This window comes from Acartia tonsa, chromosome 10 (assembly GCF_053477335.1).
Source record: "Acartia tonsa isolate MP-2025a chromosome 10, ASM5347733v1, whole genome shotgun sequence".
NCBI classification, from domain to species: Eukaryota; Metazoa; Arthropoda; class Copepoda; order Calanoida; family Acartiidae; genus Acartia; species Acartia tonsa.
Window position 1 is genome coordinate 47,004,010 of NC_137269.1, and position 144,179 is coordinate 47,148,188.

Sequence of the window (144,179 nt, forward strand, 5' to 3'; positions counted from 1 at the left end):
TTAACATCTGTCAAAGTGCTCCAGCTTCATCAATTTTACTTCCAAGATACTCAAAGCAGTTAACATCCTCAAGAATTTGGTTTCCAATAGTTATTGGTTCTTGGGAGTTTGCATTTAATCTGAGTATTTTAGTTTTTGGAACATTTATTTCAAGTCCAACTTTCTTGAAAGTTTCAGCTATCATGTTAGTCCTTCTTTGCATTTGACTTCTATTGCTTGTTAACAAAGCAATATCATCAGCAAAGTCCAGATCTCCCAAATATTTGGGATTGCCAAATAACTGCCAGCGAATGCCATCATTGCTTTCACAGTTCTTCATGATCCAGTCAATGGCAAGGAGGAAAAGGAAGGGAGAGAGAAGGCATCCTTGTCTGACACCTGTTACAATCTCAAAAAAGGTTGATAGTTTACCTTTATACATAACATTTCCACCTCCTTTATGATAGATAGCTTTAATGATATTGATTATCTTTTCTGGAATGCCATAGTGTCGGCAGATTTTCCAGAGTGATTTCCTGTCTAAAGAATCAAATGCTTTTTTGTAGTCAATAAAGTTTACAAAAAGCTCAGAGTTCCATTCCTTGGATTGCTCTATGATGATTCCTAGAGAGGTTATCTGATCAATAGTGGAACGGTTTGGTCTAAATCCAGCCTGATTAGGTCTTAGCTTTTCATTAACCTTCTTCTTTATTCTATTAAGAAGAATCTTACTAAGGATACGGCCAGGTACTGAAAGAAGCATTATCCCTCTGTAGTTTCCACATTGGGTCAAGTCTCCTTTTTTGGCCAGTATTGAGATATGTCCATTTTTCCAGTCCTCTGGGCATAACTCATCATTCCATATCTTAGTGATCAAAGGTAGGAATGCCTCAGCAGATGTGTCTAGGTCTGCTTTCATGACCTCAGCTGGGATGTTATCAGGTCCTGCGGCCTTGTTATTTTTCAAACTTTTAATGGCCTCTTTGATTTCCAATAGATTTGGAGCTCGACAGTCAATGTCAAGTGCATCTGAGGGTGGAATCTCAGTTTCTTCCTCTGGAACTGGAAGATTTAGCAGTTCAGTGAAATGTTCTGCCCATCTATTTAGAATATCCTCATCAGTTTTAAGGAGTGAACCATCCTTGTCCCTGATGTGTGATCCTGATTTGTGTACTTTGCCTGCAATGCTCTTAGTAATCTCATAGACATCTTTCATTCTATTTTGATTAGCAGCATTTTCTGCTTGTAAGGCAAGGTTTTCCAAGTGTTCTTTTTTGTCAATTCTGACACTTTTTTGGATTTCCCTGCTGAGCCTCTTATACAGGTCTTTATCTTCTGGAGAGTTTCTAGAGAGTGTCTTTTGTCTTACCTCTCTTCTTTGATCCATGAGATCAATGGATCTTAGAGTGATCCACGGCTTTTGGTTAGCCTTTTTGAAACCTAATTTTTCTTGGCTGGTATCATTATAAACTTTTTTGATACCTTGCCAAATATCTTCCACTCCATCTTCCTCTTGAAGAGTCAGCTACTCAAATCTATTCTTTAGAGTGAGCTTAAACTCTTGCAACACCTACACATAGCCGTCTTTATCTTTCATTCAAAGAAGGATAGGTGCTGCTGAATTTTTAGTTTACATGGTTTGTGTATGTCTTACACCTTGGGGCGCACACCTCCCAACGCTACCATTGATTCTATTTAAAGTGGGTGTTAAAATTTTCAGGTGCGCTCCACGCACCCTTTGGAAACCCCTATCAAATGCCACTGATCCTGACCCTCTGTTTGTTACATAATCGTTACTTATGAATTTATTTTATTTTACCATTACACCCTATATAAGTACAATTTTTAAAATAAGCTTAAAGTATTATGTTGATATAACCACACACTCTTTACGATTGCTTTGGACTTTATAAAAATCTTACAGCCATGGCTGTCAAACAATTTTTTTTTAAAACAAGAAAAATGTTTAATGTCGAGGAAAAATTTATCTAAAGGCAAATACAGTTTTGGCATCCTAAAATAAACCAATAGATCAATATTCTATCTATATATAAATAGGGATACCAGTAGAGTTATAAACATTTTCGTTCGTTGCGCGTCAGCCGTTTGGCCGCGAAGAAAGAATTACCTAACGAGGTAATTAAATCTTATCCCAAAATATTTGGGGAAATTTTAAATATTATACGTGGCAACCCTGATACAAGGAAGTTCTCACTTAAGATGTTGCCAAAATGTTCCAGAATGTATGAGTAACTACCACAGAATAAAATAGAAATAGTATAGTAACTGAGCACAGGGTTGCAAAAATATGTAGATAGAATATATAATTCAAAAAAAAAATTAGCGAATCAGACATCCGGACAAACAGTAAACTTTCTTTTAAGATAGAAGAAGCTTAGTGCTGTTTGATAGTTTGAACTAACATTTGTTATTCAGCTCTAGGGTAAATACCTAAGTAAGGGACCAGTCGATAATGATCCTCATTAATCCTCTGGCGACTCTTAAACCTAACAGGGTCAGAGCTGTCTACTATCAGAATACCTGTCCTTGCCCCACTCATCTTAATTCAGTCTGCCAAGCACATCTTATATGTGATACACTATTTCTTTGAGGCTTTATTGATGACTGGGCTCAGGGAATACCACAGGATGTCTGACTTAAATTAAAGGGGCAATACCAAGGTAAGGGACCAGTCATCCTCTGGCGACCCTTGTACCTAACAGTGTTAATAAAACTGTCCATGCCCCTCCCTTACTTATTCATTCTGCTAATCACATCTTAAACAGGGAGTAAGGGAGGGGACAATGGATCGAATATTCAATTTTTAGGAGTCTCAGACTTTGGGGACTGGCTTAAAGGGAATGTGCAAGAATTTAGCAGTTTCTTCCTGAGTTTGGGGACTTGCGCATAGAATGCCGCTACTCGTTATGTATGTTTTGAATATTGCAGACGGGGAGAAGGGATAAGGGAAGTGGGGGGAAGGGAAATAAACACTCGTTGTATTAGTTTGGAATGTAGCAGACGGGGAGAAGGGAGAAGGGAGGTGGGGGCAAGGGAAATAAACAGAATAAAAAGGGGCAGTCATATTCTTGCTAGCAGCTGGCCGGGTCAAATAATCTTTTGATATAAAAATCACACCAAAAAACCTCAATATATTTCATCAAAAACAAGTTGTGATTTCACTTTACATGGCGCTATGGAAATCTATTATTCAATTAATAATCCCTTTATAATTTCCTACAAATTTATTGGATTAAACTGGATTTCATGCCCTTCTTTGATAACTCTTATATTGAATTAATTGCCCATTGTCCCCTCCCTTACTCCCTGCATCTTAAATGTGATCCATTATTATTTTATGAAGACGTAAATTATGACTGAACAAAGGGAATGTCACAGTATGTAAAAATCTTTTCTTATAACTAATGTAATTTTGATATGATATTCTTTAATATATGTGTACATAAATAATTTTTATCCATTTTTTTTTGAATATTGTGAATGACTTTTAAAATAATATTGATAAACTTTAAATGTAATTTTTGTATGTAAATGTTAAGACAAATAAAGAATCAAATAATAAAAAAAAAAAAAAAAAACACTAGATAAAAATCTATGTGATTAATAAGTTCTTACTTACATTTTAAGGCGCCTCATAGAGATATTTTGAACATTGTAACTAATTACCATAGGATTCACCATTTCAAAAGTCATATCAATCTAATATTAAAATTCTTGTTTTAAAGGAACGCACGTGCTGAATAATACTTTTAGTGCTGCTAATTATTTCTATTATACATAAATGTTACAGGAATCCTCCTAAGTTATGTGTCGAAAGGAGATCAAATATGCCACATTTAAAGTTAACGATCAGATAAAAAGAAGTATATATAAAGCTTTGCATTTGAAATTATTTATATGCAAGGCTTGTTTATCTGTGTTAATAAGAGCCAATAGGAATTTTTAACTACCTGCCACTTCGTCTATTTGAATCTTTGTAAAGAAAGCAGCCGGCTTAAAAACTAGATCTTGCAAACAAAATAATGAGTAGCCATTTTTTCTATTGTTTGTTTAAAACATCCTTATAACAAAGTAACAGGATGTTTTTCTGTCTGTACCGAAGGATCTCGCTAACCGCTGAACCGATCGGGTTCTCCTTTACAAGGTAGCTTCAGTAAGTTTCTGGGAAGGGCTATAGCTAATTTATGGGAGGGTACCACCACCTCAACCCCCCATTACCCCTCCCATCATATTTTTTTAAAACTAAAATTCAAAAGGAAGGTGGTGTCGAATTCTAGCCATCATCACCGTTAGTAGGTCTATAAGCCTCTAGAGGCACAGCCGCTAGTATTTTTCACATAACAAGATTAATATTTTATTTAAGAAAAACTCAATGTTTTAAAAAGTTTTAGAGAAACTTAATATCATACAGGAAACGTTTAACATAAAATTCCTTAACAAAAAAATGCATTTCTCGCTTGAGTGCTTACATGAACTTGTTTAAAACGCCCAAAGCGTAATTTCTCATAAATTGTTACCGTGTCTGAAGAATTCTTCTTTAAAAATTTTTGTTTATTTTAAATGCAAAAAGTTGCCTTTGGTATTGGAGGGAAGAAACATTGTAATTAATGTCCTTTTTAAACTTAATTATTTACAGCCGATTAGTTTTATTAGGATAGGACTAAGATATGTAAATTTATGTACCTTCAATAACAGATCTATAGTATAAATGTATATACAGATTACTACCTCCCTGCCTTTTTCAATGACCTCTTTCGTCTGCTAATAAAATGTTTTCTGCTACTTGGCTGTGTTAATATAAGCGACACCATTGGTTGATTTTCATTGACCCAATTGAGCGACGGCACAAGATCATTTCGATGGGGAGATACAGTGATCTAACCCTTTCTCCCTCTAGTGTTTTACTATAATCCTTTAATCTGAGGCGTGCAGAAAAGAGTATCAGCCCCCCTTACAAAATGTGTCCACCCCTCTACAAACTCTCAAACAAGGTCTACAGCCAGCCCCTGATACTACCAAATAATACAGCCAAGGGAGGTGTCAAGAGAAAAAAGTGACGCCGCCTTAAATGTAATGGGGTTAAAAAATTGTTTAAGCTCACTTTTCCTCCACACCTCTCGAAATATCAGTTTACCTCTTAACTGATTCTAATAATAGTTCTATGGGTGAGGATTTTTGGATTGTATAATTAAAGCCGGGTTAGGTTTTTTTCTGGAATAAGTGTTTGCTTTGTAGTTTACTTAGATAGAATTAATTTTGAGCGATAATTTTTATATATTAGTCAACTTTAGTATACAAGAAACAACCGTTAGATTTAAGTCTGTTAATATTAGAACTAAATAATTAGTTGCTGGTCAGAAAAAAAATTTAAAAACTGATCCATATGATATAATTTTTACTTTATTGCCGTGGTAAAATTTTAAACTCTTCCTTAGCACACAGCTAGAGACGATACCAACGTGTAATACCCAGGGTTTTAGGGAATAGTAAATATTAAAGAAAGGGCTTAGATAAAGGTTTATAGAACACGCTTTGCGTATTAAAGAATTAAAGTTAATTTGTCCTTGTATATCTATAATTCAAAGTAGCTTGATGTCTGTCCGTCCGTCCGTCAGTCCGTCTGTCCCTTAAGATCTCGGTAACCACTGAACCGATCGGATTCTACTCTTCAGGGTATATACCAATTGGTCCTTTGGTGGTTTTAGGCTATTTTCTTGGGGCTGGGTTAACCCTAGCCCCCCCCCCCCCAAAAAAAATGAAAATTTCTCCCCCCACCAAAAAAAATTGTTTTCTGGGGGAAACCACTTCAAAATAAATGGCAGCACCAGAAACACCTAAGAGGCTAGGGGCGAAGCCGCTAGTTTAAATTACATAGCAATACTAAATTAAAGATATGCCTACTAGACTCACAGAATTGCTTCGCCTAAAAAATTCTAATCTACTTATTCCCTTATCACTGCAAGCCGTCTATTTACGGAGAGTACTCAGGGATCTTAAGGGATTAGACAATGGATGATAAATAGATGTAACCCCTTCTGTAGTTTAAAATTATTGGTTGAAAAGTTTAGACACTACACGTTTGGAATCAACCAATCAGAATTTGAAAAAGTAGCCAAAGTTTTTTAACCAACTAATAAGATAATGTGGTTATAAACTTTTGGTACTAGTCATATTACTTGACATAAACCAGTAGCAAAATAATTTTCTATCACTAGGGGTTTCTTCATAGTGTAAGTAAATTCGGACAAATAATAATGGAAATTGGTTTGTCATTTACACTTGTACTATGTTTTTGTTTGTTATACCATGTTTTCTTATTCGTTAGCTCAAAAATTAGATTGATTTTATAGAATTGTTGATGGCTGATTCCAAACAAGTATTGACCAAATTTTTTAACCAAAAGAAGCAGAATTATGTTTTATTTATATCATTGCAAGATGAACATTTATTTATCGTCCATTGTCTTAACTGTTACTAGCGGCTACGCACCTAGAGGCTATTTGGTAGGATTATTCGGTACAGAAAGACAGTGATCTTGTTACTTTATTACTAGCGGCTACGCCCCTAGAGGCCTCTTCTGGCACTTTAAATGTTTTTTGTCTAATATTAAATTTTTTTTCTCGATTTTTTTGTTATTTATCTTGGGAGGGTGGTGGTTCCCTCCCTCAAAATAGTTATAAACCTTACCGGGACCTATAAGAAGCTACCCTGTTAATGAGAACCCGCTATGTTCAGCGGTTTGCTAGATCCTTCGGTACAGACATACAGACAAACACACATCCTGTTACTTTATTATAAGGATTAGCATAAAAACTTTTTAAAAGCGAAGCTTTTCTATAATTAGGGTCGGTCGGTCGGTCCGTCCGTCCGTCCGTCCGTCCGTACGTCCGTAACGGATAGCTTTTTTCGTTAATTTAGACATGTTAGAATTGTCCTATCGATTTCAAATTTTGCATGGTGATTCCTGTAATAGTTAGAAAGCGTAGCAACTCTATAAACATTACCAGAATGTCCGTACGTCCATTTTAAACATGTAGATTTTTTTACATTTTTAACAACAAATTTGTATGTGACCTAATTATCCGATTGGTCTGATTTTTGGTATACTGATTCCTGGGACAACAAAGTACAATTTTACAAGCGAAGCAACTCTATATTCAAGTCCTAAAACTGTAAGTATGTCCATAAACATTATCCTGTATCAAGAAGTTTTTCAACAAATTTAATTACAATTTTGCTTCGACTCTTATACATTCGCATTCTGATTATTCAGTTCTGACATTATACAAGTGTTAATGTCCGTTTGTCCTACTGTTTCAGAGCTTCGCTTTTATGGATGTTGTCATCCTTGTTTTGTGATTTCTCTTGGGAGGGTGGTGGTTCCCTCCCCAAAAATAGTTATAAACCTTCCCGGGACCTATGAGAAGCTACCCTGTTAAGGAGAACCCGCTCGGTTCAGCTTTTAGCGAGATCCTTCGGTACAGACAGACACATAGACAAACACACATCCTGTTACTTTATTATAAGGATTAGCATCAACGGAGGACTGCCATTTACACATCCAGCAAATTTACAGTGGATGTGTTTTCGCCAGTGCAATGGATGTATTTATGACAACACTAAAGTCCGCAGTGTTGCTATACATATGACTAGAAGAAATTTTGATTTACTTATCAGAGTCTGTTTTATTTCTTAAGCTTCGCTGCTTTGCATAATTTTAGTTTCATCCTATTATATAAAGTTGTAAGGTGTTTTTTTGTCTTAGGCTTAAGATCTCAATATCTAGTGAACCGATTGGGTTCTCTATTTTAGGTATGCTTCATAAAGGTCATGTGTTGAATTTAGGCTATTTTATTTTAAGACTGAAGTCTTGGAATGGTTTAAATAGAAATGACATCGTTCTTGCTATTTTTGTAGAACAAGGATGACAACATCCAAGAGTAGCGAAGCACAAAAAATCTTGGATAAGAATGAGGACAAGGAGATTTAAAGAGCATTTGTTGAGGTCTAGATTTATTGGAGAAAATAATATTAAACATTTCTCACGTATTTTTTTATATTAATATTTTGGATGATGATTGATGGACAAACGGTCAAGCAAATTACGTACTTGATGCTGAGAACAACAGTAACTTTAATTTTGACACTAATATTCACAAAAAAATTTAAATCGGACAATAAACGCCAAAGATTTGGGGAAATATGTAAAATCCAAAAATAAACAGCATAAAGTGCCGCCAAAAATATTACGTCAAAAATAACCAATGATAGTCCAATGATATATTTAATTGACCAATGGTAAAATTTATACTGGCCTCTCATTGGCCATTTTATTGTATGACGTCATTTTTTGGAGGTACACTTCGCTGTTTCTCAAGAAAAAGCTACCTCCCATGTTCTAAAACAAAAATCTCTTGGAACAACGGGAGAACTTAAATTTTGTATCTGTCTCACTTTAATCGAACCAAAACATCAAAGATATGGGGAGGTATGTGAAAAATATGAAAGCAGCTAAAAAGCTGCCTAAAAGCAGTCCGACCGCCCATGATGTTTTATTGTTGATTATGCTCCATAATGATGGGAATGTTGACAAGAAGTTTTAGCCATATATCTCGATAAGGAACCGAAAAAATCACGTTTTCCCAACTTCGTGTCTTACGGACGGACAATTTGGAATTATAGAGTAGCTTCGCTACAAAAAAAAAGATAGAGATATCATTTCATTTTACGTTTTGTTTGTTTGTTAACAAAAATAAATTATAAAATACAAAAGCAATTTCCTAACAGGTTCTTTCAGCCCACCCTGCAATGTCGCCCGTCTTTTTTAAAACTAGTTTGTAAAAGCATTTTTTACATTTCGAGTCCCTAGCATCTAGGACTCTGTATTCAAAGTGAGAGAGAGGGGCTAAGAAAAAAAGTTTATAACCATCCCAAGACTTATAACTAAAAGTAAGACAGACTAAAACCATCACAGGACCTATGAGAAACATCTCTAAAATAGAAAACCCATTCGGTTTTGTGCATCTTCCCAGCAAAACTGCCTTTAGAACTTTTATACCCTGGAGGTCCAAAGACACTGTCTGTGGATATTGAGGAGTATGACAAATATTTTGAGATGAATGAGAATCTTTTTTATCTTGTTCAAACATCTTAATAAGGAGTTATTATCTCTTTATATTAGAGTGTTTAACAGTCTAATCAAATTCATTTTAAAAACTGCCACTAATTACTCTGATTCTAAAAGCGTAAAAGTATTAGAAATAAAAACGCCTTTTGTCAAGATAGAGATTTTATATTAATGCTATTTTAAATTTTTATATTATTTTTAAATGTTTTCTCGTATTCATTCAAATCCGGTGGATAGGAACCGGTTCTCATCCATACGAAAAAAACTATATCTAGCATCGTATTATATCCAGCTTTCTACGAATATAAAAATGTACAATCATAAGCTTAAAACCAGTTTTTTTAGCCCCGAGGTGCCGACATTTTTATATCCGCGGAAAGCTGTTTATAATACGACGCGAGAAATAACTATTATCTAATATTTTAATTGTTTTTAAAAAATAATAAAATTTTAATGTACATTAGCATATTTATTGTTGAATATGTTCCTATATGCAAGCTTAAATTTTTGATTATTAAGAATTCTGGAACACTCTACTCATTGGAAAGAGTTCAAGGAATAAGTAAAATATTGTTTTGTTATAAGATAATGTTGTTAAAGCTTTTAGAATAAGTTATCTATGATTTTGCAATGTTCTAAAAAAGGTTTTATAAGTTGTTTAAATTTGAATAAAATTCATATAATATGTGTATTTTTTTCAGGGATCGGAAGCCTCACGTAAGCCGCGTGTAAGCCTCAGTGAAATCGTGATTTTATCACAATAAAATTCAGCTGGATGTATAAAACGGCTCTTTAGCAGACAATCCTTCTTTCTAAAATTTTTTTTTCTGCTCACAAGCAGGTTTAAAACTGAGGCTTATGCGCGGCTTACGTGAGGCTTCCGATCCCTGATTTTTTTAATATTTTTAAAACAAACAAAAAAGTATATTTCAAAAAACATATATACCCTCTAGTTTCTTTATTCCTGTTCATAAAGATCACATCAAGACAAACAAACAAAGATACAAGAACGTTTTTCAACATAAAAGCGACAACCACAGAATACAAACAATTACAGAATTAGCTTAATTCTATTATATAAAGTAGTAAGCTTTTTTGACTATAGCTTAAGAAAACGGCTGTACCGATTGAGTTCCTTATTATAAGGAATCTTCACATAGGTCTCGGGATCGATTTAAGCCATTTTATTTTTAGATTTAGGTCTTATGGTGGTTTTAATCTATTTTCTGATATTCTCTACTCTTCCTAATTCAGAAACCCTAAATGCTAGGGGCGCAACCGCTAGTTCATAATAATAAAAAAGATTCAGAAAGATGATCACATAATGTTTAATCCAATATTATCGTCCCTTTCTTCTTTTTAAGCATGTCTAATATGGCATATTATTCAGATATAAACTTTACTAAACCCATCTTATAAAAACGATATAAGCTACCTGATCCAATATCTATAGGATATTTATCTATTGTTATACATCAATAAAACGACAAAATGCTTATTGATGCTTGCAATATATAATTATCAAATTTTATAATTGCTTTTACAATTCATTTGATTACAAATGAAAGAAAAACAAAAAATATAAAATGTTCCCTCCATCCCCGTCCCCATAAATTGTGGGGTGATAAACTTACATTATTAGAATTTATGAATCTAAAATCCAAATAAATCCTTTTGGTACGTAGGCTATGCAATCAAAACCAATATTGTTCTTGTTGTTTTCATCGATTCATTATTACTTGGATCTTACACCAGATTATCTGTAAGTTAAACTTGTAGCTGGGTATAATAACAAAATCCCCCCATTACCTACTGGATAAACGAACTGACCAATAAATGATGAACATGTTAGCAACCTTAAGAAACGACAATTTGTCCAATAACATGTTTTAAAAATAAAAACATGTTTAATTTAAAATAATCTAAAGTTCTTATTTAATACCTATGTACTCTTAACTTGTAAAGATTTATAAAAAAAAATCTGTCAAAACAATTAAATACTTGTCATCAAATTAATAATGTGATACCATAAACAAGAAAGATAAATTTCATTATTGAAATTTCATGTATGTTTGAAGTTATATAATCAAAATATTGAGAATGACAGTGAGAAAAAGAAACAATTCGATGGAAAGTTGCAAGTAGCTTTCATCTTTTTTGAAAGTCTAAAAGGCGATCAGAAATTTTATTATTACTCTAATTAAAAGTCTAAGAGTAAAAAAGGTTGTAACTTACTCTAATAACCTCTATTGGGTATTACAAAATCTAGCAGAGCATATAAAGCCATTTTTCACATTAAAAAAAGTCTTTCTTTTCTACCTTTTTACTTTTGATGATGTTGCATTACTTAATAACAAGGACGAGTTCTACAAAAAGGTTTGATATAGACAAACAAATGAAAGGAACCTCTAAGCCAACCGCAACCCCAAATTTGTTTGGGGGATGGTAATCACCATTTACCCCCCCCCCCCTCTTCCCCATTTTCAAAATAAAAATTATTAATACTTTTACAAATTTTGGGTGTAGTCCCTTTCGTGGCAACGCCTCTTAAGGGGCTTTTCTTCGTATTTTCACATTAGTTTGTATAGGTTATTTTAGATTAGGTTAATTTGGGTTAGGTAAAGTTTGGTTAGGTTATTGCCCATCAGGGCAATTGGCCCCGCAGGGGCTAGAAATAGGGGAAAAACTACAAAACGCCTCTTAAGAGGCGTTGCCACGAAAGGGACTGTTCCCCAAATTTTGTTTATGCTGAACTCAATCTTGATTTTTATCAATAAATGAACAAATTTTGAATACAAAAGAGAGCTAAAAGAATGAGTAAATCTAAGTTTATAGATTAATAAATCAGTGTATTTTTACAATTGCTGAAATAGTAAAGTTCAAAGACTACGCAATAGTTTTTAAATAAGTAATTTGGGACTTTCACTTTAAGCATTTCGAAACTTCACCCCACCCACCCTCCACCCAAATAAAAAAAGACTCACCCCCATTTTTTAAAGATTATTTGTGATTGTAGTTTTGTAGGATTTTATTTATTTAATTGAGAATAAGTAGTTATAAACATAAATCAATATAATTAATAAATGCATTATAATAATATAGTAATCTATCGCAACGTATTAAAGACAGCTTTCCGCGAATATTAAAATGAAAAAAATATAAGATTATTAAATCAGTTTTGTTAAGGTTAATTAAATTGGTGTTAATTTTATCATTTTTATTTCAATGTTCGTGGAAAGTTGTGCGTAAGACGATGCCATATATGATTTATCAGTTTAGCTGATAACCGGTTCTAATCCAGCGGATATAAATCGGTTTCGTAATTAAAAATTAGCAGTAAATTAATGATTAATTAAAGCCTCAGAGTACAGATAGACAGAAAAATAGAATATTTGCAGACAGAAAAATTTAAAGTGGAAGAAATTGATTATATAAAAACTGATAGAAAGATAAAGATATTATTATTAGATTGATACAGATAGATAGATAAATTTTTAGCTATTATTGTAAGTTTAACCTATAATATTTCTAAACATATTATACAGTACGTAAAAAGATCAAAAGAGTTTGAGCGATTTTTTCTACTTTAAATAACTAAAGGCAAAAATGTAAAGACTAACTTTCATAATTAAGCTTTTTAAAAGCGAAGCTTTTCTATAATTAGGGTCGGTCCGAGATAGATATCTTTTATTCGTTAATTTAGGCATGTTAGAATTGTCCTATCGATTTCAAACTTTGCATGATGATTCCTGTAGTAGTTAGGTACGATTTAGAAAGCGTAGCAACTCTATAATCATTACCAGAATGTCCGTATGTCCATTTTAAACATATTGATTTTTCTACTTTTTTAACAACAAATTTTTATGTGATCTAATTATCCGTTAGATCTGATTTTTGGTATATTGATTCCTGGGACAACAAAGAACAATCGTATAAGCAAAGCAACTCTATAATCAAGTCCTAAAAATGTAAGTATGTCCAAAACATTATCCTGAATCAAGCAGTTTTTCAACAAATTTACTTACAATTTTGATTCGACTCTTTCGATACTTTTATATTCTGATTATTCAGTTCAGACACTATACAAGTGTTAATGTCCGTTTGTCCTACCGTTTCAGTGATTCGCTTTTATGGATGTTGTCATCCTTGTTAAGTTATAGGTTGAAATATGTTCAATTAAGACTAGAGTCCCTAAATCAGTTTCTGTGTTAGTTTTCTTTCATTATGTGCTTTATGTGTGAAACTACTTTATAGTTTACTTTGTCTATTCGTCAGTTTGTCAGTCCCTAATGCTATGGGGTCAATGTGATTTTCTCGGCTGCTATTGATGATAGTTTACTACAGATTCGTAAGATAAACACGCATCTAGTCTATACATTGTTTTGTCCGTCTGTCTGCTGGTAATATTTCAAAAGATATATTCTTAGCGTATTCTCTCTCTTTATTTTCTTTGTAATGATAATATAACAACTGCCCTTACTTTTCAGTTTGTCCATCTCATTATTGTGCTTTGCTTCTTGTGGAATTTTTCACCTTGTATTTTTTGCTTTTGTGTTCTTTTTAAACATTTAGTACTGCTTCTGTAATATTAAGGTTAATTATTTCAAAACTTAAACTAACAAGAAAAAGCTAAAATCTAAAACTTATCTTATTCTCTCATAATTTTTTTTTGGGGGGGGGGATTTTTTTCTAGGGGCGATTTCTCTTGGGGTTTGGTGGAACGGAACCCTCCCCCAAAATAGTCAAAAACATTCCCGGGACCTATGAGAAGCTACCCTGTTAAGGAGAACCCGATCGGTTCAGCGGTTAGTGAGATCCTTCGGTACAAACAAACAAACAGATAGACAGACATCGTTCTACTTTGTATTATAGATATCTACCCTTTAAGATTTAAAATAATGACATCTTGAAATATTTAAAAAGAATAAAAAAATATAACAACTTCACTTGAAATCTTTACACTTAATAAATCGTGTAGTTCTCATAGACTTAGACAAGCAAAACATCAAGAATAATTATGTCCAGTAGTAAGCCAAATATCACATAATCACCCAACAGACAAGCAACTGCTTGATTACCTGGAAGGGAGGGGACATTTGGCTGTTAGTTACACTGGTCCCCAAAGTTTTATAATAACGTTTTCTTATTCCTTGTCTCACAAACTTTGGGGACTATTATTTAATTTTCATTAGTTGGTTCATTATGTTAAGTGTCCAAATGTTTTAACCACTAATTGTTATCTACAGAAAGTGTAAATTTGTGTATCATCATTGGAGATGTACATAAATTTATCAGCCATTGTCTTGTTCCTTTAGATCACTGTTGATTACATAACCTTTCCCTGGAAGGCCTTACTGTTTCATCTTACTATAATCATGATGCACATGACACCGCGTTAGTAAGTCTTACTTGGGTAAGGTCGAAACTCGAAACGCGCGGCTGCAAACTGACTGAATTAAATCCTTAGAGTAGTCTCGCTGCTAGAAATCGTGCCTTTACAAATAACTCAGCATTTGGTATTATTATTTTGTTTGCACCTCTCATAATAGACATTAACATTATCCATTTTAAGTCGAAAGGAACCAATTAGAATCCCCCAAACCTCATCTACCTAAAGAAAGGAAACTTTAAAAACTATCAAGAATAAAGATATCTCACAAAACTAAACGTAATTTTTAGGTAATACACTTTAAATTTTAGTACTTAGCAGAGACAATTTTGGTGGGTTGCATTTTATCTAGAGGCGTTTTCTCCCGGGGAGGTTAAGGTACCCTTCCCGAAATAGGTAAAAAGAACTGGACCTAATAATAAGCTTCTATGTAAATGAGAACCATGTCGGTGCAGTGGTAAGCGAGATCCTTCACAATAATTGTACGTGAAAAAATTTGCTCAAAAATCAGCATGTGACGTCATAAAAATATTATCTTTCTTTCCCACTTCTACTAACCTCATCCCTCATTTTTATGGCGTCAGATTTTTTTGAGCGACTTTCTTCACGTAGAATGTAAATCAATTATTCCTCTCCTCATTATTTTTAGTCATATAGCTGTATTATTTTATCGAATAAATATAGAATAATTAAACGACATGATTTTGAACTGAACTTTTTCTCTTTTGGTGAATTTGTAAAGGAGGTTCAAATAATCTGCAAATGTTTCTATTTATTGAATGCTTTTAACAAAATAATCTATCTCTGTCTGCCAATCTAAACTTTATTTATTTTTCATGGTGATTCAAAATTATCAAAGAAGAAGTAAAAAAATTGAATCCATAGCTATAAGCTTATCAAAATATACTCAAATATGATCCATTTATTTAAAGCTGGTCGAGTTCTCCTTTACGGTGATCTTTGCAAAGGTCCCAGTATTGTTTTAGGCTATTTTTATGCTCCCTTCTTACCCCGTATAATACAGAGCCCCAGATGCTACAGAGCTCATAGTCTTATATATGTCATTAATAAAAATATACAGTATGCTGCTAACATATAATAAGCTAGGATAACATAACCCATCATGTCCTCATTTTAAAATAGCCTAAAACCTTCCTTAGACCAATTCTAAGATTCACTTAGAATTGTTTTATAAACGGTTCAGCCGTATAATAGATCTTAATAAGGCTTTGAACATATGGGCCTCTAGGGGGATTTCACAAAGGAGGGTGGGAGGATCTTCCCCCCCCCCCCCCCACTACAAAAATATAGACAAAAATTTTACTCAGACATCAGTAAGAGAGCTTTCTTGATTTATTGGTTGGAGAGATTTTTCTGCAGACAGGAAGACATCCTGTTACTTATACATAAGGAATAGAAAAAGTGTTGGAATGTTGCGACTATAGCAATACCGCTGTCTGTATTAGATAACTGAATTTCTTTCTGAGAATAGATGTAGTAGATAATACAAAACAAAACATCTATCTATGAGAATATAAATATTTCAGACTGCTTCATACTGTAAGAAATTAAAGCTGAAAGAAAGTTTTCTATTATTAGGGTCGGTCTGTCCATGATGGTTAGCTCTTTTCGTTAATTTAGACATGTTGGAATTGTCCTATTGATGTTAAACTATGCTTGATGATTCCTATAACAATTTACGATTTAGGAACTCTATAATCGTTACCAGAAAGTCTGTTTGTCCATTTCAAACATTCTATCGCAATTTTACGAACGTATGTACATTTTTGTTAAGGCTTACAAATTAATGTTCTGCTTATTGAGTTCTGACACTCTACAAGAGTTATTGTTAGTCTTTCCTTCCATCTGATTTTTCGCTTTTATGAATGTTGTCATCCTTGTTAATAAATACATACAAAGGTGAACGTTATAGTTATGTTCATTATGCTTGATTTTTGTTGTTAAATTATAAAATAATCAGAAAAATTGTATGTCCAAAAAATTACAAGCGGATTTGTATTTTAAATTTTAAAATTCCAATTTCTTATATACAAAAGGTTAATTAAATTTTTTCTTTCTAAAACAAAACTATAATTTATGACGTCTATTGTAAAATTATCCAACAGAACATTTTTAGCCTGAGGGGGTTGACATTTACGAATACTAGTTTTTCTAAACACACACAATTTTTTTTATGTATGACGTATCTTTTCCGCCTAATAATTTCTCCACACTTTAGGATGGCAGCTACTCTGTAATCTTTTATTCCCTTTTCCAGTTAGGGAGTTGAATCCATTTTTATAGAAGCAGAAATATAATCTATGATTATGTATTGGACCCTCTAAAACTGTAATCTACCTTTCCACTTTCCCCTCTCTTGGTGAAGATATCTTCAACGCCGATACGATTTTTGAAATGAAAGCTTCTACTTTCCCCTCTCTTGGTGAAGATATCTTCAACGCCGATACGATTTTTGAAATGTAAGATTCCACTTTCCCCTCTCTTGGTGAAGATATCTTCAACGCCGATATGATTTTTGAAATTTAAGATTCCACTTTTGCCTCTCTTGGTAAAGATATCTTTAACAAGAGAGACAAAAGTGGAATCTTATATTTCAAAAATCGTATCGGCGTTGAAGATATCTTCAACAAGAGAGGGGAAAGTGGAAGGGTAGATTACAGTTTTAGAGGGTCCAAACCATAATCATAGATTATATTTCTGCTTCTATAAAAATGGATTCAACTCCCTAACTGTTTTCAGCAATTGCTTTGTTGTCTTTTATAATAAATAGACAATAAAGCAAGGATAATAACATCCATAAGTAGCGAAACAAAAACTAATCATCGATGGACAAATTATTTAAATTAATATGAATTATAGAAATAAAAGTAAAAAATCTTAAAGTTTCTAAATATACAAATATTTATTTATTTTTTGTTTAACCTACAGACTGGCAGACATTGTAAGCTATGGCAGTCTATCATAAACATTAGCCGAAAAGTTAGGTATCGTAAGGACTGATGGAGAGGCAAAGCACATTATAGAATAGCTTCGCGTAAAGTTGTTAAATAAATAAAAATAGATTTGAATAAATTTAATAGTGTCATGAAAATAATCTTCGCTTTTAACGAACAAATATCATTTTCCTTGAAGCCTTTGCTCATCTTTAAGAACTTTCTGGAATTTGGAAGGATGATTAAAAAATAAAAAAAATCCATTAGAAAAAAAACATCTTAGTACAATTTACCTTTAATTTATACAATCACTGAACCGATATGGTTCAGGTTGGGTCCTGGGAATGTTTGGGGGGAGGTTACCATCACTCTTTCTTAGGAAATTACTACTATAAAATGACACCCTAAAAAAATGTACTTTTTCTTTTTGAAACTACAATTGAAAGTAGTTGGGGGGTTTACTTCCCACCTTCCCAGGCCTCTAGGGGCGTAGCCGATAGTAATCAATGAAGACTTCCCTTTTAATGAAAGTCATATCCGTAAAGCAGTTGGCAAGATCTTTCGGTACAAACAGACATTTATACATCCTGTTATAACGGAAAAATTGGATTTTGAAGACACCCAAATTACGTCGTTACTAAAGACATAGTATGTCTGCCCAAATGACCTGAAACCATTCTTTAAAACAAGACCAATTATTTTCATAGATTTTTCAAATAAAACTTTTAAAAATAATACATATATAAGAAAATAGTAATAATTACACAGCCATGAAACCTATGAAATGAATCGGTATTGGCGAGTGTATTGGGTTTTAGGCTAATCATTACTATCACCAAATATGTATGTTTTTGACAAAGCCCAAATTGTGTTAAAATTGTGTCAAAAATGATCCATGTGACGTAGTGAAAATGAGGGATTTTCCATCTCTTTTTTAGGGATTTTCTTTCCCACTTCTCCTCTCATCTCCCTTATCTTATTACGTCACATGGATCATTTTTGACACAATTTTAACACAATTTGTTCTTTGTCATTTTTTTAATAACCTCATAGTGTTACTTTATAGATTGTTAAATCAAATATAATTAAAATAAAGTACATAATGTAAAGTTTACGTGGAAATTAGAATAAGAAAGTGTTAATCAAATCAATTTTCTATCATTCTGTTGAAAACGGCCTTAATAAGATCCTATAATTGATTTGTACTGAGAAAGGTCAATTTGTAGAATCAAGACTTAAAGGCAGCTATTGGAATTAAAAGTAAAACCAAATCTTTTAAATGTTAAATTTTCCCATCCTTCTCAACAATCTTCAAATTATAGGACATTGAACTAAGAATTTTAATTTTTATGTAGCAAGGCTACTCTACAATTTCCTGCTTTGCTTTGCTTGTATTTTTATTTCAAATCAAATTAATATTTTTGTGTAACATTTGAACAAGAGGTGTGCAGAAATGGTGTATCCAACGTATGGTCAGTATTAAGGGTGGTGGATACACCCCTCATTGGTGTTCACCCCCTACACACACCCTGATACCCTCGCTTGAAAAGCCAAGAGGTGTTTCAAGGTAAAGAAAAAAAATCATTGACCCCTTATATTTTATTTAAACTGTTTTTAACCTATTTTTGAATGGGGGGTCAAAAATATACTAGGACACCTATAGAATCAGACTGCAGAGCCCAAATTTGAATTAAGTCCCCAATAAACTTTTTTTGGGGGATTTAAAAATTAATTTTTAGTATTGCTGTAATCATATTGACCGGAGCAAAAGCTCTTTTTTTACTTCGGGTAATATTGTGGCTTACAGAACATTTTTATATAATTCACTTTATATTGATACAATAAAAAAAACATTACTCTGTTCATTGGAAATAATTTTTTTTTCCAAAACAATTAATTTCATTGAAAAATCTAACATTTACAATAAAACAAATAATTCTGAAATCTAACCAATAAGAAGACTTGTTTTATTTCAATTCCTAACAATTAAAAAAAAGAGTGTTTTCACAAAGTGACTTATTTCCAATGTAGTTAAATAATTTTTATTCAATTAAAATGAAAAGAATGAAAACCATACACATAAAAGATACATTCTTTTTAAAATTATTTTAAAAAATAAGTTTGAATAATCTTATTTTATAACGCATTTGTATATGTGACAAAAATAAATTTGTTGTATTGCTTAAACATTTGTTGTCATTTAACCCTTTACAGTCATTTTTTATGTTTTTAAAATAAGTGAGAGAACACAAACATGTTTACGTTAATTCGTTGATATATTATAAAGAATTAACTTTTTAGTGAATTTTTATAGTAAAATCATAAGGCCTAATTTTACTCTATACCAGAATACAATATTTATGAAGCAAAACACTCTAAAAGCTACGAATTTTACCCAAATAAAAAAAAACCTTTTGCTTCGGTCAAAATGATCACGGCAACAGTAAAAATTAATATTTAAATCCCCCCAAAAAAGTTTATTGGGGATTTTATTCAAATTTAGGCTCTGCAGTCTGATTCTACTGGTGTCATAGTATATTTTTTATATACGTTTTAAAAATAGGTTAAAAACAGTTTAAAAGGGATGTGAGAAAAAATTTGGGCGCTTCCCGCTTTAATTTACCAGTCTAACCCATTAAAACGCATTTTAATTTCTTTTCTTTTTTTGTTTCTGTGTCAGCTTTTAGTTGTGCCTTTTTAGAGCTTTTCCAAAGAAGAGAGGAAAGATTGAACTGTGAATTATATTTGTCAAAACTTTATCGCCCATTGTCATATCCCATAAGATCCCTGGTTTTTAAAAGCGAAGCTTTTCTATTATTAGGGTCGGTCCGTCCGAGATAGATAGCTTTTTTTCGTTAATTTAGGCATGTTAGAATTGTCCTATCGATTTCAAACTTTGTATGGTCATTCCTGTAGTAGTTTGGTACGATTTAGAAAGTGTAGCAACTCTATAATCATTACCAGAATGTTCGTACGTCCATTTTAAACCTGTTGATTTTTTTTAAAAATTATGTGATCTAATTATCCGTTTGATCTGATTTTTGGTATATAGATACCTGAGACAACAAAGTAAAATATTATAAGCGAAGCAACTCTATAATCAAGTCCTAAAAATGTAAGTATGTCCATAAACATTATCCTGTATCAAGCAGTTTTTCAACAAATTTACTTACAATTTTTCTTCGACTCTTATACTTTTATTCTGATTATTCAGTTCTGACACTATACAAGTGTTAATGTCCGTTTGTCCTATCGTTTTAGTGCTTCGCTTTTATGGATGTTGTCATCCTTGTTTTTCAATATTTAATTACATCTGTAAAAATGTTGTTGAACTGGGGTCAATGTATAGGAGCATTGAAGACATTTATATAACTAAATTAGCGGGTCATCTATAACACTAAAATTTTCGGCAACACACAAGATATTTTCTCCTGATAGAAATCCTGAAACAAAAACTAAACTATTATGCTTAGACTGTAAATATCTTTCTATTAAGGATTAGAGTGACATATCCTATAAGGGTTCCACGACAAACGTAGGAGTCCCAAACGTAGGAGTGGAAAAACATCGGAGTGGACAAACGCAGGAGTCCCAAACGTCGGAGTGGGACAAACGCAGGAGTGGGACAAACGTCGGAGTGGACAAACGCAGGATTTTTGGGACAAACGTCGGAGTGGACAAACGCAGGAGTCCAAATTTTTTTTTCAATTTTGAATTTTTCTTTTCAGCTTTGATTTTGTTTTCAATTTTCAATTTTTTTTCAATTTTCAATTTTTTTTCAATTTTCAATTTTTTTATACAAACCCCCCCTCCCTCCCTCGGTCCCTTATTTTTCTTAGTTAGGTTAGGTTAGGTTATAGGCCAGGGGGCCGAGCGCTGCGGCCATAACCATTATTTTGCAGACAGGGGTATAAAAAAATTTCAAAATTGTCAATAGCGGACACTCCTGCGTTTTACTTGAGCAATGTCCACTCCGACGTTTGTCCACTCTGACGTTTTTCCCACTCCTATGTTTGTCCACTCCGACGTTTGGGACTCCTGCGTTTGTCCACTCCGACGTTTGGGACTCCTACGTTTGGGGTAGGACCCCTAAATGTCTTTTTAAAAGCAAAGCTTTTCTATTATTAGGGTCGGTCCGTCCGTACGTCCGTAATGGATAGCTTTTTTCATTAATTTAGGCATGTTAGAATTGTCCTATCGATTTCAAACTTTGCATGGTGATTTCTTAGTAGTTAGGTACGATTTAGAAAGCGTAGCAACACTATAATCATTAACCCGCGACCGTGGCTCAACATGTAGCGCATCCGCTCGTCGGCGGGAAGGTGATAGGTTCGAATCTCGGTCCGACACCGCGTCATAACTAAAGACGTTAAAAAAGGTTCCCACTGCTACTATGTCAGATTCGCGACGTAAATAGTTAGAGTGGGGGGAATGCCTTGGCCCAAAACAGGCGCAACTCGTTACCATGCACACACAGTTGGGACTTCTCAGACAAAGGGATCGTGCATCTCAAAGAGTTGGTTGTCTGATGGGTGAATGGACGCTTTACACTGCAATCATAAGCGGAGTATGTTTCAAGGTGCGTGGAGAAGAGGTCTAGTACCCGAAGCGACACCTAGCCCCCTAGAGTCTTATCTTATCTTAACTCTATAATCATTACCAGAATGTCCGTTCGTCCATTTAAAAATATGTCGATTTTTTTACTTTTTTAAAAACAAAATTTCATGTGATCTAATTATCCGATTGTTTGATTTTTGGTATATTAATTTCTAGTACAACAAAGTATAATGTTATAAGCAAAGCAACTCTGTAATCAAGTCCTAAAAGTATGTCCATAAACATTATCCTGTATTAAGCAGTTTTTTCAACAAATTCACTTACAATTTTGGTTCGACTCAGTTCTGACACTATACAAATGTTAATGTCCGTTTGTCCTAACGTTTTAGTGGTTCGCTTTTATGGATGTTGTCATCCTTGTTTTAACTGTCAGTAACTTAGGGTCTTGCAACTGTTTAATATTGGCCAGTGGCATATTTTAGCTCACTTTTGCAACTTTCATTATATAAAGTCTTAAATCAATTACAAATTGTAACCCAGCCACCCTAGCTCAGACTAAGCCATTAAAAGTCCCACTCAGCCTTTGCCACCAATAGCCAAAGCTACCTTAGCCTAAGCCACCCTCAAACAATATTTTAAAATCTATAGACATAGTCGTAGTCAATACTCTGCTTTAGCATCATTAGAAAAATGCACGAATTACTTTAGTAATTCTAAGCCAGAGCCCTCAGCATAAACCAACCCAGCCTTACTAAGGCTCTACCATCCTTAGACTTACATAGCCTCTGCCACTTTTGCCCTAAGGCACACTAAGCCGAATCTGCATTCGCGCGGCTGAAATTGCAACGGTAGACCAAGAAATATAAAAAGAAGTAAATTAGGTTAGACAACCATTAAACAAAACATTTGAGAAAGTTTATTAACAGATGAAAATAATATAAATATATAATTATATTTAAAATATTTAGCTGCCTGAAGTTATTATTATAATTATGTTATATTTTGTACAATCAATAGTTGAATATTGATTTTTCTAAAGAAAAGAAAATACAAATATTTTTTAACTTAAAACTTATTTCAAAACGTTTTACTACTGTTTAGTTAGATATTAATTTAAATTGGTTAAATTAAACATTTATTTTTAAAAAAAAATCAAAGAACAAGATTATTAATCTAAATTGTGCTAAATAACTTTAATTTTATTTTCAAAACATTACATACTATACTAGCTGCACTGCTAATTATTTGATTTTAGTTAAGCTTATTAGTTATAACAAGGACTACAGCATCTATAAAAGCGAAACTCTGAAAAGGAGGGACAACCGAACATTAAATATTGCAGAGTGTTAGAACTGAATAAGCAGAATATTAATGCAGTCAAATCAAAATTGTAAGTAAATTTGTTGCAAAAAAGCCTAAATACATGATACTGTTTAAGGACAATATACATTTTTAGGACGGATGGACCGACCATAATTATAGAAAAGCTTCGCTTTTAAAAATACAGTATTTATATACAAAAAAATACACATTATAATATTTGAACAAGAATAAACGTTTTTAGATTTAGATTCTTAGTTTCAGCAGAGATTCTAGTTTAGGTAAATTGATAACAAATGAATAATTCCTTAAATTCAAGAAGTACATTTTCCTCAATGTGTTATTAGTATTCAGTTTATTTGTCAGAAATATTAAATTATTTTGCCATTAGTTATTCCTGTATTCCTGACTTTAGAGATTCTTGAAAAGTTAATTTGAAATTCCAATAATTGCCTTATTTCAATTTGTCAAATAAGCTTAGAGAAATTGATATAGTTCAGTAAAATTGAAAAAAAAAATATTGTACTTTTTTAGATTCTTAACAAGAAAGGTTATTTTAAAAAGGCCTTTAAAACAAGGTTTAACAGGTTCAACCAATGAAAAATTAAAATTTTTAGGTTTAAGGATGTCCACGGGGAGAGGGAGGGGTTAAAAGTGTCTTTTCCCGCCCCCAAATAAAAAAAGCTTAGACGTCCTTCTTCAGGTTTGCATTCCCCTGTATTAAACATTTTATTAGAATAAATAGTAAAAATAATTTTCCAGTATCGCTTGGAAACCGATTAATATCCGGCGAATTAGAACCAGTTCCCAGCCATACTGAAAAATGTATAGCAACGTATTATATCCAGTTTTCTACAAATATATAAAAATGTTTTTTTAGCCCGTGTCTTCGGCATCTCGGAGCATAAAAAAAACTGATTTCAATCTTATAAATGTTCTTTTTTATATCCGAGAAAAGCTGTTTATAATACGATGCGATAAATAATTGTATAACATAAAGACTAGATATATATTGTTTATATACCCATCATGGCACAAATAATTTGAATTCTTCTATTTTTCTCCATATCAACTTCTGATAAACAGTTATACAACGCGTTCACCTAGATAAACAACAATAAATGTTTTTTTTTAATATTTTGAAAAATTAGCATGAACTCAGGGAGTAAGGGAGGGGACAATGGGCAATTAATTCAATTTAAGAGGGTTAGCTGAAAAGCAATGAAAACCAGATTTATCAAGAAAATTTTACCAAAATTGTAAAGGGATCATGGTAACCTAATTTAGAACAAAATTAGTTCTAAGAAAAAAATCATTTACTTGAAAATTATCAACACATCACAATGTAATAAACATTCTGTAATTAATCACTAGAAAAATCTTGTTTAGAACTACCTCAACCCTTCTCATATATTTATAACTGAATCTAAATTCTAGCGGTTGTTAGATTATTTAATACATAAATATCACAGTAGAGTTTCTATACATGAAATGACATTTTCTTGGGAAAAAATATTTGTTAAAACCAGCCATTAATAACAAATTTTTCTGTCTGCATATTCAAAACTAGCTCAGCTAGTTAGCGGGGCATTGATGCGCCAGTACCCAAAGTCAGTCAGAATCTGCTGTATTCGTGCACATTCCCTTTAAGCCAGTACCCAAAGTCTGAGACTCCTAAAAATTGAATATTTGATCCATTGTCCCCTCCCTTACTCCCTGGCATGAACTAGTTCTTATTAGAGGATTTTTTTCAATGTTGACGTTGTAAAACATTAAAAAATGATTTTTTCCTTTTTTATTCCAAGATTTCTCTCGGAGCTGGAGACCACGTGAGAGCTCGGCAGCCGCGTGTTTCCACCTGTAAGCTAACTTTTACAAATTAAAAAATCAGCTTGAAGATTAAACCTGACCAAAATATGGCAATCCCTCTTTTTTTTAAATTAAGTATCCAAACGAGGTTAAATATGAGTTGCAGCTGCCGAGCCCTGATAAAAACACTAAATTTCTCAGAGCATTTCAAACCCATTCTTCATGGGAATCACTTATACTTTCTGGTCTGTATAAAAATGTTGAAATTTTGCAACTACTGTTAAAAATATTGATAATGTCAAAACCATGGGTAGTAAAAACATTACTTCTATTGAACAATCAATCAATCAATGTTTGATAATATTGACTGCTATAATAAAAAAAGTTGAATAAATGAAAGCATTCCAGACATATTAGCTCCTATATTGCCAGTTTGTTTATCTAACACTAAATAAGGTTTCATATTCAAATTTCTATTCTTATAATTTTGTAATTGACTTGGAAACTCTGTCGTTTAAAATGTCGTCTTTGATTTAGAAAAATTGTAGAAATTTTGTTTTTAATGTTACCTTCATACAATCTGTTTTACTTAGCATATCTCTTTGTCCTGAAACATATATTTAGTAAACAAGATCATTTATGTCTTTATATGGCGCAGCAATTGTAATAAAAATGAAAGTATGGCCATTTATTAAAGTATATATTATTTGTATAGGTTTAAGACAGTTTAGACCTATGATTTCTATGACTATGTACATTTTTATTTACATCCTTTGGATTCACAGTGGCGTGTTTACGTTTTAAATTGAGAAGGCCTGCTATCCCCTTTTCTATAATTAGGGTCGGTCCGTCCGTCCGTACGTCCGTCCGTCCGTCCGAGATAGATAGCTTTTATTCGTTAATTTAGGCAAAAATTGTCCTATCGATTTCAAACTTTGCATGATGATTCCTGTAGTAGTTGAGTACGATTTAGAAAGCGTAGCAACTCTATAATCATTACCAGAATGTCCGTACCTCCATTTTAAACATGTTGATTTTTCTACTTTTTTAACAACAAATTTTCAAGTGTTCTAATTATCGGTTTGATCTGATTTTTTGGTATATTGATTCCTGGGACAACAAAGAACAATATTATAAGCGAAGCAACTCTATAATCAAGTTCAAAAATGTAAGTATGTCCATAAACATTATCCTGCTTCAAGCAGTTTTTCAACAAAGAAGTTGTATCAACTTTTTTGCTTTTTATTTAAGATAGCTAGCCGGTCCTTTCAGTAAGTAGTAGATGTAAAATTTTTCATAGAATTCAGATATGCAATCGGTTTTTTTGTAGACCTCTTATTTTTTAAGTAATTTAAGTTTTTTAAAAAAATAATTAAGTCGGTTTTAAGGTACTAAAACGCAACAAAATAAAAGAAGAAAATAGCCAGTATGAACAAAAATAGTAAGATCTTTAATTTGACACCTTACTTTTAAAATTCTGTTGAGTAATTGTTGAAAAAATCTATTTTTTTAACCTCAGTTTAATCAAAACATTAAACCTAAATATTTTCTCATACAGACATAAAAAATATGGGTTCATATATACCATTAGAATGAGAAAAATAATATGAATCCATTCTAAGCAAAATTGAAAAAGTTTTAAAAAATTGTAATAAAAAATAGAAAAAATAAAAAGTTTATTTTAAGAATTGTAACTACTAAACTAGCCAATCACAAATCGCAAAAATTGACGAATCAGGAAGCTTAACCTATAAAATTAACCTATAGAATTGCCAGAAAAAAAGGAGAACGTTCATACAATATATACAATAGATACTACAATAAATATAGTGATATTAAAGAACATGTAAAGAATGAAAAATTATGAACAAATATGCATCAGTCTGTTTATAAACTTCAAAACAATGCAGTTAAAAATACATTATTGTTTCTTGTGTTTAAAAAATATCTGCTACATTGCATTGTCTTTTGTTTAGGTTTTGTTCAGGTTTGGTTCAAGTTAACCCTTAAAAGCCGAAAATTATGATTCTTAAAAAAAACTTATTTTTTATTATTATAGTTTTATAAAACTTTTTCAATTTTGCTTAGAATAGATTCGTAATATTTTTCTGATTCTAAAGATATATATGAACCCATGTTTTTTATGTCTGTTTGAGAAAATATTTAGGTCTAAAGTTTTTATTAAACCGAGGTTAAAAAAAATAGATTTTTTCAATAATTACTCAACAGAATTTTAAAAGTAAGGTGTCAAATTAAAGATCTTACTATTTTTGTTTATACTGGCCATTTTCTTCTTTTATTTTGTTGCGTTTTAGTACCTTAAAACCGACTTAATTATTTTTTTAAAAAACATAAATTACTTAAAAAATAAGAGGTCTACAAAAAAACCGATTGCATATCTGAATTCTATGAAAAATTTTACATCTACTACTTACTGAAAGAACCGTCTAGCTATCTTAAATAAAAAGCAAAAAAGTTGATACAACTTCTTTACTTACAATTTTGCTTCGGCTCTTATACTTTTAAATTCTGATTATTCAGTTCAGATACTATACAAGTGTTAATGTCCGTTTGTCTTACCGTTTCAGTGCTTCGCTTTTATGGATGTTGTCATCCTTGTTTCACACTCAAATAGATTCAAACATCCAAAAAGTTGTAATTTTTACACAGTCTAAAAATAATTTGATTTTACGGAAAAAAAACGTTTTTATTTGCAAATAAAAATATAATTCTTACCTATTTTAACTCCGTCATGTTTCGGCACAATTGTTGCTATTTTGGCTCTTTTGTTCTTACTAAAAAATGGTAAATTGTAAGGATTAAAACAAGGTAAATACAAAATTTATCCAACAGGAAAAAAAGCGAATCAAGTCCTAAAAAAGTAAGTTTGTTCTTAAATAATGTCCTGTATTTGAGCAGTTTTGCAACTATTTACCAATTTTTTAATATACATTTATATACTGCTTTTTCAGTTCTGACACTCTACAAGTGTTAATATTTGTTTGTCCTACAGTTTCAGAGTTTCGCTTTTATGGATGTTGTCATTCTTTTTTTTATAATTGGAATTAGCATTTCAGTGTTTTATTGGTCAATATTTAAATCTATGCATTCCTAAATCTTGTTTCAAATATATCTTAAAGATATTTTACCGTAAAATCCAAGTGCACACTGCCGCTCTAAATTGGAGTGACGATTCTGTAATCCGATTATTGGGAAGAATTGGCCAAATAATTGGAACCAAACTTTTACAAAGTATTTGACAAGCAAAAGTTGTTCTGCAAAAGTTCTGCAGTATTTTTGTAAAGGATAGACTTGCAAATAAAATATGTAAATATGAAGCAATTTACATGAAAAAAATGACGTATTACAATACAAATGACCAATGATAGGTTAATATGATTTCAATTGACCAATGCCAGTATGACGGCATTTTTATGCACTATAAGCTGGTTCTAACTATATAACCCCAACCGTGCATAGGGATTTGTCAGGGGTTGTGAGCCTTATAGGGAAGGCTGTCTTCTTCAATTTATTAGTTTAGTTGGGTTAAAACGCACATACCTATCCAATTTTAAATTCAAATTTGACATTCGTAATCACTATTTCTCGTATTCATTCGAATCCGGTGGATAGGAACCGGTTCTCATCCATACGAAAAAACTATGTCTAGCATCGTATTATATCCAGCTTTCTACGAATATAAAAATGTACATTCTATATCCGCGGAAAGCTGTTTATATTACGATGCGAGAAATAACTATTATTGTACTTTTTACAAAAGTTTACATTAGTTATTTATAGCACCGTATTATAGACAGCTTTTCGCGGATATAAAAATAAAAAGAAAAATCTGGCTTTGGTTTTATAATATTTATTTTTATATTCGTACAAAATTGTCTGTAATACGATGCTTTACATAATATTTCAGTATGGCTGAGAACCGGTTCTAATACAGCGGATATTCATTGGTTTCAAAGCCATACTGGAAAAATTTATTCTTATTGTAAAACCCAAACAAGGCAAAACCTAACCACTTGCAGGCATGGGTCGCAACTATATCCATTAGAAATAGAGCTTATCGTTGATATTCTGTAAATATGACCAACTCAAAATTCTGAGAACTGACCGATAGCCGCCCATCCGCTGCTATTGGCTGATTTAGCCAAAATAAACCAAAAAGAAATTTAAAAATCACCAAACTTTTTTCCTAACCCTAAACAATATAAAAATTGCATATATCCAGCCATTTTTGAGATCATTAAGAGCTGCATAAATAAATCTAGACTGTTGTTATAACAACTTTGAAATAAATCAATATTAAATATTTTGTAAAGAAAAATTTGAAAAATGGTTCTAGAAAATATTTCTTTGGAAATTTACAATTCGATGGAAAGTATTTTATAAATATGAAGAATTTAACGGGAACATATTTTCAAAAGAAAATAATTTTAATCTTTATCTGATCAAAATTAACACATTTTTATCTCATAATTTTAAAAGTAGTTTAGGTATTCATAACGCAAATTATGTTCTCTGGAGATTGGTATCCCTTACTCCATGTTACTTTTAAAATTTATTTTACAAACGGACTTTTTGTTCCTTGATGCTTAAGGTTCGAAATCTAAAATTTGTTAAAGAAACATCTCTATAACTTTTTATAGTTTGTCGTATGCTCAGTCTAAAAAAAACTCAATATCTTGCAAAAACTTAGAGAGAATCAAGGTTTAATTAATCTACAACTATTTCTTTCCCCATTAATTTGAAATAGCCAAGGTGGACAAAAAGACTTATTTTAAAAACGAGAGTAAGATTAATTAAAGTTCGAGCAGAGAAAATAACGGTTGCGTCATAACTAAAGACGTTAAAATAAACCTAATGCTTCTTTATCATATGGATATTTATATACTACGGTAATGACTTCAAATCAAAGTCTTAGAATCAATGGTTTGTTATCAGAAATAGTTAGGATGTGCCCTATTGCTTAGGTCCCAGCTTATAACGAAATTAATTAAAAAACAAATCACGAAACCTATACATGATTTTTAGCTGTCGTTAGAGGGCAACACTTGTAATATTAACGCCCTTTATTGTATCATTTTAGATTTATTTTGCTTGTTGGCTTTACCTTAATAATGTCCTAATGTTAAGGTCTGTCACTTAATTAATATGAATCAGGAATCATTTTTCTTAATTGCCAACTGAAAAATTGATAAAAGAAATGATTTACCTGAAAAAGTAAGGTCCGTAATGCATAATTGAGTTGTAATCATATTCAAAATTTCTAGTTGTATCGTCTCCACTTTTCGTCACAAAATTAGACAGCTTCCCTGAAAATACAAATAATTCAAATTTAATAAAACTAGAGTTGGCTCAATATAACTATATCGCTATTGGCTAGTTTTCTATAAGTACATATCTTTTTATCTATTTCTCAATAAATCAATTTTCCTCCCCAGCCATTACTATCTAAAAGAAAGAAGTAAATATTTATTAATTTAAATGATTTTAAAAAGATTTTTTCAATTATATTTTTTTCACATTACCATCACCAAAGGGTTAATATGATTAAAATTTTAGTTTAAATATTTTAACACAAAGGAAGTGTCGCCACAATCGAATTCTTTTAAAATACAGTTTTCTTAGATTTACTCTATTATGAACTTAAATTTTTTATTTATGAAAAAAGTATTAAATACTTCAATGTAATTCAAATATCAACATGAAGTGAAAAACTTAATTCATTCCATAAACAAATAGAATAAAGGTCTTATTGCTTTGGTCAATGAGAGTTTAATGAGGATTATTGGAGCACTATGAGTTTTAAGCACTTTACCATTGGAAGACTCGAGCTCATTTATAGACGTTTATTTCCTATATAGATCTGTCATGGATCTTGATGCAATATAGCAGGCCGTTTTGTAAATGTTAAAAATTGGAAGATTTCATTAAATAAAAGTAATCGCAAATATACTTAGTAAATAAAGTTGATGTATTTACTATTTATGACATATAAAGTATGGATTTGTGAATGCCATAGTCATTAGAGTAAAACACTAGAGGAACAAAGGGTTAAATCTCCCCATCGCAACCGCCTTGTGCAACCTTTCTATTGGGTAATTGAAAATCCACCAAAGCTGTCGCTTATATAAACACAGCCAAGTAGCAGAAAATAATTTAGAAATAGACAAAAGAGATCTTTAAAAAAGGAAGGGAGGTAGTTGTTTGTATATACATCTATACAGACTATAGATATGTTCTATTGTTCTATTTTTGACATATGTTTAAAAGTATTGGGTGCATTTTTGCCAGTGTTGGATGTATTTATGACATGAGGAAAAACGAAGAAAACATTTTGCCATCCACTCTGAATAAAATTTGCTGGATGTGCTAAAGCCAGAAGAAAAGTAATGAGCTTAATATATTTTGTTCCAATATTTAATTGGTATATAAACTTAAGTTTAAAAATTAATTATTGACTTTAAATGTTCAAATGATATATGCCTTTCAATTCTTAAAAACTATAGTGACACCTGAGAGTATTAAAATTCAGAGAAAGAGGGGACAATGGGCTCTTTATTACATTAGTCCCCAAAGTTTTATAATAACGTTTTCTTATTTGTTGGCTTAACAACTTTGGTGACTTTGCTGAATTTTGATTAATTAATTATTTAAGCTGAGTGTTCAAAGGTTTCAGTTAATAATTTTAATCTACAGAAGGTGTAATTTTGCGTATCATCACTTGGGATGTACATCAATTTATCGGCCATTGTCTTATCCCTTTAGATATCCCTGATATATACCTCTTTCAAAATTTTGTAATAACCTCACTCAGTTCTTAGAACAATTTATTTTTTCATCATTTATTTTCTATTATTGGGCAAACTATCTTTTCAAACAATACCATATCAATATCTCAATGCTACTCTATCATTCATTGGCGGCTACACCCCTAGACCCCTCTTAATTTGTTTTCTATGGGCGATTTCTCTTGGGACGGTGGTGGTATCCTCCCCAAAATAGTTATAAACCTTCCCTAAGGTTAAGAAGTTATCAAAATCCTTAGTACAGACAGACAGACAAACAAACATCTTGTTGCTTTCTTATTACGAAAAATGAACTAGAAGTCATATGATCATAACGCACAAATATAAATGAATATATTTTAAAATGACAATTAATACCAGAGCACGGCAGCTGCGCGTCATAATGATGATATTATTAAATAATCCACATAACACATTGTACTAAAAAAACTTTGCACATTATGTTTGCGTTGGATCCTTCTTAGGCAACATAAGTAAATTTCTTTTAATATTATAACAATAAAATTCAGCTGGATGTCCAATAATTCATAAACAGACAATCCATATCTTCGGTATTTTCTATTGCACACAAGCAGGTTTAATATTCGCGGCTGAGGCGCGGCTGCCGAGTCCTGCCTAAAACTTACCATTTCTAACATTTTTCTTAATAATCTTGATATAGCTGTCTCGATCAGCCCTATCAAATCAAATAATTATTATTAAAAAGGGAAAGTGAACACAAAATAATAAGATTTGTTTTTTAACCCTACATAAGATAAGTGCAACTGATTTACAATTGCAAAAGAAGTGTACCAAAAATACTTTATTAATTTTGGTTCTTGTAAGAAATATAATATAAAGAAAATGTTATAGGAACGTGGAAACTATATACGCTGTTTACATACAAAATACTTTTCCTAGGTAAGGTTGATTAAATTTGAAATCAGCGAGCTTTGCGTGGCAATCTCTAAAATAATGCTCTAGCGGTTACGCCCCTAGAAGCCTTTAGTGGCTCTTGAGGAAATGGGGAGGGAGGTTGACCCTCTTTTTTCAAATTTAGTATTTAAAAGAAAAGCTTTCAATATTTTTAGGGCAATTTCTCTTGGGAGACGTGAAATGCCCTCTCCCAAAAGATATCAGCCTTCCCGGGAGAAACTTTATTGTACTAATATCGGTTCAGTTGTCAGTGAATTCCTTCGCTACACAGAGACATCCTATTACTTTTAAGTAAGGTTTAATAAAAGGTATACGGCACCCAAGAAAAACGTTCACGAGGGGATGGTAAAATAAAATTTTCCTAAGATATAACATTTATTTACACCTATTTTCATTTGCTTTACCCCTTGTCTCTGACCGTCCTTCACTTAATTAAGTAATGCCTTCTGGAGGCTGTGGGTGGAACTAAAAATTAACTAAACCTTTACCTGGAATGTTCATGGTAGAATCCTAAAGTGTGCATTATCTCGTGCATGGCTCTTAAATGAAATATAAATATTATCAGTGATCTCTTTAGAAGCGAAGCTACTCTTTAATTTACTTATTTTGTCTGTCTGTCCGTCGGTTCGTAACGCTATGAGAGAAATGTGATTTTCTTAATTGCTATTTTATGAATTTTCAGTGACAATGAGCATGTAGTATATAATTTTCTTGGTTCAACTCTGTCGGTCTTGCTTTTAAAGACTTAAACAGAGGATAGAGGATTCAAGATTTCTACAATTTAAAGCACATTTCAGGCTCTACTGGTAGAATGATTTAGGTTCTAATCTATACATTTTCTCTAATAATCATGTAACTTTGACCTTTAAAGGGCATTTAATGTTACAACATCCTTGGGTTTTTGTACAAAAACATTAGGTTCGTTGTACATTGTGTCTTTTCTAAATTAGGTCTTTTGTCCAGCTGATCTTAAGTTTATTAAGTCCTTAGTCCATTAGATCCGCTGTCCATTAGGCTTTATGTCACATATAAGGCCTTTTGTCTAGTAACTAGTTATTCTTTTGTCCATTAGGTCTTTTGTCAATTATGTCTTTTTTGCACAGTTGGTCTGCTGTCCATTAGGTCTTTTGTCCAATAGGTCTTTTATCCATTAGGTCTTTTAACCTTTCGGTCTTTTATCTATTAGGTCTTTTGTCCATTAGGTGTTTTGTAAGTTATGTCTTTTGTCAAATGAGGCTTTTGTAGAGTTGGTCTTTTGTACAGTTGGTCTTTTCTCCATTAGGTATTTTAACAATTAAGTCAATGTCTTTGGGTCTTTTGCCTTTGGGTCTTTTGTCTAGTAAGTCTTTTGTCCAGTAATTCTTTTGTTCAGTGGTTTTTTTGTCCAGTCTTTTGTCCAGTAGGTCTTATGTATTTGGGTATATTGTCTAGTAAGTTTTATTGTCCTTTAGGTCTTTCGTCTAGTAAGTCCTTTGTCTAGTAAGTCTCTTGTCATTTGTCTTAATGCAACGAGTTGTATAAAGAAAAAACCGGTTTTACCTGCCAGGAGAACAGAAACAGGAACAGGAGTGGTCATTTGGCTGCTCCAATGATACCTGAGAAAATTGATATTGGGTTTACGTGGATATTATGACATGGGAAAAATTTTCATTGGGTTCCTAACAAGGACATCGTTTGTTGGAAAGCTTATTCATCAAGTAGTAGGGAGTGGATGGGGTAAAGGGGGTGGATTAGAGTGATCGTTATTCTAGCAAGCTACAAGTTTCACTTTATTAGAATACAAGATAATCTGGTGTAAGATCCAAGTAATAATAAATCCATTCCTACGGGGTAAAAAACAATTATTTTGACTGGGATAATTTTACACACGTTGGTTTTATAGACATACAAAATAAATTTTAGAGCAGGTCTGCATCTAAAAAATTTTTGTAGTGGAATGTTGTACCATAATAAACTTTTATTTTAATTCCAGTTTTTATCAAAGGAAAACTTTTATGACAATGAATGTTTAATGAAAGGAGAGTTAAATTATTTTTCTTGGAATCTTTTCAGAAGATTGTAAAGGATAATTTTCTTAGTATTGTATTAATAAGTTGTTTCTCTTCCAATTGTTAAAAAGAAAAGATATTTCTAAGTCTATTGAATAGAGATACTCTAGAGAAATAATGTCTAAATCAGCCAATAGGAGAATACTAAAGGTTTATTAAGGACATTTCATTGGTTGAAACATTTTACAGATCTTGGAACGTGGATAAATTGTCGCATATCTTAGGATAAAACTTTTTTTTGGGCAATCAGTTTGTTTTAAAACAAGGATGGCAACATCCATAAAAGCGAAGCACTGAAACGGTAGGACAAACGGACCTTAACACTTATATTGGTTATATTGGGCACAATGTAGCCCTGCAGGTTTTGGGCCCCTAACAAGAGTTAGACATAAGAAAAAAAATTTCCTCTTTTCAATTAATTTTAAAACAATGAGAGGGTTTTGTGATCGTTAAGCCCTTCAAAAAAAGCACAAATAAACCTGAGTATTCTAGCTACAAAAAATAATTTCAAATTCAGAAATTTTAATGTAACAAGGATGACAACATCCATAAAAGCGAAGCACTGAAACGGTAGGACAAACGGACATTAACACTTGTATAGTGTCAGAACTGAATAAGAATATAAGAGTCGAAGCAAAATCGTAAGTAAAATTTGTGGAAATTCTGCTTGATACAGGATAATGTTTATGGGCATACTTACATTTTAGAACTTGATTATAGAGTTGCTTATTACATTATACTTTGTTGTCCCAGGAATCATCATACTAAAAATCAGATCAATCGGATGATTAGATTACATAAAAATTTGTTGTTAAAAAAGTAAAAAAATCACCATGTTTAAAATAAACGTACGGACATTTGGTAATGATTTGAGTTGCTACGCTTTCACAATCGTACCTAACTACTAAAGGAATCACCATGCGAAGTTTGAAATCAATAGAACAATTCTAACATGCCTAAATTAACGAAAAAAGCTATCCGTCTGTGACGGACGTACGGACGGAAAAACTCTAATTATAGAAAAGCTTCGCTTTTAAACAAATTTTCATCCTATAATGAGAAGCGTATGACAAAACATATAATTAGTTAGTTATTAATTGTTGAATCTATAAGAATTAAGTTAGCTTTTGATGAAAAATGGGGACAGATTGATCATCTAGATATATTACATCTTTTTCATTAATGTATTATTATGTAATTTTCTTGAAACTTAGCTACAACAGACACACAGACAAAAATTGTCCTGGTACGTGGCAAAGAATTTATTTGAAAAGTATTGTTATATAAGTTTGGCAATAATTTGTACTCTGAGACTTGATATTGGTCTGTACTTTTTATCCCCAAAAGCAATACAATTCTTCATTTTTATTGTCATTGTATTATATATATATTACTAGCGGCTTTGACATTAGTCTCTTAGAACTTTAAAATTTGGGCAGGTAAGTTTAGTTCAAAACTAGCCTATAACCACCAAATGACTCATACGACTAATAAAAACCTTCTTTACCGTCAACATTTATTAGTTCATAAAAGATATAGGTCGACCTCTGGAAATTTTTGGTCAACCTATACAGTCTTTTAGGTTGACCAATTTATAAAGGTATTTGTTGGTTGTACTTGTTTAGGTTGACCTAAAGAAAAAAATTGGTCGACCTTAACAAGTTATTTGTGAAATGGGCATAAAATTGTTAGATGTTTGAGTATCTCTGTCTGCTATCTGGTTTAAAGAATTCTGATAAGATATTAGTTTTCAGGGAAGGTTTGTAATCAATATGTAAATGATTTTTATAGGGTTGAAAACTACCTCCTTCTAATATTAGAAAATGCCTTTTGCAAAAATACAAAAGGTATAACTGATAAGCTATATATACTAGGGTGGGTCGATTTTGGACATTTTTTTTCTGAGGCCAAAATTTCCTGATTCAGCTCCTCAAGACCTTTCCAGGGAGCACCATGAAGCCACAGTTCTGATTCAAAAAAAAATTTAATGTCGTCTTTACATACTAATAAGTAATGAATTATATTTTTAAGTGGTCGTGTTCTAAAACTCAATTTTTTAAAATTCTTTTTCGGTCGTAAATATTTTTAAGGTTAATTTTATCTGTTGCATATCCCCGCTTTGTCTAATTCCGATATGAACCCACCCTAATATATACATAGTTAACAAAACTTATCTTTAGCTCTTTCTGTTTATTTAAGCATGTTAAAATTGTTCGATTTCAAACTTATCATAATGATTTGTGATGATAGTTATGGATGATTTAAAAAGCTGAGCAACTCTCTAATCGTTACAAAAAAGTCAGTACGTCTGTTTAAAACATGTTGATGATAAATTTAGCATATTATGATTTTTATGATTAAAATTATTCCTATGATAACAAAGTACAATGTTATTAGTAAGCATCTCTACAATAAAGTTCTAAATGTAAGTATGTCTTTAACATTATTTTGTATAATATTTGTACAATTTTGCAACAAATTAACTAAATTTATGTTCCGATTACAAGTGATATTGTTCGTTTGTCCTACCGTTTCAATGCTTCACTGTTATAAATGTTGTCACCAATCCTTGTTATTTTAATAAATAGGACGACAACTGCAGTTTTATGTTTATTTGGTTTAATGCATGTTTTTATACACACAGTTATATAAAACAAAAATAGTACATACACACAGTTCGGAGGTTGAAACTAAATTAAGAGAATGTAGAAAAAACAGCTAATTTTTTTATCGTTGCTTGAAATTAAGAGGTTTAATGTATACGGTTTCCAAATTAACCTAAACCAAGCCAAAAACTCAGCATTTGTACATTCGTCTGAATCTAAAGATCGTAGTAACCGCTGAATTGATTGGTCTATACTCTTCAGGGAATATAGCTACAAGTGTGGGTTAAGCTATTTTCTTGAGGGTTGAGATACACCCACTCCCCCTAAAAAGAAAAAATATCCACTTGCAGAAAAAAATAAGAGAAAATAAGGAAGGAATAAAATGATAAAAAAGAGAATTTCTTGAACATTCCGACAGACCAGGGCTGTGCAAAACCCGGGGTTTTTTTAAAAATACCCCGGGGACGTGGAAAATAGGGGTTTTACCCGGGTTTTAGGGGTTTCTTGGGGTTTTTGGGGTATTTTGGGTTTTTATAGTTTTTATACTGTAAAAGCTTGAATAATATATTATATATAATATATAATAGACGATTCTTTCTATGGCGCAGCGAGTTTCATAGTATTTTCACAGTAGCTTTTCTCTTATTTCTACCCCTGCGGGGCAATCATTACCCCTTAACTAACCTAACCTAAAATAACCTATTAATAGTTACTATAAAAGTACAAAGAAAGCCACTGTGCCATGAAACCAATTAGGTCCATTCTTTTAATATTTAGAAACAGGCTAGGACATAAGAAAGATGAAAAGTTGGCTGCTATATACAGGAAAAACAGAAAAAATGCAAAAATCTAAAGATCCTAAAATTGTTTTCTTGCTGGAATATCTCTTCCTTGGCAAAATGGCAATAGTTACTATAAAAGTACAAAGAAAGCCACTGTGCCATGAAACCAATTAGGTCCATTCTTTTAATATTTAGAAACAGGCTAGGACATAAGAAAGATGAAAAGTTGGCTGCTATATACAGGAAAAACAAAAAAAATGCAAAAATCTAAAGATCCTAAAATTGTTTTCTTGCTGGAATATCTCTTCCTTGGCAAAATGGCAAAATCAGGCACAAGTAGTTATAGCAGCAGTCTATTCCTTTTTTAAATACAGGGGTCAATGAAAAACTTTTTTTATATAAACAACGAAAAATAAACTTATTTTTGAAACAATTTTACTTTTTTTAATAAAACCCCCATGGGTTTTTTAAGGTGGGTTAAAGGGCAAAAAACCCGGGTGGGTTTTGGGGTGGGTTTTTTGTCTGCCAACCCTGCGACAGACACAAACTCTAAAATGATACAAAATATAAATACAAAATAAACTACAATAATTTTGGAATCAAGTTCATAACTGTATACATGTTATTTATTTATATGTAGTAATACTACTTGATGCATGGCTTTCACGGCTTTAGGTGATAAAGAAATGGCCTGTTTATTACACTAGTCCCCAAAGTTTTATAAAAATCTTTTTCTTATTCGTTGGCTTTAAAGCTTAGGGGACTTTAGTGAATTTTGGTGGTTGTTTCATTAAGTTGAGTGTTCAAACGTTTCAACAACAAATTTTTATCTACAGAAGGGGTAACTTTATGTATCATTATTGGGGATGTACATCAATTTATCGGCCATTGTCTTATCCCTTTAGATCCCTGAGCTTAGGTAATAGGTTAAGAATATTTTTTTCTGAAATGTTTTCCATTCTAAAGATTCCAAATCAATCAATTATAACTTTTTGCCTTTTTATATATCTTCATATGCATGTTTGTGTTGTTTTTTTTATAAGTTATTACATAAATATTAAGACTAAGGACACACTCACACACAATAGACCCCATATATCATTTATAATTGCATTGCAGTTATACAATATGATAGATAGATAGACAGATAGATAGATAGATAGATAGATAGATAGATAGATAGATAGATAGATAGATAGATAGATAGATAGATAGATAGATAGATAGATAGATAGATAGATAGATAGATAGATAGATAGATAGATAGATAGATAGATAGATAGATAGATAGATAGATAGATAGATAGATAGATAGATAGATAGATAGATAGATAGATAGATAGATAGATAGATAGATAGATAGATAGATAGATAGATAGATAGATAGATAGATAGATAGATAGATAGATAGATAAATAGATAGATAGATAGATAGATACATAGATAGATAGATAGATAGATAGATAGATAGATAGATAGATAGATAGATAGATAGATAGATTGATAGGTTGATAGATTGATAGATTGATAGATTGATAGATTGATAGATTGATAGATTGATAGATTGATAGATTGATAGATTGATAGATAGATAGATACCTGTTGTTTGCCTCCTTTTCTTCCAATATAAGACCAACATCTAAAAACAAATTAAAAAAATTAAAAGCCTCATTAAACAAAGCTTGAAAGTAAAATAAATAAAGCTTTTCTATCAAAATATTTTAACCTATAGATAAGAAAACACCTAGTTGATAACGTTAAAGCAAACGTTAACGAAGGTATAACGGACAAGCTGAAATTGTTCAAATTCTTTGCCAAAAAGTATTTGCATTATTTAGTGCATTAATTTATGTACATTTATTTTTCGGGGACGTGCAGGGGGTGTGTAAAAAAAAGTAAGAGTTTCTTGACTAGACTAAACACGAAGCAGCAAATAGAACCAAATAAAAAATAACGCCATAAAATTCAAATGACCAATGATAGGCCAATATACATTTATATTCACCAATGGTAAAATATATGTTGGCCTATTATTGGTCATTTGTATTGTATGACGTCATTGTTCATAAGGAACTATTTGCTGCTTCCCCAACACTCATTTAATCTATAGTATTTCTATAATATTCAATTCATACTTCCCCTCCTACATCCCTTTAATTGTATAAATAAAAAAGGCAATGGGTAAAAAAAAGGCCCCTGGATAAATCTTGTGCACGCACCTGATATTATATACAATACATGCATAGTATTTTTTCTGCCTTCCTTATTTACATATTTACTATCTTAAAAACAATCTTACTATTTGCTTTAATTAGAAGCCTTACACTTAAATTGGTTGAGAAAAAAATTTTAAACCTCTTTTAAAGAATTTTTTATGCTACTTTTAAAATATTCTTTTCCTTTGCTTTCAAATTTCGACAAGGACAATTATGTGTCCCATAGTGTAGTGGTTAGCGCACTACGCTGTGGTTGGGAGAAACCGAGTTCAAGTCCCCACATAGACTTTGCACTTGGTTGACAAATGCTGTCGCAATTTGTCAGATTATGATCACGCAACCTTCCCTAAGATGCCCTAGGGTTGTAAGGGGGGAGATTTGTAGGAAGTTAGGATTCTACAAATCAAGCAGCTCTAACCATGCTTTCCCTCATCCATGCTCCTCGTATGAGAGTGCCATTAATTAGGGTGGCTTAATATGGAACACCTGCCAAAACTCTAGGCCAGGGTGATGTAATAATTGAGTAGCTTCCACGAGAATTGCGGGTCAGCTTGTAATGTAACATAGAATACAATCAGCTGTGCGCGAAGCTTACCAATCTAAGATTGGCCAAAGGATTCTCACTTCCAGTCTCCGTGTGCATCTGAGTCCTAACTTCAGAGAATCATGGCTACAACAACAACAACATGTCAAAAAGAAGTGAAGCGATTTGAAAATATAAGGTAACCAAAAAAAGCATAAAAAGAAACAGAAAGAAAAACCAAATAATCTTGCTTTACAGAAGAACAGACAGAAATCCATGGCCACTTTGTAGTTTTGGAAGACGTTCAAACCAGGGAGGGTTGGGACATTGGGCTCTTTATTAAACTAGTTCCTAAAGTTTTAACATAAAGTATTCTTCTTCGTTGGCTTAACAACCTTAGGTACTTTTATTGAATATTGATTGGATGATTCATTTAGTTGAGTGTCCAACCGTTTCAAATACTGAATGTAATCTACAGAAGGGGTATTTTTGTAAATTATCTTTAGGGATGTACATTAATTTATCTGCCTTTCATACCACTTTAGATCCTTGTGTCCAAACATATGATTGTATGTAGATTATAATACTGTGCAACTAAATCTAAATATTATAACTTACCCCTTCCGTTTGTCATCAGGATGAAAGAACAGGTAATCTTTCTCTTTTCCATCCCAGGCCTAAACAACAGAAAAATGTCAATTCTATTTTGTTCTATGAAGCTTTGCCTTACTCCATTAATAAGGTATAATCAACAAGCGAAATAAATCCAAAATAATAGTTGGGGGCAGAGGGAATGGTCGTCAAGTTTTGCCCTCCAACGACAGCTGTAAAACACGAATAGGTTTCGTGTTTTTTCTGAATTGATTTCGTTTATTTATTCTGCCTATCTGTATGTATGTAACGCCTTTTCTTTGATTCTTTAAGATTGACTTAAAAGATTTTTACAATGTAGTTTCAATATAGGTAGGCTGCAAAATATTGTACCTTGGCGTTCGAGGTTCTAAAGCTGGCAAATTAGAAGTAATTTCATCAATTTTAAGATTTAATTTTAATTTTAAAAAAAACAAGGATTAAACGTCAAAGTTTTAGATTGATATTCAGGTTTAAATTGCAGAGAGTGTAGAAATCAGATTATTTATATAAATAATAGAAATTTTTTTTTAGATTTTCATTTATGTGCCTTTTTCCAATTGCAACAAAGAATGCCGTTAAATAGATCTTATTGAGCACAAACTTTTAAATGATTTATATTGAGAGAAAAAATAGTTTACCTTAAATTTGACACAGCTGAGAAAGGAGATGGTATTTATGGCACTTTGTATGACCAGAATTTCTGTTGGGCCTAAAATTAGAAAAAATTGACTCTAATTCTATGGTATATTTTTATTTCTAATTTATAGTCTACTCGGGAAGTTCCAACCCTGCTTGTACTCTTTTAAGACCCTGCCCAAATCAACAGTAAAATAAGAATAAAATATGCATTTTTTCGGAAGTTATATTTTTAGTTAAAATAAAGGCCCTCAAAAAGGGAAGGGGCAATAAGGATAAAAACACTTAGGCTACAAATAACCTCAAATTTTTCCAGCAAAAATAATAGACTATTACTCAATAAAGAATTACATACAAACCGACTAAACTCAAATCTTGTAAAGTACTTAGCGCTACTAAAAAGTCACTTACTATGTTGTTCTGAAATGAGGTAAGGTATTGTATTATTCTTCCATTTCTTTGCTGGGGATACATCAAAATTTATGGAAAGACGCGCATTCCCCTAAAAAAAATATATTAAAGATTTCTACATGTTTAAAGAAATTTGTTAGTAGCATTGCTTTCATACTAGCAGCTGCGCACCTAGCATCTTGGGACTAGAAAAATAGCCTAAAACCATACTAAGACTTACATATAAAAAAGCTTGCTACTTTAAAGAATACTAGCGTCTACGCCCCTAGAGGCCTCTAGGGGTACTTGAGGAGGGGAGAGTCGAATTTGATAACCCAATCTATTATTTTAGATTTTAAAAGAAAACGTAAAAAAAAATTTGGGTTGGGGGAAATTTTTTTTGTTGGGGGGGGGGGGATTCCCCATCCCCCCCATTTTTATTTTAGGTAAAAAAATTTTAGAAAAAATTTTTTTGGGGGGGGATTTTTTTTCTAGGGGCGATTTCTCTTGGGAGAGTGGTGGTACCCTCCCACAAAATAGTGATAAATCTTCCCGGGAACTATGAGAAGCTACCCTGTTAAGGAGAACCCGATCGGTTTAGCGGCTGGCGAGATCCTTGTGGTACACACAGACAGACAGACATTCTATTACTCTATTATTTGTTAAGAAAATCCTTTTATAAAACTTTGGGGAATGGTGTAATAAACAGCCCATTGTCCCATCTCTCTCTGAGCTTTATTACTTCTTAAATACTTACATCAGGAACGGCAATGTCTCCTTCCACAAGATCTGATGCTGTCTCAGGATCTTCATCATCTGAATCAAAGTTATCTTCTCCACCCTCTTCATCAGATTCACTGTCAACCTTCACAACGCACATTTTAGAATCAGAAATATTTAATTTATCAAAACCAGGACTTGGCAGCCGCGCCTCAACTGTGCCTAATCCTCAAATTTAAACCTGCTTGAGAGCAAAAAAAGGAAAATCTGAAAAGATGGATTGTCTGTTTAGGATTAGCTTTCGGCATCCAACTGAATCTTTAAGTTATAAAATGACAATTTCACTGAGGCTTAAACGCTGCTTACGAGCAGCTGCAAAGCCATGCACGAAACCACCCAAAAATTATTTAAAGTTGTTTCAATTTTCAAATAACATATGAAAAAAATTGAAAAGAATGGGCCAATATCTTCTCATAAGAGTCTTATGGATTATTGAAAAATACGATAACATGTATATTTTCTTAATCCTCCCAGGAAAAGATTTAATAATTTATACTGCACTAATTCTATTGCTCTGTGTAAAAATGTACTATACATGTTTAAACTTCTTCATTTAGATGCGTTTTGCCTTGTTATATTCATTGTTGATATTTTCAGTAGTATCAATTTTAAGATCATTTTTCACCACTCCATTTGACTTGCTGTTATTCTTGTGATTTTCATTTATAACATTATCATTTTCGTGATCTCCTTTTAATGAATTATGGTTAGTTTCTTTACTAGAAGTAACATTAGTATCATTCATATATTCCATTGTAACATTTAGAGCATTATTTTTATTTTTAACCACTGTTATATTATTAGATTCATTCTTTAGTGTGGTGTCAACATTTTGATTTGCATCTTTTTCAGAAGCATCTTTTTCAGTAGCATCAATGTTATTTTTTATCTCATCATAACTTGTATTTCCAATTGTTTTAAGATTTAAGTTACTTCTTTCTTTGTTGACAGTCTGAGAGTCTTCATTATGCTCTTCAGTATTCTCATTATGATCACTATTAGTTCTATTTTCACTCTTATTAGTTAGATTATATTCTCTTATAAGTTCTAAGTATTCTTGTACAATGTCACTTTCTAAATCACTATCTATGTCATTGTTTGTAACATCATCTACTGTTTGACTGTTGTTGAGGTTAAGAGTGGCATCTCCAGTAAGCTCTGTTATACTTTCTAGCATTTTATCAAAAGTTTAAGTGTATATTTTTTTAAATGTCAATTTTCTTTATAAGTGACAGTTAACAGTAAATGTAATTCAGAAAACTAATCGATTAATTGTAGAAAGTTTGTTTTCATTGCTGTTTTTTCTTAATATAAAAAAAACTTTCACTGAGCTTGCAAAGTACAAACAGTACGGCTGTTTTAAAATATTTAAAATATCGAGGGAGGAAGGGGACAATGGGCTGTTTATTACACTAATCCCCAAAGCTTTAAGATAAAGTTTTCTTATTAGCGGACCAAACAACTTTGGGGACTTTTATTGAATTATGATTGGTTTGCATATTTAGTTCAGTGTCGACACTACAGAATTTTAATTTTAATCTACAGAATGGATAATTTTATGTATCGTCATTGAAGATGTACATAAATTTATCGGCCATTATCTTATTCTTTTAGATCCCTGCTTTATATAATAGATTTAAACTTTTATTATTCCTGTACTATATAAACTTATTTCTTCTTTTTCTGATGTTTTGTTTTCTATTTCTTCTTGCTCTTTTGATTCCTCTATGTTTGCATTTTCACCTAAATTTTAAGGAATTAATTTAAAATGGTGCTTTCCCTCATAGTGCCACTAGAGGCCTCTAAAGGGGGTAGCTGCTAGTTATATATATATATTTCAATTTTTTCTAAAAAAAAAATACATATATAATCAGTCCCTATTTTGTTAAGCCAGCGAATAAGAAAACTGTATCATAAAACTTTGGAGACTGGGGTAATATACCGCCCAATGTCCCCTTCCTCCCTGGGTAAAATTACCATCAAAAACTAAATTTGTAAACTACATTCGATTATGCACGCAAAACGTTTTAAAAATCCTCACCCCCCCCCCCTAAAATATAAAAGCTTTGACGTCCTTAAGGGTTTTATGGTTTCTTTTCGGTCAGAGGGATCATACCAAGAAATTATTATTTTTTACTCTGCTCTTTGATCTCTATTGATGTTAATTAAATTTGTTAATTCTAAGGATTATGAATATATTGAATTTATAAATATAAATTGAGATCTAAAGATTCAATTTCAATTATATCAAGAAATAATACTATCTCATTTTAAAAACATATTATATTGATATTTTAATTTTAAAAAATCACGCAACCTTTATAAGTATCTTTGTTCATATAGTCCCTTTCGTTTCTTCGTATTTTCACAGTAGGTTTTTTACTATTTCTTGCCCCTGCTGGGGCTCTAACCCTTCGGGGCCAATTGCCTAACACTGCGGGCCAATTACTTAACCCAATACAACCTAACCTAACCTAAAATAACCTATCAAAAGCCATGTTCAAAAAACGATGAATCGCCCCTTACGTGGCGTTGCCACGAAAGGGACCATATCCGTATCTTTTACTCCTTTTAATAGAATAAAAAAATAGTATTTGTGTGAAAAAAAAAACATTTTAAATAAGAAAGCCATAAAATGAAAAAGAACTATTTTATCTAAAAGGCTTTTAAAGGTACATTTTGAAAAGTGTAATAAGACATTATAAAAGTATTGAAATTATATCAAAAATATTTGAAGATTAATAGTTCTAATTGTTTAAAATTTTGGATGCTTTGCTACTTGTTTTATGATCTATGAAAGAACTGTAAAAACAAAGACGTGTATATCCAACAGTTGAATCATTGTTAATCAGTAAAAAAACATTTTGCCTTTTTAAAGTTTAACATATCAACCGGTTTAAAATTCTAATTATAGAACCTACTTTTGGAATCGACTTTTTAACCAAACTTTTTTAGCTCTATAAAGTGCAATTACAAATCCGCAATAAATTCTAATTTTTATTCACCTAATACTTTATGCTGTACGTTTCCAATATTGGACAATTTTTTTGCGTCAATAGTTCCTAATAATTTCCATGCCATACTTCTGACCTAGCAGCAGTAGGCTCAATTGATTTGGTCCAGATGAGTGCAGAAGGGGGGGGGTCACCCCTACACCCTTCTACAACCCCATTTATAGCAAAGGGGGGTGTTAAGGTAAAAAAAATCACACAACCCTTAAATTTAAGAGGTGTGTTGTAAAACACCCCCATAGATTTTGGTTGAAAGGGGGTGTCAAAATTTACGGGTGCACGCCACTGATTTGAACAAAGATTCCAACCAAGCCATTACTTATAGAGAGGTTACTAGACACTAAAATTTACCTTCTTTATATTTTGATTTGTTGTTATCATGTTGGAGATCTTGCTTAGAAATGGTTTCTGAAACTTCTGAAATAGAAAATTACATGAATGAATTACAGTGTATTGGGAATGCCAATGCAGGTTCCGGCAGACTTGGCCACTGCTTAGTTAAAGATTTGGAAAATGGGTCGCTCAGCTTCAGATTATTTAATAACAAACCAATACAAATCCCTTTATCAAAATCCATAAAAAAAAAATGGTTACTAAAATGTATAAAATATTGAAGTACCATTATATTGCAATACACAATAATCTATTCGTGTATCTATCTCACAAGCATAATTTAGATCTATATCAGTAAAACTTATTATATTATGTATGTACACACTTTCCCTCTCTTATTATAGCTTTTTTATTATCAACGTGTTTTGAATTGGTCGGTTAGTTTGTGGTTTGTCTGTCGTTCTTTTGATTATATATGTATACTAATTTCTTCGCCCCTAGCCTCTAGAGAGAGGGTGGCGGAAAATAGCCTAAAACCATCCCATACATCCCATCCCATAAAGTTTTTATGAAAGGTAAAATCCCATTCGAACCAGTAATTTCAGAGATCCTAAGCTTCGGACAAATTAACCCTACTACTTTATAGAATAGGATTCTAGCGGTTGCACCCATAGTCTATAGATGAATCTTTCTGAAGGTGTCATTCTTAAAGCTTCCATAAAATGGAGAACTCAATTAGTTTAGTAGTTAGCGAGATATGAACGGAAAACAAAGAACCTTACTACTTTAAACTGGAATAGTTGCTTCGTCTCTAGCATAAAGGGGAATTCAGAAAAATATCCCAAATGCATTTATGAAGCTTCCCTGAAAAGACAAACCAGTATTTTATGAGGTCTTTAACTTTAAAACTTTAGACAAAAAACCTTACTACTTTCAATATTGTAGTTTGTATCGACTTTATTGCATTAAATCAAAAATAGATGGTTGTATAACTAGGTGTGTGTATTCTCCCTAATTAATTTTTCCAGGGGGTGGATACACTCCCCTTCGGGACATTTCTGCAGCCTAAAATATTTTTGCATATATCCTATTATGTGGTAAGAGTTTTTGGTCTGAAGCAAAAGATTTCAATAACCACTGAACTGATTGAGTTTTTAGTGGTGAAAAAAAATTCTTTCACGCGCCATTCCCTATATCCCAAATTAAAAATTAACCCCCACACTTCCGTTCAAGATTATTTCTCCCAACCCCCACAAAAAAAATATAAATCTTGGACTTCCTTAATATAAGTTAAGTCATACATTTAAAGTACAAAATAGCCCTAAATAACTCAGTAACCTAGTTCACCTCTGGAAAGTTTAGGTCAACCTAAAGAAGCTTTAGGTTGATCGATTTTATAAAGGCATTTGTTAGTTGTACTATTTTAGGTTGACCCACAGAATAAATCGGTTGACCTCTATCTAAACGTTGTTTGTGAACTGGGCAAGTGTCTAAATAGTTATCTACTCTAAAACCTGAAATTATGAATTCTGCCCACAAATATCATTACCACTTTTTACACACATCATTAAGAACAGAGAATATGGGGGATATAGAAAAACGAAAAAAAGTATTTTGCTATAAATATTAGTTTTTAAGAATAGAATTTATGATTTAATTTTGTTTCGGAAAAGAGAAAAAATTAAATTGGAAAGATAAGTAACTGTTTTCAGTGATTTTTCTTGGGGTCTAACTAACACCCCACCATTACGGAGATCTTAAGCACCATACACCACAAGAACAAGGATAGAATACACACACATTAATATACTTAATTTAAACATGTTATTGTACTTTATTAAGCACTAGCGGCTTCGCCCCTAGCCTCTAGGGGCTTTGCCCCAAGAAAAAAAATAATTTTCTGCACCAGCACCAGCAGCACCAGCTGCACCAGCTGCACCAGCTCCAGCAGCTGCACCAGCTGCACCAGCAGCACCAGGAGTATTTTTTTGGGGGGGGTAAATTTTCATTTTTGGGGGGGTTGGGGGTGTCCCACCCCCCAAGAAAATAGCTTAAAACCACCACAGGACCGATAGGTATATACCCTGAAGAGTAGAATCCAATCGGTTCAGTGGTTACCGAGATCTTAAGCTTCAGACGGACAGACGGACAGACGGACAGACAGACGGACAGACATCGTTCTACTTTGTATTATAGATAAAAATCCAAATCAGATATTTAAATTTGCGAACTTTTTTTTAGCATCCATTATTCTTGAATTGGACTTGAATGACCAGTTTTAATTTGCAATAATTAAATGCATGCATAAATAAATATTTGCAACGCTGCTACTCTTTATGTAGGGTATGCTTGTATGTACTTCCATATGATTCACAAATAATAATATAATTACAACAGCGCAAACCGCCCCTCCTCTTTACTTTACTATCATCATTACAATTTGAATATAGGAAGGAAGTGTACAAGGGACTGTAAATTATGCTTGTACCCAACGTTTAAAGTAAGGGTACAGAGTTATGCTGATATTAAAATGCATCATACAAAACTATATATAAAAGTATGTCTGTTTTTTAAATGTAAATCTCGCTAACCGCTGAATCGATATGGTTCTCCTTTACAGTGAAGCTTCTCATAGGTCCAAGGAAGATTAGTAAGTGGGGAAGGGCACCTCAACCCTCTGAAGAGAAATGGTCCTTGGTAAATAATTACCACCCTCCCTAACCCTTATTTAAAACTTTTTCTTTTAAATTGAAATTAAAAGTAAGGGTAACCTTACCCCCCCCCCCTCTTCCCACACGTGCATATGAAGGCCTCTAGGGGCGTATCCGCTAGTCACATAAAATTAAGGACTGAAACCGTAGTGAAGAAACCTAAATTTAAACATACAGGCTCTGTCTAAATTTAAACGAAATTGCCAAAATACTCACCATTTTTTGATGAAGTAAGAATGAGATGATTCTTATCTATGTCAATATGATTGAGATTAGCAGTGATACTATTGTCATGTTGAGAGATATCAGTAAGATCAGCTATACTGCCCAGGGTATTATCAGTTAGGTCATCATCTCTATCAATGGGATTTTCCGATTTCTCTCCTTTAATATCAATGTTCTTTTTTTTTAAATGTTTGTTAATAAAAACAACAATAAAAATCTAAAAATCAAGTTGTTTCCAAAAAGACGTTCGTTTGTTCATATTCATTATTGTAATCTTTCTTATCATGAAAGGTTAAAGAACTGACAGACAAGCACTAAATTTAGAATAGTTATTTCTCGCATCGTATTATAAACGGCTTTCCGCGGATATAGAATGTACAATTATACGATTAAAACTAGTTTTTTTAGCCCCTAGGTGCCGAAGGCACCGGCTAAAAAAACTGGTTTTAATCTTATGATTGTACATTTCTATATTCGTAGAAAGCTGGATATAATACGATGCTAGACATAGTTTTTTCGTATGGATGAGAACCGGTTCCTATCCACCGGATTCGAATGAATACGAGAAAACCTTATAATCAAATCCATATTTTGAATATTCTATACGAAATTTTAGTCAATTCAGGTTGGTCTCGAAACCGATTATTATCTGCTGGATTAGAACCGGTTCTCTGTTATATTGAAAAATCATGTATAGCACCGTGTTATAGATAATTTTTTATGAATATTGAAATAAATATCATAAAATCAATACCAGTTTTAGTCCCGAGGGGCCTGGCCGAAGGTTTACTCTTATAATCTTTATTTTAATATAACCTGTCTATAATACGATGCTATAAATAACAATACTGTTAAAATAGATCATTATGTAAAATAAAATTATTATGCTGATACGTATAACATAAAGGTCAGATTTGATTAATGATTATAAAAAATATGTTAACAAACAAGGATGCCGACATGCATGAAAGCGAAGCACAACTAAATTTATTGTGTTATAAAAAAGCTTTGAATGGGCCTTAGGATGGTTTTGGGCTATTTTTTTAGATCTAAGCCTTAGAGTGGTACTAAGCTATTTTTCTGCCCTCTTGTCCCTTTAAAAAGAGCCCATAGATGAGAGCTCAACCGATGGTATTTGATTAAAGAGAACCATTGCCTAGTTTATTTTGAGCATACACGTTTTTTGTTTCCGTTTTCTCCGGGTTTACATTCAAGTTTAACCTAAATAATTAATATTAAGTTATAGATGTATAAATGTTTGTCCCTTAAAATCTTTTAATTGGCTTTGAAGGATATTTAACTGGCCATATATTTTGACTATATATTTTAGTATATTATTATAGTTGATTTGATTAACCAGCCGTTTCAGGGATCTTAAAAAAACACAAGGAATAGCAACAAAAAGCTATTTAGGAAAAACTGCGTAGATCCTGTGGAGTCTAGACATGAGTTCTAAAAATATTCACTTTATATTTATTAATTAGTTAATGACTTATTGCCAGTCTGACTGACAAACATACAGACTGAGAAATACTGGAATTATAAAGCTGTATCGCATCTATTAAACTAACTTGTCTAAGTTATAAATCTAATAATACGTACCCATTACCAAGTGTATAATTTTCTCTTTTATCCGAATAAATCAGAGCTTTTTCTACCACTTTTTCATGCATCCCGCTAGTAGCGGGGCTAGCAGCAGCGGCGGCGGGCATGACTGGCCGGTAATTGGCGAATTGTGGTGCTTTTTGTCCTGGTTTTTTGGTAACTTTGTTTGAGTGCACAATCATTGAGTTGTAATCTAATAAACAGGGATGTATATGTGTGCGATATAAGTCAAGTTTTCAGGGATAAGACAATGGACGATAAATTGATATACGTCCCTAATAATGATATACAAAATTACACCTTCTGTAGATTACAATTGGTGGTTGAAATGTTTGGACACGCAGCAAAATGAATCAACCAATCAAATTCAAGAAAAGTCTTCAAATATGTTAAGCCAACAAATAAGAAAACGTTACTATAAAACTTAGGGTCCCCTCTCTCTCTCTCTGGATAAAGGTAAATTTTTATTTCCAACGAATCGGTCCAAAACACTGTCAAATAAAAAATCCTAATTTCTGGAATTTAAACCTAACTTTGATGCAAAGACAAGAAAACAACGTCTAAATTATTAAAAGCGAAGATAATAAGTAAAACAATTTTTTTAAAACAAAAGTAAATTTTGTATTATGAACAATAATTGGCAGTTCTAATTTTTTGTACCTAAATATAATTTGAAACAGTCATTTATACGTAAATTATTCTGGCGGAAGGACTTACATACCCTAGCAATAGAGTAGCTACGCTTTTCTTAAAACATATACATCCCTTTTTTGTAATTAAGTGTTTGAGTGAGGTTTTGTTTAAAAGGGGTTGCTTGGTTAATTGGGTTAAACTGATTCAGGCTGGAAATTAGGTTCTTGTTCTAATATTTAAAAAGATTTTTACTTTTAATAAATCATTATTATTTGTTTTAGAGTTATATTATTATTAAAGTTAACATAAATAAAACAACCATCTTTGAACAAAAAAATGTATTTTTGAGGATATAGACGGGTTAAGGATTGACCCTGAGAATTAAAGATTACCGTAGGGGCCGAAAATATATTTTGTAAGTTTTAAATAAAGTGAGAAGGATGATTATTTGTCCACATGTAAGACAACTTCCATAATCAGCGAGAAAACATATACTTTTTGGTCAAAGAAAGTTGAACTTAAAAATGGCGGATAGAAATTAAAACGGTGGTTTCCCTCAAAGTTCCTGGCGACCACAGAACCCCCTCCCCCCACACTCTTTATCTTGAAAATAGTTTTAGGTGTTTTTGTGTTTCACTTTAGTTGTGTTAGGTTATATTTGGCACAATGTAGCCCTGCAGGTTTAGGGCCCCCAGCAGGAGTTAAGCACAAGAAAAAAAATACTCCTCCCTTTTTCAATTCATTTTCAAACAAGGAGAGGGTTTTGTGATCGTTACGCCCTTCAAAAAAAAGCACAAATAAACCTGAGTATTTTAGCTACAAAAAAAATTTCAAATGCAGAAATTTTAATTAAAAAATCGTTCCTGTATATTTTTGTTGATATTTTGAGTTTGATAGGGTTGATATATATTGGTAACTTTATACTGGCTTGTTTTAGGGATACCCTCAAAACCATTGTACGGCTTGTACTGATTTGTTGTTGATTTAGGGATACCTGCGAATCCATACTGTGGCTTGTATTGATTTGCAGGTGATTGATAAGGGGTTTGAAGATAATTATACCCCAATTGGGACTGACTTAACCCATATACAGCTTGATAGTTATGAGCTCCATACTGACTCGGACTATAATGATGTTGATATTGATTAGTTTGTAGATGGTGCAAGCCAGACTGAGGCTGATGTTGAACTAATGGTTGATATGCATGTTTTGAAGAAAGAGTTGATAATTGTTGCGGATTTTTGTAAGTTCCTGTCAACGGCCACCTAAAAAGTTTAAAATAAGATTAGTTTTCATAAACAATAAATCCATTCAATTGGAAAAAGAACTTTTTTATTATTCTTAATCTAATTTGAGGATAATTTTTTCCCTGACATAATACATCTACATTTTTCTTATATCACAGGAAAATAATCGCCTAAACAATTACTTACAGAACTACCTGTGATAATACTGGTATACATTTGTCTTTACAGGACTAGAAATTGACTGCTGATATCCGCCAGAATTGAACGGATATCCGGTGCTCTGATATGGATATCCATAGTTTGCTATAGGATATCCGGAGGACTGATGAGCTTGTGGATATCCGTAGTTTGTTGTCAGGTACCCATGACAGCATCCTAGAGAAAAATTTTTTTTTTAAGCAGAGTTACATACTAACTAGGATCGAGTAACTGTCAAAAGCTTCAACCTCAACTTTAAGTAGAAGCCCGTCGCTTTTTTGCTGGTCTTTAATACCCTGTTTTTTACTTATTTGGCTGTTAGTTGGACTTTTAACGATGATTTTATCATTTTTTCTGGAAATGTGTGCTGTGCATGCAAAATCGTCGATAAAACATAAAGTAAATTGAAGCAGCTTATAGTGCCTAATAGAAATGACATCATACAATTAAAAAGACCAATGATAGGCCAGTATACATTTATATTGATTAGGAAAAATGTATACTGGCCTATCATTGGTAATTTGTATTGTACGACCGTACGACGTCATTTCAAGTATTTCTAGTGCTACCCTTTATTTTAAAATAACTGCTTCAAATAAAATGGTGGGGGGATTTTTTTTATTTTTTGGGGGGTTTGGGGTGTCCCACCCCCTCCCACCCCCCCCCCCCAGAAAAAAAATAGCAAAAAATCACAACAGGACCAGTAGGTAAATTCCCTGAAGAGTAGAATCCGAACGGTTCAGTGGTTACCGAGATCTTAAGGGACGGACGGACAGACATCATTCTACTTTGTATTATAGATAAATTAAACCATATTAGATAATTTCTAACTGTAACGATAACTAAATGCAAGCATGATGAAGTATAAATAATGGATCAATTTAAAAAGAGAATGTAAGAGGGAATGAGAAAGAATATCATTGGCCCCCTGGCAATTTATTTATTTTCATCAAATGACTTTGAAATTATTAATAGAACACACTCAATCTTTTTAAGGGAGGGGACAATGCACTGTAAATTATACTGAATTTTCAAAGATTTAATATGCTCTGTTTTTCGTTGGCCTAAAAAGTCTAAGTTGATTTAAAATTGGATAATTTAAAGGAAGACGAAGAAAGTCGCTCAACAAATATACATGTGACGTCATAAAAATCAGGGATTATCCATATCTTTATTAGGGGTTTTCTTTCCCACTCCTCCTCTCCTCAGCCCTCATTTTTATGACGTCAGAATTATTTATAAGCGACTTTCATCGTCTTCTTTAAAGGAAGACGAAAAAAGTCGCTCAAAAATTATGCATGAGACGTCATAAAAATTATCCATTTTTAGGGGTTTTCTTTCCCACTCCTCCTCTCCTCATTTCTCATTTTTATGACGTCAGAATTTTTTTGAGCGACTTTCATCGTCTTCATTTAAAGTAACATTGACTAAACTTTGCCACCAATTATTGTTATCTCTATAATTATCTTTGTCTATCCGATGTGTATGTTTCTAATATAAAAATTCCTTGATTTTCTATTGTTCATCCAATCCCCCCCCCCCCTTTCTCTCTCTCCCTCTCAAATCTCCATAATTCGCTTTGTACATTTGAGCATCTTAATTTTTTTGTGCTTCGCTTCTAATAAATGTTGGCAAGCTGCCATCCTTGTTAAAATATTTTTGCTAGAAGTCTAAAGGTACACAAAATAAATAAAGCCCTGGAAAGCTAAATTTAAGGCACATGGATATGGGGGATAGGACAATTGGCAATCAATTGAACCACGGCAGATTTAGCTTGCGTAGATGATTATTAGATGCATGAATAGTTATTATTCGCATTGTATTAAAAACAGCTTTCCGTGGATGTAAAATGTACAATTATAAGATATAAACTATTTTTAGACCCGAGAATCCGAAGGCGCGGGCAAAAAAAACTGATTCTAATCTTATGATTATACATTTTCATATTCGTAGAAAACTGGATATAATACGATGCTAGACATAGTTTTTTTCATATGCATGAGAACCGGTTCTAATCCACTGGATATTAATCGGTTTCGAATGAATACGAGAAAGTTTATCCTAGTAACACATTCAAATTACAGTTGCGTTACCTCCTTCCCCCAAATAGCAAACTAAGTTAAATTCTATTGGCTTATCCCTGTACAACTTGCAAACACACATTAATTGCATTTTAACAAGGATGAAAACATCCATAAAAGCGATGCAATGAAACAGTAAGACAAACGGACATTAACACTTATATAGTGTTAGAACTGAATAATCAGAATATAAAGAAGCAAAATTGTAAGTAAATTTGTTGAAAAACTGCTTTATACAGGATAATGATTATGGACATACTTAATTTTTTAGGACTTGATTATAGAATTGCTTTGCTTATAACATTTTACTTTGTTGTCCCAGGAATCAATATACCAAAATTCAGATCAATCGGATGATTAGATCACATAAAAATTTGTTGTTAAAAAAGTAAAAAATTCAACATGTTTAAAATGAACGTATGGACATTTTGGTAATGATTATAGAGATGCTACGATTTTTAAATCGTACCTAACTACTAAAGGAATCACCATGCAAGATTTGATATCGATAGGAGAATTCTAACATGCCTAAATTAACGAAAAAGCTGTCCGTTACGGACGGACGGACCGACCCTAATTATAGAAAAGCTTCGCTTTTAAAAATTTTATTCGCCACTGATAGACTTTATTGTGTAGTTTTCTTTAATCATTGATTCATTTTATCTAAACTTCTCTTTCAACCATTTGCATTTCAAAAGTTGAAAATCATCTTTATAGAATTAAGTCAATAAATCCCTCTTTGCGTCCATACATACATAAAAGTACAACTTTCAATAAAAATGGTTAGTTTTTAACAGAGGCGTTAAGGGGGTGGCTTACCCCCTTTAACGCCTTTATTAACTTGACTAAGGAACTACCATCCCCCGATACACTATTACAGCCACAGGTATGTTAAACTTAAGAGGAGTGTCAAATAAAATCCACCCCACACCGTGTTCCAGAAAAGCCAAAAAATGACAAAAAATCATAGAGAGTGTATATTTTAAAATTTTGATGAAATTTTATTTAAATAGCAATAAGTATCAATATATCTTTCAATATAATGGCGAAATTTTAAATATCTCCATCCTGGCTGGCACAGGATGCCAGCAAACCTGGCAGGGTCATACAGGTAAAGAGCAAAAATATTTAGTTTGCCTTATCTAAGCATTTTAAGTTACCAAATACTAAAATATCCTATACCAGTACATACCAATATCAAATTTAAGTCAATTTCAGGGTCCAGGTATGATCCTGCAGTTCCTGATCCCTTTGAAATCTTTAAACAGCTCTTGAGACCGCAATTTTTGACTTATAGACTTCAAATTTTAAACATGAGCTTTTCTAACAAGTATGTATGACCTACTGAAATCATATGAAAATCTGCCGCCGTTTTCCCGCCGACCGCCGCCGCCGAAATTTATATTTTGAGATTTCTAATCTAAAGTTGACATACAGATGAGCCTATTTCTTATTTATTTTTTGTGTGTATATGTAGGGAGGGAGGGGACAATGGGCTGTTTATTATAATAGTCCCCAAATTCACCAAATAGCATTTCTTATTTGTAGGCATAACAATTTGCTGGACTTTTATTGAATTTTGATTGGTTGGTTTATTAGTTGAGTGTCCAAACGTTTCAATCACTAATTGTAATTTATAGAAGGGGCAATTTTGTGTAATAGCATTGGGAATGTACATTAATTTCTCGGCCATTGTCTAATCCCTATAAATCTCTGATATGAAAGACTTTCATTTTATTTTCAATTTACTTGAAAGGAAGCATTTTCTATCTTAAACAATACAAATTCTACTTGTCTTTTTTTAATAAGTATGAAAGCACCTTTGGAAAAAGGTTGCTTAATAAAAGGGTGAAGGGAGTAAATAATGCTAACAAATTAAATAAGAATATATATTTGAACTAGGAAACGACATAAAAATTTGTAAACTTCTAGCTTTAATGGGTTCAGATGTGGATATAAGTGGGGCATTCCCCCCCCCCCCCCTCCCAATAAAAAGGTAAAATGGTTCAGATAAAAGCTTAGACATATAGGGATAATCTTTATTTAAAACTTTGCTTTGCTTTTAGTTTAAATGAATATGTGTTTTAAATAAGTAGAAAATAAATTACTTTTATATCTTAGATAGACCCAGTATCTTTAGGGCTTAAAAAAACAAACTTCGCATACTTTTGCATACACAAGGTAAAGTTCTCTGATATTATACATACATCTAATATCACCATGTAAGAGGATTTGCTTGCGCTCTTTTGCGCTTAAGAGATCTGGAACCAAACGTATAATTTTCATTAGAAGAAAATTGTCTATTTAACAGAAATCGGGTATGCTAAGAAAACCATCTACAATTACATCAAAAAATGGAGATTTGACTTCTTTTAAAGGCTAAACGTATAAATTATTACATACTGATTCCAAAAATATATAATACTTAAAAATAGCTTTAAAAATAAAGGGTCCACACTGATTTGAAATGTAGTTTAGTTGACCTTAAAAATAGTTGTTAACAATGATGAAAAGGAACTTAATTCCATACCTCTGGTATTATTACACATAAAATTCTTATTTTTCATAGTAAAGAGCTAATTCTTACGGCTTTATTTCCAAAAACTTGTGTATATTACTAAACAATTGTTTAAAAGTGTATTTTCCAAAATGTAAAAAACGATTATTTGTCACTTGCTGGAACATAGTGGGCCCCACTGACATTTAAAATACACACCTCTTAATGTTTGTAGTACAACTCCCCCCCCTCCTCCCCCTTCCCGAGAAAACTCTCTGCATGCCACTGGTTTTTTAAAGAGCAGATTCTTTGTCAGACTGAAAAAAACTTGTATCGTATCGTATTACAGACATTAATAGAAAAAATGTGTAAGTAAAGGAAAGTTGATTACAGCGTCGTAATGCTAATCATGGTTTTTCAGTACGGCTGAGGAACGGCCCTATTCCCGCGGATATAAATCGGTTTTGAAGCAATACTGGAAAGTAAAATAATTACTAAACTTAAAAATCGGATAAGGCCTGCATTTCAGACTGACACCTAAAAAGTAGCTTCGCTACTAAAATTTTTTAAAATTAGAAAATAGTAATTATATTTTGTAAAACAATGGGCTAGGAATTATTCTGGTAAGCCGAGCGTTCTCGGCCCACAGGGTAACGAGTTCGAGTTCAACGAGCCCTAGCCTTGAATTATTCTACCAAAACAAACTAGCAGGATTTAGTCATACAGAAATTATATATTTAACTGAATAATATTTACAAGCAATGTTTACTATATATATACAACAGATTATAACAATGGTTAGGTTTGAAGGGGGTGTGGGACGCTAGGGCTTAGCTCCCGGCGGTAGACAGGCTGTGGGGGCAGCGGTGGTAAAAGGGGAGGCAGCGCCTTCCCGGTTATATAAGCGCGTGAGGGGCGCGTGATAGCTGCATGTTTGAGCCCCTCCCCACATTTAGGCAGGCCAGTTTGACCGCTAGATAGCGGGGTCAACATCGGTCATGAGATAGATGGTGATATAATAAGATTAGTGCAGTGGGTTTGTTATGATAAGTCACAGCGTAGCAACTCTGTAAACTGCCTGTCCGTCTGGTTGTCGTATTACCACAACCTCCCCTTCAAGGGTTGCGTGGCTCTCGAGCCACCAGGCCTTGAACCTGGGGATACGACAACCTATGTCTGCGCAGGACAGGCTCTTCCTGGGGCACAGCTCGATGGAGGACAGCTCTGGCTACACAGGCTCCACGGGACACTCGTTGCTCGGTCTGGCTGTGGTTGGATATCAGCATTGTCAGCTCCTGGTTGGCTTCTAGACGGGGGTTGGCGACGGCCAGGCCCCGGCGCTGGAAATTTTGCCTCGTCTGCAGGACTAGCTCTGCCTCAGCGGGTAGCTGGACACGGAGGCCTAGGCTAACTCTGGTGGTTCCCAAGGGGGGAATGACGATGGATGAAGGCGCATAAAATTCCATGGGGGCGCCTGCTTGGTTCAGGTTGCTTGGCCTCCTAGCTCCTACCCGGATAGGGATGGCTGTCATCAACAGGGGGCACATGGCTTCAGCTTCGTCCTCGGGGGCGGCCTCTTCCATTGCAACAGCTGCTTCTCCTCCTACAGGCTCGCTGCTGGCTGGCAGGTGCTCCATGTCTGTATCCGGATTCCAGATGGCATCTCTGGGTGGCTCTGGAACTGGCGGCGGCGGCGGTGGTTCGTTGGGTTGCTCCTGCAGGTCCTCTTCTACTGGGTCACGATCCTGGCCGCTGGGCTGTGGGGCGGCTGCGGCCGGCTGGTGCACTGGGAACTGTCCTGGGTCGCTAGCTGCGGGCGCCGCCGCTCCAACCGGCAGCTCGGTGGCATCCTCGTCGCCGTCCACGTCGACTTGAATGTCTGCTGGAATCTGGTGGGCAGTCACATCTCCAGTGTATTTGCGCAGTCGGCCTACATGCGCGGTAACTTCCGAGATCCTGGCTATTGGAGAGGCAGGTTTGATGACATAATGGACTTCTGTAGCTTTCCTCACTACCTTCCAGGGGCCAGTCCATCTCTTGGTGATCTTGGCTGCCTTCCCTGGCACCAGGCGGGGGGCCAGGTACCAGACCAAGTCTCCAACCTCATACTTGGCCGTGCCTTCGTAGGCTGCCGCGCTCCTCCGGATGGCTCCCTCCTCCTTCTGCTGGATGGCATCATACACTGCATAGTAACGTTGCAGGAGGGCTTGGACGTTGGCTGGAACTGAGGCATATTCTGTTTCTGGCAGCCGGAGCACCATGTCCACCGGAAGCTTGGCCTCTCTCCCAAAGAAGGCCAGGAACGGGGTCACGCCGGTAGATCTGCAGGCCTTGGTGTTGTAGGCGAAGGCAATGGCAGGCAAGTGGGGCTCCCAGTTGTTGTCGTCTCTGTCTAAGAACAGACGCATGCCTGTATTGAGCGTCCGATGGAACCTTTCCACTCGGTTGGACTGTGGGTTGTAGGGTGGTGGATGTGTCAGGCCAATCTCAAGCCTGGAGGCCAGTTCCTGGAATACCTGGCCGGTGAACTCCATCCCATTATCGGAGTGGATCTTCAGGGGGCATCCAAACGTGGCCAGGTGGCGGTGCAGCAGGGCTTCAGCCACCGTGAGGGTGCGCTTGTTGGGGATGGCGTAGAGGCTGACAAACCGGCTGAACCCATCTTGGCAGGTGAGGATGTAGCGGTTCCCAGCTGGGGTCTCTGGCAGCGGCCCCACCAGGTCGATGAACAGGACTTGCTGTGTATACCCCTGGCGGGAGGGTACATGTATCCCTTGCTTCAACCTTTCCTTGGTAACCTTCTGGACACATTCAGGACAAGTCTGAACCATCAGACGGACGTCACGGGCCAGGTTGGGCCACCAGAAGTGCATGGCAACGCGGGCGATAGTCGCGTCCATCCCAAAGTGTCCGGCCATGGGGGTCCCATGGGCTAGAAAGAACGCGTCCTGCTGGAGGGCCGAAGGCAGCAGGTATCTTGTCCGTTCCCCTGTCAGGGTCTGGTCAGTGGTGGTGAGGCAACCATGCTCGTCAAGTCCCAGGGCTGGGAAGCGGCTGGCGTACTGCTGCTCGTCTCGTTCCTTGCCGCGCAGCTCAGCCTTGGTTGGGGCTCTGCCATCAGCCACCCACTGGCGGACACGGAGCAGGAGAGGGTCTTGTGTCTGGGCTTCTAGTACTCTAGCTGGGTCCAGTCGGGCGGCAGGGGGCCGGCTGGCTGCGGACTCCCCTAGCTGGCAAAGGTTATGGATATACTCAGCCTGCTCTGCTAATTCTTCGGCGCTGGCCGTTGGCATGTTGGCGTCCTCCCGGCGGCTGAGGGCGTCAGCGTTGGTGTTCTGGGTGCCAGGACGGTGGCAGACAGTAAAATCTAGGGCCGCTAGCTCCTCTTGCCAGCGGGCCACCATCCCTGTGGATGTGTTCAGTGACTTCATCTGCAGCAAGGCTGAGGAATCAGTGTTGATCTGGAAGCTGCGGTAGGACAAGATGCCGTGGAATTTCCGGATTCCATACATAATGGCGGCCATCTCTCCCTTCCAGGACGGGTAGCGAGTCTCGGGGTCGGTTGTCTTGCGCCCCACGGCGGCAATCAGTCTCTCCTTGCCGTCCTGGCATTGACAATGGCAGAGATGGCGCGGCTGCTGAAATCTGTGGTGAGCTGGAATACCGCTGGCAAGTCAAACCTGGGCGGCGCTCGGATGGGGGCTTGACGGAACTTGTCCTTGAGCTGCAGCAGCTGGGCTTCCATCTCAGGTGTCCAGGCTAGGGTCTTGGCCGTCTTCTGCCGATTCATCTCGTAGGTGAGGTCGGCATACTCTGGGATGAACAGGCGGTAGTATCCAAAGAACCCCAGAAGCGCCAGCAAATCTTTGGGGGTGCTGGGGGCCGGCCAGTCCAGGATACGGTCAATATAATCCTCTTGCATGGCTATCCCCTCACGGCTGAGGGTGTGGCCCAGATAATCCACCTTGGCTCGGAACAGCTTAGTCTTGGCTGGCTTGAGGCGGATTCCTCCCCTGCGGTGGGCTTCCAAGACCTCTCGGAGCCTAGCCAGGTGGGCCCAGGTATCCTGGTGGAAGGTCAGGACGTCGTCAAGGTATGACTGGAGGTTGGCTGTGCCTAATGGGTTTAGGACCCCTGCAATAAATCTGGAATAGACAGATGGTGCCGTAGCCAGGCCAAAGGGCATCCTTTTCCATTGATACAAGCCTCTGGGGGTGGTGAAGGCGGTGCAGGGCCGGCTGTCCTCGGACACACGGATGGTGTAGTATGCGGCCACCGCGTCTAGGGCACTGTAGACGCGGTGCCCTCCAGCTCGTTCTACCAGCTGCTGGATCCTGGGCAGAGGGTAGCTATCCAGCTCCAGGCACTTGTTGAGGGCTCTGTAGTCGACGGCCCAGCGGGTGCTCCCGTCCTTCTTCTTGATGGGCACCAAGGGGCTGCTCCAGGCGGAGTCTGACGGCTCTATGACTCCCTCCTGTAGCCAAGTGTCCAATTGTTTCTCCAGCTCAGCCTCCTGCCGCGGGTTCAGATCCCTAAATCTCTGGCGGATCGGCTGGGTCCCTGGCTTGAGGCGCAGCTGCAGCTCGACTACATCTGTGCAGCCGGGGGTAGAGTTGGAGAAGACGTCCCTGTACTCTGATAACATGGTCCAAACCTCCTTCTTGAGCAAGGGATCCTTGCGCAGGAACTCGTTGTCTTCCATCTCAAGGGCCTCCCACAACTCCTGCATGTCTGGGGGCTCAACAGGCTCTTGGAGTGGAGACTCGGAGGAGGCTTATCAGAAACCTCTAAAATGTCGGGCTTGACCAGCTCCCCTGCCACTGGGAGGCCAGCGTCCAGCAGGAGGGGCGTCTCCCCTTCATTTACCACCAGCACTCGAAACACAGTGGCGGATCCAGGCCTGTGGGCATACAGGCCTTCTGGGATGACAAGATCCTCCCCAAACCTCTGTTCTGGGGCAGCTAGTTGGATGGCATCCTTGGTGCGGTGGCCTACTAACTCAACAGGGACCGCCATGACACCGCGGCCAGGCAAGACCACCCGCTTGGCCGTGCGAAGTTGGGGTGGCTGGCCGTCAGTTGGAGTGACAGCGCTTAGCCTATACGTGGCTGGTGTGGGGTCAGCTTCGGCTCCGGGAGCCACCGGCCGCAACTTGACGGGCTCGGCCTCGGGAGGGGCTGACGTGTTGGAGCCAAGTGTGGCTCCGAGGGCGTCCGGCCACGATTTGACGGGCTCGGCGCTGGGAGAGGCCAAGGCGCTGGGTCCAGCCTGGGCTCCGTGGGCGTCCGGCCGCGACTTGACGGGCTCGGCGCTAGGAGAGGCTGAGGCAGCGGAGCCATGCATGGCTCCGGAGGCAGCCGGCCACGACTTGACGGGCACGGCGCCGGGAGAGGCTGATTCCTGGGAGTTGAGTGTGGCTCCGGGTGCATCAGACCGCGACTTGACGGGTCTGGACTCGGGCTTGGCTGGTTGACTGGCTGGGGGTCCCAGGTAGAGGGGGCCAGGTGGACACGGCTGGCCGTTGATAAAGGTGTCGGAGGAGAAGATTGGTTCTGGAGGGCTGACAATCTCAGGGAACGTTGTTGGCAGGTTCTCCCGCGGCACCTTGGGCACTGGGGGCAACCCCATGGCTAGCAGGTTGGCCCCCTTATGGGCGTTGAGCGCAGCATCCACCCAGTGCATGCCTTTCTCGACCACACGCGGCTGCTCTGGCAGTGGGCCTGGCAGAGGCCCCTCATAACTCAGCTCTCTCTCGGCTGTCTCCCGGTCAATGGGGACGCCACGGAGTGGGATAAACTCCCCACGCACCCACAAGCAAGGTGGTTGCATGTCGAAACAGAGCCTAGTTCCGAACTCCTTGAGAAAATACCCTCCTAGGTTCAGAGGGTGTGAGAGGTTCCGGACCACAGTCACGTGGTAAAGATGGAGTATAAGGGTGTGTGAGACTGCCATATATAATTCTTTCAATTTTCCTATTACCTGGAGGGGCTGGCCTTCCTCGTTAGCAGTCAGGATTTGGGTGTTGTCCGGAATCAACATGCGTTGCACGCCCATTGCGTGCATGAGGTGTTCAGAAATTACAGCAGACCCTGGTACACGGTTGCCAGAATCGATCATGGCATCAACCTGTACATGCTGGGCAGGGTCAGGAGTAGGAAACCTCACCCTGATATGGCAGGGGAAGTGGAGGTCCTGCCCTTGAGGGGGCCTCCCGTTCGGCTGGGGTTGGCAGAAACTTCGGTGGTGGCCGAACCGCAGCTATGGTGGTATCGCTTACCATGGTGGCTTAGACTGTAGCTTCGAATCACTAGAGCTTATTAATTATCACTGAGTCAACAATTTTATATTTATTTTTATCACTTGGTTGACATTTATACACACTTATGTGTTGTTATCACTAGGAGCTCTAGGTGTGATTCTGGAAGCACTGGCAGCAGGGAATGTCCGTCCTGCAAGGTTCAGAGGGGTGATGGCGGTAGGGAATGACCCGTCCTACAGCGCCGCTGGTTCGAATCCCGAAAATGACGGCAGGGAATGGCCCGTCCTGCAGCGCCTCGGGTTCAAATCCTGGAAGGCAGCGGCAGGGAATGTCCCGTCCTGCCGTGCCTGTGGCTCAAAATCTGCTATCCGTCGCAGTGGTAGGGCTTACTTGTGTGCTGAAGCTTCGCAGCCACACATTGCCTTCTCAAGGAGACCAGCACCCAGCTGTCTGTCTCGTAGGTTTGGCCTGGGTGTCCTGGGGCTTGTCCCAGCTACACTTGCCAATTTAGACTCAGTTCTGTAGCCGTCTGAGCTAAATTATCAGATTACCGTGGCTGCGCACCTAGCGCTACTCCTACACGGTACGGAAAAAGCGTCTTAACTGGCGCTTTTAGCAGGCTAAATCTGCTTGCCGTAGGCCAGAGGCCCACATATTGCGTTCAAAATGATGGAAATTCGACCTAAAAAGGCCGTCTCGCGGGTCAGTTGGCTTCTCAGTTGGCGGCTGATTGTCCCCTTACTTGCCAAAGGGTCCAATCAGAGGTAGAATAGGCTAGTTTCTGTAAGGCTCGATTGAAACACGCTGACACCAAGTTCTGGTAAGCCGAGCGTTCTCGGCCCACAGGGTAACGAGTTCGAGTTCAACGAGCCCTAGCCTTGAATTATTCTACCAAAACAAACTAGCAGGATTTAGTCATACAGAAATTATATATTTAACTGAATAATATTTACAAGCAATGTTTACTATATATATACAACAGATTATAACAATGGTTAGGTTTGAAGGGGGTGTGGGACGCTAGGGCTTAGCTCCCGGCGGTAGACAGGCTGTGGGGGCAGCGGTGGTAAAAGGGGAGGCAGCGCCTTCCCGGTTATATAAGCGCGTGAGGGGCGCGTGATAGCTGCATGTTTGAGCCCCTCCCCACATTTAGGCAGGCCAGTTTGACCGCTAGATAGCGGGGTCAACATCGGTCATGAGATAGATGGTGATATAATAAGATTAGTGCAGTGGGTTTGTTATGATAAGTCACAGCGTAGCAACTCTGTAAACTGCCTGTCCGTCTGGTTGTCGTATTACCACATTATATCTACTAAAATATCTTATTTACATTACTTATAGACAAACCAATCACTTAACTGACCAAATCTACAACTTATAAAGTATCTACGCCGCCAAAGTGCATTAAACCATAGAGAGAGAGAGAGAAGGGACAATGCTCTGTTCATTACACTAGTTTTATAATAATGTGTTCTTATTCGTTGGCTTAACAACTTTGGGGACTTTAATGAATTTTGTGTATCATTATCGGGGATGTACATCAATTTATCAGCCATTGTCTTATTCCTTTAAATTCCTGGCCATAGACACAAAAGAAGAAATTCAACTTTTACTTTGTTTGGGCCGAAAAATTAAAGGGCTGAAAAATGTGAACATTACATGATTATGAATGTTTGGGTTTTTGTACAGGCTGACAACATCCATAAAAGCGAAGCTATGAAATTAGACTGTAGGACAGGCGTACATTAAAACTTGTATGTATAGTGTCAGAACTTGACTGTATATAAGCTTTTCTTATAATTATAAATATAAATCACATAAAGCAATTCAAAATATTAATTTAAACCTTTAAAAAAAAACCAAGCTAATCTATAAAAGTTCATCTATGTATAACCTTGCAATATGTCTTTTTCTCGGTGCGTCAGTAACGCTAGTTTTTATCTTAAAATATCAAATATTCTTAATGTTAAATGAATGCCAATCAATTAAGCAAATAATTTCAAACTTTTTCGCTGCATTCTTCTATTCTGATCCAAACATAACGACAGACATTATTACATTTACTGTTGTAGAAACAAATCTATAGTATAGATGTATGGACAAGATAACTACCTGCCCCCCTTTTCCAAGGACCCTTGTTCGTCTACTAGCAAATTGTTTTCTGCTACTTTGATGTGTTAATATTCCCGACACTAATGGTTGATTTATAAAACCCAATTGAGAGTCGGTTCAATGTCCTTGGGATGGGGACATACAGTTATTTAACCCCTTCCCCCCATCTAGTGTTTTACTCTAATAATATAGAGTAGCTGCGCTGCTAACATTTCCCGGGGGCAAACATGGTCAAACATTAACCATGGTTCCCGAAGTATAGAGTAGCTGCGCTACTAACATTTCCCGGAGGCAAATATGGTCAAACATTAACCATGGTTCCCGAGTTATAAGTAATTATTTATTTGATAATTCTATTGCATTTTTTTAAAACAATAATTTGCAATATAATAAAAAACCAATATTTTTGTAAATCATTTGGGATTTGTTTCAATTTATCGCCCATTGGAAGAATGATATTTCATTATTGCTTCGAAACCGATTAATATATGCTGGATTAGAAGCGGTTCTCAGCCATACTAAAAAATCATTTTCCACGAATATTAAAATAAAAGTCCTAATATTAAAACCAATTACTATTAAAACATTTTGTTTTACAGGCAAGTAGGAAAGGGATATTGGACGGCAAATTGCACTGGTAACCAACATTTTCAATTACGGTATTTTATCTCTTGTGTCAAAATCTTTGCGTACTTTTCCATGTTAGAAATGTCCTATAGTTTTCAAACTCAAAGTTAGATTTAGAATGCGTAGCAACTCTATAATAGCTACCAAAAATTCCAAATGTCCATTTAAAGGAATTTAATTTGTAACAATTTTTAGTATGATATAATTATCCAATTAATCTGATTTTTGTAACAAAAATTCCTAGGACAACCAGGTATAATGGTTTAAGCGTTGCATGTCTTTAATTAAGTGCTAAAATTGTAAGTATGTCCTGAAACCATTTTACTACAAGTTTCCATACAAATATGTTTAAACCTTTGAATTAATATTCTTATTATTATTAAAATGACGGGGGTTATAGGTAGACATTTAGGGGAATATTAGCAAGGACAACTTTGTTTATCATCATTGGGGATGTACATCAATTTATCGGTCATTGTCTTATCCCTTTAGATCCCTGTATTTTTCTGAATTTACACATTCCCATAGTTTCTCAAGGGGTGTCAACACCCCCTGCCCTTACGCCCTACAGCTACATTTAAAGCTATCTGAATTAATGGTTTAAAGTGCTAAATAAAATTCATTAATTTTTAATTTATTAGATGAAATTAATTGAATTTAACAAGGAACATATGTCCATATCAATACCAGCAATAAAACTAGATTTGATAACAGGAAACAAGCAGGAAGAATTTACAGTCTAGAAATTGGTATCACAATAGTTTTTAAGTACTTGCACTGCTAAAAAAAAGAGTCTATTTGAAGTATCCTTATTTATCAGAGCACACAAATTTTACGTGAAAAATAGCTTCGCTACCAAATATTTTGTTTACAGATTATTGGCGGATGGACGTCCAAGCTTTTTATTTTGGGTGGGTAAAAATTCTCAACCCCATTATTTATCCCCAGGGAATATTTTTACCTTTACCTTTTAATCCGCTCTACCCCACTTTCGGACGTCTTTGAATTGACATATTCTTGAAAAAAAATTAAAGCATTATACTTGTAGAGTATTTTTGCAACTAAATCTCTATGGTAGCCTAATCAAATGAAAATTATGCATAGAAAATTGTTATCATTTATTATGGCTTTAAATTTTTTTAAAGTGTCAAAAGCGGGTTCAAGGACAAGACAATTATGAAAAAGTATTGTAATTTTTAACTGTTTTCAAAATCTTCAATTTGCTTAGCCTCAAGGGAACACTGGTTTAACAAAAAAAAGTTTTTCCCCTCATAAAATTTTGAAGGAGGGATAAATACCTCCTTCCAATGTAAATTTAAACCTTTGGTTAAGATTTTGGTATCCTATAATGAATGGTATGGAAATATTTTATCTACTTTTTTGTTATAAGCTGCGCTAAAAGACCAAATCATAAATCGTGCTTGTTTTATGAACTGACCAATATGAAGTGTGGCTAGCAAGCCGCCTTCACCAACTTGTACTTTCACAAATTATATTTGTAAAGGATATAAGTCAGGGATGAGGGAGGTGTATACTGATTTTTTTAAAATAATTAAATTTTGTCACACCAGCATAAAGGATGTTCATGGATAGTCTAGCATATTTTGCTATTTTAGTAGACATATTAACCCTAAAAAAACAACCATTTAATAGAACAACCAGTATAGGAGATTACCCTACTTTAATTATAATTGACATTTGATAGGTTTTAATTTAAGTCTTAATTTTGGGGTGAGATGCGAAATGTTAACTAATATATTCACTTTTATCACGCTCAATTGCGGGTACTGTGGTTCTAAGAATAAATGTATTAGTACAGTTATATAATCCAGATAAATACTTTAATGCAGTGTTGGGGACCTTTTTCGTCTGATAGCAAATATCTTACTGCTATTTGTAGCGACCTAGCTGTGTAAATTTTTTGGCTGATATTTAAAGACCCGATTGAAAGTCGACACAGAGTCCCTTCCTCCTCTATTTTCTACTTTAATGTTCTGAGCGCTTTTTTTATAAAAGTTTTATTTCCCCTCCCTAAACCCTGAAAACAAAAGGATATGTGATTTATAGACCATTTAGTGCCCCAAACTATTTAAGAATAAATATGTACAGTGTTTATAAAATAAAGCTAATTTTGTTATAGTGTACTTTAGCCTATGATAGCCTATAGAGGATGATGGGAAACGCCACATCTCTGAATTAAACAAATCTTGCTTAATGATGTGAATGATTATTTAGTCAACCGCCCTTCAGACGACCAACCCTTTGATTGCACGACTTTTATCTGGAAGTTCTAATTGCATAGGATTTTTGTGGGGAGGGTAAATAAACATAAAGGATTTGTTGAGAAATTGCAATTATGAACTTTTCGCTATTTCATGAGAATTTAATTTTACTGTTTTGTCTTTATACCAGACTCTAAAAGGCCCAATAGGCCACTCAATATAATTAACAACAGAGAAATTTTCATAGGCGCTAAAATATATCATATAATTATATAATATAAAGTTGTAAGGTTTTTTTGTGTTTGTAGCTAAAGATCTCAGAAACTGCTAGTCCGAATTTAATGGACTTTTCAGGGAAGTTTTATAATTGTCTTGGTGGTTTTAAGATATTTTCCTGATCTCCTTTTCCCTCCCCAAGTCAATAACAAATTAGTAGTAAAATTAATTAAAAGCTTACATGGCATTTAAACCATATCTTTCAAAACTTTTCCTTTTATTTAATGAAAAATATATTGCAGTAATTATAAGAAAGTCATTATAATTAACAAATTTTTTGTTTAAACATAAAAAGAATATCTTTTCTAGTATGGCTTCGAAACCGATTACTAGATCCGGTTTTAAGCCATTCTGAAAAATCATGTATCATATAGTAGCCAATTTTCTACGAATAATAAAAAAAAATCATGAAATTAGTACACGTTTTGTTATACGAATCTTTCGGCCCTACGGGGCTAAAAAAACTGGTATTAATCTTATAATTTTACTTTTACTATCCGCGAAAAGTTGTCTATAATACGATGAGATTGGTGACTAGTATTTCTTTTTTAGAATACCATCCAATATAACAAGTCTTCCCTGAAAATAAGAAAACAACTTGGATGAATGATTTCAGTGATCTTAAGAGACAACCAAAAGTACAGATATATTCCACATTAGAAATCAACTTTCTACCACTTAACTCTCATTGAAAAAATAAATTCAAATCTTTGACATGGACTTTCTTTTTTATTCTCATTGAGGGTCTTATTGATGTATGGATCAGCGATAAAAGGATAAGTAGTAAAGAACTCAAAAATTGTGGATGGACATTGTCCATTGGACAAGCGTACAAATTATTTTATATAGCAGATAAACATTATTCATAAAAAAAGTAGAAAATCACGAACTTCTTTGCATAAAATATGTCTTGTTTAGTATGACCTACGGACCAAGTAAATTATATACTGGATGCTCATTTGTTTGGGAATTTTCAACAAAAAAAATCCAGCCGTCTATCAGCAGCCAAGATACCTTTTCATCTTACGGTTTCCTAAGGCGGACTGAAAGATTGTATTGGAAGTATAATAGTGTGATGCGTTTGTGAACTCGAACCTTTATCCTTTTGTTTTCCTTATCATTAATGTCAGTTTGGAAAGCGGTGAAATTCAAATGTTCATAATTGGACGCGGCATTCAAAACAATGCTTGCGCATGGACCATAAACAAAGCGAGCGTAGCCATCTTTGATCTTTCTTTCAAAATGTGCGGATTATCTGCGTGATAAAAAACCATGTATAGTCAGAATTGTGGTGTTGTCCGTACTGAAAAATACCTTTGATTGCTTCCCGGCTTTACAGGAACAAAAACTTCGGTAAGAATTCTTTCTTTAAGCATTTTTAATGGAATGGAGTGAATTTTAAAAGACGGCAAATTAATCTTTCATTTTTACTTAAATTAGACCAAGTAATTAATTTATTTTTGTATCAGAATATTTTAATCGTAGTCTATAATGATTTTGTTTATGAATTTCAAATTCGTATTTAATTTTTGATTAATTTTAAGCAAAAAAGTAACCCTAGTATTTTATATATTTCAAATATAATTTCGAACGCACGCAACCTCTCATAATGAATATTTACTTTATTAAAAAAAGACGATTGTTCCAAATAAGAAAAGATTTATTCTCTTTTACAAGATTTATTTTATCATGTATTTAACATTTTAATATTTGATTATTAATTTTGTTATTTTCTATTTCAGCATGACCGTTTTCATACAATAAATTGTATTAGTAACTATGCTGGTTTTGTCTCTTGTGGGAAGTAGCAGGTTTCGTACGTCTGTACGCAAAGATCTGGTAAACGGCCAGCCAAATGCCGTTGTACCGAAACAAAGATATTCCGAATGAAAGAGTAGCTTCGGTATTAAAATTTTTGATTATGTAGGGCATAGTTTCAAAGGTAAAAAGTTATTGATCATTTTAAAACACATGCATTTCTATTATGATTTTTCACTCATTTACTTATCCCTTCGTCCTTTGTATAAGAGACCTGATTTCAAATTTAAGTGCACCTATTCAAAATCCCTTCTTAACAGCACAGCTACTCCTTAACTAGCAGTAGCCCGTACATTAGACTATAAAAGTTGGAAAGATTTTTAATCAATATAATAGATTTGAAATCTGCATAAAATTTTAAGGATTTTTTATAAAATTCGTTTTTTATATAATTCTTTATTTAAAGGCGCAAATACGATTTAAGTTAATAAATTTTGACCAATAGGATAGCTGGATTGGAAACTACCTACGCTCTAATTGGTTGAATGATGTACGTCACTTAAGCTTCTCCAATCAGAGTGCAGATAGTTTTCAATCCACCAATCACAGATCTTAAAATTATTTAACTTAATTTGTATTTGCGCCTTTAAATAAAGAATTATATAAAAAACGAATTTTATAAAAAATCCTTAAAATTTTATGCAGATTTCAAATCTATTATATTGATTAAAAATCTTTCCAACTTTTATAGTCTAATGTACGGGGATGTTCAACCATTTATCAGTTATTATCTTATCCATTTAGATCCCTACTTACTTATGCATAGAGAGTAGAGACTTCACTGCATCAACAAAAAATACTGTCAATACAATTGGGCAAAAAAAAGTACTCTAAACGATCATATAAAAACGAATTAAGAAAGACAGCGCGTTGCTAAAAGGAGAAATAAATGGGAAATTAAGAAGGTCTAAGAAAATAATATATTATAGCAATTCGCTATTATTTGTTTGTTTTAGGCTGTTTTGATAGAAAATATAATTTAAAAAATCATTGTGCTATGAAATTGCTTTTATTCATACACTAAAGCATTATTTTTATAGGTTATTAATCTATGTTTGTTCACCTAATATGTGTGAATTTGTACCAGAAAATTCCCCCAAAAGAAAATGCCCCAATTCTATACAGTCACGTGACTTGGCGCTCACACTTATTTTAAGTCTGCATTTACATAAAGAACAAGGATGGCAACATCAGTAAAAGCTGAGCTCAGAAATCAAACGTTAGACAAACGAACATAAACACTTAATATTTCACATTTCTGCAAAAAAAATCTGCGTTGTAAAAATTACTCCGCCCCCTCCCCAGGAAAACCCTGTGCACGCACCTACTCTATATGATAATTAATATTGAAAAAATCACCGATAATCATTAAAATTAAAAAATTCCTGGGTCACTTTAGATTTTCCTTCAGATAAAAATAATTTTCTTCAAAGATTGAATTTTTATTTAAATTTTCCCTGATTTGCCATTAATTATTTTCTTTACAAAAAATAACAAATCATTTGTAAGTTGTATTAAGGAAAAAGTTTCCTATTGTCTAGATAGACACGTTCAATAAAATTTTAATAAAACGAAGCTTTTTATAGTGCCCATAAAAATGACGTCATGATGGCCTACCATATTGGTCAATTTGAAATGTATACTGGCCTGCCATTGATAATTTGTGTTTTGGCGTATCATTGGTCATTTGTATTGAATTGCGTCATTTTTATTGGGACCATAAACAGCTTTAAAAATTATATTAAAAAACGTTTACTCCCCCCCCCCCCCCAGTTTTCAATAAACTTTGATTATATATCTATTACCTTTCACTTTTAGGTTTGTTTACTTTTAACAAGGATGATACAATATAAAGATTCAAAGGTTTTATTTTAGTCCAAGTTTTTAAAATTTGGATTTGGGAAAGGTTATTTATCTTGCATTGGACCTATCAGATGCTTTACTGTAAAGCAGATTTATATCGGTTCAACGGTTAGCGAGATCCTACGCGGCAGACAGACAGATAGACATGCTGAAACTTTCTCAAGAGGATTTTTGTAATAATATTGTATGTGCTCCTAAGATAGGAGGTACCTGGCAGCACCTAATAATAGTTATTTCTCGCATCGTATTATAAACGGCTTTCCGCGGATTTAGAATGTACAATTATAAGATTAGAACTAGTTTTTTACTCCCCGAGGTGCCGAAGGCACTAAAAAAAACTGGTTTTAATCTTATGATTGTACATTTTTATATTCGTAGAAAGCTGGATATAATACGATGCTAGACATAGTTTTTTCGTATGGATGAGAACCGGTTCCTATCCACCGGATTCGAATGAATAAGCTAAGAGGTACCTGGCAGCACCTAATAAACAATATTATTAACCTATAGAGTAGCTTCCCCTCATAATTTTTGTACGTCTGTGTATGTGTTTCTATGGCAAACAGTGAAATTGAAAACAAACAAAACGGCTCAACAGCTCTTTCTAACAATAACAAGGATGACAACATCCATAAAAGCGAAGCTCTGAAACGGTAGGACAAACCAACATTAACACTTGTAAATGTAGAGTGTCAGAACTTAATAATCAGAATATAAATGTATAAAAGAAAGACATAGATAATAATTAATTAAGAAAATATTACCTGTAAAAAGTGGAGCTAGATGAACTAAATGAAGAAAAAACTTCATTCTTGAAGCTACAAGGCCTGGCCTAAAACAAATAATATACTTTTTTTGTAATGAAATTGAGAAATGAAAAATACAACACATCATTTTTTAACCTGGATGTAGTTATTTGGTTCAGAGTCTGATTGATATAGGGAAATTTAAAAAATAATTCTAGCTATCAATCTTGAATAATAGCCAAGATATTCACATTTTTTCCAAACTGTTTCTAACAGACGGACGGGCATTTCGAATTGTAGAGTATACCCTATGAATATGAAAAGTAAATTTAACTTTACCCTATCTATACCGTATTCCATAAAGTAGGAAGGATTTTTTGTCTGAAGCTTAAGATTTCAATAACTGATTGAATTCTAAGTTTTTCTTTTTAGGAAATCTTCACATACATCCCCCTATCCTTTTAATTACAGAGCTCCTAGATTCTAGGGACGCAGCCGCTAGTTCTAAATATACAAAAAAAAGGTAAAGATTTTTTTTCTTTTCTGAACAATTATTAAATACTGTGTTTTTATCTCTGATTCCCTTGAGGCTAGGGGAAAATCCGCTAGATCAATTAATAAGTGCTTGAGACAAATTCAATCTTGAAATTAAACGCGACAGTCAGTGATCTCATATAATATTGAAACCAATATATTGAAAATACATCAAAGATCAGAGGTGGATTCTTTAAAAAAAATTGCCTCACTAATCGCTTAGTGGGGCAAATTGTTGTTGTGAAAAATCCACCAAAATTACATTAAAAATCTACAAAAATTAAACAAAAATATAGAATGGTTATGAACATAAGATTTTATTTAATTTTTGAAGATTTTTTATGTGATTTTGGTGGATTTTTCACGAAAACAATTTTGCCTTACTAAGCGATTATTGGGGGAAATTTTTTTTAAGAATCCACCTCAGACTTCTCTTGACGTACGTAAAGATCTTAAAAAAGAATTTTACAAGAACCAGGGATCTTAAAGGATAGGATAACGGCCGATAAATTGATGTATATTCCCAATGATAATAAACAAATTCACGTTCACCCTTCTTAGAATTATAATAATAGGTGATAAAGTTTGTACACTGCTAGCTTATACAAAATAATCACAATTTAATAGAAGTACTATAAGTTTTTAATCCAACGAATAAGAAACGACCTTATAAAACTCTGGGTAGCAGTATAATTTACAGTTGATTGTCTACCCACTTCATTATCAATTCCTAATTTTACATCAAGAATAGTTATTTCTAGCATCGTATTATAAACGGCTTTCCGCGGATATAGAAAGTACAATTATGAGATTAAAACTAGTTTTTTTTAGCCCCGAGGTGCCGAAGGCACCGGCTAAAAAAATTGGTTTTAATCTTATGATTGTACATTTCTATATTCGTAGAAAGCTGGATATAATACGATGCTAGACATAGTTTTTTCGTATGGATGAGAACCGGTTCCTGTCCACTGGACTCGAATGAATACGAGAAAAATTATTACTATCCGCTGGATTAGAACCTGTTCTGAGCTATACTACATAACCATGTATCGCATCGTACTATATGCAATTTACCACGAATAATAACATCTATACCAGTTTAGTTGGCCCGATCCTTCGGGGAAGGGGTGGGGCAAATTGACTGAAATTAATCATTTTATTTTTTCTATTTCACTATCCGCAAAAAGCTGTCCATAATACGATGCGATTTAAAACTATTACCGTTTTTAAAAACCTTGTTACCCAATACTAATGAAAATTCAATATTGAAAGATTTTCTTTTGCTTATAAGACAGAATATAAAATGTATAAAAACATTGACAGGAATACTGCATCTGTAGAAAAATTATGTTTTCTGAGGTTTGATCATTATTCGGACAAACAGCAATTTTATTAGGACAAACACAGGAGTGACAAACGTCTGAGTGGACACTTAACCTAACCTAATTCAAACCATAGACGTCCAAGCTTTTTTTTGGGGGGGGAGGGGGTAAAAATTTTTAAGGGGGGGGGTAATTCGTATTTACCCCCCAAAATTGTTTGGGGGGGGGGGTAAATACCCCCTCCTAATGGTTGGGGGTGCCTACGGCACCCCCAGGATAGGGGTAAATTTTAAATTGGGGGGGGGGGTAAAATTACCCCCCCCCCAAAGTCGTTTGGGGGGGGGGGTCAATCGCCCCATTATCCCCCCCCCCTTGGACGTCTATGCTTTAAACAATCTCATAGATTTTAAAAATGCCTAACCCCTTACTTGATTAACTTAATATTTCGGGCACTCCTGCGTTTGTCACTCCTGCATTATTAAAGGAAGGAAAAATAAACCACCCTTGTCTTGAAATTGATTTTAAAAAGAGGGTAAGTCTTTCGTGTATTACTTTAGATTCTAAAGTTTAGAACATCTTAGGTTAGGTTATGTTGCGTATTGGGTAGACCCTCATGGATAGGAAGGGTACCGCAGGTATAATTTAATTTTATTTCTAATTTCCATATCCCTTTAGAGTGTTGCATAAATGTATCATTTGGGATATATAAAGCGCGGCAATCCTTCAATAGAATCATGTTCAACTGTATCTCACCTGCGCTGCTATCCTTCAATAGAATCATGTACAACTGTATCTCACCTGCGCAGCTATCCTTCAATAGAATCATGTACAACTGTATCTCACCTGCGCTGCTATCCTTCAATAGAATCATGTACAACTGTATCTCACCTGCGCAGCTATCCTTCAATAGAATCATGTACAACTGTATCTCACCTGCGCAGCTATCCTTCAATAGAATCATGTACAACTGTATCTCACCTGCGCAGCTATCCTTCAATAGAATCATGTACAACTGTATCTCACCTGCGCTGCTATCCTTCAATAGAATCATGTACAACTGTATCTCACCTGCGCAGCTATCCTTCAATAGAATCATGTACAACTGTATCTCACCTGCGCTGCTATCCTTCAATAGAATCATGTGCAACTGTATCTCACCTGCGCTGCTATCCTTCAATAGAATCATGTACAACTGTATCTCACCTGCGCAGCTATCCTTCAATAGAATCATGTACAACTGTATCTCACCTGCGCAGCTATCCTTCAATAGAATCATGTGCAACTGTATCTCACCTGCACAGCTATCCTTCAATAGAATCATGTACAACTGTATCTCACCTGCGCTGCTATCCTTCAATAGAATCATGTACAACTGTATCTCACCTGCGCTGCTATCCTTCAATAGAATCATGTGCAACTGTATCTCACCTGCGCTGCTATCCTTCAATAGAATCATGTACAACTGTATCTCACCTGCGCTGCTATCCTTCAATAGAATCATGTGCAACTGTATCTCACCTGCGCTGCTATCCTTCAATAGAATCATGTACAACTGTATCTCACCTGCGCTGCTATCCTTCAATAGAATCATGTACAACTGTATCTCACCTGGAAGCTTGGTAATCTCTTTAATCCATTTTCTCATCTCACATAGTAAAGTTCTAAAAGTTTTAATTCACATAAAATTTTACTTTAAATAAAAAATTAGATAACATCAAAGCTTATTGAACAAATAATCGTACTACATAAAGTTAAAACTATCTATTCTTCAAACAAACACGTGAGTTTGCTTGTGTTCATGTTCTTGGGTGTTTAAATGGTATATTGTGTTAAAATTCCTTATATATAAGTAACAGGGTGTCTATGAGTTTGTCTGTATGTGTGTCTGTTTGTACCGAAGGATCTTGCTAACCACTGAACCAGTATAGTTCCCCTTCACAATGTAACTTTTCGTAGGTCCTGGGAAGGTTTATAACCATTTTGGGGGAGGGTACCACCACCCTCCCAAGAGAAATTGCCCCTAGAAAAAAATGCCCCCTCCCCACATTTATAAAACTAAAATTTAATAATAAGGGGCTGACTTATGACAAGGATGACAACATTCATAAAAGCGAAGCTCTGAAACGGTAGGACAAAAGGGCATTAACAGTTGTAGAGTGTCAGAACTGAATAATCAGAATTCAGAATAATCAGAAAAAGTTTAAAATGGACGTACGGACTTTCTGGTAACGATTATAGAGTTGCTTTGTTTCTAACTCGTACCTAACTCCTATAGGAATCAGCATGCAAAGTTTGAAATCGATAGGACAATTCTAACATGCCTAAATTATCGAACAGAGCTATCCGTTACGTACGGACGGACGGATGTACGGACTGACCCTAATTATAGAAAAGCTTCGCTTTTAAAAAAGTGGCTTAGAACTGAATACACAATAATGTAGGGCGGCCTTACTACAATGCATACAAAGTTGTTAACAATATTCAGGGGAGCTAGGATAGTCAATTGACATGAAAAAAAATTAAAAGAACGTGTCCTAACTTTTGTGAATTTCTTTTAACCCATTCGTGACTAGCTCCCAAAGTTCAAAGTTTTAATTCAACAGGGTTCAACAAAATAATTTTTTTCAATAATTACTCAACAGAATTTAAAAGTAAGGTGTCAAATTCAAGATCTTACTATTTTACTTACGCGCACCCTGGAGTAGCTGCGACTAAAAATAGCTATAGCTGGTTGAAATTTGGTGGCTGCGGCTTAACATGTGGCTTATGCAATAAGTCGCACGGTGACGGTGAGGCTTCTGTAAGTCGTGTTGCTTAATAAGTCAAAATTATTTAGTTAATTACAATTATATTATTCTACATGTTTCAATTCTTCTTACTTTCTAAAAACCAAGAAATGCCTTTATCTTTTATCAGTTTCTAATATAGGTATTTTGTCAATTATGCATATTTTAACCCATTAGTGCCGAACTTCCCCCCTGTCGTCAGAATCGCTTGAAATTTTAAACACAGCTTCCTTAAGGGATTGTAAGACATTTGTATTTTTAGATTTTTTGATTTGTGGCATACCAAAGAAGTTTTTTTTTTGCGTCGTTTCCGACGCATTCGGACTAATCATTTTTCCCATGCGTCTATTATGTACCATATCGGACTAATCATCTTAGGCTTTTACTGTATAATCTATTAGTTGCTTCGCCCCTAACCTCTAGGGTGGGTGGGGAATGTCAGAAAAATAGCATAAAACCATCCCAAGATATTTATAAAGCTTTCCTGATAAGTAAAACCAATTCAGGCCCGAAATTTCTATAATCTTTAGCTTCAGACAAAAACCTTACTACTTTATAGTATGGAACACTATACTAGCAGCGGCTACGCCCCTAGAGGCATTAAGGGACCCTTGGGTTGGGGGGGAGTCAAACCCCCTCTTTTAATTACAGTTTTTGGAGAAAAATTGAAAAAAAATTTTGAGAGGGGTTTATTATTTTCTTGGGGTGATTTCTCCTAGGGCGGTTGTGGTACTCTCCCCCAAAATAGTTATAAACCTTACCAGGTCCTATGAGAAGCTACCATGTAAAGGAGAACCATATCGGTTCAGTGGTTAGTGAGATCCCTTAGTACACACAGACACATATATATAGAATGTATATCCTGTTACTTTATTATAAGGATGTACATAACACAGATACTTTACAATCAGTGTCTGTCTGTACGTCCATTCGTCTGTATAAAACAATTCAGAATATAATTATTTGCTACTAATGGCTACGTCCCTAGAGGCCTTTAGGGGCACTTGAGATGGGGAGAGGAAATTGAATTCAACAACAATATTTTTATTTTAGATTTAAAGAGAATTAATTTAATTAAGTTAATTCTATTTTTTCTTGTGTTGGCGATTTCTCTTTGGGGGGTCTTTTTTAAGGGGCAATTTCTTTTTGGAGGGTGGTGGTACTCTCCCCCAAAATAATTATAAACCTTACCAGGTTCTATGAGAAGCTACCATGTAAAGGAGAACCATATCGGTTCAGTGGTTAGTGAGATCCCTTAGTACACACATACACATGTAGAATGTATATCCTGTTACTTTATTATAAGGATACATCACACAGATACTCTACAATCAGTGTCTGTCTGTACGTCCATTCGTCTGTATAAAACAATTCAGAATATAATTATTTGTTACCAGTGGCTACGCGCCTAGAGGCCTTCAGGGGCACTTGGGATGGGGAGAGGTCATTGAATTCAACAACAATGTTTTTTTATTCTAGATTTAAAAAGAATTAATTTCATTTAGTTTATTCTATTTTTTTCTTATGTTGGGGGGTCTTTTTTAAGGGGCTATTTCTCTTTGGAGGGTGGAGGTAACCTCCCCAAAAATAGTTATAAACCCTTCCTAGGACCTATGAGAAGCTACAAAGTAAAAAAAAAGAAGCATATCAGTTAAGCAGATACACAGAGAGATATCCTTTCACTCTATTACAATGCTTTAGCTAAGAAATATGATTTTGTCGACAATTATATTGAACAACCCAATACATGACAAACCCTCGCCCCCTGCCAACCCCAGCACCTGTTAGTCCTCAAAGTTTTATAATAGCTTTTTCTTATTTGTTGTCTTGCCAACTTTGGGGAATTGTATTTGTGTTTTGATTGGTTGGTTTATTAAGTGTCCAAATGTTTCAACCACCTAATGTAATCTACAGAAAGATTTTATGGTATAATAGCCCTGAGTAAGTACATCAATTCATCGGCCATTGACTTATTACTTTAGATCCCTAACAAATACATTTCTTAGTTGTAGAGTAGTTGTTTATTATTTGGATGCAATTGTATATATACAGACGGACGTATATACAGACAGACCATAATTGTAGAGTATCTGCGCTATATTTATGAATCCCTTAACAGCTAGGCTGCAATAAAAATTACAGAAGTATAAACATATTTACAGTCTTTAATTGGCTGTAATTTTGATATATAGACAGACATACATACATTCCCTAGTTGTAAGGTAGCTATTATTCATTTGGATACAATTATGGAAATACAGACAGGTGGACGTACAGACAGACCCTAGTTGTAGATTATCTGCGTTACTATTTTTATATCCTTAAAATAAAGTAACAGGTTATTGTATGTCTTTGTGTGTGTACCAAAGGACCTTGCTAACCACTGAACCTATATGGTGCTCCGTTACATAGTAGCTTCTACTAGGTCCTGGTAAGGTTTATAGCTATTTTGAAGGAGGGTACCACCACCATCCCGAGAGAAATCACCCCTAGAAAATAAAAAAAAACAAAATTTAAAAAAAACCTTTTTCTTTAAAAAATTGTAATTGAAAGAGGGGATTTGACTCCCCCCGCAACCTAAGGGCCCCTAGATGCCTCTAGGGGCGTAGCCGCTGCTTGTATTGTATTCCATACTATAAAGTAGTAAGGTTTTTTGTCTCAAGCTAAAGATTACAGAAATTGCGGGTCTGAATTGGTTTTACTTATCAGGGAAGCTTTATAAACACCTTGGGATGGTTTTATGCTATTTTCCTGACATCCCCCACCCACCCTAGAGGTTAGGGGCGAAGCAACTAGCAGATTATAGGAGATTATACAGTAAAATTCTAAAATGATTAGTCCTATAAGGTCAAAAAGGACGCAATGGCTAAAATGATTAGTCCGAATGCGTCGAATACGACGCACAACAATTTAACAAAAAAAAGTATGTAAACTAACTAAAATTAAAGAAAACTTAGCAGAAACTAAAAATATATTATAAATGCTATAATTAATTATAAATAAGTATGTTTTAATTCTTTAAAAGAAAAAAGTTAGACCTGGTGTGGAAATTTTTTCCTATTTTTTTCACTTTTGCCATGAAAATATGATTTCATCTGGTCATCGAATGAAGTGGAAGGCCAAGCAATGTATAGGACAAAACTTAAAGCTCTATTTAGTTATTTACAAACATTTAAAAAGGACAGCATAAAAAAATAGAGTGATAGTATAGGTTTGAATTTGTGCGTCGTTTAAGACCCTATTGTCATTAATGGGTTAAGGGAATAATATAAAGTTAATCGTTAAGCAAGATTTCAAAATCAAAAATTATTTAACAAAACTGGTATTAATTTTATGATTCTTATTTCTAAATTCGTGGAAAGAAGGTGTCTTAACTTTAATTTTTATATAAAGACTTCATTATTTTTTTTAAAAAACTTAATATACTTTAAAAATAAGGTGTCTACAAAAAAAACGATTGCATATCTAAATTCTATGGAAAATTTTACATCTACTACTTACTAAAAACACCGACTAGCTATAAAAATAAAAGTTAAGACACCTTCTTTTCTGTAATACGATGCTATATGTGATTATTCAGTCTGGCTTAGTAACCGGTTCAAATCCAACGGACATTAATCGGTTTCGCAACCATGCTGGAAAGTTATTTACTTATCTCTTAACGGCTGACAATAATATTAATAAAATGCTACATCATGTAGAAATTTTTCTTTCCTTTGTCAATTTTTATCTTAAATCATAAAAAAGGTTAAAAAGTATACATAATATTTTTTTCTCCTTCAAATTTTAACATAAATCATGTCTGTTAAAAAATCAATCAATACTAAAAGGCTTTTGTGTAATTAACCATGGGGACTTCTATTGAAATTTGATTTGTTGTTTCATTTTGTTGAGTGTCCAAACGGTTCAACCACTAATTGTAATCTAAAGAATGAGTAAATTTATTTGTATTTTCATTGGGGATGTACGTCAATTTATCGGCCATTGTCTTATGCCTTGAGAACCCTGGTAATTCAGATAAAGATATTTCTTTCGTATTCATTCAAATCCGGTGTATAAGATCCATACAAAAAAAATATGTCTAGCATCGTATTATATCAACCTTTCTACGAATATATAAATGTACAATCATAAGAATAAACCCAGTTTTTTTAGCCCGTGCCTTCGGCACCTCAGTTTTAATCTTATAATTGTACATTCTATATCCGCGGAAAGCTGTTTATAATACGATGCGAGAAATAACTATTATAGTTGTCCTATTTAATTCCCGCCTAATCTAAATTTAAGTTCTGACACTCTACTAGTGTTAACGTTCGTTTGTTCTACCGTTCGTTCGTTTTTATAGATATTGTCATCCTTGTTATTAATGAAACCAAAAACAAACATATAATAAACAAATTTTATGCGTAATAAAATATTCATTAAAAAAAATACTTTAGTGGTGTGTCCTCACTTCCGCAAATGTGTTACATTATCAAATGAGCATAACCACATATCCTGTTATATAAAGTAGTATAAGTAAGGGTTTTGTTTCTGAAGATTAAAATCTCAACTATTGAACTTCTTATAGGTCCTGTGATGTTTTTAGGTTATTCTATTTTCAGATTTAAGTCTTGTTCCACACCACCTTTTGCATAATTGCTATTGTGATTGTTTGCGAAATTGAAGGTCCAACTATTTTAGTTCGTGGTGCCCTGAAACCAAAAATAGACATTTAGTTTTGCTTTGAATAATATACATATTAAACATTAATTAACACACATATTTACATAATTTGTAAACATTTTCTTTTTCTATATCTCTCTCTCTCTCTCTTCACTCTCTCTCTCTCTCTCTCTCTCTTTCTCTCTCTCTCTCCTCTCTCTCTCTCTCTCTCTCTCTCTCTCTCTCTCTCTCTCTCTCTCTCTCTCTCTCTATCTCTCTTTCTCTCTCTCTCTCTCCCTCTCTCTATCTCACTCTCTCTCTCTCTTTCATACTTTCTTCATCTATCTATCTCAATCTCTCTCTTTCATTTTCTCTAAATTTCCAATTCATATAATTCAGCCCTTTTCAAAAAGATAAAAAAATTATATGGAATTGAAAACCTCAAATATTTCTTGGAAAATTGAAGAAAAGTCGCGCTTGCGTAATAAAAAAAACTTATCACCGACTTGAATTGTACAGTTGTCCAGTTTGGACAAAACTGAAATAATACTTTTTTAAAGAAAATATCATTTTTACATTTTAATTCAATTTTATACATGGTTTTGCACATAATATAAAGTTTTAATCCATTGTGAATTGGTCAAATGCCAGTCTTTCTAGCTTATAGTAAACTGTTTAAAAAGGCATTTATTTCAATAATATAGATAATTTCTTAAATCATCCGATTTTACTAAAAGCCATAATTACTGTTGGGTCTTTCAAAAGTTCCAAATTTATTTCAGGCTAACTGAGCAGAATCTTCTACCTGGATTCTACTCTATAATTTTCCTCTTTGATGAACTAGCAGGGAGGGGTATGTCTTATCCCACATAAAAAGTAACTTACAAACATAATAGGACCAGAAGATGTATTCCCGAAAAAACAGGGCCTTATCCATTTGGCTAGGCTTTACAATTTACATGTACAGACGGACAGACTGGCATTGTTCTTTGTATTTTGACTAGCGAATGGGTCTCTAGAAGATAGCTCTTTATTTAAAGGGAAATGGGAAGCAGAAAAATAGCTTAAAACCATGCCAAGATTTATGTGAAGCTTCCAAAAAAATCGGTTCAGTAAATATCATAATCTTAGCTTCAGACAAAAATCTTATCACTTGTTTTTAATAAAAGTTATAAAAAATTTTAAGAAATATTTTTTTATATATAATTTAACTTTAAATAGTAATTACAGTAAGTTACAGTAAATTTCTTTGAGGGAGGTTGAAAAGTAGATGAATAAAGAATTTACTTGGAAATTGAGCAGAATGTATTTATCATGTCAAAAATGGCCCGACATGAATCGGTGGGTTTTAGAGGCCTATTTAAAGGGGCGAAAAATTTTGATTTATATAATTTGATTGTCATGAAAGCTATTTTTATTCAAAAGGTGCTCTATTTTTCTTAAAGTAGTTTTAATTATGACTTACAAACATGATATATTTATAAATTTATGGGGAGGTGATATAAACAGAGAGAGAGAGGGGACAATGGGCTGTTTATTACGTAAATCTCCAAAGATTTGTTATAACGTTTTCTTATTCGTTGACTTAACAACTTTGGGGACTCTTGAATTTTGATTCGTCAGTTCATTAAGTTGTTTTTAAACGTTTCAACCATTAATATTAATCTACTCCAGGAATAATTTTGTGTATCATCATTGGGGATGTACATCAATTTATCGGCTATTGTCTTATCCCTTTAGATCCCTGGGGTAAATAAGTATCTTTTATCATATTTTTTTTTAGAAAATTTGTTGCCCCTGGCCTAATATTAGAATGTGTATAAATTGAGCTCCTAATTTGCATTTTAGGATGTTTTAGCAATCATCAGAAGTTGGTTTTAGGGAAAATGGGATGAAACAAGAACTTGTGCGTCCATTACAAGCAAACGTGAAATGAAAACCAATTGCCTAATATAACAAGGAGGACAACATCCATAAGTTGTGAAGCCCCGCAATTTTTGGATAGTCCAACAGATAAAGTGAGTTATAGAAAATATATTTAATATACATATAAATATGTGTTTTGTAGCTTACCGACAGACATAAGTAAATTATATACTGGATGCAAAACGATATAGCGAATCTTTTATTTAAAATCCAGCACTCTATCTTGAACAGAAGCCAGGAAATTTTCAACTAAAGTTTTCTTACAGACGTACGGATGGTTATTTCGAAATTAGAGTAGCTATAAATAATCATACTTCTATCCTTAAATACAGTAAAAGAATCTCTGTCTGTGTGTACCGAAAGATCTCGCTATCCACTGAACCTATATGGTTCTTCTTTACAGGGTAGCATCTCTGGGAAGGTTTATAACTATTTTTATTTATACCGCCCATTGCGTTAAGATATCTCAGTTATTAGAACCCAGTAAAAGTGTCTGACTGATTATGACGTAAAAAAAATAATTAGCAAATGAGAGGCCACTATAAATTTTACCATTGGTCAATAATGGCCTCTAATTAACTAATGTTTTTTTTACGTCATAATCAGTCAGACACTATTACTGGGTTCCGGCTGAAAAATATTGTTACAAATTTTGTATAGCTTTTTTATCAACTTAATTGGTTATGTAGTCATAATAATATTGGAATATCAGGGACAGCGGAAAGTGTCATGTGAGACGTCATAAAAAACGTCTATTATCCATGTCTTTTTAGGGGTTTTCTTTCCAACTTCTCCTCTCTCTTAGATGTATTTTTATGACGTCACAAATGACAATTTCCGCTGTCCCGAATATCGTCCTGTTCATAATCTAGCTCCATCCTTACATAAAAGTAACATGATGTCTGTGTGTCTTTACCTTATGATCTTGCTAATCGCTGGCAAGATAATGTCCTCATAGACCCAGGAAGGTTTATAACTATTTTTGGGGAAAAGAGAAAATGCCCCATGGGAAAAAATCCACCACCTCTCCCCCCCCCCCTCCTAAAAAGGATTATATTTAAAACCATAAAGGCAACACAAATAAACGACCACAAGCTTTTTTGGGATAAGATTGAAGGGGTCTTACGGGATGTAATTTTCAATTCTGATGAATTTATACTGTGATATACAGGGTGGGGCAAATAAGACCGGACAAATTCTAACTTCTAAACAAATGAACATAAAATCGTCAATTTTAAAGATTTTATTGAATTTTAAAAACTGGCAAGCAAAATAGGTATATGACTATTAGATTATTCAATAAAATCGCCGCCAGCCTTAATTACCGCCTCTACCCGTCTCCTCAACCGCCGGCAGGTCCAGGTCAAAATGTACCTGTCCAAGCTGGCGTATTTCTCCTTGATAGTGGCAATGAGGGAGGTCTTTGTGGTATGGGCACGTCTATTGGTGCATGCTTCAAAGTAGCCCTAGGCCAAAAAGTCCATTGAATTAAGATCGGGCTGCTGGGAGGCCACATTTCCTTAGGAACGTGAGTAACCGCAGGATCCAAATTCGCCCAACTTTCAAGCTACCCTTATACACGGAGGCTCTTATTTGGACCACAGTTGAGCTAGAACGACGTTCTTTACCTTTTTAGAAATGGCATGAAGTTTAAGCTAGGGTTGTCAGCGCAACCTATAGTCTAAAATGAGTTTTAAAGTTTAATATGGGTCCCTAAAGTCAAGAACCAAGAAATTTTCACGGTTTTTGATGTTTTTTACATCTCAAAATCTGCCCCGTTTCACTTTGCTGGAGTACTACGGCCAAGCCATTTCAGATAGAGAGCTCTAGTCTTTTCTAGTGTCTTACTTATGTATCTAACAGTATCCCCAGCAATTTGCATAACTCTACCTCACCTACAGATGGGCTGAGGTCATAATTAGTGGGCCCTAGTCGAGAATCCAGATTAAACCACCGGCGCATTTGGAATCTGCCTTGTTGAACATATACGCGGCTAGCTCGTTGTACACGTCCATCTATGTCCAAAGATTTTTTTTGCTAAAAGGTCATTACCTAAGCTTTTTATAGTGTGGTCAAACGTCCTGATTGGTCAAGTAGTTTTGGCGCTATGGCCGTTTAAAGTTTGTCCGGTCTTATTTGCCCCACCCTGTATATGGAGGAAGTAAAGACACACATAAAGATGCATATTAAACAAGGATGACAACATTCATAAAAGCGAAGCACTGAAACGGTAGGACAAACGGACATTAACACTTGTATAGTGTTTGAACTGAAAAATCAGAATATAAAAGTATAAGAGTCGAAGCAAAATTGTAAGTAAATTTGTTGAAATACTGCTTAATGTAGGATAATATTTATGGACATACTTACATTTTTAGGACTGGATTATAGAGTTGCCAGGAATCAATATACCAAAAATCAGATCAAACGGATAATTAGATCACATAAAAATTTGTTGTTAAAAAAGTAGAAAAATCAACATGTTTAAAATGGACGTACGGACATTCTGGTAATGATTATAGAGTTGCTACGATTTCTAAATCTTACCTTACTACTACAGGAATCATCATGCAAAGTTTGAAATCGGTAGAACAATTCTAACATGCCTAAATTAACGAATAAAAGCTATCTATCTCGGACGGACGTGCAGACGGACGGACGGACCGACCCTAATTATAGAAAATCTTCGCTTTTAATAATTATAGAAAAGCTTCGCTTTTAAAAATGTATCTAAGGGTTAATGTATTTTTAATTTTCCTAATGACTTGATAATGTGAATACTAATGATTTCATTTAAATTAGACTTTTCTAAAAGATAGAAGGAAAAAGGTATCCTCTTATATCTGTTGCATTTTTTTGTATTTTTTTTAAAATTAAAATGTTGCTTTTATTATGTGTCCAAGAAGATTTTTTTAGAGGAGGAAGGGGGGTAGAAAACCCATTAATATTTTCGAAAAAAACATTAGATTATATCCCACTTTACTCAATCCCCTCTTAATACCAAGTTTACCTCTACTCGAGAGTATTAGAAAGCATTTAAAAGAATACCAAAAAAATATTTCAAAGCCTTAGATTTTAAAAATCAGGTTATTTTTATTTTATTCACCATCGTTGGGGTTTAAACCCTCAAAAGACATGTAAATTTTACCCCTGGGTAAAAATTTTACTTGGGGGGGTTGGCGGAGGGTGTAAAAAAAGCTTGAACGCCCTTGAGTAATAAAACAATAAACAATATGAAATGTAAAATTATCAACGAATGTAAAACGTTATTATAAAACTTTGGGAACTAGTGAATTAGACGGCCCAATGTCCCCTCCCTTCATGATTTTATGCACAGTATGAATATGCCTTTATCCCTATCATTGTAATAAAAGCCCAATGTCCCCTCCTTCCTTGTAAAAATTCTTTAAATCCTCATAGCAACATACTATTAAAATTATAGAAAAGTTTTGTTTAAAAATATGATTTTACATTGAGAAGCAATCAAAACTAATTCAGAATTTAAATTTCAGGGAAAAAGAAATCAATAAAATTAGAAAATTATATGTGGAATTCTTATTTGTTACACAACTTCTTTATAATTCCAATGTCGGTCTGTCCTTTAGTTACATTTATAGGGAAGGCTTAAGGGCTCGGTTGCTCGGCTCGAGGGGGGGGGGGGAGGGTGTAATCGACCGAAAATAATACTATACCAGAAGTTTTATAACCTTGTTATCTTATTCGTTGGCTCAAAAACTTTGGGTGCATTTATTAAATTTTGATTGTTAGGTTCCCCGCTTGTAGTGTTCAAGTTTTTGAACCATTCATTTTAATCTACAGCAGATGTTATTTTGATTATAATCAATATGTATATCAATATATCGTCCATTGTCTTATCCCCTAAGAACCCTGATTAGTAAAAGAGTGTCTTCGCTATCACAAAGTTAAATTGTTTTGTGATTATTTGTTTATCCATTTAAATCTGAACAATCGTGACAGTGAAATTGACCAAAATAAATCCACGAACTTTTAAACGGTCAAAAATTAGAAAAATGTAATTTCCCATTTTTTTCAAGTGAGGTTTTTTTCTGCCTCCGCCCCCTCTTCCAATTTATTCTAGCTCATTTATCTAAAAATAGCCCTAACTATGTTGGGCTTTTAGACCTACATCTTACGAGCAAAAACAAATTGCTGTGTGATAATTGAATTCATTGATGGGAAATTGAAGAGAAATTAGCATTTAAGATCAGGTTGTTCTTTTTAGAGAAGCTTTTTGTTAGTTAATTGAAGATTTTTTATGAAAAGTGTGAGTCAACCTTCAAGTTTTAAAAAAACCTAAACAATTCCCCACACAACAATTCGAAAATATATTATATGGGAAGGGGTAGCAAAATCAATTTCCCACTTAAAATTCAAGGAATGAACCAACAAAAAAATTCGTGAACTTGAATTATCCAGTTGTTAAAACTAACTTAAATCTTTTTTTAAATTTATTTTAAGCGTTGTTTATTTTTATACTCAAATCATCATATTTATTGAGGAAACAGTTTGTACATTTTTATAAACAAGGATGATAACATTCAAATGGTACAAGTAGGGACGTCCAAGGTTTTTTTTTAGTTGAGGGGGGATTGTAAGGGGAGGAAAAACAACCCCTGAACACCCCACCCCCCTGTGAAAGTCTCTGATTAAAAGTAAATCAATTTGTAAAAACTAAATCGTTTAAAATTAAAGATGCTGCACTATAGTTGAGGGGGGATTGTAAGGGGAGGAAAAACCACCCCTGAACAACCCCCCCCCCCCTGTGAAAGTCTCTGATTAAAAGTAAATCAATTTGTAAAAACTAAATCGTTTAAAATTAAAGATGCTGCACTATAGTTGAGGGGGGATTGTAAGGGGAGGAAAAACCACCCCTGAACACCCCCCCCCCCCCTGTGAAAGTCTCTGATTAAAAGTAAATCAATTTGTAAAAACTAAATCGTTTAAAATTAAAGATGCTGCACTATATATATAAATTAGCGGCTACGCTCCTAAAGGCCTCTAGTGACACTTTTTTTTTTTTTTTTATTTCATGTCTAAGTTGCGTTCAAGTCTGAACGTAAAAGCAAGAATATCTTTACAAAGATTGATTTTTTGTGATTTCTATTGGGAATGTGTTGGTACCCTCCCCTAAAATAGTTATAAACCTTCTTGGGACCTATGAGAAGCTACCCTGTTAAGGAGAACCCGATCGGTTCAGCGGTTAGCGAGATCCTTCGGTACAAACAAAGAGACAGACACACATCCTGTTACTTTATTATAAGGATATAAATAGTGGCCTAAAACACAATAACTTGTAAATGAATGTACCTTCGGTTTCTTTGTTGTTCCTATCAAGAATCTTAAAGAAAGTTTGAAGTAGACTAGCACTAATGACAGCCAGACCAGCAAATTATAATTGTAAGGTTGCATTTCTACTTAAATCCATGAAATAGTCCTTGTGCAAAAAAAAGTCTTCAAATTGGCCAGCACATATTTTTCTGGGTAGCAAAATATCTGCAAAATCTTTTTAGAGCCCATTAATCCTTTTATGGGCATGTTCCTACTTTTAATATTCAAGGCATAAATTCTTAAAGTTTGAAATTAAAAAGATATAGAAAGAATTAATCAATTAATAGGTATTAAGGACTTGTTTTTAGATAACAAAATTAATATCTAATTTCAGTTTATATGCCACATAACAGGTGAAAACATCAAAATCTAATTCTTATGACAAGGACAATTATTTATCAAAGACAGCGCAACTCTGGATTGTCTGGCGGCTGTAGCTGTAATTTCTGCTTCACAACTGAAGCTATGTATGTATGTAAATTGTTGACCGACCGGCTGTAGCAATTTCGCAGTTTTTAGAACTATGCGGGAAGGCTAGGCCTGAGCTAATTTAATTAGACTATTTTTGTGATGTATTTATCAGGGCTCGGTCAGCCATATGTAAGCATCATAGAAATCAACCTTTTTCAATTTTGAAAATCAGTTGGAAGTCTAAACATGGAAGCTAGTAAAAGTGGCTGACTCAGATTATGAACCAAAATTGACCAATGAGAGGCCAGTATACACTGTATTTGACCAATGGTAAAATCTATAGTGGCCTCTCATTGGTTAATTTTTTTTTTACGTCATAATGTGAGTCAGTCACTTTTTCTAGCTTCCTTAACATGACCTAAATAAGGCTTTCCCTATTTTCAAACAAATTTTCAAAGCAACCAAACCAGTTTAATCGCTGCTAACTTGCCTGGTTAACATGTCCTCTTATTTCTATACTTTTAAGATATTTAAACATTAAAATATAACGTCCCCGCTATCTATATATGTTATCAAGTTTTTAAGTAGTTTCTTTTTGTTCCGCCCTTACTTAACAAGGGACATGCTAAGGTTTTAGACGAGTTGTCAGGGGCGTCCAAGCTTTTTATTTTGGGGGGGGGTAAAATTTTTTGAAGGGGGTGGTAATTCGTTTTTGGGGGGTAAAATGGCGCGCGAAGCGCGCCGCAAATTTTTTTTACCCCCCCCCCAAAATTTTTACCCCGGGGGTAAAATTTGCTTAGGGGGGGTAATTACCCCCCTGAAATCTGTTGGCAGGGGTAAATTTAGTTTACCCCCCCCAAATTTTTTTTTATTAGAGATTTTTTATTTTGGGGGGGTATTTACCCCCCCAAAAAATGTTTGGGGGGGGTAAATACCCCCTCCTAAATGGTTGGGGGTGCCTACGGCACCCCCAGGGTAGGGGTAAATTTTAAATGGGGGGGGGTAATCGCCCCATTACCCCCCCCCCCTTGGACGTCTATGCGAGTTGTATCCATTGAAATCTAGCAGTGTTTATATTTTTAACAAGGATGACAACATCCATAAAAGCGAAGCACTGAAACGGTAGGACAAACGGACATTAACACTTGTATAGTGTCAGAACTGAATAATCAGAATATAAATGTATAAGAGTCAAAGCAAAATTTTAAGTAAATTTGTTGAAAAACTGCTTGATACAGGATAATGTTTATGGACATACTTACATTTTTAGGACTTGATTATAGAGTTGCTTCGCTTATAACAGTATACTTTGTTGCCCCAGGAGTCAATATACCAAAAATCAGATCAATCGGATAATTAGGTCCCATAAAAATTTAAAAATCAACATGTTTCAAATTGACGTACGAACATTCTGGTAATGATTACAGAGTTGCTACGCTTTCTAAATCATACTTAACTATTAAAAGAATCACCATTCAAAGTTTAAAATCGATAGGACAATTCTAACATGCCTAAATTAACGAAAAAAGCTATCCGTTACGGACGGACCGACCCTAATTATATAAAAGCTTCGCTTTTAAAAAATCGTTTTCAGTATGGGTTCAAAACCGATTTATATCTGCTGGATTTTATAACTGGTTTTAAGCAATACTAAGAAATCATGTATCGTATTATGTCTTATAATTATACATTTTTATACCCGCAGAAAGCTTTCATACCATTACTTTGATAGAATGAATATAAAAAATCTTATATTAACGTAATTTGATAACATTATTAAAATCGTTGAATATAATTTATCCTATAGAATTTGTTAGATATATTGCATGTACCAAGACCCTAGAGGCTTGAGGTGGAGCTACTATTATCAGTGGCGTGCGAACCGAAGGGGGCATTTGGGGCAATCGCCCCCCCCTAGCGATCAAAACGCCCCCCCCTGCCCCCCCCTAGCCACCGCCCCCCCTGCCCCCCCCTAAATGTTGAAAAATGCCCCGTTTTGCCCCCCCCTAGTCAACAAAAATGCCCCTTTTTGCCCCCTACCCTACAAAAAGCAAAACTATCCCAGGTTCAAAAAAAAAAGATCAAGAAATACACAAAAAAAAATGTTGGCGCTTCGCGCCAATCAGACAGTTACTATTCATTTAACCTTACCAAATTTTTAACTAGTGTAGAAATTAGGTTATAATCTCTTTTCACTGAACATAACAAACCAGTAAATAGGAAGTATTTTATTTTGTATAATATAAACTTTTTACCAAAGAAATTTTGCACATCCACAATGATGATACACAAAATTACCCCTTATATAGATTACAATTAGTGGATGAAACGTATGGAAACTGAACTTAATTAACCAACCAATCAAAATTCCATTAAAGTCCCCAACGAATAAGAAAATTTTATATGAAATATTGGGGACTAGTGTAATAATAGCCCAAAAACCCCTCTCTCCCTGCATATTTGAAAAAAAAAATTTGCGCTTCGCGCCGTTCCAAATGGTTTCTGCTATTTATCACATTGTATATTAAAAGCGAAGCTTTTCTATAATTAGGGTCGGTCCGTCCGAGATAGATAGCTTTTATTCGTTAATTTAGGCATGTTAGAATTGTCCTATCGATTTCAAACTTTGCATGATGATTCCTGCAGTAGTTGGGTACGATTTAGAAAGCGTAGCAACTCTATAATCATAACCAGAATGTCCGTACGTCCATTTTAAACATGTTGATTTTTCTACTTTTTTAACAACAAATTTTCAAGTGTTTTAATTATCCGTTTGATCTGATTTTTGGTATATTGATTCCTGGGACATTTATACATTTATGTTCCGATTTTTCAGTTCAGATACTATACAAGTGTTAATGTCCGTTTGTCCAACCGTTTCAGTGCTTCGCTTTTATGGATGTTGTCATCCTTGTTTTGTTGTTATTTCTATGAAAATATTTGTAAGCAAACATAAAATATTTAATCAAAAAGTTATTTAAAAAAAAAAAAATACAGCGTTGATTTTTATCTAAGCCTTTTTCTCAACACTGTATGTCTGTCTAAATGAATATGAAAATAAAGAAATATGATTTTCGGGATAAGCTTATCATTTTTTGTGTACATACCCTTACAAAAAGACATGTTTTTTTTATGGCAATTTTCATTAAAAACCCTTATAACTAACTACACTCTATATTCCTAACTTGATAAAATACACCACTGTTTGATTTTTTTTCAAAGGGGTAGTAAATATTTTAAAGTGCCATTTTAAGAGGGTAGGATATGTTGATATAACTTTTTAGCTACTCTATAATTAACTATGGCTGTCAGTTTGTAATGCTAAGGGGGAAATGTGATTTTCTCAACTGCAATTAAAGATAGAAGGCTAAAACTCAATGTTAACATTCCCATCATTATGGAGTATAATTAACGATTAAAAATTCATGGAGGTCAGACTGCTTTTCAGGACGTTTTTATATATTTTTGTATCTTTTACAATTACCCCATTGTTTTGTACAAAATTTTTGTAGATAAGGGTATCAAAATATAGACCCTTTTGTGACATTGCCTCTTAAGGGGCGTTTCCTTGTATTTTCACAGTAGCTTTTCCCCTATGTATACTGTATAGCCCCTGTGGGGCCAATTGCCTAACCCTGCGGGGAATTCACCTAACCTAACTTAACCTATAATAACCTATTAAAAGCTACTGTGAAAATATGACACAATGCCCCTTTTTTTACTTTTAACGTAGTTCTTTATATCCTTGGTTTTTATGGTACGATAAATTTTTTTGTGGATTATATATAATATTAAAAAAATAATATTTCTCGTCGTTCCGACCATCCAGTATGTAATTTACTTTGACTGTCATCACACAACATACATAAAAAAGGATTTGTGACTTTTTCTTCCTAAAAATATATTTATTTCAACAAATGCTCTTTAAATCTTCTTAACTGTATTCTTATTCATGATTTTTTGTGCTTTGCTACTTATAGATGTTGTCATCCTTGTTGTCATACAATAAAGAAATATTTAAAATCAGTTTTACATAATAGATAAATTTTTGGTAAATTATTTCCAAAATGAGTGTTTTTATCTCTCCCCCCCCCCATTATTTTTTTTAATGGGGTTATCCATCCTTCCTGCAGAGAGATTTAATAATATCCCCCTCCACCCTTAAAAAAATGTTTTTTGGTGGGGGGGGGGGGGTGGTTAAATTATCTGTACTTTTTTTTTGAAGATGCTTTCTAGCTCCCATCCCTTCAGTCATTGCAGATTGGGGAGAAGGGATGGGGGAGAAGAGATGAGGGGAAGAGATGGGGGATAGAAATGGGAAATAGGGAAGGGGGAAGGGATGGGGAAGAAGGGATAAGGACTAGAAGGCCCATAAAACCCCTTAAAACGCCCTTATTTAAATTTAGTATATATAATCAAAATGCCCCCCCCTAAAGCAAAGTGCCCCCCCGGGGCACTTTGATTTAGGGGGGGGCAAAATTTTGCAAAATCTTCAAAATGCCCCCCCCTAGACAAAGTGCTTCGCACGCCACTGACTATTATAATATAAAATTAATTTGTATTCTGTCTATAGGTTTCAAGTTTAAGATTATCATTTAACTTGCAAACAAGAATTAAATTAGCACAACTTAACAATTGAATTGCATTGCAAACTCTTTCAATTTGAAATAAACCCACCTTCAATAAAATGATAGTAAAAACATATTTAAAAACATAATTTGAAAATAATAAGCCAAATCCTATGAAATTTTCTTAGCATTATATAGTCAAATAAAAATATGTAAATTTAGGAAACCCTAATTCCTTGCTGGCCGATTAATATCCAGTGGATTAGAAACGGTTCTCATCTATACGAAAAATTATGTATTGGATAATTGCATTGTATTTTTCAGTTTTTAACGAATATAAAAATGTCGGGGCTAAAAACACTGGTTTTAATCTTATAATTGTACATTGGGAAAGCTGTTTATAATACGATGCGAGAAATAACTATAATTTGATTTGGCTCAATATTTTTGAATTCATTCAATCTGAGGTAAATTCAATTTAATCTTCCACCAATTATTTCAAATATCGGCTATAGTCCCTTTCGTGACAACGCCTCTTAAGGGGCGTTTTGTCGTATTTTCACAATAGATTTTCCCCTATTTCTAGCACCTGCGGGGCAATCACTTAACTTAACCTAAAATAACCTATCAAAAGGTACTGTGAAAATAAGACAAAACGCCCGTTATGAGGCGTTGTCACGAAAGGGACTATACTTCAAATATCTCCTTAATCATAAGAGAGCCATAAGTCCATAAGCAAGCTTAAGAACTAAAATCAGACTGTAAAACAAGGACGATTAGTTCCAATATTAACAAAGCAGTTGGAAAGTAAATAAATATATTTTTTATCTTTAAATTCTAACCAGACGGTGTTTTTTCAGTCTACCACGGCTATTTGTTGATTGAAGGACAAGCAAACAATTTTGAATGTCGTGGGAGGGGGGAAGTTCTTGGGGGTTAGAGTGAGGGAGGTGTTATAGTGACAAAATTGTCCCATTCATTTGGGAAAGTTATGCTTATAGGGATAGGATAGGGGTATTTAAACCCTACCATGTAAATTATCAGGGGAAAACCCCCCTTACTATCTCCAAGTGCACGTTCATAATCCTTACTTGACCAGACAGGGTATTATACATACATGTCAAATCAAAACTACAAATAAACAAAAATTTCTTTTATAGCAATTATATGCCAAAACTTCCATTTTGTTGACAATCATCAACTAGGTATCTGAGTGATAAGACAAAGGCCGATAAATTGATGTAAATCCCCAATAGTGATACACAAAATTACCCCTTTAGTAGATTAAAATTAGTGGTTAAAACATTTTAACACTCAATCTAATGATCAAACCAGTTCCAAAAGTTGTTAAGCCAACAGATTTATAGTATAGAAGTATGTATATACAGACAACTACCTCTCCTTCTTTTTCCAAGACCTCTTTCGTCTACTTCTAAATTATTTTCTGCTACTTGGCTGTATTAATATAAGCGACACCATTGGTGGATTTTCAATTACCCAATAGAAGGGTTGCACAAGGTGGTAGCGATGGGGAGATACAGTTAGTTAACCCTTTCTCCCTCTAGTGTTTTACTCTAATGTTAAGCCAACGAATAAGAAAATATTATTATAAAACTTTGGGGACTAGTGTAATAAAAACCCCATTGTCCCCTCTCTCTCTCTCTGGTGTAAAACAAGGTTTTAGGGATGGGTAGTAAATTAAGCTCTACAGTAAAGGATTTTAAACGTATAATAGGAACATTTAAAATTTAAATAACTTATTCTTGCTAAGAGAATAAATCCATCTTGTAAAGTATCTTCGCTATAAAAAAAAGAAAATCTGCTGTAATTATTGGACGTCGTGGTATTAGAAAGTCCATTAAAGGATAAGTCTAATTCATATCGAAGGTCGTAAAAAAGTTTTAATGTAATTGAAATAATAAAACAAGCACAAACTTGGGCTTAGGCAATGTAACTTATTTTAGCCGAAAAAATTGCTAATAAGGTTTATAAAACCGATTTTTGTCTATAATTAGGGTCGTTAATTTGAACAGGTTAGAATTGTCCTATCGATTTAAAACTTTGTATGACGATTCCTATAACAATTAACTTTTTTTACAACAAATTTTTGTATGTCATAATTAACCTATTCATATGATTTTTTTCTATTACCGCAAGGTACAATATAATAAACAAAGCATCTCTATAATCAAATGTTAAAAGTGTATTATGTCCTTAAACAGTATCCTGTTTTTTAGGAAGTTTTGTAACAAATTTACTTACAATTTTTTAGATTTATACATTAATATTCTTATATTCTTATGACACTCTTCAAGTGTTAATGTTTATTTGTACTTCTATTTCAAAGCTTCGCTTTTATGGATGTTGTCATCCTTGTATAAATAATCTGCCATTAACATTGAAAGGAACAAGGGTGACAATATCCCTTACTAGTCAAGCACAAAAAGTCATAAATGTTTAAAAGTCATAAATAGAGATAAAAAGTTTAACTAACCGACAGACCAAGTAAATTTTCAGCTGTCTTTAAGAAATAGAATCAAAGAAATTAAGTTTCCTAAGCAGTTTTTCGGACACACATTTATGGGTATCTAAAATTATAGAGTAACTTTACTACAAAAATATTTTGAAGTTAAGAAAGAATTGCCTTATATTCATCTAGAGCAAATTTCTTTATTCAAAATGCGAATAAAATTAATAGTCCGCGAAGCACCCAACTGAGCGAAAATAAGCATACAAAATTTTCTAAAAGGAAAAACTTAACTGTTCCTGCAAAAATAATAACTTTTAACATTTTTATTTGGGCATTATGCCCTTAAAACAATTAAATAATTTCAATCAAATCTAACCCCCCTTAAACGTTGAATTTGTAAAAAATAAACTTGATGTCCAAATATTCAGGGATCCAAAGTGATAAGACAATGCCGATATAAAAAAATCCCTAATGATATTATACAAATTCACCCCTTCTGTAGATTACAATTAGTGGTTGAAACGTCTGGACACTAAACTTAATGAACCAACCAATTAACATTCAATAAAAGTCCCATAATGATTAAGCAAATGTAATAAACATCATTATAAATCTTTGGGGACTAGTGTAATAAACAAATGTCCCCTCCCTCACTGCCCGATTCTAGGATAAGTGTTGAAATCTTTCTTCTTGATGAAACTATTGTTTGTCGTTTTATTGGCAGTTGTGCTGACATTAATAACCACTCAATTGGAGATTTGCAAAAAAAATTACTACACAGTAAAAAAACAAGGATGACAACATCCATAAGTAGCAAAGCTCAAAAATTATGGATGGATATCTGGAAAAAATTAACTTTATTGCAGTTTCATAAAAAAAAACATTAAACTAACAAATCACGAAACCTTGTATGATTTATAACGTGAAAATCTAGGAATCGATCTAGCACCTCAGCAAATTAGCAAATCTGAATGAAACTTTGTGGAGACTGTAAAGTAAATTGTGAACTATTTAATCCCTAAAAATATCAGCCGTATATCTCAGTTGGGAGTAAAGAAAATCATAAAAACCTAAAAATCTAGGAATCGAACTAGCACCCCAACCAATAAGCAACTCTGGAAAAAACTTAATAAAGATATGCTGAATATAAAAGTATTCAATCCCTAAAAATTTCAGCAGTCTATGTTAAATAGGAGTTGAGAAAACCATGAAAACTTAAAAATGTAGGAATCGATCTAGCACCCCAACCATCTGACGAATCTTAATGAAACTTAGTGAAAATATGTAGACTGTTAGCATATCTAATTCAGCTCTCTATCTTTTATAGGAGCCGAGAAAATCACGTTTCCCCCTTTCTGTCTCAGACGGACGGACGGACGGACATTTCGAATTATAGAGTAGCTTCGCTTAAAATTAAATTAATTTGTCTTATTCAAGGACATCTTGATTTTCTATAAAATTCTTTAAAAAAAGGAATATTATCATATCTTTTGAAAAACTAAAATGTCTTAATTACTTGATCTTACTCAATCGAATTTACTTTTTTTTTATTATTTTAGGTTGGATTAGGTTAAGTATTGATTAGTAAAGTTAAACATAAAACTATAAAAACAAAAACAAAAAGTCTTTAAATTTTTGGCTACAATAAATTTCTGATTCTGATTCTTAATGATTTATTTCATTTAAACACAAATAATATGAAACAAACTATAATATTTTTGGATTTTTATGTTAAAATACAGAAAAGTATTCAACATTACACAGATAGTTATGTTTTTAAGTTCAATTGATGTTTGATGTTTTAAAATGATTTTTATTTCACGATAATAACTTGTACTCATTAGTTAAATTAAATGTTTGTTTATTTACTTATTTTATGGCTACAATAAATTTAAACATTAAAAGAGGTCTTTTAGGTCGGAGTTGTTATACATAAATGTGCTTAATCCTCAATAATACAAAGTAGTACTATGTCTGTCTGTTTGTCTGTCCGTCCGTCTGTCCATCCGTCTGAAGCTTAAGATCTCGGTAACCACTGAACCGATCTATTCTACTCTTGAGGGTATATACCTATTGGTCCTGTGGCGGTTTAAGCTATTTTCTTGGGGGGTGGGACACCCCTAACCCCCCAAAAAACAAAAAAATCTCCCCCTTATTTTTTATTTTGAACTGCTACAGGCTGCCGCATGCTGCAATTTTTTTTTTTTTGTAACCTTTGTGGAAGGTTTCCACACTTTTTTACCATCTCTTGGGGCAAAGCCCCTAGAGGCTAGGGGCGAAGCCGCTAGTATCTTACAAACTTTTATGCAAAGATTAAATAAGATAGTTTATCACGCCTAAATTTGCAAAGTAGAAAACTGTATTGTTAAAAAGTCTTGTAGACAATATGTTAAATTTTACACAAATAAGTACATTCAAATTTAACACTTTTAACTATCTTAAAGCTTTAGGCCATGTCTGTCTAAGTCCCTGCCCCCCAACCCCCTCCCCCTTCCTCCAGATAATTGAACAAGATATAATAAGTGCCCTGTAAAATACAAGGATGCATAGGTCCACAGGGATCTAAAGGGATAAGACAATGGCCTATAAATTGATGTTCATCTCCAATGATGATACACAAAATTACCCATTCTGTAGATTACAATTAGTGGTTAAAATATTTGAAACAGCCCATTGTTAGCTATCTCTCTGATAGGTCCATATTATTTATCTTTTTAAAGTATAAAAATTAAGGAAAAATAAAGAAATAAGGAAATATTTTTGCTTCGATAAGGGAACCTTAGCATTGCAGAGCATAGTTGCATGTTTAAGATGTATAATGTATATTTTAAACAGCTCTGGTCAAATTTAAAGGTCCAACTTTCATCTTTTTTCTCCTTAGGAGAATAGATTTTATAATATTGGATAAAACTTCATGTTGAAATAAAAAGTTGAATAACAAATTGGAAACCTCTGATATACATAATCATGCCTCATTTATAGATGTGTAAAAACCTAGACCTAGAGTAAAAAACAAACAAACAAAAATAGCAATTTCAATTTATTTCAAAATTAGTGGAAAATGTTTTGCTCGACTAGGCACTAAGAGGAAAATAGAAATGTTTAAAAAGACTGTTTCCATGTTAATTTTTCCTTTTTTAAAAACTCGCTCAATTTTCTGGCTTGCAACCATATTTGCAAAGTACGTTTGCTATTATGTTCGCAAAATTGAGTAGTCAAGAATGTAACACATTTTACGAGATTTTAATTGGCAGAAAAGTGCATTACTTTTTTTCTCACTCAGATTATTAGTTCTTAGGTAGATTTTAGCAATTAACATTCTTGTTTTTGCCAATTATAATAATAAGCTCAGACTTTTTTTTGCGAATACACTTTAATCTTCACTAAAATCTAAAGCGTTTCAGCAAAAAAGCTTCTCCAATTGCACAAAGTACCCTCTTTAGCACTGATAACCCCCTTCCCCTCCTTATTTTAAATAGATAGAAAATAAGGAGGGGGGGGGGGGGGGTGGTGTGGTAGTTTTTTTTGTTTGTTTGTATATTACTCTAGGTCAGGTTAGGATATGTTACATTAGGTTAGGAAAAAAATGCTCCCCCTCCCTTATTTTCAAACAATTGTTAATTACATCGTGGGTGGTTGTTATCCTTGCTCAACCGGCACTTCATGGGAAAGCACAAAACAGCTTGCGCTACAAATTCACATAATTGGTTTTTTTTTAAAGCGAAGCTTTTCTATAATTAGGGTCGGTCTGTCCGTCCGTCACGGATAGCTTTTTTCGTTAATTTAGACATGTTAGAATTGTCCTGTCGATTTCAAATTTTGCATGGTGATTCCTTTAGTAGTTAGGTACGATTAAAAAAGCGTAGCAACTCTATAATCATTACCAAAATGTCCGTACGTCCATTTTAAACATGTTGATTTTTTTACTTTTTTAAATAGCTTTTTTTGTAATTTAGGCATGTTAGAATTGTCCTATCGATTTCAAATTTTGCTTGGTGATTCCTGTAATAGTTAGGTACGATTTAGAAAGCGTAGCAACTCTATAATCATTACCAGAATGTCCGTACGTCCATTTTAAACATGTTGATTTTTTTTACATTTTTAACAACAAATTTGTATATGACCTAATTATCCGATTGGTCTGATTTTTGGTATACGGATTCCTGGGACAACAAAGTACAATATTATAAGCGAAGCAACTCTATAATCAAGTGCTAGAAATGTAAGTATGTTCATAAACATTATCCTGTATCAAACAGTTTTTCAACAAATTTACTTACAATTTTGCTTTGACTCTTATACATTCGCATTCTGATTATTCAGTTCTGACATTATACAAGTGTTAATGTCCGTTTGTCCTACCGTTTCAGAGCTTCGCTTTTATGGATGTTGTCATCCTTGTTTCTAGATAATTTATATTTTGCTCATTAGGGTTTGTCACTCTATGTGTATGTCTCAAAATTGCAGGAATCTAAAGGGATAAGACAATGGCCGATAATTTTATGTACATCCCCAATGATGATACACAATATTCCCTCTTCTGTAGATTACAATTATAGGTTGAAACGTTTTGACACTAAACATAATTAATCAACCAATCAAAATTCATTAGAAGTCCCCAATGTTGATAAGCCAAGAAAACATTATTAAAAACTTTGGGGACTAGTGTAATAAACAGCCCAATGTTCGCTTCCTTCTTGCAAAGGTGTCTATGTGACAATTTTAATTAACAAGAAACCCACGTGAATACACAGGGATATGGAAAAATATGATATTCATTTATCGCATCGTATTAAGGACAGCTTTTCGTAGATATTAAAATAAAAATATGAATAACACCAGTTTCGTTAGCCCCGTGGGGCCACAGGCCCTGGCTAACAAAACTGGTATTTATTTTATAATTCTTATTTTAAAATTCGTAGAAAATTGTCTGTAATACATGCTTTTTCAGCATGGCTGAGAACCGGAATGAAAAATGTTATCCAAAGAAGCATGAACAAGTTTGGATAATTGATGGGAAAGAAATAATTATCTATCATTGACCCTTCCCTCCCTGAAAAGCCTAATTAATTTGCAAATTAGATTAATACAAACACGACATGTACTGTGTAAAATCATGTACTGTTTATTACACTAGTCCCTAAATTTTTTAATAACACTTTCTTATTCGTTTGTTTTAAAACTTTGGGGACTTTTATTAAATTTTATTGGTTGTTTCATTAAGATGGGTGTCTGAACGTTTTAACCACTAATTGTAATCACTAGAAAACCTATCCTATAATATAAAGTAGTAAAGTTTTTTGTTTTGTTTTGCTAACCACTGAACCGATTGAGTTTAAAATATAACAAAGCCTCAGAATGGTTTTAGGCTAATTTACTTCCCTTCTTAGCATATATTCTAGGGGCGCAATTTTAAATTTCTACGCTTCTACGTGAGAGATGTTTTAATTTTCTTTTTAATTTTATCCAGACAAAATACTAAGAAGTTAGAATTCGCAAAGTTCAATTTTGTAATCCATAGAAATGTTCCAAGAAACCTAATATATAGTATTAGTTAGTAGGTAGTAGAGAGGGAGTGGACATTGGGCTGTTTATTATTCTAGTCCCCATTATTATTCTAGGCTTATAATAATGTTTTCTTATTGGTTGGCTAACCAACATTGGGGTCTAATTGTAATCTACAAAAGGGTAATTTTGTGTCACTTTCATTGGGTATGAATATCAATTTATCGGCCATTGTCTTAACCCTATAGATCCCTGGTAGCTAGTGTAAGAGGAAAAAATGGATGTATCAATTGGAAAAATATTAATACAGGATAAAATAGAACACAGTAAAAGTGTCTGACTGATTATGACGTAACAAAAAAAAATAGCCAATGAGAGGCCACTATAAATTTTACCATTGGTCAATAATGGCCTCTCATTGGCTAACTTTTTTTTGTTACGTCATAATCAATCAGACACTTTTACTGTGTTCGATAAAATACGAACAACTCCCCCCCCCCTCCCCATTTTTTTTGTATAAAAAGAAAATAAGATTGGATGCATTTTCCTATGTTATGCCCAACCCCTAACCCTCCAGTGCCTGTACTTGCAGTGCACTAACCCTAATGGGCAACCTACTACCTGGTTTTAAATAAGGGGGAGGGGGTTGCTATTCTCGACTCCAATTTTTCTAGATCATTAAATGGTTTGAAGATAAGAGAATCTTCCAGTGATATATCTAGATATCCTTGACCAATATACTATACTCTTGAAAAAAGCGTAACTATGTCTGTACGTCTGAACGAGAACCTAAACAACATTTAAATTCTCACTAACTTATTTTTGACAAACAAACGGGGGGGGGGGATTTTTTGTTTTTTGGGGGGTTGGGGGTGTCCCACCCCCCAAGAAAATAGCCTAAAACCACCACATGACCAGTAGGTATATTCCCTAAAGAGCAGAATCCGATCGGTTCAGTGGTTACCGAGATCTTAAGGGACGGACGGAAGGACAGACAGACGGACAGACAGACAGACATCGTTTTACTTTGTATTATAGACTAGTCTAATCTTATAGTCGTTTTAAAAATATTTATAAACCTTTTTAGGACTTATGAGAAGCTACATTGAAGAATCATATCGGTTCTACGGTTAGCGAGATCCTTCGGTTCAGACATGAAGACACACAAACAGATACACAGATATGCTGTTACTTTATTATAAAGATAGATAGATGAAGCTTTTCTACTATTGGACAAAATTTTCCTAGTTTAAAATGGTAACAAATAGGATACTGGCCATTTAAAGCAAATCTTTTCTAAATATTTCTTCAAAAACCAACTATTGCTTCGATGACAATTAAAAACTATTGAAAAATAGGACTAACCATTATTGCTCTGCCTAGCAAGTGCAGAATTAGCTCGATGAACTTTCATCTATTGTTAGCGTGAAAAAAGCTTATGAGGACGGGATACACCACGAGATCACACGCCCTTTAGACAACCAACCTTTTAAATGCACGACCTCTGTCTGGAACTCCTATGTATGGTAATGAGTTGCGCCTGTTTTAGACCAAGGCATTCCCCGCTATGGATAATTATAAAAAATGTAGGTTGACACAGTTGAATGTGTCCACGTTTGACCTCTCACTGTATCTAAGAAAATGTGCTTATGCATATGCATGTTTGTGTGTGTGTATGTGTGTGTGTGTGTGTGTGTATGTGTGTGTGTGTGTGTGTGTGTGTGTATTTTGTTATACCATTTGATTTTAAGATATGTAGAAAATGAGATTAAGATAAGCAAGGTTTCTGTTGTGTAAGGTTAGAAATCTAATAATGTTAAGGGACCAAAATAGGCAATGATTGTTTTAAGAGGGCAATTTAAAAAAAATAATGGGGAGGGGGGAGAATTTCTTTTGGTTGGATGTAGATATAAATTTAGGACATATAAGAAGCTTCACTGTGACGGAAATTAAGATCGGTAAGGATCATGAACGTCCAATTTAAGGGGGGGGGGGGCGTGGTAAAGGATTGATTTCCCCACCCCTATATTTTCTTACAAATCAAGTAATTAGCTTTCCATTGCTGCGCTTACTATGGATATAAATATGTATATATTGCTTATTATGTTTTCAACCTTTATGTAAAAACCTATAAAAAAAAGCATGTTATTTTCATGATCGAAAGAATTAGAATAAAATCTAGGACATCCAATATCTACGTTTATATCCTACAATAACTCGAAGCTTAAAAATAATGTTTTCTAGGATTTTATTTTATTTATGTCTAAAGATAAAGATTGTACCACCCTCCCCCCTCCCACACCAAGTGTATGAATTACTTAAAAACTCCAATCTTCGTTTTAAGCCGTAAAATTTAGTTTAAAATGTTAATTTTCATGTTAACCTTAAGTTAAGAAATTTAAATCAAATTAGTATTGTGTTTGGACTCAGCGCTATAGGGATGTAAAAGTTGCTTGTAAAAATAGCTAGGGAGTTGTTGAACTGGTTCCAGGACAAACACAGGAGTGACAAACGTCAGAGGGGACAAACGCAGAAGTTTTTATATTATTTAGTTAACCCATTAGTGCCGAACCGGCCATTGAAACCCGGTTCTGAAAAATGGAAAAAAACGGTTTTCGGCTTCATAATTGCATCATTCTCAGTATGAATCCTCCCTCTACTACCCTGGCTTTCATTTCCCCCTGGAGCAGGCAGTTTAGCTTACTTCCGTTTGCCGGTATAGCTCAACAAAATTTGAAAATCATGAAAATTCAAAATACCCCTTCTAACTTTTTTGTTTTTTTAGTAAAGTCGCTGATTTTTTTCGTGAAATCTAATGTTTATTGACAAGTACATCTATTTGTGAATTTGTTTTATTCAAACTATTATTTTTTATATGATTTTTTTATCGTTTTTTTACGCCCTATTATGACCTGGTTTGGCTTGGCCATAAATACCCGACAGTTTTAATTACCAGTTTTTATTACCCGGTTTTCACTTTTCAACCAATAAAAATAACAGTTTACGTCATTAGTAGGGGTTTGAGCCACCCTAATAACCTAATACCTATAGCTGAAACACTAAATTTGAAATAAATTGCTTTGTATATTACTTGTAGCTCTATAGATTACATGAGGTTGTGTAGTTTTTCTATCACGGATCGTATCAAAGTTCTAAAAAGTGTTCATCTCACTTTGGCCTTCAAAAATTACATTTTTCAATTTTTGGTCGAAATAACCGGGTTTTAATTCCCGGGGAAACCGCCCAAAACAGGTCATAATGCCTGGTTGGTATTTATGGCCAGGCCGAACCGAGTTTTTTTGCAACTTTCCTGTGCACGCCACTAGAGCAAAACAAAAAAATTGGAATTCCGTTTTTACCATTATAAAGCTTCCCTGAGATTTTCAGCTCGATCGGCCCATAAAAGTGGCGCTCAGCACTAATGGGTTAATTAAATATTTTTTGCAGGTCAGGTTAGGTAAAGATATAAATATACAAATAAGCCCCCCGTTATGCATTTAAAAAACCTATAAGATGGTTTTAAATAGGTTAGGTTAAGTAATGTCCCCTCCAACGTTTATCACTCCTGCATTTGACCTAGTACAGTTCTACTTTAATCTAAAATAGAACAATGTCTATCTGTTCATCTGTCCATTAAGTTTTTGCAAACTGCTCACTGGTTGAAAGGTTTGAAGTTATAAATTTTAAATGAATATGCAGTTATAGTGTCAGTTTGTTGGTTTTATGTCAGCAATAAAAAAATAAAATAATAATTTTATTAAAGCAATGTAGTCGAAACAAATCAGAAATTGCAGAAAGTCAAAAGTCTGTACAGTGTGAAGTCTATTATGGTTTTAAGCTATTTTCCTCCCTTGGAATCCCTTACCTTCCCCTAATAAAATTTAAAATTTCCCTTGAAAAGGAGTGGTATCCCCCCTTTACTTCCAGCCCTTACTTACCAACAAAAAATTATCTTATGCCAGGGAGGTTTAGGGATAAGTCAATGTTCGATAAGTTGATGTACATTCCGAATGATAATACACAAAATTACCACTTCAGTAGATTACATTTAATGAATGAAACGTTTGGACACTTAACCAACCAACTAAAATTAAATAAAAGTCACTAAGTTGTCAAGTCAACAAATAAAAAAACGTTATTATAAAACTTTTAGGACTACTTTAATAAACAGCCCAATGTCCCCTCCCACCCTGATTTTATGGACAATATGCATATGCCTTTATTCCTATAAATGTTTACAAAATATTATGTTTCCACAAAATGACAAAGTCAAACAAATTAATATCCTAAAGTAAACAAAGACTTTCTTTGCTACGTAAATACGTACTATTTCAGTATTATTATTTCTTATACTAGGAATTTGACAAGAATAAAAATGCAACAGCTATCATCAAAGGCTTTTAAGCTTTTTTTTTGAAGGGAGGTGAAGAAGAAAAACACTAAGGTGAGGGGTTGGAGGTAATAATCATCTACAATTTCATGGGAGAGGGGGGGGGGTGAGGCTACTTTTGGCCTTTGAACACATCTGAGGTGGATTCTTATAAAAATAGCCCCACTAATCGCTTAGTGGGGCATAATTGTTTTCGTGAAAAGTCCACCAAAATCACATTAAAAATCTACAAAAATGAAACAAAATCTTAGAAGGGTTATTAACATAAGATTTTATTTAATTTTTGTAGAATTTTAATGTGATTTTGGTGGATTTTTACGAAAACAATTTTGCCCTACAAAGCAATAAGTGGGGCAATTTTTTTAAGAATCAACATCTGATTTGTGAAAAAGAAGCAAAGGAGAAATCAGCTGGTATGGTTTTATTGTTTTTTTTTTACGCAGAAAGAAAGAATAGCTATGTCTCGCATCGTATTATAAACAGCTTTCCGCGGATAAAGAATGTACAACTATAAGAATAAAACAAGTTTTTTAGCCCCGAGGTGCCGAAGTCACGGGCTAAAAAAACTGGTTTTAATCTTATGATTGTACATTTTTATACTCCTAGAAAGCTGGATATAATACGATGCTAGACATAGTTTTTTCGTATGGATGAGAACCGGTTCCTATCCACCGGATTCGAATAAATACGAGAAAAACTCTTCTACGTTAATGGTCATTTTTTATGGTAATTTTGCTAGGACACCAAAATCCCCCCTTACTCAATAAAATATATTTTTTAGACAAGCTATTATGATGTAAGGGGGGATGTCCGGGCTTCTAAATATGAAGGAGTAGAAGGGGGAATTATGGGACCACCCAAAATTTGAAATTATTTGAATGAAAATGTCATAAGTTCAACTTACACCCTTTTGTTGTTGCTAGAAAGGAGCAACTAAAAAAGTACATAACAAAATAATATTACGTATGTCGGTTTGTTTTTTAAAGCGAAGCATTTCCTTGGTTTTTAACTTTTTTTACAACATTTTTGTATCATATAGTATATAAAAATTGTCATGTTAGAATTATCCTATCTATTTCAAACTTTGTATGATGATTCTTATGACAGTTAGGTACAATTTAGAAAGTGTATCAACTCTACAATCATTACTAGAAAGTCCGTACGTCCATTTAAAACTTGTTATTTTTTTTTAACATTTTGGCAACATTTTTGTATTCTCCCTTTCATCTGATTTTTTGAATATTGATTCTTAGGACAACAAGGTAAAGTATATAGCAAGGCAACTCTATAATGAAATGAAAGTATGTCGTTTTACTGTTTCCTATACTTATTCAATTTTGCAGCAAATTTATGTACAATCTCGTTTAGACTTAGAAATTAATATTCTGCTTATTAAGTTCTGAAACTCTACAAGAGTTATTGTTCGTTAGTCCTTCCTGCTGATTTTTGAGCTTCTCTTTCATGGATGTTGCCATCTTTGTTTTTACATGAAGTCTATCACACTCATAAACAGATTGATCTTTGCTTTTAGAGAAGCTTTATTTTGGTTTTTAGTCTGTTTCGAGAACTTAGTATACCCAAATAAGTGGTATAATAGTGTATAATAGTATCACAACATATTATAGACCGCTTTCCGTGGATATTAAAATGGAAAATTATAAGATTAAAACCAGTTTTGTTACCGCAATGGGCCAAAGGCATGGGCAAACAAAACTGTTATTAAATTATAAATTTTTAAATTATTCTTGGAAAAATGTCTATAATTCAATGCTATACATGATTTTTCAGTATGGGTTAAAAATCAGTTCTAATTCAGCATTTTTGTAGTTGTTCCTGTTTACTTTAAGAAAGAAAAATAGCTCTATTTTGTGGCAACAAATAACATGTAATTTGTTTCTTCAAAAATTTGTTTGTTGAAAGTTCTTTTTCTAATTCTCATGTATTTTTGGAATTCATACATTTATGAGTTGAAAGATTAGAATTTTTTTTTGTAATTAAGGACTAAAGTTATAAGAGACAAAAAAGTACCTTGTAAAAAAGTATTTTAAACCTTTTTAGGTCACCAAAATATAAAATAGAAAAGAGTACTTTTCAGGCGTTTTTATTTTTCTCAATTATATTGTCCTAATCCAAGAAGATTAAAAATGAAGATTGTAAAATAATGCCCAATAAGAAAATGGAAAAGGCGAAAACAGCCTGAAGTTATTTAATCACAAACTAATATTTCACAAATTGTAACTAATATATATTTTTTAATGCAGATATCTAAAGGGATAAGAAATTTGGTCGATAAATTGGTGTACATCCTCAATGATGATACACAAATTACCCCTTCTGTAGATTAAAATTAGTAGTTGAAACGTTTGAACACTCAATTCAATAAACCAACCAATCAAAATTTACCAAATGTCCCCGCAGTTGTTAAGCCAACGAATAAGAAAACGTTATAATAAAAATTTGGGGACTAGTGCAATAAACAGCCCATTGTCCCTTATCTTTATCTGTTTTTAAATGTCTATTCTGTAGAACTATTTTAAAGAACCCAAATAGAATTGTCCAGAGAAATTTTGTGACATTATCTGTCCTTATCTGACATACTAGCATATCTTTAAACCATCAGAAATAAAGGTTTAGGTTTATTGCCTTTATTATGATATTATATATCTAACTAGCGGTTACGTCCCTAGAGGTCTCTAGGGGCACGTAAAATAAAATATTTTTTTCCCATCTATTTTAAGATCAGCTGTTTTAAAAAACTATTTTCCCCGCTAGATGGGATTAGTTATGTTTTTTGTGATTTCTCATGGGAAGGTGGTGGTACCCTCCCCCAAAAGAGCTGAGAAGCTACACTGTATAGGAGAACCTAGTCGGTTTACCGGTTAGAGAGATCCTTCGTTACACACAGGCGGACAAACAGACAGAAATCATGTTACTTTATTATAACGATTTACTAATATGCCTTTAAATGAGCAGTTATAATTAAATACATACTTTCCTATAATTCACATTGTCTGCTCGTCCGTTAGTCTGTCAGTTGAAAATAGGATCATATTTCTTCAAGTTAGTAAGTTATTGTTATGGTTTTGATTCTTCGTTGATACTATAGAATGTCTTATATTGAAAATATGCAGTAGGTATAATTTGTAAAAAAATCTTTTTTGTTTAAAAAAAAAGCAATACCAAAATTTCCTGTATTTTATTTATGTGTATAATTCAGATCAATATCTTAACTGGTAATGCACGCAAAGTACCTGATCCCTGAATATATTTTCCAGTATATGTACAGCTTTAAATCTCTACTTTTCATGATGTTAGCAGAGCTGAGGCCATAGCCGCTAGAGGATCCATCCTAAGCCAGGGCCGGACTACCTCAGACATTTATATTTTTGTTTTTAAATGGTGTAATTTGCACTGAAATGTAATTTAGGTCAATATACAAATCTATTTTTGGTGTACATCTTTACAAAATATTCTTAGGCGGCCATGGACCTAAAGCCATCTTACAGTTGGTGAAATGGATTACTTAACAGTCAGGAATATAAGAACAAGCAAAGTAACAAATTCATTAATTGCATGACTTTCATTTGGATATACTGACTCAGTAAATTCTAATGCGTTGCAACTGGTTATTGGCAAAGGCTTTCCCCTACTCGTTCTATTGATCTTCCCTGGAAAAAAATTGTTTTTAATGGAACAAAAGGTATTGCTTTATTAAACCCACTTACCATTGACAGAAATTAATAGTTGATGTCTTATAATGTCTATAAAGTATAGTTGTATACCGAATTGGATCTTTAGTCTTATGCTGATATATTAACAACAAAATTTTGACAGGGTACAATATTTGAGAACAGTCGCAGTACTCAAGAACCCATCTTTAGCTTATTCAATTCTGATGGGGGGTTATTTCAGAATCCGATTATGTACAGTACATATTTTCTAAAAATATTTTTTTCTCGAGTTTTAAAGATATTTATTTTACAGGGAGGGAGGGGAATTTAGTTTATTAAACTAGTACCTAAACAACCTTGGGGACTTCTTGAATTTTGATTGGTTGGTTATTTTAGTTGGGTGTCCAAACGTTTCAATTACTAATTGTAATCTACAGACAGAGAAATTTTGCAAATTATCATTTGGGATGTACATTAATTTATCGGCCATTGTCTTATCCCTTAGATCCTTGGGTTTATTTACAAAAATAAAAAATAAAAAAGATTTATAATTTCTAATTAATAATTTAACTTTTTGAGACTTTATCTTACTAGTTATAAACCTTTATACTTTTTAAACTAGCGTACATTACCGGTATACTTGGTAACTGCAATCCTATATCTAGATACGTCCAGTGGTCAAAATCGTGAAACATTCATTTTAAAACTGTGTCACATCCAGGGAGACTAGGAATAGGCCATTGGAAATAAATGATTGGTTAAAAAGTTTGGACACTACTGGTTTGTAACCAATAAAAATTCAATAAAATTGTCCTAAGTTTATAAGCCAACGAATAAGATTACGTAGCTATTAATCTTTGGGTACCAGTGTAATTTTACAGTCCAAGTTCCTCTCCCTCCCTTGTATTACACTCACGGAGGGGGTAGCACAATGCAAGATAAAATAATCTTTTACCCAAATCAATGATATTATAATATTATGTCATTTTATGGATATTTTTTATATCAATAATCCTTATATCAAAGTAACAGGATGTGTGTTTGTCTGTACAAAAGGATCTTTTAACCGCTGAACCAATACTATTCTCTTTCACAGTGTAATATCTCATAGGTCCCAGGAAGATTTATAACTATTTTGGGGTAAGGTACCACCACCCTCAAATGAGATATTGCCCATAGAAAAAAAGACCCCCTACAAAAAATTTTATTTATTTTTTCATTTTAAAAATTTGAATTTAAAATAGTTAAGGAGACGACTTTAAATCAACCCCCCCCCCCCCCCTCCCTCAAGGGGCCCTAAAGTCTTCTAGAGGTGTAGCCGCTAGTTTCATGTTTTACAATTTTAATGTTCCTTGATTTCTGATTTTATCAAATCTATCTTAAAGAAGATTGTGAAAAGATTGCCTTCCGATAACAAGAGAAAGCATATATAATATTAGATAATCACGAGCGGCTATGCACCCAGGCGGCCTCTAGGGGCACTATAGGGTTTTGATCATATTATTGTACATTCTATATCCGCGGAAAGCTGTTTATAATACGATACGAGAAATAACTATTATTGTATTTTGATTGAATGGTTAATTAATTTGAATGTCCAAACGTTTCAGCCACTAAGTGTAATCTACTTTGGGGACATTCATAAATTTTGATTAATGGCTTATTAAGTTGAGTGTCTTAAACGTTTCACCCACTAATTGTAATCTACAGAAGAGATAATTTTGTGTATAATCATTGGGTGTGTACATCAATTCATCGGCCATTTTCATTCCTTTAGATCCCTGCTATAAAACAGTAAGACAAATATATATTTTTATATTCTCAACGTCTATACAATAAGTAAAAAATAAAACAGTCTTTGTGGCTATTGCATATTAATGAATTTAAAATGTCTACATACAAGTTAAATTATGGAGTGGTGGCTGCTGCAATAACTGAGTGGTAAAAGATATTTCTCGCATCGTATTATAAACAGCTTTCCGCGGATATAAAATGTACAATTATTGTACATTTTTTATATTCGTAAAAAACTGGATATAATACGATGCTAGACATAATTTTTTCGATGAGAACCGGTTATAATCCACCGGAAAATAAATCGGTTTCGAATGAATACGAGAAATCGTCATTATTTCAACTAACTAAGCATGCCCTTGCCCAGTTGAAAAATCCAGGAATCTTGACTGGGATTCATAAATAGAATTGTGGGGAATAGTCCCTTTCGTAACATCGCCCCATAAGGGGCGATTCGTCGTGTTTTTAAAATTGCTTTTATAGGTTATTTTAGGTTAGGTAAGGTTATATTGGGTTAGGTGATTGCCCCACAGGGTTAGGTAATTGGCCCCACAGGGTTAGAGCCCCCCGCAGGGGCCAGAAATAGGAGAAAAGTTATTGTGAAAAATACGAAGAATCGCCCCATAAGGTGCGATGTTACGAAAGGGACTATACCCGAAATGTGAATAGAGTTAGATCTTCTGCTGGACTAAAGTTATCTTACACCAAGTAGGGAGTGGAAATAATATACAGGTTCTTAAGTTTTACAAACATGTTTTCTCATTCGTTGGCTTAAAGACTATTATTAAATATTGAAAGCTTGTACAAGAAGTGTTAAAGATTTTCCACTGATATTGTATACTACAGAAGTAGTAATTATGTTTATCATAATTGGAAGAACATTGGCTAATACCCAGGACAGAATTAATACCATAAAAAAACCTAGTTTTTACCACTTTTATGGTAAAATTTTACCAGCCTATACGATTTAAAAGGTGGTAAAATTTTACCGTAACCGTGGTAAAAACACTTTTTGTGGTATTTTCTCACGCTTTTTACCAGCGATTTTTACCACAATTATCGGTAAAATTTTACCAGATTTCCGGTAAAATATTACCATTTTAGGACGCAAATTTATACCAGATTTTGACCAATTTTTACCACTTTTTTGGTAAAATCTTACCGCAAATTTCTGTAAGATTTTACCGAAAAAGTGGTAAAACTGTTCAACACCTGGTAATATTTTTGCCCTAAATTGGTAAAATTTTACCGGAAATAGGGTAAATATGGTAAAAATTGACCAAAAATTGTGGTAAAAACGGGTGGTAAAAATCACGAGAAAGTGGTAAAAAACGACTGACCTTAATTATAGAAAAACATCGCTTGTACATAAATCGCAAAAATAAAAAAAAAATTGTTTTCATTTTTATCTTTATTGATTGAAACAACACTTAAACATATTTTTCTTGATTCTACTGCTCTGGCCGAAAACTGTTGCGCAACCTCCTGGATTTGCTGGGCACCGGCCCCATTCGACCTCGTATCACTGATATTCAACCTGGAATAAAATTGCTCATTAGTTAATTAGATAATTACAGGGATATAAAGGGATAAGACAATGGCTGATAAATTGATGTTCATCTCTAATGATGATACACATCGTTACCCCTTCTGTAGATTACAATAAGTGATTGAAATGTTAGGACACTCAACTTAATGAACCAACCAATAAAAAATCAATAAAAGTACCCAAGGTTGTTAGGCCAAAGAATAAGAAAATGTTATTTGAAAACTTTGGGGGCTAGTGTAATTTACAGCCCAATGTCCCATCCCTCCCTACTAAATATCTAATCTATAATACAAAGTAGAACGATGTCTGTCCGTCCGTCCGTCCCAAAGATAAAGCCTATACTCGCTGTTTACGCAAATGTGTCAGAACTTCCCCCCCCCCCCTTACTCTCACACCTAAATTTTTTCTTTTGAAAGCAAAAATAAAAGTGTGTAGGTTCGACTCCCCCTCTCCCCCCTCATTCATTTCCTACAGGCATCTTGACACGTGGCAAAAAAATCAGCAAACTTATCTAACTAAACATCTTTGAAAACGCAGAACGAGAAAAAATAAAGGGAAAGCTTACCTGGAAAACATAAGCAGTAACAACATCCGTGGCTAACAAGAACAGGCTGGGGCCATAGTACTCGGCATTACTGATTATATGCTTCACGTGGCGTATGGAGTCGTGGAACGCGGGGTCCTAAGTTATGGAGGATTAAATGAAGGAAGGAAGTGGACTGTTTATTACACTAGTCCCCAAAGCTTTATTTTCTTCTTCGTTGCTTTAACAACTCTAGGGACTTTTATTGAATTTTGAATGGTTGATTAATCAAGTTAAGTGTCTAAAGCTTTCAACAACTAATTATACTCCACAGAAGGGGTAATTTTGTGTATCATCATTGCTGATGTACATCAATTTATCCGCCATTGTCTTGTCCCTTTAGATCCCTGTCCCAAACAAGTACTAATATTAGATAAATTTAGACCTAAACCCCAGGCAGGGAGGGTAAAATATGGTGTAAATATCATAATGGTATCCAAAGTTTCAGAAACAAGTTTACTTATTCGTCAACTCAAAAACTTTGAGTACCTAATTTTTATTAGGTAAATCTTGATTTAATTTCAATACTTCGTCTTTTGTCCTATCCCATAAGAACCATGTTTCCCGTTGTGTCTACAGAAACGTAAATTATTTTAGTACAATCTTTTTTTAAACTTAAACAATATTTTACTTCGTCTTAAATCATTTAATAACCCATTCCTGAATAGCCTTCTTTAAGAAGTTGAGCATAGATTTTAGCAAGGCAGCCCGCTGGGGTAGGCAGTGAAAACCAGGCTTGGGTACATCCTAAATAGAGATAGGTTGTTAGAAGATTTTAGCAAGGCAGTAAGAATGTTTGGAACTTTATACAAATGTCTAACTACGTTTTAAATCAACCATCTCTCTCCATAGGCATTAATCAAGTATAATTTCCCAGGGATATAAAGGGATAAGACAATGGCCGATAAATTGATATACATCCCCAATGATGATACACAAAATTGCCCCTTCTGAAGATTACAATTAGTGGTAGAAACGTTTTAGCAATCAACATAATGAAGCAACCAATTAAAATTAAATAAAAGTCTCAAAGGTTGTTAAGCAAACGAATAAGGAAACGTTATTATAACACTTTGGGGACTAGTGAAATAAAAAGCCCATGCGTTCCTGATAATTTCCCCTGGAACAAAACTGACCTGAACTTCTACGTGTCTGGGGTCAACAACAAACTTCTCCAGGAGCATCACTTCGTCACCGAAGGACTTCATCGCCTCGCGCTTGGCAGACTCCAGCTGGGCCTCGAACTCGCCAGCGGTCATGGCAATCCTCATACCCTTGCCACCCCCTCCGCGGACAGCCTATGACAATATCAAATAACAGTTTTCCACAGGTAGAAAAATAAAAACAATATAAAATTTAGCAGCTACTCTACAATAAGGTATGCCGTCACTCCGTCTGACTGTACTATATATCATTACACAATGGTAGAAAAATATAACACTACATTTCTTTACATACATATATCTAATTTATATAACTTACATATTCCTTTTATTTTTTAACATTGATTCCCAGAATTATACCTAAGGTATAATGTTATAATCGAGCCTTGAAGTTGAAATATATTATGTCATTGTCCATATTAAACATCCTGTTTTATATTTATATTATTTACTATTTTATTGCGGTACATGTGGACATACTTGTCCTTGTTCCCACCTTGATCATAACAGGGAACCCGATCTTGTCTGCCTCCGCCTTCAAGGTGTCCAGGCTCTGGTCCTCTCCGAGGTAACCGTGGATTACAGGTACGTTAGCGGCTTCCATGATCATCTAAAAAACAGGTTAAATATTAGAAAAATTGTAACGACAGACTTCTTTTAAATACACAGTTGCTTTTCCTAGAGCCTACTTGTGTTTCGTCTTAAAAGAGGATGGTTGGAGGGTTTTTACCAATGAAAATATTCGAGGTCATTTTTCCAAGAAGCGGTGTCATACCCCCCCCCCCCCCGCCAAAAAAACAGCATAAACATTCCCTGAAAATTATGGAAGACCAGAAGATTGAGATCGTACAGGACAAATGAACAGACATCCTGTTACTCCGGTATAGTATAGAGTGTTATTTTTTTCTACTTGAAATCAACCAAAATAAGTTCCTGAGTAGCTACTCTATCATTTACCTTAGATGTAGACTTGATACCCATATCTCTAATGGCAGTGGACGGTGGACCAACAAATATAACTCCTTTCTCCTGATAAAAAAAAAAAAATTTAAATTAAAAGGTAGGTATCATTCTTATTAATATAATATTACATTCTTGAAATTAACCAGAAAAAAACCTAAGCAGTACAGTGGCGTGCACAGGGTTTTTACGGGAAGGGATGTAATCTTAGAGGTTTTTAAAAAACGGGGGGGGGGGAATCTACATAATTTTAATTTTAAGGGGTGTGTTGTCAACCCCATTCCTCACACTAATGACCGTGGACAAGATAATGAACGAAATATACATATATAAATCCCCAAATATATTGAACAAAACAACACCTTAGATTAGTTCAGACACTGCTAGTTTGAATGAACCAATCAAGATTTAAAGTTGTGAGCTAACGTGTTTATAAAACTTTGGGTACCAGTATAACTTCCAGTCTAATATCCACTCCCTCCCTGCAGTCAAATGGAAAATATTACCTGTCCAGGGATATAAAATACACGTGGATATTATTAATGACATATCATGGAAATTTGTTGTCATGAATTTAGGTTCCTAACATGGACTTCATATATTGGTCAGATCGTTTACCCAGAAGGAGGTAAGGGGGTGTTGTAAGGGAGGAATAAGGGTGTATCTTTATTTTAGCCCGCTGTGAGTACCGCTTTATTAGAGTACATGAAAAACTGGTGTAACATCCAGGTAATAATATATCCATTTACCCAAGAATCTTAAGGGATAAGACAATGGTCGACAAATTGATGTACTGTACATGTACAACCCCATTGATGATACACAAAATTACCCCTTACATAGATTACCTTTTGTGGTTGATACGTTTGGACACTCAACTTAATGTACCAACCAATCAGGGATCACTTAATCCCCAAAGTTGTTAAGCCAACGAATAAGAATACGTTATTATAAAAGTTTGGGGACACGTGTAGTTAACAGCCCATTGTCCCCTCCCTCCCTGCATTTACCTGGCAAAGATTAGCAAACTCGACATTCTCGGAGAGAAATCCATAGCCAGGATGTACAGCATCGGAGCCGGTTTCCGCCGCAACCTAAGATAATACAGTGTATGGTCAATAGTAACTAAGCCCCTAGAGGCCTCTAGGGGCACTTGAGTTAGTGGTGAGTTGAAATAGATCCCAACATTTTTTTATTTTAGTTTCAATAGAAAAAGTAAAAAAATCCATCTTAAGGCTTAAATATGATCAGAAAATAGAATAAAACCAACTCAGGACCTATGTGATGCCTACCTAAAATAGAGAACCCAATCGGATCAGTAGTTATTTAGAAAAAAAGTCTTACTGCTTTATATAATAGGATGATGCATATAAGAGTTATTCTAAATCTTAATAGGTAGATTCTTCCAAGTTTCAATTTAAATTATCAATCACACCATTAAGCAAAAAACAACACCCATTTTTTTGCAATGTGAAAGGTGTGGGGAGGGGGGGGGGCTGGGAAAGAGCCGACCCACTACCTTGAATTTTAATTTTTCAAAGTTTTTAAAAAATAAAATTTTTGGGGTAATTTTTCTTAGGCCTATAAAAAAATCCATGTATAAATTAAAACCTTTCCGAGACATACAATAAGCTTCAATGTAGAGGAGAGACGTGTACGTACGCTAGATATTTCGCTACAAACGAAGACAAACAAACATCCTGTTACTTTTATTTAAGGATTATTTTAATCAATCAATTCTTGTAATGTCCATCTAAAACTAATACCTAACAGTATAATGTCAGAGATATAAAGGGATAAGACAAAACAATGGTCGATAAATTGATGTAAATCCTCAATGATGATTAACAAAATTACCCCTTGGATTAATATTAGTGGTTGAAACGTTCGAACACTCAACCTATTGAGCTAACCAATCAAAATTCACTAAAGTCCTGATGTCGAAAGTTGTAAACCAACGAAAATGAAAACGTAATTATAAAACTTTTGGCACTAGTTTAATAAACAGTATCTCCTCTCTCTGGTATAATATACCTTTAAAATAGTATCTCCCCTGAGATAGCTCTGTTGTGAGGCAGCTGGACCAATTCTAACAGCTTCGTCCGCCATGGCTACATGCATAGAGTTTCTGTCGCTGTCACTGTAAACTGCCACAGTTTTAATACCTATAATAAATTTTGACTAAAACACAATAAAATGTAGGTAACAAAGGAAGGGTTGGGGCGGAGGTGCCACTTTAGGAAACAAATAAAAAGAGTTAGAGCACTAGGATTCTCGCGGTTTCCCTCAGAGTGTCTACTCAAGCAGAGAAAACCCAGCCCCTAGAAAACCACTCTTCCCTTACTTTGAAATAAATAATAGGCAGGCAAGTGGGCCGAGCGCTGCGGCTAGGCAGGCTAGGGAGCCGAGCGCTGCGGCCAGAGTTCATAGTTCGCTGTCGGGGGGGGGGGGGGGGGGGATGGTACTCAAATTTTCAATATTGAAAAAAAAATTTCTAAGAGGATAATACCAAAAAATCAATTTAATGGACATTTTATATAATACGGAAAATTTCTTCCTTTCCCTGTACCTTATAAAAATCGTCGGAAAAAGCCGTTTTTTAAGCAAACAAAAGCGCGTTTTGCTCTATCTGTGAGATATTATGAATAAGATAATGTTAAGATTTGATATTAAGATGAGAAAAATTTACGTTCACAGTCCCTTTAAAGACACAATACCTGTAATAATAATGTACAAACTTGATTGACTCCTTAGTGAGATGTCTAACATCAAGTTCTGAAGTATCACTGACCAACTTCATCACTCTACTTAGCTCACTGGTTAGGGCATCAACGGCTGGGCGCAGCCGCTTTCTCAATTGATCACCTTTATTCTTTTTAGGACCCATGATTGTCACTAAAGTTAACTGTACTGATTATGACTATAATAATGTGTGGTAAGGTATCACAACAAACACATTCACAAAACTTCACAGATTCTTCTTAGCTGCATCTGTTCTGTCTTGTTTTCATTGTTTCGGAACGCAATGCCTAGCCGTTCTCGAAATCTTATCTCGAAGCCTCCCGAATGATCAACATAGTGAAGTTTACGAATGTGTATTTATTACCATGAAAACAGTAAGTCTAAAACAAAAATATAAGAATTAATTACATAAAATTAATTGTTATTATTTTTTAGCATCAAGGTTGCGTGATTTTAATTTAATAAAAAATATGAATTTTCTAAAAAACTTAAAATTGGCACGAATCATATTAAATCGCATCAGAAATTGATAATTTAGAATAAATTAATCAACAATATAAAAGTAAATATTCGTATATCAAAACTTAGCAGTTAAATGGTCTATTTGCTGAAAAATTAATGATTTAAATTTCTTCATAAAATCTTACCATTCTATGCTTATTTTCAAGAATTAAAAGATAAATTCTTACCACATATGATGTCAAACTAAGCAGGAAGGCTTATTTGAGATCTTCCACACATCAGAGCGCATGTATTTTCAAGCAATACATTATTTTCATTCACGTAGCTCCTCACATGGGAAATATCAAAGGAAAAGTGCGCGTCTCTTTATATGAATCTATTTCCGGCCGGGTTCTTAAAAGATATTGCCGCGTTTTTTCGACATTTTTTACGCTATGAATAACAAGCGCGACATTCGCGAAATCTAAAAGAGTATACAATGATTTATTTAATTATTTCGCTTTTGATGGTACGGCCTTCATAGAAAAAAAAAGATTATCTTCAATCCATTTTTGCTGCATATTAATTAATGCATCTTTTTAGAGCTGTGTTAGACATTAGAAAAATTGCTAAAAAAATAATTTAAAATTCAGTATTTTTATGTTATATACTCTGTTTGAAATTCTATCGTCAACGTTCAATCAATCAATGTCTAAAAAACGCCGAAAAAATGTGGCATTCATCTTTTAAAAACCCATCTCGGTGGTATTTCCGGTTGGCAAAGACAACATAAATATAGAAATCATGAAACATTGTTGTTCCACAATTTTGCCACATTTTTAAACATCTTGCTTAAAAAAAATCTTCCAAACAAATTGTAAATTCTACAAATTTAAATATTTAGAGAAAATTGAGTAGTAATTTACTTCTTGATTCAAAATATTTGATTAAATTGAATCAAAACTAATAATTATTTTTGGCACTCTATATTCAAATAATCATAAGCTTATCAATAGTGCGCATGCGCGCACAGAGGTGCCATAAATTTCAAAACTTAAAAATATAAGTTTTGTAGCGAAATTACTCTATAATTGGAAATCTCTGTCTTTCTTTTAGAAACATTCAGGGGAATATACGAAAGCTTATATTTATATTAAAGATGAAAAATCGATAAATTCAAATGCACACGGCACATCTGCGTAAACACACACACCTGGATTTTTTTTCTTTTAATTTTAATTCGTATGAAGCTAGCTCAAATAAGTAAATATTAAATTTGATATATTTTTGACGATGCGGGAGGATGTTTTAAAAGAAATGATGAAATAATTTTCAAGGTTTTAAAAAAAAGTTAGCTTCTTTTATGCGAAAAAATTCAATAAAAAGTAAAAATTTTTACCAAAAAGTTGGTCAAATTTTACCAAGTTTTTTTTTTGTCAAAGTCCAAAAATCTGGACTTAGCCTAAAAATTTACCTTGTCAATTTTTACCAAAAAGTTGGTCAAATTTTACCAAGTTTTTTTTTTTGTCAAAGTCCAAAAATCTGGACTTAGCCTAAAAATTTACCTTGTCAATTTTTACCAAAAAGTTGGTCAAATTTTACCAAGTTCATTTTTTTTGTCAGAGTCCAAAAATCTGGACTTAGCCTAAAAAAATACCTTGTCAAATTTTACCAACTTTTTGGTAAAAATTGACCAAATTGCGTTTTTTTGTCTAAGTCCGAAAATTCGGACTTAACCTGAAAAATAGAGTTGTAAAATTGACCACATTTTTGGTAAAACTTCCAAATGTGGTAAAATTTAAAAAAAAAAAAAAATTTTAAATTTAGGCTTCATTGTATAGAAGTCATTATTTTAAAGTACTACAACTGATTATGAAGAGCTGTTTTTAATTTAAAACACAAAAAACGGGGTTTTTTGTTTCGTCAAATTTTACAAAAAAAATGGTAAAATTTTACTAATTTTTTGGCTAAAATTTTTGCTGGTAAAATTTACCACGAAACTGGTAAATTTTACCAGCTTGACCAGCTTTACCACTTTTCCGGTAAAAAGGGTGAAATTTTGTGGTATTTCGTAGAACCTGGGTATTTGTGACGAACAGAAGAGAAATTCTAAAAGAATTCTGAACACGTTTAAATAGCTGAAACCCTGTCCTTGTAAAAACCAAGCTCCTAAATGTTTGGCTTAAATTTCTATTATTTAACAAGTCATTATTAAAACAGTTGAAATATTTCATTTATAAAAGCGAAGCTTTTCTATTATTTTTTGTTGGTTGGTTGGTTAGAATTTAGGTCTAGAAGACTCAAGAATCGACGGCTGCGTCTTTTGTTCTGCGGCTAAAAGCAGCTGCAAAGCTTCACAGTAAAACTAGTCTGTAAACTTTCTCTATCTTTATTTAAAAGTAACAGGATGTCTAGGAGTCTATCTGTAACAAAGGATATTGCAAACCGCTGAACCGCTCCTTTACAAAGTAGCTTCTCATAGGTCCAGGCAAGGTTTCGAACTATTATTCTAACTTGCACATAGGAAAAAAAAACCTTAAAATCATTTTAATTAAATTAAATGTAAAGGGAAGATTTAACCCCATCCTTAAAATTCCCATAGAGGACTCTGGCGTAACCACAAGTAATGTAACTCGCAGCTGCGCTTCTAGCACCTAGGGGCTTTGTATTCGAAGATATAGAGAAAGGGGATAAATATAGTATAAAACCCTCCCATAACTCAAACATAAAAAATAAATAATCTAAAATTATCCAAGAACTATGTGAATCTTCCCCGAAATGGAGATCCCAATCGGTTAAGCAGTTATCAAAATCTTAAGCTAGAGACAAAAAACCTTATTTCTTTATTTTAGTTAGATTAGATAAAGTAAACTATATTCATATTCAAAGGGTAAACTAAAGAATTATTACATGATGTATTTTGCTGCCAAGTTAATGAAAAATATCGGGTTTAAAATTGAGTTGGCCAACCAACATAATTTAGTGTGCAATCATACTCGCAAATCGAAAATCGAATGTTTTTTAAATCGAAAATTCCAATTTAGCTGCAGAAGCTTTTCTCAAAAGGTTTCAAAGAATTTCTTATACACCGTTTTAAGAAAGAAGGAGCATGAAGAAATAATAATAGGTACATATTCTCTGTAAAGATATACATCAAATTTACTTAAGATGCTTTATAATATCTCTAAAAATGTGGCTGTTCTGATAGGTACATGTAGGAGAAATAAATCAGCGTGCAATCATTCCCGCAAATGGTCCTTTCTTTAGGTAGTCGCATATTCTAATTTAGCAGAATACAAGCGGTTTAGCAGTTAGAGGGATCTTATGCTTTATCTGAATGGTCGAACAACGTATATATTGTACAGTTTTATGTATATTAAAAAAGTTTATTACAAAGAAATCTAGTTAAATGCTATATCAAAATCAACTCTTGTCTATATTATGGAGTGTTTGTCTGTATATTAATATCATACCTAGCTTATTGTTACCAGAATCCACAGATTTTATACACATATGAACAAGGACGTCCTAGGGAGGGGGGGGGGGTAAAGTGGTGATTACCCCTCCCTCTAATTTAAAATTTACCCCTACCCTGGGGGTAAAAAAAATTTGCGGCGGGCTTCGCGCGCTATTTTACCCCCCCCCCCCCTCAAAAAAATTTTAACCCCCGAAATGAATAATTCTAACTTAATTTAGGTCGAGCTTAGATTTTTTAGAATTTATTTTCTTTAAAATTAGGCAAAGGAAGGGCGGGTCCTGAGTTTAGATTTTTAAAAGAATATTTTGATTACCAAATTTGAATATGGTCGTTTGACGACTTGAACCAAGACGAGGATAGTTATTCTTGAAAACAAAGTGTCGACAAGACAGACGAAATTTTAGAAAACAATCATAAAAATGTTAAACGTAGATTGTTATAAAACAAGGAAGACAACATCTATAAGTATCTAAGCGCAAAAAAAATCATAGATGGGAATATGGACAAAGAGATATATAGAGCTGTGTGTGCGAATGGGGCGTTTGTCCATATTTAGGTATGGAGACCGCTCTTCTATGAGTACTACTAAAACCTAATTTTAATGCAATACACATAGACATTCTCATCGTCGGTTCGTTTGTTTAGAATGCTTAACCCTCTATTCCCACAAGTATAATACGAATTTGGTTGAGCTGGTGGAAGCTCAACAAAAGACCCACGCGAGGTATTATGTTGCTTTAACCTAAGAATAAATGGTTGGTTTTGATATTCGATCAGAATTATATAAGCGTATTAAATATTAAGGAAGGAAAATGTTTTTATAAAGTGTATTTATATTACAAGTGCATAAGTTAAGTATGAAAATATTTACAGGATAAGTGTTAAAATTATAAGTAGAGTAGGACAGAAATGTGCCCTAAGTCCCAAGCAGTGAATTGTGCTAAGTGTTAGGATTCTAACATAAAGCCTGAGCTCAATTCATGCTAAGTACTAAGGGGCCTAAATTTAAACTACAATGCATGCCAAACAACTAAGTCATTACCTTTTAAAGCCAGAAAGAGAAGTTGATGGTAGGAGAGTTAATAAATAACTGAATAAATTCAAGAGGTACATGCTATAACATTAGCTCTGGACCAGGATTTTAGTGTTTGTCTGTGCAATTAAATATCTGTGTGTTAATATGTGACGTAAATCAGGCATGGTTGTAGGCATACATATGTGTACTGGTTGTTTATATGATTACATTAACTATAAACATAATATCTTTAATAAACATATACTATTAGCAAATCACATACAGATTACCATGAATAGGCTAGCGTTACCCATATATGGTGTCATATAGGTAAAGATAGGCCTATGAATGCATAAATTAATACAAATAATGCCTTGGGCCTAGCTAAAGTAATTGTGTCTTGCCCCTGAGTGCTACTAGATAATTGCAGGGCACGTGTCAATCAAATATTCATAATATGCTCTATAAAGTGTTGACTTTATATCAAGCATAGATAGATAGTTGTGGATGCGAAGCATTTCTGTAAAAGTCTCATATGTACGTTCAAAGAATTTGAAAATTGAGGGTCGCATCTCCAATGGGGGTAAGTTGTTAAAAAAGAAAAAAGAGAAAAAGAAAAAGTTTAGTAGTCCCAGTATATAGGCATATATAATAAACTATAAATGTATTCCAAGCTAAGTTAAATACGCTTTCCATTAAGAAAGTAAGCTTTGCGTATTTTCATAGCTGGGTATACAAGATGATAAACCTCCCAAATAGAATACATTCTTTTCTTGAGGGGTTTAGTTTTATCTAGCATTGTCACATCAATAAATGTTTTTGCGTTGGTTGTTCTGGATAGTTCAGCTTCTCCTGATGATGAACTAGGTGGTGAAGTGCTCTCTTTCGAAGTGTAGGTTGAGGTTGGGGGTGAGGAAGATATGTAGCCAAGGGCATCCACTTGTGCTACCTCGTTGCCATTCTCGTCCAAGGTGATTGAGTGATTTTCCAGGTCATAGTAGAGTTGGTTGAGGTCATTGGTAGAGAGGGATAGTGTGCTGCTGGAGCTAATGTCACTATCGGTCTCCACTCTACTATCTTCTCTGGTATTCAGGGCTGTATTTAACAAGAAATTCCTGATGGTGATGGACAGGTTCTCTGAGAATCCATCGTACTCTGGTGTGGGGATAATGTTGTTGTTCTCATCTGTAGCGTCAAGGTATTGACATGAACACAACCGTAATCCGTCCAAGGTAGGGTGGTGGTAGGGCTCTAATACTCCATGATCATCTAGGTTATCTCCAGGCTGGTCCATGGTAGATCCTAAAAAGAGTTAGTGCGCGTGCTCCAACCGGTTCCTTGGGGTATCCTGGCTATGGTAATCTAAACAAAAGAAATTTTAATAATCTTTTATTAATCATTTTATCCCTGGGATATTCTAGAAATTCTTTTCGTTACAGATAGACCTATAATGGATTGATTAGTTATCTCTATTTCTGTTAAATATAACTGTTTCCTGAATTTAAACAATATTTTATATAAAAATTTATAAGTACAATTAGTATTTACATATCGTATTAATTTCTTTGGTTACATTACTCGTATATATGTATAAGTGTAGGGTTTTACTAACAATAGTTGGTAACCCTTGTTTGTATATTTTGTATATGTACATATGGTTTATACCATTGTTGGCATTAGCTGTATTTATTTTATTTTTAACACGAATAAATTTTAATCATTTTAAGGATTAATGTCTTACATTACATCGCTGTTAAGTATACCTTTTAGACTTAATATCTACAAAATATATCGTTCGACGTCCGTAATTAAATTTTACGTAACAATAAGTTGTCAACCCTTTGTTTATGTTTGGGCGGTCAAAAGTGATAGGGGTTGGATTTGAGCGAGGTTATAAAAAGCTGGCGGCCCAGTAATTATGCTCATTTTATTAATAATTGTCTTTGCGAGCGGAGCTTGCGTTCGAGTGTTTAATTTTACCGCTAAATTCCAAGAGAATTTATATAAAAGTGATAAAATATAGTAACCCGTTTGTTTTATATGAATGTTTTTATGTTATAGATTGTTGATATGCCCATTATTGCATTCGTTAGCCTCTATTTAAGACTCAAGAATCTTATTTTCTTCGTCGATAAGGCCTTTATCACTATATTTTTGATCGAAAGTGGGTTAGAAGCAATATGGGTATATCTTCAATCTATGACAATTTCGTTTTATATAATATTTGTAGTTTTGATAGGACATATCTGAATCATCAGGCAAATTGACGTACCTTGTTTTGTTTACGTTTTCCGTCTGCAAAAGTTAAATTCGTTCATCGTAAGCAAAACTTATATTGATACAGATATGTTCCATCATTTTATTCGTTTTAACTTTTGATTACAGCGTCCCTTTTTATAATCAAAATTTATTAAGTCCTGACTCAAATCTTCTAAAACAATTTTACTATAGGTTTTAAAATAAGATTTTCTTTTTACTTAATTCAATTATAATGACGCTAATTGATAGGTTATTTACGTTACGAGTAACTCAACCATATTTATTTTAAAATGGTCGCTTACAAAAATTATATTTAGCTAGCTTTATCGAAAGTGCTTTTAAAACGTCATTGAAAATATTCAGATTTAGCTAGTACATAAGTTTTAATTGCTTGATACATCATAATGAAGATGTTTTTGATAGCTCAGCGATAGCTATTTTTAAGCGTTGAATCATGTAAAATTAATTACATATTCTTTAACTTAATTGAATCTGATAAAACAAAGTTTTAATGTTTGGATAGCTTAGCGATAGCTATTTTTAAGTGTTGAATTATGTAAGATTAATTACATATTCTTTAACTTAAAGTATTTTATTTTTAAATGATAAATCAAAGTTTTAATGGTTAGGAAGCTCAACCATAGTTGCTTAAAATACTAAAAGAAATATTCGTGTGTACAGTCTTTTTCATAAAATTAACTTTACTATATTGCCTTTCAGAATCACTAGTCCTCTATTTTAAATTTACATCCGCTCATAATGTATATTCCTGACAGCCTGGACGCGCATCAGAATATTAAGGAAAGATTCGAGGAATCGATGAGAGCGGCTGCGGCCACTCTTGCCAATTCCTCGTTTCTCGAAACCTCCTTAGACGACTCGAGTTCAGTGTACAGCGACGCGTCTGGGATGCCAAGCCTTGCTGACGTCGATGACTATGGGAGTACAAGTACTTTTGATACTGTAGAGTCCGAAAGGGATCAAGGGGAGATGTTTGGCAACGAGCATCTCTCACTGATGCTTAGTAGAACGATACAAATCATCTGGTCTCTCCTCAATTCGGTGATGCAGAACTCCTGCGGTGACATTGGTGACGATGTTGCCGGAGGCGATTCTGGGTCTGCCGAGTCGAGGAGAGACCAGAAGACGAGTCTGGACGCACTCAACATGGATGGCTTAATTAACATGTTGTTGGGTTTAGGCTTGTTTTCTTGTGCTCTCATAGTGGTCTTCTTCGGTGCTGTAGGGCTTGAGACTCTAACACGTTTAGACAACACCTCAGACAGGTCGCTGGCTCGCTGGATAAGAGATGTATGTACGCGCCTCCACTGAGCTTCTTCACTGCGGTAACAGGACCAACAGGACTAGATCTGGAGTTACGTCGCCAACTGTGGAGCCGTCGGATACAGGCATGTATGAAGCCGCGTCCTCTGTGATGGATGATATTCTGTCAGATACACAGGTGAGTTTTCTTCTGTTGTATATTTCTTTTCTGTTTTGTATATTTTTTTTTTTTAGCCACCCGTTTTGTCTAATAAAGCATCATGATGTTGCAGGGTTGTTCTGTCCTATTCTCACTTCCTCAACGTTGACTTTCGGCTCTTCCATATATATCGCTCACCGTTTGTCGTCGTTTTATGTCGCCAGAGAAATCTGCTCGGTTACCGCAATTAAATTGAGATACCAGTTAACATTTACTAAAATCTTAATTAGCAACCTAATATTATTTCCTTCTGGGAAGGTTGAGAGTTTGCTCGTGCCGCACGTTTCTCATTGGGATTTTAAATGTTAGATCAAGACTTTAATGTTTTCTTTTTGTTTTAGGCTCCCTCTGCTAGTCCATCGACTCCAGCCGAAGTGAGATCCAGAGTTGGGCTGTTTGCTGTACACCGCCTGTCTGCCACTGAGGATCGAGTTACTGGAAGTAATGTGCCTGCGGGATTGGACACCCCGTCGGGAAGTCCTGGCTTCCGTCCGTTGATCTTTGATCAAACAGAGCGTCTACATGTAAGTATCCATGCTTTAGTTTTTCTATTAATTTTCAGAAAGAGGCTGTACATTTGTACACGTATCTAGAGGTATTTGCAACTAAAATGCTTTTATTGGTAGAATATTAATCTTAAAATGTATGGTTGCATAAGCATTTTTGAACCGATCTAAGATTTTAATTCTATTATAAAGTGGGTCGAATCGCTACCTAATCATATAGCTTTACAGGATTTTAGGCATTCTCATTTCCTGATTTTCCTAGATTCTTTGTTGGTGTTGCGATTAAACTAATAAAATCTATTATATTTTAGGCGACCAACTCAATCCCCCTGACGCGGTTCTACACTACTATGGGGAGGTGTAATCGGGTCAGTTCTGAGAGGACAGCTGAGGGATCCAGCGACAGCTCTTCCTTGAGCTCTATTATGTGCCTTAGTCGCATTGAGTCTCCATCTGCAGCTGATTTGTCTGAGGTAAGTTTGATAAGCTCTTATAATATTCTTATTTTCTTTGTTGCAAAAATTACGTAACTTAGACTAGGCTGTTTAGCTCAGATAGCTATGCTTTTAGACAATAATTTTACTTTAACTATGGTGTAGTTCCTTCCTAATAGTCAATATTAAGATTCTGGATAAAGTATTAGTGATGTATAAAAAATTGACTCGCAAACATGTATGGATAAGCGTTGATACATTTTCTTGTGAATTTTTATTAAAATGATTGTCTAATAATGTCCCTTTTCTTATTTTAGGATGCGGCCAGTTTAGTCCCACTGGTTGACGATATCGAGGACGCCGATCTCCCGCTCATTAGATTTAATGCGGTGAGTGATGAGATCGAGTACCCCACACCACTGCGAGTTCTCAGTTTGGAACGTCTGCGCCGCTCCATGCGTACTCCAACTCCTGCCATTTTGGAAGAGATAACATCAGCGGAGAATAGCTTCAATTCGGTTACGCATTCCTCAGATAATAACAGGACAGAGGATTCCGGCGTTGAGGGAGTCCCTCGACGTCGGGGTCCCACGTTCCCTAGACGTACGCCGTAAAGTGGCGCTGTTAGCTTGGTTGAATATGACATACAAATTTTAAGACAATGACCAGTTTTAGACAACATGTGACTAAATTTACAGATTCTCTAATTCTTATGTAACTAGTCAAAATAGTAATCACTATGAAGTGAAGACTTTTGTTATTAGACATTATGACTTTTTATACTGTACAAAACCAAATATTAATTTACACTTCTGCCATTATGTTATGTATATACATGTTTAGTCTGTAAGGATATTTAGTATGTAAGGAAATGATTATAAGGTTGTATTTTCTTTATGCCCATAATTTAAAACTTCATTCAATCTTAATTACTTTCTTCGTAAGCGAACTAATCTTTTTCTTTTCTCAATAGTATATTAACAACTGTAATTACAGCCTTATGTCACAGTTTATTCATTCTTGTTAGCTTGTAAGGGTTATGTATATATAGATATTTAATCGAACTCGCACTTCAGTAACTTTTCTCTAAATTTCATTTATATCCATCCCTGTGCATTAATCGTGAATTTTAATTGTGCTGTGATATAGAGAGGACTTGTAAATAGCATATATATTTTTTTTGTGACCAATATCTAAGTAGACTGAAAGACTGACGTTAGACAAAGTTATTTACATACGCTTATTCAAGTATTTTTAAGAAAACTCATGTAAAGACTGTTTGTGATTCAAGTAATTAAAGTAATATCATTGGTTGGATGATCTCATTAAGGAAGCTTTATTTAATTAGTAAGGCTTAGAATAAATAGCGTTTCCTTTTTAAATTTCAATACAATAGTCATAAAGCTTAAAGTTTCAAGGTAAAATGTTCTTATGTCCCTTTAAATTTAAACCTAAGTCTTATTTCCAACAAGTAGAGTTAAATTTTTGGCTCACGTTGGCTTGTTGTTAGGCTATGTGCCTTTTATATATGTACAAATTCAACATTTAGCGTTCAATTAATAGTATTAGCAATCTCGAAGTTTTATTATGTGCCAATATACAGCTTATGTCCAAATTATATTAACTAAGATGTTAAATTGTCAGAAAACTTCTTACTATCATAATGTTTTTCAAATACTGTAAAAATAAAAATTTATGTTCTGTTTTCAAAATTGATTTAATTTTATATTTTCACCAAAGAAAAATATTTGTCAAAAATTTTATACCCTTTTCTAAAGATTATTTACTTTTGTTAAAATAAATATAGAGATTTTAAGTAGCATATACACTGTTATTTACTGATTTAGTATTTGTTGTGTACAACTCCCGTTTACGTAGCTACTCTATAAGTATTACTGTCTGTTCCTTAATTTAGTTAGATACATAATTAAAGTTTATTTTTTTTACAAGGTGCTTAGACTAGCTTACATTCACTTGGTTTATGATAACTTTTATAATTAACAAAATTTCTTGCTATGTTCTTTTTGATATCTCAACTATGATTTATGCGATTAATTTCCTATCGTTTTCAATAATTACATAGAGATATATGAGAATATAAGTATTTTACATCAATACACATATGTACAAGAGGTTTTATCATATGCAAAACTTTTATATCGTTAGGATACGTCCGTACGTCATTGTTAGAAATCAGATTATAAGAATCAGTTTTAATCTAGTTTACTCTTCGTGGATAGTGGGGAGAGTACAATGTCCAGAAATGAGGAGGACTGTGTCTCTCAGATTCTCTATTTGGCGTGCTACTGCCCGTAATTCGTCTGTTATAGTCTGTCGGCTTCTATACTCTTGCTGTCTATACCGTATAACCAAACGGTTGTATGCGTCTCTATAAGTGTTTCTAAGTATACGACAATGCAAGTATCGTACAATACGACTAGGTTGGCTGATTCCACAACTAATTTTAAACGATAACATTTCTTTAATCATCGTAAGCAAGTTATAACAATATTCTACTAGGTTCGCGAAGGTCTCATGTAGAATTCGTTGTGATCTAGGCATAGGCTTTCGGAATCTAGTTTGCATTTTATAGCTTTTGTAAAATATTCTGTTAAGACTTACGTGTTATGTGATAACTGTAGTATTTCACAAGGTTGGTGATTTCCTCACTTGTGGATATGTTATAGTAAACTGACTCAATTTCAGGATAAAATTTAAGTTATCGTTATTGTTCACTACTACTAAAATTCTGAGTGGGCGTTTCCTGTCCGAAGTTATAATTAAAGTTTTTGACAAATTTTTTTTGTATGTAGAGTGGTTATAGTTTCTAATAACTAATCAACTCATCACAATTCAAGGCGTATATATATAGGTTGCCTACTAGTACTGCTATGTTTGTATACTTTATACAATTTGTATTAAATGTTTTAAATAGTTTTTGTGTATATATCAGGGTGCGTATTTAACATTCGTAACATTCGTATTTTTGTACAATCTGTATCAATCGTTTGACTCTGTTTGCCTATACAGAATCAAAACTCTCTATATGCAATTTTTATGTAAGTGTTTTTGAAGGGATCGACTCTTTAGTCGACGTATATTGCATATAGTTGGTCTCCCCTGCTGAAGAGAAAAGATGTATATTTTACCACTGGATATATAACCTTGAGTGGGAAAATTTACATGAATATGATAACTTAGTTATCAGATTAGAATAACATATTATCATATTGTTCACAAGTTTACAGGGTAAATGGAAATGTAAATTATGGTTGTGAACTTGTGCCATTCCGAAATCTGACATGTCTATCATTTATTTTCCTAAGTCGTCGACCTCCGGTAATAAATACGGAATCTAGTGTCATGTCCTCATCGGCACTTGAGTCCTCTATGTCCGAATCAGAGTCTAATGGTTTCTTATTTTGTGACGCTTGTTTTCGTGTTTCTAAGGGTGAGTGTGCGCGTATTCCTGGTTGCGGTTCCTTTGAATTAACCGGGAATATAAGCGGAAGTGTGTCATTTTTAACTAATGTGGCTATCTCTTGATTTGTGAGTTTATTATAAGGCTTTGTAATAATTCCCTTTATTTCCTCTGGGAGGGTGTCAAAATGTTCGTCAATTGGCTTGAACTCTTTGATTTCGTTGAAAGAGTATTTAAATATTTCAGTTCTCTTGTCAGAAATTCTTTCAAGCTTGCAACTGTTAGGGCTTACATCCAAAACTCTATAGGGTGAAATATGATAGATAGGAGTAAGATTTGGGTTAACACCAGGTGTAATAGTGTTATTTCTAACCAAGACAAGATCTCCTATATCAAATTGTTTGTGTATGCGGGTTTTGTTAATATACTTTAGTCTTGCCTCCCTTCCCTTTTCAATAGCTTTTGCTGAAATGTCCAAGTTTTCTTGTATACCGTCTGAGAGGTCTTGCACATAAGCTTCTGTGCGTGCTATTTCAGGGTGATATTCATCCGGTTTTATTGCTCCAAAGAACAATTTAGACAGGGAGCTGCGTGTCCCGAATAATAATTCCATGGGTGAAAATCCAGTTTTTGGTATTTTAGTGCAATTATATTGTCGGACTATTAACGGTAGTAGATATAACCATGAGGTTGTTGAGTCTTGCGCTAAAATTTTAATGATTGGCCATTTTATTACTTTGTTGCTAGCTTCCACCAATCCTTTAGAGGGTGAGAAGTACGCAGTAGAATACAAAACTCGGATGCCAATAGAAGCAAAGAATATCAAATTTTGCTTTTCTAAAAATGATTTTGCATTGTCACACAATATTTGTCTGGGGGAGAAATTAGGATAGAAATAAAACATGAATTTGTCTATAAATTCACGGGATGTGAGTGATTTCATGGGATATGCAAGAATCATTCCTGTTAGTTGGCAGACTATAGTGAGGATATGATTATAACTACGATAGGGGGGTAAGGATTGTATATAGTCAATACTTACACATTCAAAAGGTCTTGAAATTGTACTATAAGTTCCTACTTGTTCTAGTTTTGTAGATGAATTTTGAAGTTGACAATTTAAACAAGATCTAGTGTAATTTCTAACATATTTCTTAAGGTTAGGGTGGAAGAAATTTTGCATATTCAAAAGCATTTTAATTTCTCCACTATGTACTAACAAAAGATGAGTATAGCATACTAATACTGGTAATAGTTTGGTTGGGAGATAAACCTTTAAATCTCCTTTTATTTTTGTAAACAGAATCGTGTCTTTAAGTTCGTAGTTCTGTCTTTTATAAGTGTAGGTATTTGATTTAGAGGTTAGACAACGTGTGTAAATATCAGAGTATTCCTCTTTTTGGTTTGCAATTATATTTTCTATGCTAATCCTTTCTTTTAGGATTTCCAAAGGTCTTAGTACTTTGCCTATAACTCTATGTTCTGCGGCAAGTGAATTTATGGTGATTTTGGGTTTTTGTTGCTTTGGTTGTGGGGGTTGTTCATCATAACCCAAATAGTCGGGGTTATCCATAATGAACTGTGTCCATTCTTCAATAGTCCAAACTTTATATTGTGGCAAGTTATCTTCGAACCCAGATTTAACAAATTTAGGTAGGGCTACCTTTTTGATGCTTGGTAAAGTAGCTTTATATGCCCTTGTTAAGAAATCTGCCAAATTGTCTTCTCCTCTTAAGAAAGACATTGTTAGCTTCGGTATTAGAGTTAACAGAGTGGTATTCCACCTCTTCAATTTATTAACGGCTGTTAATGCTTTAGGATTGAAGAGATAATAAGCACACTTTGCGTCTGTTAACAAAGTACATTCACAGCTTGGACCTATTAGAGTTCTAAACGAGTTTGCTGCATAAATAATTCCTAGGATTTCAATGTCTATGATATGTAATCTTGACTCAGCAACGGTAATTTTCTTTGAGGTGTATGCGATAATTTCAAACATAGACGCTAAAGATTTTAAATTAAAGCTATTGGTTGATGAAACCATTGCGGGTCTTACTATGTGTTGCTCCTTGTGTCCATATAGTAAAAATACAAAAGGGGGTTTTGTTTTGTCTGAACAGTGTTGAGTGACAGGTTTGGCACCCTCTATATTTGTGATAACTATCACAGGACGGTACATAGCTACACTAAGAGCTTCAAATATGAGTTGTTGCGGATCTAGATATACATATCCATGCTCTAGTTTGCGAATAAATTCTAAGAATTTATCCCTATCATTATTAAATACAAATTGAATATACTTTTGTCTCAACATCGTAGAACGTATAATTTTTGATGCTCTTTGCAGGATGGTGGTCAAAGGTGTTTGAACTTTATTTAGTTCCAAAAGCAATTGTAAAGATATCCCAAGACTATTGTGTACAGCATCTTCAGGATAGCCCAAAGTTTTACTAGCCAAATATTCAAATTCGGGCGGTCCATCTTCAGACATACGCTTAGCATAATCTTTAATGTTTTCACCTTCAATCTGCAAAGGTAGGGGTAAAATTGGTAATCTGTTATCATAAATAACATGGTGTACAGGATCATCGAAGTTTAGCCCAGGGGGTAGGGTTTTAGCCTGTAATTCTGGTGTCACTATTTGCGCTAAGACTGCTGAATATGAGCCAGTTGAGGTGCCGGCTGCATCTGACAAGATAATCTTAGGTGCCGATAAGTTAACTAATTTGCTAAAAATTGGTCCTGAAGCTAAAGCTTTCTTAATGTCTTCGAATGCTTGTCTTTGTTCTAGAGTTGGGACAAAAGTTTTACCTAATCTAGTAGATGTAAGTGAAGTTAGAATATGTGTAGGAGCCATAATATCAAATCTTAAATGTTTATGCATACTTTGTAGTACTCCCATAAAAGATCTCATTATAGTAATATCAGTAGGCATGGGAATATTTAGAAGTTTTTGTACTCGCCTTTGATCTACACAGCAATAGTTATGCGAAATGAAGAATCCAAAGAAATTTACCCTACTTTTAAAAAGTTGTGATTTCTTTAAACTAATCTTTCCTTTATGCGTGTGTATTCTCCCCATAACTTTCTTCAAAATCTTAAAATGTATATTCAATGATTCTGATCTAGTTTTAGCTAGTTCAGTTGAGACAATGAAATCATCATAAATGTGTTGGACTTCTGGGATAGGTGAGTATACCATTTTGGCTAAATCACCGTCCATTACAACATTACCATTATCATCATAAACCAATTCCCAGTGTAATATCTTTTCCATAAAACGTGATAGACTTTCAGGTGAAGTCTTAATGCCAGTTGGTAAGGATGCATGTCTAAAAGCTCCTAATGGGGTTGCAAACAATGTTAGGTCTCTGCAAGAAGGTTCTAGCGTTATACTATGAAAAGCGTTAGCCATGTCACTACTACTATGCACAAATTTATCCCTTAGTGACTGAATCAAATTTTCTGCCGTGGGTAGCAGTGCAGGTTCAGACTGCAGACAAGGATTCAATTGTTGAAAATTTACAATTAAACGAGGACAGCTCCCCTGATCCGACTTTGGAATCAGATAAGCTGGGCTTGCATAGTTGTTATAGGAATCCCCATCCAAATTAGCTCTTTCAATGGTGCCGTTCTTTAACAAAAACTCTAAGATAGATTGCATTTGCATTTTCTCTACGGGTGATAAATAATATAATTTCTTATGCTGGGGTAAAGTTTGACCAGGCTTTAGTCTAATTGTATAATTGCCCAGATATTTACTCATGTTACCTCTATCAGTAGAATGTGTAGATATGATATCGGGGTAAGATTTTAGGAATATGTCTTCTATATAATGTCTTACCTCTGGTGGATAGTCTGACAGCACCACAAGATCCTCTGGTTTAACAAACTGGTCCTTAGGCACACTATAGCCAGTAGGTTCTGTTACATAGTCCATGAGGTTATCAGATTCAGCTATATGTTTTAAGCCAAGTTCAATAACGTCATCACTATTTTCAAAGAGTTTATTCTTTTCAGGATCTGGTGTAGGTAGAATTTCATTAGAACGGTAGTCAGATAAGGCTACTCCTGGTACTGGAGTGTCATTGTTTATGGCTGTAGGATTCGGTATATATCCATCAGCTAAAGGAAAAGATCGTTCTACCAGATTGATGGCGCTGTATTTTGGTAGCTATAAGAGTTGAACTGAGTTGTTTCTGGTGTCTAGTGAGATCTGATTGACAGCTGGAGTATTAGCTTTCTCTGCGTGTTGCTCCAGGGCTTGTACAATCTCGTCTAGCTCAGTTGTCACAGATACATTGTGTAGGAATGATTGCGTAAAATCAAAGTCTGTGGTGATCTCCTTGACTACAAATTGGTTGCTTAGTTCCAAGTATCCGGTGATAACAGTGTTAGTAATTGCATGTTCAGTGACATTTGTTATCATTGCTCTTCCACTGAGTTGTCCTCGGTTGTTGACAGTCAGTTGCGTTTGTCCAGGCTGAATTTTAATTCCTCCATTTCTATCGTTGGCAATGTGGTCATCGCTGAGAATGACTTTTGTTCCAGGAGCCAAGTTGAAGAAATGGTTGATGTTCATTTCTATAGTCTGAGTTTCATTAGAGTCAATTTTGTCAATTGTCCCTGTGCAGAGTTGTAACTCATAATCAGAACAGAACAGGCTATCTAGTACTCTCCCAGGATGGAACATAGAGTATAGATATGGTGCTGGCGGGTGGTTGTCCGCAACGAAAGTCAACCCTAGTTGGAGATCTCTAATGCCATTCATTCCGATGATCATAGGTGTGACATTCTTGTGTTCCTCAGGTACAATTATAAATGGTACTGGTCTATAGATGCCTGAGAACTGTGTGAGGCGAATCATGAGAGTTATTTCTCCAGCTACTGGGATTTTGTGTCCCGAATAGCTGACAAGAACCATGTCACTCTTTTCCAGATGGTTCTTAACCTCATTTTGTTGTACTCCAAATAACATTCCAAAATAGCTGGTTGACATGATATTTCTGTCTGCTGCTGAGTCAAACAAAGCTGTCATGTATACATCGTAGTTTCCATTTGACATACATCCGGAGCAGTTCAGGTACATTTTCCTGTTTTCATCCATAATAGCTGCAGAACTATCTACCGCTAAAATCTTGGGGTCATTAGGATCCATTCGAACGGTGATAGCGTTAACCCTACTTGTTCTGCCACGCTCTTTGGATTGTCCATTGGCTTTGGCCTCAACCCATTCCTCATATGCCTGTCTAAACACACCACCAGGTCTTACTTTACCACTATGGTACAGTTCCATCATTGCTGGTCGTCCAGGGCATAGGTGTTGAGCGTGGTATAGGTCTTTGCCATACTTCTTGTGACAGCTTGGGCAGTATCCGGATGTTAGTGCTGTTTGATATTGTCGTCCTTGGTCATCGCACAGTAGTCTGCATCCATCTGATATTTTGTGGGTATTTTGACCACATGCACCGCAATAGCGCTTATTGGATGTACCATAGGAGATATGATAATCTTGTTTGGTGTTCTTTTGTGGTTGTCTATCTCTGTTATCCCTGTTTTCTCTGTTGTAGGTTTTAGGATAGGCTGGTTTAGCAGTAACTTCTCTAACTGTTGGCCTTTTATAATAGCTTGACGTAGCGGCAACTTTAGCAGGCTGTTTGTCTCTATTCATTCTTGTATCCCTGTCATGTGAGTAGTTGGTGTTGTTTGTCTTTTTATGAAGCGACAAATCTCCATTGTAACTGGCAGATACACCATTCTGCTGTAGGTCCAGATCTAGGTCTTCAGTTCTAGGATACATGGAAGCGGTCAACTCATGATATGTGGGGGATCTTCCAAGATCATGTCTGAGATTGTGATGGTTTTCAGATGCTATATTGCGGCTATTTGTTGGTAAGCTACGTTTGAGTGCTTCCACTGCAGTTATGTTGAATACATTCTGTCGTTCCTTCTTGTCTGTATAGTGAACAGCGGCTCTGCTGGCAAGATTCTGAATGGTACTGACAAGCTTAGGGAATGACATGGCTTTGGTTCCCTTAAAAGCTATCAGCTTAGCTTGAGCTTCTTGTGGGCTGATGAGTATATCGTACTGTAGCAGTAAGCTATTGTAGACACTTTCAATAGATAGTCCAAGATTGAAACTCTGCTGGATAGTAGTATATGCTTCGCCAGTTGTGGTTCTAAGCATAAAGGTTTCGAATTCTGATCTTGAGAGGTTACATAATTCCTGAGCAGTGTTCATCTCTGATAGATAATCAGTAATGTAAGGTGGTTTGCCGTCTCCTTTGAAGCAATGCTTGAGAGGGAAGGTTCCATTGGCTAACTTAAGCTTTTGATCGTTGCTTAGGGTGCTCGTGCTTGCATAGCTGCTTGGTGGTTTAATTCCAGTTTGGTTGGTGAAGTTACTGAAGTGTCGTTGAGTGCGTTTGTCATTCTCCTCGTGTACAATACGCTGGGCTTCTAACTCAACTTCACGTCTTTGTTCCTCTTTGTATTCCCTCATACTCTGTGTGTAGTTGGTACAGAAGTTCCTCATCATTTCTGAGTCCACACGTATGTTGGGGTTACAAAGTCTTATTGTATCCAGGAATTGTGGGAACAGGAAATTTCCCAGAGGATCTGATAGTGTTGCTCTAACATATCGATCTCTGATCAATGCGTCTGGTGAGTCCTCGCGCATAGGTATGGATCTTACAGATTCCGTGTCTGGTTCTGGCGTCTTGGTTCTCTCACCATTCTGTTCTGGTTCCTCCTGGTTGGGCATCGGTTCCTCCCTTCGTGTATCATCTCCTGCAGAAGCTGCATCAGCTGATGGAGTTCTTCTTCCAGGCGTCGTCGAGCGTCCTCGACGTGGAGTGTTCGCCTTTTCAGCGTTGTCATCTTTCTTACTTTTATTAAATAATGGCATTACAGCTAGCTTAAAGCTTTTAAACTTTCTATGAGTTCTTTAAAGAAGCTTATGAGATGTTGTACTATTTTAGGATTTAAATAGCAAAGGTACAAGAAGAAACTAACTAATGCGCCTAAAGTTAAAACAATCAAAAATTGTTTACAATAACAAATTTTTCTTTTAAAATTGTTAAATATAGATGAGTATGTATTGTCTACTTCACCTACAGTTGTTTCTACGTCGTGAATGCTTGCGAGTGAGCGTTAAATCTTATTCTGGAGTGTGCGCTAATGCACTCTTATCCTTAATTAAGCTCAACTGTAGAAACACTTCTACTTAGATTTATTCTATATTTGCCTATAAAGCTAATGTGGGTTGTTTAGCTGTACAAATTAGCTATAAAGTTAAATAGAATGTTAAGGTTTGCAGCGAAGTTAATTTGGGTATGCTAATATACTATCACAAATTAACTGTTATTTGCTTAGGCGTCGACTTTTCCTAGCAAATGTTATTGTTGAGAAAAACAGCAATTTATAATCCTTGTTGAATTCTTACTCCACTCTAAGGATATGTAGCTTACAATCTGCTTATTCCTGTAAGGCTTTATGAATATAACTTACTAAGGTTCACTCCCAAAGGATCGTCTATATTCTAATAGTATTGCAACAGTTTTGCCTGAATATCAAAGATCTCGCACCCAATACTTATAGTTGTATTAGGGTATGCCTACCAATCCTACTAAGTATTATTCGCGAATTATTATGGGGCTTCACTTGTGATTTCAATCCTTATAACTATGTTATTGAGACTCAATTTAGATTGTCCTATATATATGAATATAATCAGTTTGTTTTCAAGGTTATTATAGACCGGATGTGCTCCACTTAATTAGTGAGAACACAATATTCTATGTGTCTTACTGAAGTGTGATATCCTACGCAAGGTGATCAATCTATACGCTGGAAGTTGTCAATCAAACTCTTTAAAGTAGACTACAAGGTTGGTGTTATTATTTGGTCAAATATTATTGAAAATCAAATTAGCTGAATTAGTGCACCTTTTTTTTCTAAATGGTAACAATTTTAGATTATAAAGATTATAAACTATATGTACACACTTTATTTTACTTGGTTATAGTCTTTATGCTAATAATCCTAAGTAAAATTAAATTTTCTCAATGGTATGAAAAGAAAATGTTCTTTCTTTGTTTTAATCCGGATTTTTATAAAGACAGTAGAGTACTTCCAATATTACTTGCTACTTCTTTTAGAGACGTCCCAAGATTCCCAATATAGGCTGCTGCAACCTTTTGCTGCGTTTGGTTACTAGAACTTTGTCTCTTATAAGTGTGCTTTTTAATTACATATAGGGCTTAGGTTGTTGACTATACTTTTAAATCACTAATATTCACTATCACTAATGATTGATGGTTTATAACTCTTCTCAAGTTGTCTGTTGAATTCTGGCGGCACATGAAATAGAAATTTTAGCATTAGCAAAGCAAGTAAAAATTTAGTTTTCATGTCCTACTTATTGTTGAGTGAACTGTTTATTGTATTTATGTATGTGTTTGTAAGGAACATACAAACAAAAAAAATTTTCTAAGTTAAGATTGAATTAAAAACTTTCTAAGTCAAAATAAAATAGAATCACTCTAAGTCCAAAGTTGGAAAATTTTGACTAAGTCCAAAAAGTTTCTAATGAAATTATTCTAAGTACAAAATCAATAAATTTTGGCTTAGGAAAAAAAATTATGAAAATATCTTAAGTGCCAAATTAATAAATTTCGACTAAGTCAAAAAAAAATTTCTTATTGAAATTATCCTAAGTACAAAGTTAGTGAATTTTTTGACTAAGTCCAAAAAAATTCCTTTCAATGAAATTATACTAAGTACAAAATTATTGAATTTTGACTAAGTCCACTACTTTTCAATGAAATTATGCTAAGTACAAAATTAGTGAATTTTGACTAAGTCCAAAAAATTTCCTTTCAATGAAATTATACCAAGTACAAAATTAGTGAAATTATCCTGAGACAAAAGAAATAGAATCACTCTAAGTCCAGACGTGGAATATTTTGTCCGAGATGAAATTTCCTAACAGTCCATTCACAAAGCTACTTTAGAGATTGCCCTTAAGTCAAAAGAAATAGAATCACTCTAAGTCCACTATTGGAGTATTTTGACTAAGTGCAAATCTCGCTAAGTTAAGGAATTTAAAGTCATAAAGTATTAGAGTGTTAGAATTATCCTTCACCAAAAGAAATAGAATCTCTCTAAGTCCATAATTGGAATATTTTGGCTAAGACAGAAACACTCCAAAACAAAATTTTCTCTTAAGTGTGGAAAATGAAATTTGTTAATCTAGTTGGAAAAATTGCAATTATTACAAGTCCGAATTTTGGTAAATTTCCAACCAAGTTTCCAATTTCATAAAAATTACTATAAGTCCAGAGATTCAAAATTCTCTCTGTAACAAAAGAAATAGAACGGTGCTAAGTCCAAAAGTGGAGTATTTTGCTCAGAGCATCAGGAAATCTCTGGAATTATTGCTGATTGCATACAGTAATTTGTTTATACTTATATCATTCCAACCGATCGATGTTGAGAATATCTTTGAGACTTTGAACTATTTTGTTTAACTCAAAATTTTAGAGGCAATAGTTATTTTGATACATCCGCATATAAATCAGAATTACATTAGGAATATAAGTCCTAGGCATGTATAAGTAAGTGCAAATCTCAGAAAATCGGTTCTAATGGTACCAAAGTATTAGTACAGTTTAACTTGAGTATAAATGCTACAAGTTTGTAATAATCTTTTGGCCCTTTACTACGACTCAAGAGTACTAACTGCTTTCGGCATATTGTTTCAGAAACATGGCTCCAAAGACAATATGTATCCCAACTAACAGCGTTTCCCGTGTTCTATAGGATTTGCTCCTAAGTTTTCATTTAATAAGACAGTTCAAAATGGTCCTTTACAAATAGTATTTTGATAGCTTATAAATGAAAAGTTACTCCATGCTTGATTCTTAATAAGTTCTGGTTTAAGTATCAAAGATTCAAGTATTTCAACACTTAGAGAATTTCCGAATAAGTAAAAATCATACTAAGTCTGAAGATTTATATATACTCCGCCACCTAGCACAACTCCTAAATTTCAAAATTCTGACTAAGTCCAAAAAATCAAAATTTTGCACATAGCTCAATCATAGATTATTCCAACCCAAGTGTTTTACTAAAGAGAGGCGGACATGGAGGTGCCGGTGTGCTGGTATTCTCTAGGGCCTCTAGAGTGTCAACCAGTGCGAGTGTCCTTATAGGGCGGCGACCAATGGTTACAAATATGCTAGCATTCTCTAGGGCCTCTAGAGTGTCAGCTAGTGCAACTGCTCGTACACGAGGCTCTCAATTGCATTTGTGTCGTGCCTTTCAGTCCCTATCTCTTCAAACGCCTCATAGTCCTAACCTTGCTCTCAAATAGTTACACAGGTTTTGGAAAATCCGATTTTGCCATAACTACAATTATTCGATTTTGGTAAAAATACCTGCCTTAGGCGGTTCGGGTACGGTAAGAAAAAAAGAGAAAAAAAATTTATGACGTAAAAATTTTTTTTTTTTTTTTAAGATACAACCGGTAAGTTGCACCATTGTGTGTGCGAATGGGGCGTTTGTCCATATTTAGGTATGGAGACCGCTCTTCTATGAGTACTACTAAAACCTAATTTTAATGCAATACACATAGACATTCTCATCGTCGGTTCGTTTGTTTAGAATGCTTAACCCTCTATTCCCACAAGTATAATACGAATTTGGTTGAGCTGGTGGAAGCTCAACAAAAGACCCACGCGAGGTATTATGTTGCTTTAACCTAAGAATAAATGGTTGGTTTTGATATTCGATCAGAATT

At 34.3% G+C, this 144,179-nt stretch overlaps 4 protein-coding genes and 1 long non-coding RNA gene across 5 annotated transcripts; 1 reads left to right on the forward strand and 4 right to left on the reverse strand.

Moving 5' to 3' along the window:
• Positions 1–24,073: 24,073 nt before the first annotated feature.
• On the reverse strand, positions 24,074–44,686 carry LOC145330837 (uncharacterized). Its single transcript, XM_080175501.1, has 13 exons — positions 44,078–44,686; positions 43,487–43,594; positions 42,751–42,841; positions 42,342–42,412; positions 41,689–41,747; positions 39,931–39,970; positions 34,435–34,490; positions 33,384–33,434; positions 32,607–32,656; positions 30,384–30,483; positions 27,893–27,951; positions 25,726–25,763; positions 24,074–24,450 (listed from the first exon to the last, which is right to left on the reverse strand). The coding sequence occupies exons 1-13, from the start codon at positions 44,684–44,686 to the stop codon at positions 24,364–24,366; spliced, it is 1,419 nt and encodes a 472-aa protein (XP_080031627.1). The 3' UTR covers positions 24,074–24,363.
• A 459-nt stretch (positions 44,687–45,145) lies between these two features.
• On the reverse strand, positions 45,146–51,583 carry LOC145330838 (uncharacterized). Its single transcript, XM_080175502.1, has 5 exons — positions 51,392–51,583; positions 50,946–51,010; positions 49,781–49,948; positions 46,872–46,937; positions 45,146–45,252 (listed from the first exon to the last, which is right to left on the reverse strand). The coding sequence occupies exons 1-5, from the start codon at positions 51,574–51,576 to the stop codon at positions 45,146–45,148; spliced, it is 591 nt and encodes a 196-aa protein (XP_080031628.1). The 5' UTR covers positions 51,577–51,583.
• A 1,289-nt stretch (positions 51,584–52,872) lies between these two features.
• LOC145330839 (uncharacterized) lies at positions 52,873–77,493 on the reverse strand. The gene is made up of 4 exons (XM_080175503.1): positions 77,439–77,493; positions 73,993–74,060; positions 53,470–53,650; positions 52,873–53,293 (listed from the first exon to the last, which is right to left on the reverse strand). Exons 2-4 carry the CDS (start codon positions 74,036–74,038, stop codon positions 52,873–52,875), a joined length of 648 nt encoding a protein of 215 aa, XP_080031629.1. The 5' UTR covers positions 74,039–74,060; positions 77,439–77,493.
• On the forward strand, positions 70,813–71,324 carry LOC145329273 (uncharacterized). Its single transcript, XR_013882836.1, has 2 exons — positions 70,813–70,900; positions 71,290–71,324. It is a non-coding gene; the product is annotated as an uncharacterized LOC145329273 (long non-coding RNA).
• Positions 77,494–114,739: 37,246 nt separating the features above from the next.
• LOC145330840 (methylcrotonoyl-CoA carboxylase subunit alpha, mitochondrial-like) lies at positions 114,740–120,368 on the reverse strand. The gene is made up of 9 exons (XM_080175504.1): positions 120,317–120,368; positions 119,634–119,764; positions 118,610–118,693; positions 117,597–117,668; positions 117,136–117,249; positions 116,613–116,774; positions 116,135–116,223; positions 115,459–115,573; positions 114,740–114,881 (listed from the first exon to the last, which is right to left on the reverse strand). Exons 1-9 carry the CDS (start codon positions 120,366–120,368, stop codon positions 114,867–114,869), a joined length of 834 nt encoding a protein of 277 aa, XP_080031630.1. The 3' UTR covers positions 114,740–114,866.
• Between the last annotated feature and the right edge of the window lie 23,811 nt (positions 120,369–144,179).

Coding starts and splice junctions, on each gene's coding strand:
- LOC145330838 (XM_080175502.1), bottom strand. CDS start 51,576: ATGATTGTGCACTCAAACAAAGTTACCAAAAAACCAGGACAAAAAGCA. Junction 51,011..51,391: donor AATTATACACTTGGTAATGG/GTACGTATTATT, acceptor TTAATTATTTAG/GTTAAACTTGAATGTAAACC. Junction 49,949..50,945: donor GTATGCTCAAAATAAACTAG/GCAATGGTTCTC, acceptor TTGATATTAAAG/GAGAGAAATCGGAAAATCCC.
- LOC145330840 (XM_080175504.1), bottom strand. CDS start 120,368: ATGTTAGACATCTCACTAAGGAGTCAATCAAGTTTGTACATTATTATT. Junction 119,765..120,316: donor TTTGTACATTATTATTACAG/GTATTGTGTCTT, acceptor AATTTATTATAG/GTATTAAAACTGTGGCAGTT. Junction 118,694..119,633: donor GGGGAGATACTATTTTAAAG/GTATATTATACC, acceptor GTATTATCTTAG/GTTGCGGCGGAAACCGGCTC.
- LOC145330837 (XM_080175501.1), bottom strand. CDS start 44,686: ATGCTAGAAAGTATAACAGAGCTTACTGGAGATGCCACTCTTAACCTC. Junction 32,657..33,383: donor TTCTACCATGAACATTCCAG/GTAAAGGTTTAG, acceptor TTGATTTGATAG/GGCTGATCGAGACAGCTATA. Junction 27,952..30,383: donor TACGGACCTTACTTTTTCAG/GTAAATCATTTC, acceptor ACCATTTTTTAG/TAAGAACAAAAGAGCCAAAA.
- LOC145330839 (XM_080175503.1), bottom strand. CDS start 74,038: ATGAAGTTTTTTCTTCATTTAGTTCATCTAGCTCCACTTTTTACAG. Junction 53,651..73,992: donor TCTAGCTCCACTTTTTACAG/GTAATATTTTCT, acceptor ATTTTTCTCTAG/GATGCTGTCATGGGTACCTG. Junction 53,294..53,469: donor GTATACCAGTATTATCACAG/GTAGTTCTGTAA, acceptor TAAACTTTTTAG/GTGGCCGTTGACAGGAACTT.